The sequence below is a fragment of the Periplaneta americana genome, chromosome 15, assembly GCF_040183065.1.
Source record: "Periplaneta americana isolate PAMFEO1 chromosome 15, P.americana_PAMFEO1_priV1, whole genome shotgun sequence".
Taxonomy (NCBI): domain Eukaryota; kingdom Metazoa; phylum Arthropoda; class Insecta; order Blattodea; family Blattidae; genus Periplaneta; species Periplaneta americana.
In genome coordinates this window covers 62,087,125-62,197,565 of record NC_091131.1, presented here as the reverse complement: position 1 = coordinate 62,197,565, position 110,441 = coordinate 62,087,125, and the positions used below count along the sequence as shown (strand labels likewise).

The 110,441-nt window shown below is 35.9% G+C and overlaps 1 protein-coding gene across 2 annotated transcripts; it reads left to right on the top strand.

Moving 5' to 3' along the window:
* The first annotated feature begins 19,907 nt into the window (after positions 1-19,907).
* On the top strand, positions 19,908-107,955 carry LOC138715010 (trypsin-7-like). 2 transcript variants are annotated; one of them, XM_069847388.1, is made up of 8 exons: positions 19,908-19,985; positions 29,180-29,240; positions 52,705-52,790; positions 65,533-65,621; positions 68,939-69,074; positions 85,453-85,554; positions 91,612-91,764; positions 107,727-107,955. In XM_069847388.1, exons 1-8 carry the CDS (start codon positions 19,971-19,973, stop codon positions 107,874-107,876), a joined length of 792 nt encoding a protein of 263 aa, XP_069703489.1. In that variant the 5' UTR covers positions 19,908-19,970; the 3' UTR covers positions 107,877-107,955. The 2 variants fall into 2 exon arrangements, with proteins under 2 accessions (XP_069703489.1, XP_069703488.1); XM_069847387.1 differs by having other exon boundaries at positions 19,909-19,985; positions 68,936-69,074.
* Positions 107,956-110,441: the final 2,486 nt, after the last annotated feature.

Sequence of the window (110,441 nt, the reverse complement as noted above, 5' to 3'; positions counted from 1 at the left end):
ATAATAATAATAATAATAATAATATTATTATTATTATTATTATTATTATTATTATTATTATTATTATTATTGTCATTACCTACTTACAAATGGCTTTTAGAGAAACCAGACGTTCATTCCCGACCTCACATAAGCTCCTGAGAAAGTTTAATTCAGTCCCTACCATTATATCCCACCTGCCTCAAATCCATTTTAGTATTATATTCCCACCCACGTCTCGGTCCCCCCGGAGTTTTTTTTTCCTTCAGGTCTCCAAACTGACACATTATATGCATTTTCGGATTCATCTGTACGTGCTACATGCCCTGCCCAACTCAAACGTCTGGATTTAATGTTCCTAATTATGTCAAGTAAAAATACAATGCTTGCAATTGTGCATTGTGTAATTTTCTCCATTCTCCTATAACTACATCCCTCTTAATCCCAAATATTTTCTTAAGCACCTTATTCTCAAACATCCTTGCCTTCTGTTCCTATCTCAAAGTGAGAGTCTAAGTTTCACAACCATACAGAACAACCCGTAATGTAACTGTTTTATAAATTATAACTTTCAGGGTTTTTGATAGCAGACTGTATGACGAAAGCTTCTGAACCGAATAATAACAGGCATTTAAGTACCTCTCTAATGTCATTTACTGTATATTGGTTACTGTTGCTCCAAGATATTTGAATTTTTTCCACCTTTTCAAAGGATAAATTTCCAAATTTTTATATTTCCATTTCGTACAATGTTCTAGTCACGAGACATAATCATATACTTTGTTTTTTCGGGATTTAATTCCAAACATATCTTTTTTCTTACTTCAAGTAATATTTCCGTGATTTTTATACTAGTTTGTGGATTTACTCCTAACATATTCACGTCATCCGCATAGACAAGCAGCTGATGTAAACCGTTCAATTCCAAACCCTCTCTGTTATCCTGGACTTTCCTAATGGCATATTCTAGAGCAGCGTTAAAAAGTAAAGGTGATAGTGCATCTCCTTGCTTTAGCCAGCAGTGAATTGGAAAAGAATCCGACAGAAACTGGCCTATACGGACTGTGCTGTACGTTTCACTGAGACACATTTTAATTAACCGAATCGAACTAGTTTATTGGGAATACCACATTCAATGAGTATGTTACATAAAACTTCTCTCTTAACCAAGTCATATGTCTTTTTGAAATCTATGAATAACTGATGTACTGTGCCCTTATACTTCCAGTTTCCTTCAGTAGATTATCAATCGAATACAAAAATGTGATTACTAGTTGATCTAATACGCCTAAAACTACATTGATGATCCCCAATACTTTCATTTACATAATTATGGATTTAATCTCCTAAAGAAAATATTGGTCAATAAAAGTGATATTCCTCCAAAGTTACTACAGTTAGTGTTTTCCGCTTTCTTAAAGATAGGTACGATGACGGACTCATTCCATTGTTCTGGTACAATTTTCTTTTCGTAAATAGCAAGTACGTGCTTATAAATTTTACTAGATAATCCGTTTGTTCCCTCGTGTATTAATTATGCTGGAATTTAATCGATACCTAGGGACTTGGTAATTTTTTAGCTTCTCTATCGCAATTTCGACTTCAAAAAGTGTGGGTTCGGGTAATAAATGTCTCAGCTGTTTGTATTTGAATATCGTCCCGATTATTTCTATTTGGAGTATGTACATTTAGTGGTTGCCCAAAATAGTTTATCCAGTTGTTCAGGATGGAATGAGAGTCGGCAAGCAAGTCACCATTCCCATCCTTGAATGCGTTTCAATTGAGCTCTGCAGTGACATCCTATAAATTGATTTCGTGCATATGATACGTAGGTATACACATTCCCGATAGTACTGATAGCACGATAAATTAAGATCTACATTTTAATTCAAAATTGTTATATATGGACCCTAGAATTCCTACGGACGAAAAATGAAATTACTGTAGAAACTGCAATACAAAAAAAAAGTTAACAACTTGTCTTTTAGTTGTTATGTTACATCCACCGATCATCTCGCTCACCTTTGTCACTGGCATGGCATTCTGAATAATGATTCTTTAAATTCAACTTTTTTACATTCTGGAGTACCTTACAACAAATTATTATGTCATTGCCCCTATACTCCATCGGTCTTACTAATAAACCGAGTATAGTTTTTATACGAGACTTATGCAGCGTTGAGACAGAAAACGTTACTAATAAACCATGCATAAATGATGGATGTATAAACAATCTGTAACTATAAAATGGGAATTGCTTTGCAGTAGTTATATACACGAAACCGCTTGTTTAAGCGTTGTATATAGATAAAAAATGGCCGCCCCTCTAACAGCTGTTCGTATCAACTGTCATTTTATGATGATGGATGCCTTGTAACCACAGAAGAACACACCAAAGAGCACAGAATAATTAGAATAATATTGCTGTAGCTTGTACTCTTTGACCAAAATATAGTGTGGTAATCGATCAGAGCCAGTTGTACTATCGATTCTTAACACGGCACACCAAAGCGCTCTACCGGATGCAATAGAGAATCTCAGATATTCTATTGCCTTTCGTAATGAAGTAATGACGAAACTATGACGTAGCTGTGTAACAGTTATACTGTTATACACGATGTATGTAGTGATTACTAGTAAGGAATTTACACACGACGTATAAACGTGCTACTCATTGTATAAGTATAAGAGAGTTAAACGTCTGTATACAGAGTTTTTATTAGTAAGACCACATAAATATAAATAAATATTCGCACACCGATAGCAATAGTTATTTGATATGATGTTTTTCTGTCAGTCAACTTTACAATTCATAGTTATGATGTACCTTCACATTTCTGCTTTGCGATCCGCCATCCCTTTAATATATACAGCCCTTTTCTATTAACATATTCATTTGCCGAATATTTCTTGATTACTTTCTAATGTTCTCTTTTAACTGAATTGCTATATGTCCTTCATTATCTATCTTCTTCTATTCTCCCTCATACCAAGACTGTCTCCCTTCCATTTCTCGCTTACCTATTAAATACTGCATAGTCCTTCCTTAATTTGCATTATTTATTTATTTATTTTATTCTCTACTCTCAAATCTACCTACTCTCAATCATTATTTTCTCCTACATTAATTGTTGACTTTTCTCTTTTCTCTATTTTACAACACTTACATCACTTATTTTTTTCTCTCCTCTGTTTATTTACGTACAGACCTCTTTCTTTTCGCTTTACTCCTAAATTTCCTATTTTTTTACCTCTCTCCATATAGTATATTTTTTTCTATAATACTCCTACGGTTATAGTACCCGTGATACTACTCCCAACCCACAATATTGAAAAACATGAAATATCTAATTCACTTAAATACACTTCCAATTTCTCTCTCTTCACTTCACATTTGTTCAGATGTTTTTTTTTTCACTTTAATTCTCTTTTATTCATTGTTTGTTAGCCTATCTTATTACACTCTGACATTATCTTCTTACACTCAGCACTTTCTTCTCTGTTCCTATTCTACCACTTTTGCCACCCCTAACTTTCTTGCACTCACTCTTCTTCTTCGCTAATAATCTCTCCAAAGCCCTGTCTATTCTGTCCTCACAATCACTAATATTTGGTAGTCGCTTCTTTCCTTTCTTTCCTTCGCTCGTTCTCATCATGGCTTCTCTTGCATTTCCTCTATTAGTCTTGTCTATGCTTCTGACCTCAAACACTTCCAGCTGTTTCCCTAATCCTTCGTCCGCAGTATTTTGTATCTGTCTCACGTTTTGTTTTCCTCCTCGGTTTATTCTGGTCAGCCGTTTCGTACTCGAAGTAGGCGTCAGATACCGACATTGCACATCTCTCGTTTCTTTGATATTGAAGTTTTGTGTCGTTTGCATTTTTTCTTTCTTCCTAGCGCGCTGCCTTGACGTACGCATATTTTCACGTCACTGAACCTTCGTTTCACTGCACCTCGATTCATCTGGCTTTGCTCAATTTCAGTCCAAAACTCTGGTTTGTCACAATTCTTTTCACAGTATTCGAGAATGTAAACTTTATCATTAATTTTCGACTTATCCTCGATCATGATCGCAAAATGTCCTTTACTTCTCCGTGTTTTCAGATATGGTAACAATAATTTTCTCCTTCTTCTTACTTCGTAACTAAAATCATTTACAAAGCGCAATTTCGTTCCCCTCGCATTTTTCACTCTGTTCATAATCATTTCTTTTGCCCTTACATTTTGAAATTTCAGCAAAATTGGCCGTAATTTTCCCTTCCCCACTATATAAACTGCTTCTATATGGCCATCTATAGTCTATCTACTTCGAAAAGCTCCCAACCCACTCTTAGGACTGCATTGTAAGTTTCCTCTTCATACTCTCTTTCGTCCTCATTTATACCGAAAATGATCAAATTCTTCTTCCTCTGGTTATATTCTAAATCACTAATCTTCTTTTACAACTGGCTATTTAACTGTTGTAACTCTTCAATTCTTTTGTTGTTGTTGAAATCCTGTAACTGTAGTTTTATTTCGTGATTAATTTGTATGAATACTAACTTCATTTCTTCCTTAATTAATGCTCTCATCTCTTCACTCTTCACACTCGTTGGTCCCGGATTCACTTCAATTCCTCCCATTATTAATATTATCACTATGACTGCTCCAATCGTACAGTTTAGTTCTTTCTTCTCCCTACTCTCCCATCTTCTCTCTTCTTTAACTCTTCTTATGCTGAACCTTCCAATTCTTGATCTATACACATATAAATCCACACCCAATTTACTTTCGTATTTTATATATTTGTATATGTTATTACATGGTCTGTATTTTACTATATAGTAATATTGTTGTGCTGAATGAACATTCTTCAATTTTGTATAACTAAACTGAACTGCGCCTGACCACGAGCTTCTGCTCTTTCGAGCTGCAATGCCTAGTGTGAACGTAGTGTACTAAATAGATTAATAAATACATTTGAATTTGAAATAGGAAAAACGTGTGTTTCAGGCGACGGAAATGCGATTCTGTATAAATGTCAATAAAATCTATAAATTTCAAAAACTAAAAAAAAAAAAAAAGAAAAATAAATAAAATGAAATAAAGCTGTGTACAAAGTGCAACATTCATCTCCCCATATCCCAAAATAGAGATTTTGTCTTACTTCCTTCTGGCTTCTGAGGCAAGAGCTGTTACACGATTTAAAGGTGTCTTATGTAAGGAAATTATCTGGTTTCTTTTAAATTTTTTAATTGGTTATATTACAACGCTTTTTCAACTGCGATGATTATCTAGGTCTGAGTGAGATGAAGGTGATAATGCCGGCCAGGATCCAGTGCCGAAATTTATCCAGCATTTTCTCTTAATAGGCTGTGGAAAAACCTCAACCAGGTAACTTGTCCCAAATAAGATTTGAATGAGGGCTCGCTATTTCACGGTCAGGCGTGCTAACCGTTACTCCACAGCGGAGGACTTATCTGGTTTCAGAAAAATGGTTCTTAAAGGGATATTTGAGTCGCCTAGAATTAAACTGCACTGTCTTCAAATTATGAAATATGGAATTAAGGTAATATGTTTCAGAGCAGAATTGGGCAGGGACTGTGATGAACTGCTCGTTTTGAGTCAAGCTGGAATTTATCTGTTTTAGCTTTAGTAGTAAAATCACCGTTTGGAGTCTAACTGCACTAGTTTTTCGTCTTTTTTGACAAATAAGATTTCTGAATGAATTGTAGTTTGATTGTAGGCGACTCATTTAAAGCAAACCATACGTCTTAATGTTGCCACCACATTAGATAGTTATCTCACCTGTCGAAGAGGGGTCTCCCCTTGATTACAATCTCCTTGCAGCCAACAAATGAGATCGTAGAGAGAAATTCTTTAATGAAATTCATGACACCAGCATTCTAGAGATCTCCTGATTTGACACATCGTTTATATGAATTTTACCAATTTTCAGGTCTATCTTAACAAAAGGAATCCAATTGAAAGGTTACCTTTTTAAAAATGACTAAGTAATGGGTAAAGTATACGCGACGAATTTCAGTTATTTGCAACTTGTCCAATTGTCAGGGCAATATTGAACACAGAATCAGTATGTAGTGTCAAATTCTGAAAATAAGTTTAAATACCAAGACCACACGCGAACAGTGTCTTTATAGCTGAGAACAGACTTGCTTTTGCAATGTCTATTGCCACTTTCACAGAAGGTTAATCTTATAAAAGCGTATTGCGCAATACAAGAGGAATTTTACGCAACAGAGCTCGAGCAATATTCAATTTATTTTGAAACGAAGGATATAATCAATAATTTCAAACAGTTTACTGTCTAGATTTTATAACCTTGGCACATTTGTATACATTCGACTACTAGGAAAACCTGAAGGAAATTAAATTATTTTGTTGAAAGAGCCCAGAATTCGCCTAATGATCCGACGTCTTCCTTGTCAAAGAAAAGTCTATCCTTCTCGGATTATGTAAGATTTATGATTTACAAGAGTAGACTTTAGCCCTGCACTTCAATGCCGTATATTATTTATGAGGCAGCGTCATAATATTCAAATGCGTCAGGCGTGAAGAAATACAGTATAATAAAATGTTATTAGAAAAGACAATTTATTATATACCGAAGACAAAATCGAAACAGAAAATTATGCATAAACCAGAAGATTATCGAACTTAAATACTTACTTAAACTACACGACAAATTAAATTTCATGATTAATTAATAAACTACTAGTTACAATTGTGAATAAAATTATAATATATATATATATATATTGGGACACTGCGCGAAGTAAAATAAGACGTTTCACTTTGGCTCTGAAAGTGTTTAAGGTCGGGCAACCCCTAACGATCTAGGTAACGAATTCCAAGAACGGATAGTGTCTATTGTTAAAGATGAAGAATACGCGGCTGTTCTGTGTAGAGGGACTGACAAAGTTTCGTGTTGTGACCGTGGGACTGAAGCCGGATGGTCTATGGCGAGTCCTCGGCATCAACCCCTTTGATTTGATTACCCCCCACCTTTGATTTGATTACCTGGTTGGGTTTTGCGAGGTTTTCCCCAACCAAAAGGCAAATGCCGGGTAATATTTTGGCGAATCCTCGAACCTCACCTCATCTCACTACATCTCGCCAAAATATTGTAAAAAATTGCACAAAATTGTAAAAATTGTAGAAAATTACTAAATTGTAAAACTGTAAAAATTTGTAAAAATTGTAATTGTAATATTGTAGGCCTAAAAATTTTGACTTGTTCGACACCTTAAAGCTTCATTGCTCATGTAAGATCTATGGAATAAAATAAATTTATGAATGAATGAATGAATGAATGAATGAATGAATGAATGAATGAATGAATGAATGAATGAATGAATGAATGAATGAATGAATGAATGAATAAATGAATGAATGAATGAATGAAGATTATGATGTGTTGACAGATTATGAAATTGTGATGCAAAGTATTCAGGGGTTGATGTATGCAAAATCTGATAGAGAAGAGAAAGGCAATGCAAACTGCATCTGTCAGCCAACCGGAGCCAAGACAATTCATTCATTGAAGGACGGTGAGATAAAATTATAATCATAGAGATGGATATTACATATAAACCGAACACAGAGATTATGGAGGCGTTGTAATTTTTGAATCAGGTCAGAGCTGAGATTACTCAATAGAACATCGCAGTACTCGAATGGTGGCATGATAAGTGTCTGGAGTAAGACTTATTTTAATTTAAAAGGAAGAACTTTTTTTTATTCGTCGAAGTAAGTACGGTATAGAAAATACTGTTACGCCCCAGGGCTAAAGAACGCCCTGTAGCATAATTTCCTGTGGAGTATTAAATTTGAAACAGGAACAGTGTCAGCGGAACACACGGTCTTAAGATGCTTAACCAGCAGTATAGAGTCTTGTCGGGCGTGTGGTAAATCACTGTCTACAATGATTTGTATTCTTACGCCTCAGATCATTGCTGGACTAATCGGATTGGTCCAGTAGGACAAAGCATGTATTTTAATTGGTTAAAATTATATCACGCATTGTTCGAACTCTTTTCTTGCGCATAGTCTCATTACAGCGACTTATCACTATAATGCACTAAATCAAAATTAAATGTAAGAGATGTTTGATTAAGACGACATATGTAAGGACGTGAAATCACAAGTGTTTTTAAGCCCATCTCACCTGGTGGATGGCGTGGTCAGTACCCCGGGCGGGAAACGGATTACGAAACATAAAAGGTGTTGGTGAGAAGCAGTGTTGCCAATTCAGCGGTTTTCCCGCTAAATCTAGCTTTTTTTGGATAACCGTCTCGCGGGTAAAATTATATTATCCCGCTTAGCGGGAATACTAGCGGTTTTTAATATTTAAAGTTTCTGAAATTAATTCATATTAGCATTATTGACGGCTTTCATAATTACATTTAATTCGTTCAGTGTGTGTTTTGTGAAATAATGGATGTGTTAATGTAGTGATAATTCCATAGGCCTACTTTATGTTACTGTTAAAACCCGAAATCCGCCAAAATAAGTTTCAACTAGTAAAAACTAGTTTAAGCAAATAGAGATAGATAGGTTTTGTTTGGTAAAAGCCTAAAAAAAACCTAAGCAAACCAAACCTAACCTGTTATTGACTCTAGATCTTACAAAATTCGCTTTCTATCTATCTGCATTATCAAAACTAGTTTTTACTAGTTGAAACTAGGATTTCGGGTTTTAACGATAACATAGGCTATAATACAATAAGAATAATTGAAATATGTTGTGGCTGGATAAAAGTGATCAAAATTGCTTCATAGCGCCCCATTGGAAATGATAAAATTGTGCAATATTCGTTACATTGGCGGGTGGATGCTCACTTAAAATCTAGAGATATTTGTTAGATAATCGCGGGTTTTCGAAAGTCATCTAGCGGGATTATATGAACAACTGTTGGCAACACTGGTGAGAAGACGCGGCAGTCAGTGGAGATTGACGGAGAGTGTACATCGAATCTATTTTTTTTTTTCTTGGTGAGAAGAAACGGTAGCGGTGATGGCGTCGGTAGAGGAAAATGATATACCCTGTAAGTAGTTGTATTGTACATTTATAAATATATAATAAATTAGGTACAGTTTACAAGTTTGCAATCATTTCAGTGTAAGTTTAGTAATCATGTAGTTTTCCTATAGTATCCTGAGAGCTCCAGCTCTTCCAGCAAAATAGTTTTCCATTGTTGTGTACAATGGTGGTGTCAGAAATCCTGATGAGAAAGAGCAGAAGTCGAACGCAGTAGCCATCCGGCAAGCAAACAGTGCGACCTAAGTGATGGTCGCACAACAATACACTATCTACCAAAAATTAATTGGGCACCCAGGATTTTACGTGCTAGATGCCATGTTTCGGCGGCTACTATGCAGTGGTATGCAGACAATAATGTTCACCGGTTGGACTGGCCAGCACAGAGTCCTGATCTCAAACACATTGAGCACCCTTGGGACAAATTGGACCGGCGATTGAGGTTTCGGGAAATGCGGCCAACTTCCATTGTCCACAGTGTTGCCAATTCAGCGGTTTTCCTGCTAAATCTAGCTTTTTTGGATAATCGTTTCGCGGGTAAAATTATATCATCCCGCTTAGCGGGAATACTAGCGGTTTTTAATCTTTGAAGTTTCTGAAAAGAAAATATTCATATTAGCGTTATTGTTGTTTTTGCAAGTTTAATACCGATCGATTCTAACAATCGGACAGTAAAAAAAGTAAGTGTCGTGGCATTCTAATTAAACGTTAAACATCGAACACCTGCTGTCGCCGTGCACTAGTACTTCACATGATCAACAAAGACTTTATTAGAAATTACATACAGACTCAATTCAATTGCTTAAAGAATATTATTTGTGTAAGACGTGTACCATGACAGTGTTACTGTAACTATTACTCGTTTTATAAATATACCGGTACAATATCGTTAAATCTTTCTCTGTGCTATTTATCCGTAAATAATTGAGATGTGGGGCCTCAAGATCAGCAACGGTTTTTCGTAAAGAGTGGCTACGTGAAGTGTAACATAAAGACAAACACAATTGAATTCTGGAGCGAGGTAGCCATTTACAGGGACGCATCTAATATAAATTCTTTTCAAGAATTCGTTAATTTTATTGTTTTCTTGGTCTAATGCTCAAGTGAAGAGAATATTTTTTTTTTTTTTAGTTTGATGAATGTCGTGAAGTCTACGGAAACGGATGGGGACAGAATTAATGGATGGAATTCTGACAATACGGGCAGGTGTGGATCATGTGAACAATTGTTGCAAGAATTATCAGGTACCACCAGAGGTTTTGGAGAAAATAGGTACCTTGACTACTACAAAAATGAAAGTGGACAGGCTAGGAATAACTTACAACCCCGGGGACCTTTTCAAGAATTCGTTGATTTTATTGTTTTCTTGGTCTAATGCTCAAGTGAAGAGAATATTTTTTTTAGTATGATGAATGTCGTGAAGTCTACGGAAACGGATGGGGACAGAATTAATGGATGCAATTCTGACAATACGGGCAGGTGTGGATCATGTGAACAAGTGTTGCAAGAATTATAAGGTACCACCAGAGGTTTTGGAGAAAATAGGTACCTTGATTACTACAAAAATGAAAGTGGGCAGGCTAGGAATAACTTACAACCCCGGGGACCTCACAGTATTATATTCCTGCGTTAGAAGGTTCAGATGGAGATGATCCGGAGGAGCTGCTAATTTGAGTGAGTGATTTTTAAATTACATGTTTCTTATCAATACTAATTGCATGCGTATAAAATTGACTGTCTTACATTGTGCCGAAACGAAAGCTTCATTGACCAGCATCCGCGAAAGTCAAACTTGTGCGCTATACCACTTATTTTATTATTATTATTATTATTATTATTATTATTATTATTATTATTATTATAAAATTCAATAATAAATACGTATTAAATCTAGAGATTTTTGTTAGAAAATCGCGGGTTTTTAAAAGCCATCTAGCGGGATTATATGAACAACTATTGGCAACACTGATTGTCCAACTGAGTGCCATATTGCAAGAGGAATGGCGACGCATTCCAGCGGATATCCTACACAAACTAGTGGAGAACATGCCTGACAGGGTGGCTGCTGTTATAGCAACAAGAGTTGGTACCACGAGGTTCTAAAGAGGCAAAAAACAGTGCCCAATTACTTTTGGTAGATAGTGTATTTTTTTTACATAGGACTACCGTACATGTTTAGTCTGTGTGGCCCAGTTTTCTTAATCTGAAAACCGGTCTAAGGCCTAAACACAATGTTTGGTCACATTTCAAAGTATTGCGTTGAACGTTTACTAAGTGGTTGGCGCTTGTATTGTTTCAAATAATCGCAGGCCACCGTTTGGTGAGAATCATCTCAACATAATCATTAAAAAAGATCTTTCAATGAATATCGGAACACAAACAAGAAATTCAATTGAATGATTACAAAATCTACCCCCTGCAGAACACAGTTATTCAGAATTACCAACAATTACTAGTTAATATTTCACTATAATACCATTCTAATATGGCAGATAAGTGCAATGGGTTTCAGCTCCATATATGAAGTATTCCTGAAATCTTGTGTTAGAAATAATGACAACATGAGCCAATATAAATTTACAAGATAGAGCATCACCCATTATAGAACAATTAATTTATTTCCATGATCATGCCTTAATAATAATTATTATAATTTTAATAGTCGTATCATACATAATAATTGCAATAGTTTTTAATAAATACATCAATCGATTCTTATTGGAAGGCCAAATAATTGAATTAGCATGAACAATTACCCCTGCAATAATTCTACTTTTTATCGCAGTACGAAAGAAAAAATTGAGCATTCCCCGTTCAAGGTACTGCAATAATATCCTGAACATAATAAGTTATACGAGGATATTCAAACTATTTTCTTCCAATAATGTTGCAGCGCGTTTCTACTAAATAGCGTAGAATACTAAGTGTGCATTCCTGTCAGCCTTTCTGTGCAGGATTTCCTTCATTTTCGATGTACGGGTAGGTTTCTCCAAGAGCCCCCAGTCCTAGTGCACTCTTCAATTTTTCTATGTTGGCTGCAATTCAAAGCGGCCTTTTTTTTTTACGATCGGATGTGTTTCTTGTTCCATTGTCGTCACACGGTTAATATTGCAGCTGTGTGAATAGCCAGCGAGAAAATATTGCCATATTATTGTTTGTTCCTATTTTCTCTGTAAAATACTGACGCCTCATCATAAGGTATATGTAACCAATCTTAACCAAACGTTGATATTAATAATAGCCGTAAATAGTCCTATCCATTGTTTTTAAAGTGCAATGGTCAGAATCTCAGTTCTGCATGACATATATGCATAGCGATGGAATTCAGTTAACATGTCCTACAAGAGCGGGCAGTGTAGCTTCCCCAAAGAGTTCGCGCGTGCTCTTTGAGGTAGATTTCCAACGGTAACTTATTCCAAGTTCAATGTAATATTTTCTTCAAGTACTACAAGCGAAAAACCGATCGCAAGCTTGTGTTTACTGAAGAAAACCTAGAAGAGTGTCGTAGAAGACTGAAAAATTAAGAAAGTAAAAGAAAAATAGCAGCATCTTTAGGTGTGAATGAATCAACTTTGTAAGTTCAAAATTCTTATTCTTGGTCTATTTTTATTCAACTTTATTCAATTTACATTCTTAATTCGTTGTATTCTGTTTTGTTGCTAGGGTACTGTACCATCGTCACTTGGACGATTGAAGACAACGTTCAGTCCAGATCAAGACAAGGAGCTGACAGGGAGACCCAATCCTGTCGAACGAGAAACACGTTCAAGGATCAAGCAGTAGGCCTAATGATAAGGGACCTAATAATGAGAAATCACAGCCAGTAAGCCTATCAATATTTTCATTGATGCTTTTTTCAACTGTTACATTTTACCAGGAAAAGGGGAAAAATCAGTGTGTGCGTGTGTATGTGTGTGTGGTATGTATGTCGATTGTATCCAATGGTTACTCACTTCACTTTACATGATTCGGGTTCCGCATATTGCGGATAGATGGCAGGACTGTGACCCATTTTTCTAGTTGTACACCACTTCAGCTGGCCACACTGTACATGATGTAAATGTTCGTGTAAGTGTAGTGTCTGGAATGAGTGATGATGATGATGATGATGATGATGATGAGAAAGGGGAAACCCGGTACCGGCACGTAGCCTACTCCTTTCGAATAGCACCAAGGGGGCCGCCAGGCTTAACGTCCCCTTCCGACGGACGAATCACTATCAACAGTGACATATGCTTTCTCTTCATATGCACTGCGGAGAGATTTCGGATTTAACCGAGACATTCTGGTGCACAATCTAGTGATTAAAAGTTGTGCACATGAAAATTTCTGACCCCACCGGGAATCCAACCCGGGCCGGCTAGATTGGAGGCAGACACGCTACCACAGAGCTAACTCGGCAGACATACACCCATTGTTGAGATAGTTAAAAATAATTTCAACAAAGTACGAGTGACAACTTTGAAAATGAAACATCCAGTCTTAAAATTTACATTCTATGAAGAAAGGAGTTGCTATGACAACAATGATATATTAAAATATATCATACATACATATATAAGTGTTCTGCACAAGGGCAGGTCTTTCACTGCAAACCCAGAATTCTCCAATCTTTCCTAATTCCTTCCAGTGCATTCTTCAGTAGGCAGCTTCTTCTCAGCCAGTGACCCAACCAATTCCTTTTGCTCTTCCTGATCAGTTTCGGCATTATTCTTTCTTCACTCACTCTTTCCAACACAGCTTCATTTCTTATTCTGTCTGTCCATTTCACACGCTTCATTCTTCTCCACATCTACATTTCAAATTCTTCTAGTCGCTTCTCTTCACTTCGGGGTAATGTCCATGTTTCTGCCACACACAATGCTCATCATGCCATTTTTGAAGTTTTTCTTGGGAAAAATAAATGTTGTAGCTTTCCGTTGCTTTCCGCACACCACTCTCTCTTTCGCATCTTGAAAGATCCCAGGAGGTCCCAACATGGAGATGAAGAGAGTGGATTTGACTATTTAGACCCTCCGGACTTCACCGAAATTGGCAGCAAGGGTTAAATATCAGTTCTATCAGGGTTTCTGACCCAATCAAAGACCGGGAAATTCCAATTAGCCTTTGTCCTCTCCTAAAACATATCATAGCACGGCAAATAGTTTCTAACTTCATGGCACAAATTATGCCATCATAATAAAAGTCATGACGTTTTAGTTGGCATGGTAATATTTTACGGCTCTGTAAAATAATGTGGCATATTGTGCACGACTTTGACTAACGATAAGACTGTTTTTAATGCTGGAGTACGAAAGTGAGAATTTTATTGATAGATAGATATATATAGATAGATGGATAGATTTATAGATAATACACAAAAGTACAAAACTTAATAATTTAACAAAAGATCTATACACAAATGTAGTTCTACATAATAAATATACAATTTCCTAAACTAATATAATTTTTTTGATGATCTGAATGAAAAGGAGCGAAAAAAACACAACGCCATCTATCATCGACATGCAAGATTTCGCTCCTAGCCACTCTTCTAGAGCTGCATGCATATTATAAATTGTTTTCTCAATAAAATAATGTATTAATTTCAAAAGTATGCTTTAGTCTGGCTGCGTTGCAATAGAGTTGCATAAGGCAAACAGATACCATGTCAATTTTTCTGACTGAATCTTTATCTCCCTACGATATAAAACACCTACATGCAAACCTTATCTTCCTACGATGTACAACACGCTACATGCATTAGGGTTGCAAAAGCCAAATAGATACGCTACCAATTTTTCTGACTGAAACCTTATCTTCCTACGATATACAACACGATGCATGTAATTGAGTTGCATTAAGGCAAACAGATACTGTATCAATTTTTCTGTCTGAAACCTTATCTTCCTACGATATACAACACGCTACGATATGCAAGCCAAACAAAATACAGAAAAAAAAAAAAAAACATAAAATAGACAATATCGAGCATGAAACCTTCGTGTTTCGGTCTGATTAATTTCAACTGTTGTGAAATCTTACTCAATCTCGACATAATACCGAATGTTTATAGAAACAGATCATAATTTAAAATATTACAAGGACATTCATGTACTTAAAATTAATCCCAATATTTTAAGAGAAAAATCGTAATAAATAGTACTCATTATATCTGTTGCATAAAATTTTAAGTTCAGTTATACTTATATTGTATGTCACTCATAACAGAATATGACTACTGAAAGAGAATTTGTCTCTGGCTGACATTTTTTTTTTTTTTTTTTTTCATTTTCTCGGTCACTAATAAATTCAGTTCTGAAGTCTGCAAACAGAAAAGCATACACTGGTTCAGTAATGGTGTAACGGTAGTAGAGATGGAAGAAGTATTCCTTCATGCTGGAACTGTTTCACCTGCCTTAGCTCATCTGGAATACAAAATTTCAAGCAACAATTGCGAAGTAACAGTTAAAAAAAATGAACTGTAAGCTAATCCTGTTATCTGGGAGATGTAGAATTGTACATTGCAACTATAGCTACATTATTTTTGTATTGTGAACTATCTATAAATTCTAAGACTTATTATTGAAAGAATTTATTGATTGGAGGCATGATGTATGAATACAAATTTATTTCTATCACGCAAACATTTTTTGGAAACATATTTTCTACCCCTTTTCGTTTATCACACGATATTACTTAATGTACGGAATAATGAAAATGCTTCTTATCGCGTGTTTTTAGTAAATTTTGAGTAATGTCATTCAGTAAAAACGATATTCCACAAGTATAATTCCAGTAGCCGCAGAAAATGAAGTTCCTGCTTAGAGATAGGGACACACCTGCAGGGAAGTACGCAACATGTCCAAAATCACTTTTTCAGAATCAGGTCTCTTACAATGGTTAGGCAGTTCATTTGTTTGGACTAGCTAGGCATTACGACACAATAGAGCAGGGGATACATAAATTCTTTAGCAATATTACTCTGGTGGCTTCATCTGCAAGTATTTTCGATTCGTTTGATATGTTACATATCAATTTATATGTTTCAAAATCGATAATAATAATAATAATAATAATAATAATAATAATAATAATAATAATAATAAATTCATATCTACAAAATCATAGAGAAACCCTTAATTCTCCTGTTGCGTTTCTTTTGCCGCTGTACTTAGAGCTGTTTGCAAGAAATAACATCTAACGCTAGAAGATACTCAATCCAATGCTAATGAGTAGACAGCAGAAAAAAGTCATTCGGATGTGAAGGTAACTACAACGCGAGTAGTTTGTCTCGTCAGAGGGTAGTTGTTTACGTAAGCACAGCAGGCATGCTAGAGGTGCGTGCAGGCAAGAACTGTTTTCGAATCGATAATTCAGTAGATGTCTGATATTTTGTGTACTTTTCTATAAACCCTTTAAAGTGAGGATAGTCCAACATTTTGAATGGAATATTGCAACTTATCATCATTCGTCACAAATCCTGGCCAAAGTTATATTTCATATTTGAGGCGGAATTTGAACTTGAATCCTTAATTTCTTCTAATATAGAGCAACATTTTCCCTGTATTTCTGTGTATTACATTGATGTCCTATCGATTGTTTTGTTATCTTTTTAATGCACACATACATGACCGACATTTAATTGTTTCACCGGTATCAGTACTAAAAATGTCGACACCATATTCTTGTATTAAAGGATACACCCTATGTTTTTTTTAACATCTGTCTTCAGCATTATGATCACTTCACCGAACACAAATAAAGAATATGTTTATGTATCTCAATGTTCTCTGTTGACGTACGGACGAGGACTGACTGAGAACATGCCATAGTCTATGCGTACAGTACTTGTAAATCGTAAACATGACTTTTATTTCACTTTTTTCCCGCTGTCCATTAATGAGTTATTCTACAATCGAGACTTTACAGTAATTCATGCTGCGGTACTGTCTGGTACCTACCAATAGAAAGCACTAATTTCTTCTTACTAACAATTCCGGACCAAATTCCCACACTTGCAATTAATTTTCGTCTCTAAAAGTATTGCTGCTACTTGGAGATAGTTATCCACTTTTGGTATTACAGATACTTTTTCATTAGTGATGTAGTTTGGAGCAAAACTTTACGTGCAGAGTGTTGTGATATGAAATTAAACCAAAGACTCAGATTCTATGGTCCACCTTCCAGCGAGGCTTGCTATCCCACGACTATACCAGTTTTTTTTTTTATTCTTCCACGCACAAGTGGGCCACGGATCGAAACAGAAGATAATTTGAAGGGCGATTTCAGGCATATATGCCGGGCGTGGTAGCAGTTCAATTCTTCTCAATTCATGGATTTTTTCCATGGTTTTTACAGCAGTGTGGGGTTTCGCATTGTCCTATTGCAAGAGGGTTCTATTTTGATTTACTGATGCCGTGTACTTCTCTCTCAAATCATGAACTCATTCTAATTGTTGAGAATAAAGATCCGCATCGACTACACGTACATTTGGAAGAAACTGCCAGTGAATCACGCCTTCAAAATTCCACCAGACACATAATATTACTTTGAGGCTGAAATCGATTTTGTTCAACGACGGCTTTGAAAGCAGTGAGCCAGTGTTTTGACGTGTCAGGGTTGCGGTAATATACCCATTTTACATCACATTCACAATTTTCCTAATAAATCTATCATTCATAGCATTAGCGAGGAGCTGACGACAAATATCCATTCTGCGTTCGGCCTGTTTGGCTGTAAATTCATGAGGTAGAGATCTATAATTTCTGTATGATTTTCTAAGTGTCCTAATGTGCGATGTATCGTATCAATTGAAGCAAGTTCTTTTAACAATCTTCGATTACTAGTAGCAGTAATAGCAGTAGTAGTAGTAGTAGTAGTAGTAGTAGTAGTAGTAGTAGTAGCAGCAGTAGCAGTAGTAGTAGTAGTACTAGTAGTAGTAGTAGTAGTAGTAGTAGATTTACCTTTAGTAAAACCATGTTGGGCTGAATTGAGCTTTTTTTGACATAAAATGAAACGTGTTTGTGAATAATTCCTTTAAAAATGTCAGAAAAATTATTTAAGATAGAAATAGGTCTACAATTAGTAACACTGTTTTTATTACCATTTAAAAAAAACAGGAATAATAATAATAACAATAATAATCATAATAATACTTCTGCCTCTTATTCAGGATCACGCTGATATGCAGGCCTACCTATTATCAGACATTATATCTCACTTGACGATATGTCAGAGGAAGAACTATAAAATTGATTGTTCATGCATCTGAAGTCTGATTAATGTAGTATGATAATAAACTGTGAATTATGAAACGGAGGGGTGAAAAACTGGCTACCCTACACCATTAACTTCTTGTAAAGTTGCCTCATAAGTGACGCCTTATTGGTGTATTGTAAGTTTCAAACCTGTCTTCGGACAGTTGAATAAACAACAACAGTCCACACCTGTGAAGTAACGGTTAGCGCGTCTAGCCACGAAACCAGGTGGCCCGGGTTCGATTCCCGGTAGGGACAAGTTTTTTTCCGGGGTTTTTCCTCAATCCAATATGAGCAAATGCTGGATAACTTTCGGTGCTGGACCCCGGACTCATTTCACCGGCATTATCACCATCCCATTCAGACGCTAAATAACCTAAGATGTTGATAAAGCGTCGTAAAATAACCTACTAAAATAAAAAAATAAATAACAACAATAATAATTCTGCCTTACACCTCTTTTGGGTTCTCAATTAGGCTAGTAGGCATACCACGGTAGAGTTAAACAACACAATAACCATAACAACAACATACTGAAATAGAGATAATAGCTACTACCTCTGATTGAGGTTTTGGCTGATATGTGTATCTATTAACAGGCAGTACATCTCACTTGACGATATGTGTCAGAGGAAGAACAATAAATTGTTTGTATGCATCTAAAGTCTGATTGGTGGAATATGTAGCTAATCGGCGATGTATGCAATGGAGGGGAAAAGGGACTGGCCACCTTACCCCATTATCTCCTGGCCTAGTTGTCTCATGAGTGATGCCTTATTGGTGTTAGTTATGAGGTTCAAACCTGTCTTCGGACAGTTGACTAAACAACAATAGTGATTATACACTGCATGCGTTTTATCTTACCCCGTTTGCGGATGTAGAGCGGACGCGGCAGTGCACAGCGCAGCTGTATACATGCAAGTAAGTGAAGAGAAAATGTTTAATGCGTGCTATGTAGTAACATTTAAAATGCTCCACCTCAGTGGGGTAACGGTTAGCACGTCTAGCCGTGAAACTAGTGGGCCTGGGTTCAAATTCCGGTTGGGACAAGTTACCTGGTTCAGGTTTCTTGCGATGTTTTCCCCTCAACCAATCGAAGCAGAATTGAAGGATAACATTGTGCCATCATAATTAATCTTATCCTCTTTCATCGTAATCTCCGTTTCTTTTCTAGGTTTCGAGCTTGCTCCGATGCAGAGTTGTCTACGGACCGCCGCCTAACTTGGACCCCGTGGATATGTGGTCATTCGTTGTTGGTGGTAGCGCTATGCACCGTGGGCTCTCCACTGGGATCTTGGTAACTAATGGGACCGCTGTCAGGTCTACGCGGAAAGATAAAGGGATCACGTAGGCTAATACAGAAGCGATGCGTAGGGGAACTGTAGCCGAGGGGGGACTAAGGACATGCACACCATTCCATCCCAGGTAATACAACGGCCTTCGTGCGAGAACAACCCCAGTTCGTGCCGTCTACTGAAGGGGGATTAGTAGAATAGAATAGAACACTTGAAATCGTGAGGAAAAGGACAAAAAATTGTAGTATTATGGTGAAAAAATTCTTCGCGTGAAACTTCAGATAGCTGGTTATTTATCCGATAACCATTTACAATTATCTTTCCTCACCATTGCGTAAAGACTACGAAACATGTATATAAATACAGACAACATTTCTCGACAAGTTACTCGTCTCAACATTGCCTGTCTGTTCAGCAATCATGTTTCAAGTAAAGGTACGTCTATATTGGTTTTGTCTGTACAACTATAGTATATATGCTTTATGGCAATATTGTTTCTTTGTTATTATAATTTAAAAAATACTGCTTCAGGAATTAATTATACTTTACTGTGTTTTATATTAAGTTTGAACAAGTTTGTGTCCTCGATTCTTTCTATCTTCTCAACAGCAACGCGATAGACCTTTATTCTATATGGAAGTCTGTTTTTGTATCTCATTCATAAAATGCAGCCATAAAACATCTAGTATAAGTATTTTTGATGAAAATGTATGAAGAATATCTGTAATATAATTTCACTATGAAGACTGTATAAAGTTATATACAGAAAATCATTATTCTACACGGGTATTTCAACACGTTGTAATTATCACACACTGTCTTACTACAATAATTACTTTTAATACCGGTATCAAAACTTCTTTAACGTTGTAGAACTACGTATATTTTAGGTTTATTTATATATAGACGCTTTAATTCCGAGGTCATACCGCGACAGTCTGTAGCTTTACTGTTGGGAATGCTTGTTGCTTTGGTATTGTGCCTGCTTTTTCTTTGTAATTGGGGTTAAGTCCGGTATTTTTTTAAATTTAACAGAAACTTGGTTATATTCTGTTGCGGGAAACCTTTCGTGGATGCGAGTCCAGTGCGTTACCACTGACTGAGACGTGTCTTTTTTTTTAAATTACGTTTCAAGTTTTACTGTCCCATGGTGTTGCGTCGTGGTCTCAGGCATCATGTCCAGAACTTTCGTTACGTAATGCGCACTGATTAGAGTTCTCATAGACAAGAGATATTCTCATGAAATTTCGGCCAGTGTATGGGATCGGTGCTCACACAGCATCGTGATGAATTTGGAAAGCTACGATAAGTAGCGAAATCCAAGCTGTAACGGCTGGGGGAATCATCATGCTAACCACAAGATACAGTACTGTATCTCCGTTCTGGTTGGATAATCGTTCGCTTCTGCATGTGGACATGAAGCGAGCAGCAGCTGTTCTGCCATGGTGCTTGAAGGGCTGACGCGCCGCGGATTTATTTATTTTAAGTTTTGCTATCGCTACAGGACTGTAGACAAAAACACAGAATAAAATATTAGATATTATAAAAATATTTCAATGCCTGCAGTTAAAAAAAATAATTCGCGTTAATGTATCGTATTCTAAATTACTGTCTCCTAGGATGAAGTTTTATGATAGACGACAAAAATTGGCCGTTGGCGCACATGTAAATATGTACAATTACGCATTAATCTTTCTCTAACACTTCAGTTGCTATTGCCACTTCATTTTCTATCACGATGTACTTACTCCATTTCGTATATCAAAGTTCGACAGTATGTGAATTCCACCTTTCAATGCTATTCATTTTAAACTAGGCAGTACACCTATTATAATAGGCCTATGGTACAGTAGCAGGAAAGTCAGAGTCACTACTTGCCAATGTCTATGAGGAGTTTAATTAATTTACTTGCCTTTATCAGTTCTCGCATTAACAACGCCAAGAGCTTGGACATCAGGATTTTTTACCCTACGACTCAATTGGAAAATTATTTAAAATTCATACATCTGACTCTTCCCCAAAATAATTAAATAACCAATATAAGGAAAAATAATGATTTTTTGATAAAAATTTAAAATACTTAATGAGATGGTCTCCTGCTTTTAATTCATGTAGGCTCAAATTCGGATATTATTTTAATAATGTTAAACATACTGCCATTATATCAATTTATTTCAGTCAGTAGTGTTGAAAATTTAAACGCTATTGGAAATGAGATCAATATTGAAGCAGTAAGCGTACTTTTTGTCTGATATACACTATAATATATTTAAAAGAAGACAATCCGTTCCATAACACTCAGAATTGAATATGAAGCCTTATTTCTCAATTTTTAACAACACCTTTCACACAGGTATTTCCCCACGGCACAAAAGTATATCGGTATTTATAATTCTATTTATTGATGGTAGCAAAGATTAAAGCCATGTATTGTGGGTCCCTATCTCCACGGCATGGAGCGTCCTCAGGATGCGAATAGAGGAGACGGCCTCCAGATATGGAGGGTAGCTGCGAATATATTGAATAAGCAGTCGTGGACAGCCGATAAGGGGTGGTCCTCCAGCTTGGCGGTTGGGCGAAGGGCTAACAACCCATCACCGTAAAAACAGCTTGTTACGAAACCTAACAGTAAGCCTCGGAATGAGACTGATTCTCCGGCACGACCACAACAAAGGAAAAAGGTTATAAGATTTGGTACATGGAACGTAACTAGTATTTATAGAACATGTGGGGTAACAGTAGTAGCAAAAGAACTAGCTAGATATAGAATAGACTTCGTGGGAGTACAAGAGGTTAGGTTAGATGGGAATGGCATATCACAAATAGGCGATTACTTACTGTATTATGGGGAAGGAAACGATAATCACCAATTATGAACAGGATTCTTTGTACATAAAAGAATAAAATCAGCAGTAAAAAAGATCGAATTTATCAGTGACAGGTTATCGTATTTAGTACTTAAGGGTAGTTGGTGCGATATCGTAGTTATAAATGCTCACGCCCCTACAGAAGAGAAAGACGACCATATAAAGGATGAGGAATTGGAACACACATTTCATCAGTTACGTAGATATCACATGAAAGTTTTATTGGGGGATTTCAATGCTAAAGTAGGACGGGAGGATATCTTTAAACCAACAATTGGAAAAGAGAGCCTACACGTAAGTAGTAATGACAATGGATTTCGGTTAGTCAACTTTGCCACATCAAAAAATTTAATTGTCAAGAGTACAACATTCCCCCATAAGGATATACATAAATATACGTGGACTTCTCCAGACGGAATGACACATAACCAGATAGATCACATCTTGGTAGATAAAAGAAGGCACACTAGTATAGTAGACATTCGAACTTTCAGGGGAGCAGACTGTAATTCTGACCATTATTTGGTAATTGGAGAATTAAGAGAAAAACTATCAGTAGCCAAGCGATTAGAGCAACAAGCTAATATTAGTAGATTCAATATTCTGAAATTAAAGGACGACGAAATTAAGCAACGTTATCAGGTTGAAATTTCAAATAGGTTTGCTGCTTTAACAACTGATGACGAAGCTGAGGAAGAGATAGATGTTAATAGCGTGTGGGACAATATCCGAGATAATATCAAAATTGCAGCTGAGCAGAGCATAGGTTATCATGAAACTAAGAAAAAGGAACCGTGGTTTGATGAAGATTGTTCCATTGTAGTAGATAGAAGATCAGGCAAAATTGAAATTCTTACAGGATCCAATTATGGAGAATATAGATAATTACTTTAATGAAAGACGGGAAGCAAGTCGTACACTTGGGAACAAAAAGAGAGATTACTTGAAGGAAAAACTGAATGAGGTAGAAACAAATAGTAAAAATAAAAACATTCGAGATTTATATAAGGGTATAAAGGAATTTAAAAACGGATATCAGGCAAAGGTAAACGTGATCAAGGATGAGAATGGTGACTTACTTGCAGACTTTCATTCAATCCTGAACAGATGGAAAAACTATTTTGGGCAACTACTAAATATACATAGGCCAAATAGAAATGATCGGGACGAAATACAAATACAAACTGCTGAGCCATTCATACCGAAACCCACACTTTCTGAAGTCGAAATTGCGATAGAAAACCTGAAAAAGTACAAGTCTCCAGGTATTGATCAAATTCCAGCAGAATTAATACAAGAGGGTGGAAGGGCATTACCTAGCGAAATCTATAAACTTGTACTTGTAATTTGGGAAAAGGAAGTTTTACCAGAACAATGGAAGGAGTCCATAATCGTACCTATTTTTAAGAAGGGGGACAAGACTAAGTTTAGTAACTTTCGAGGAATATCACTTTTGTTGACGTCGTACAAAATTTTGTCGAATAGACTTTTGAGAAGATTAACTCCATATGTAGATGAAATTATTGGGGATCATCAGTGTGGTTTTAGGCGTAATAGATCGACTATTGATCAGATTTTTTATATTCGACAGATATTGGAGAAAAAATGGGAGTATAAGGGTACAGTACATCAGTTATTCATAGATTTCAAAAAGGCGTATGACTTGGTTAAGAGAGAAGTTTTATATGATATTCTTATTGAATTTGGTATTCCCAAGAAACTAGTTCGATGAATTAAAATGTGTATTAGTGAAACTTACAGCAGAGTCCGTATAGGCCAGTTTCTATCTGATGCTTTTCCAATTCACTGCGGGCTAAAGCAGGGAGATGCACTATCACCGTTACTTTTTAACTTCGCTCTAGAATATGCCATTAGGAAAATTCAGGATAATAGAGAGGGTTTGGAGTTGAATGGGTTACATCAGCTTCTTGTCTATGCGGATGACGTGAATATGCTAGGGGAAAATCCACAAAAGATTTGGGAAAACGCGGAAATTCTAGTTGAAGCAAGTAAAGCGATAGGGTTGGAAGTAAATCCCGAAAAGACAAAGTATATGATTATGTCTCGTGATCAGAATATAGTACGAAATGTAACTATAAAAATTGGAGATTTATCTTTCGAAGAGGTGGAAAAATTCAAATATCTTGGAGCAACAGTAACAAATATAAATGACACTCGGGAGGAAATTAAACGCAGAATAAATATGGGAAATGCGTGTTTTTACTCGGTTGAGAAGCTTTTGTCATCTAGTCTTCTGTCAAAAAATCTGAAAGTTAGAATTTATAAAACAGTTATATTACCGGTTGTTCTGTATGGTTGTGAAACGTGGACTCTCACTTTGAGAGTGGAACAGAGATTAAGGGTGTTTGAGAATTAGGTTCTTAGGAAAATATTTGGGGCTAAGAGGAATGAAGTTACAGGAGAATGGAGGAAGCTATACAACGCAGAGCTGCACGCATTGTATTCTTCACCTGTCATAATTAGGAACATTAAATCCAGACATTTGAGATGGGCAGGGCATGTAACACGTATGGGCGAATCCAGAAATGCATTTAGGGTGTTAGTTGGGAGGCCGGAGGGAAAAAGACCTTTGGGGAAGCCGAGATGTAGGTGGGAAGATATTATTAAAATGGATTTGAGGGAGGTGGGATATGATGGTAGAGACGGGATTAATCTAGCTCAGGATAGGGACCAATGGCGGGCTTATGTGAGGGCGGAAATGAACCTCCGGTTTCCTTAAAAGCCAGTAAGTAAGTAGCAAGTAAGTAAGCAAAGATTAAAGACAAATTCTTAACTAATCCAGAGATACTGAGAATAAATATATTGGAAGAGGTCTTTTTAAAAAAATATATTAAATTATTACAAATTTTGTGGCAGATCAAAGGATAACTATAGGCCTACTTAATTTAGAAATCTCTGATTGAGACTATGGCTCATATGTACATCTGTTTTCAGACAGTACACCTCACCTGACGATATGTGTCAGAGGAAGAATAATTGTTTGTATGCAATCTGAAGTCTGACTAGTATACCCATAATATATAGCTATTCGGCGATGTATGCAATGGGGGAGGAAAGGAGCTGGCGAAACTACCCCATTATTTTTTGGCTTAGTTGCCTCATAAGTGATGCCTTGTAGGTATCACTTTTGAGGTTCAGTCCTATCTTCGGACAGTAGACCAAACTACAACAACAAACAATTTTATTTATATACATAATATAAAATAGGTAAAGGAAACGAACTGGATTTCATTATATTAAATTCAATTATCATGACATACTTTATGTATGCATGTACTGTGTGTATAGAAATATATAAGTTATATACATAGATAAACACATATAAGATTGTCAGTGCGCCATCAAAATTGCTTAAACTTGTAGGATCTAAGCAAGTACTGCAAACCAAAAGGTTCCTGAAGTCGCTGCTGAATGAGGGTGTACCCCGAATATCAGTCAAATATTCAGAATCAAATGGTTTTGTTGTAGGATCTAAGCAAGTACAGCAAACCAAAAGTTTCTGAAGTCGCTGCTGAATGAGGGTGTACCCCGAATATCAGTCAAATATTCAGAATCAAATGGTTTTGTTGTAGGATCTAAGCAAGTACAGCAAACCAAAAGTTTCTGAAGTCGCTGCTGAATGAGGGTGTACCCCGAATATCAGTAAAATCTTTAGAATCAAATGGTTTTGTTGTAGGATCTAAGCAAGTACAGCAAACCAAAAGGTTTCTGAAGTCGCTGCTGAATGAGGGTGTACCCCGAATATCAGTAAAATCTTTAGAATCAAATGGTTTTGTTGTAGGATCTAAACAAGTACTGCAAACCAAAAGGTTTCTGAAGTCGCTGCTGAATGAGGGTGTACCCCGAATGTCAGTAAAATCTTTAGAATGAAATGGTTTTGTTGTAGGATCTAAGCAAGTGCAGCAAACCAAAAGGTTTCTGAAGTCGCTGCTGAATGAGGGTGTACCCCGAATATCAGTAAAATCTTTAGAATCAAATGGTTTTGTTGTAGGATCTAAGCAAGTGCAGCAAACCAAAAGGTTTCTGAAGTCGCTGCTGAATGAGGGTGTACCCCGAATGTCAGTAAAATCTTTAGAATCAAATGGTTCGTTTAAGAATTACTATACAGAAAACTTAAATAACAAATATCAATTTGAACACCAATCACTGAACAACTAAAAAGCTAAAATAATTATTAAATACTGTATACCAACTGTTACTACTAGGCGAAGGGGCACAGATCAATTTACGAAACTCTAAATGTGGTGACACAAAAAATTTTAGGAAGTGAACCTGCATATACGCTTGCAATGAAATATATGTTGTTTCATGTAGATTTATTTAACTCTCATTTATTGTTAAACCTATACTTAGAAACAATGGTCAATAGAAGATTGACTGATATGAAGATAAGTATCACGAAACTTACTGGCATCTCAATTTAGTTTCGCCGAAACAATGATACAGTTGATGGATGCAATTCTCAATTTTGCTCAAAACCTTTACTAAGGCTTCATGTATCAGCATCTTATCAAGCAGAGTGGTTCCTTTCCTTTAACTTTGAGGCTTCTATGTAACACTCCGTAATACTGCCGAAAATGATAATAAGTTCCACACATAATTTCCTATCGAATATAAAAATACACATCTACGTAAAACACAATGTTCAAACTCACTAATATATAAGTGGTGTATCATTGGTTCAGTAGTCTGTACTAATTAATGTTATAATATGCCGAATCACTTAGAGAAACACAATTCAATCAGGTTTAATATGCTGATAACATCATTTTCCTATATGTCCATCATACAAGGATCCAAACTTGGCGGTAGAGAATTTACAGACAGCTCTGGAAAATATTTCCAGTTGGAGTAATAAATGGAATCTTTGAATTTCAGAAAACAAACTGAGTTCTTTACTTTCATCACAGGATATTCATTGAAAATCTTTAACCTAACAGTACAGTAAAGCAATAAATTCACTGCATACAACGATTATCTAAAAATCGTACAATTGACACTGAAACCTAAATTGTAATGCAACCCACATATTATGAAAGCTGAAGAGCTTTTCTCGAAAAGACAACGTAATGAAAATCGTACCATGGCAAAAATGTGGAGCGTACAACGTAACAATACAATTCTGTATATCATATATTCGCCCAAAAATTGATTTATGGCAGTAAAGTTGGGAGTAGAGCATCCAAATTCCATTTAAAGGAATTGTCACAGAGAGAATGCTGCCCTTTCATTATGTTTGAGATATCCAAAAACAACAAATATTAATGCATTGGAAATTTAATTAGACATACCTCTTTAAATCTATATTCACAGAACATTTGACGAAAAATGCTGGTTAAAAAAACAGTACAAATTTCATTCTCAGCATTTCAACTAACCGAAAACGTAAGACTTCCTCCCCAATTCGTCAATGATAAAATCAGTTTAATCCTATCCTCACTCAAAGCCCACCATCAGCTATCCAAATTATAACCCAATTCCTCTCTGGAAATAGTCTCCCAACAAATCTGTAATCTAACAACTAAGGACCAATAAAACAAATCGCACCCTGTACCGCTGTTGAAGTCTTGTTTTCTACAAATATGTCTCGTAGAGTACATCCATATTTATACTGACGGTTCCCTAAGCCAAAATGAAAATAAATTTGGTGCTGCCTATGTATGGTACAAATCAAGAAAAATATCGTATACCATGCAGCTCTAACCATTAAATTGTCATACATACAGCATTTCTCTACTGTCTCAGCTCCCAAAAACAAATCATTTTTATATATTTACAGACAGGATGTCCTCTTGAATAAAATTTGTGAATGCGAACAGAAAAAATATTAATCTCGATATATCAAGGTAAAATTAGTCCTTGTTCGATATCTGGGCCATGGGGAAGAAGTTATTTTCAGTGGGTTCCTACGTCAGTATGTTGGTATACTTGGCAATGAGATTGCAGACAGACAAGTAAAACTGCAGCCATTCTGCATTCTAAAGCTAGAGAAACAATTCCACTCAAATAATTTGTAATGCAATGCAAAAGTCATTATCGGAGACCTTGATAGAAGTATGGATAATATGAAATTTAGAAACACACAAATGTCATTAACATTTATAAATATCTCCCATATCTACTACGCACATCTGCTGCAAGAGCTGGAACAGAATATACCACCACAGATATATACTTTCAAAGATTCAACATTTCACATTCGTTTACCTGCAGATTTTACTAGAATGGAACTGAAATTCTAACCTATATTCCACTCAATTGTAATTTCTCTGCAGATATGAAAAAACAATTTGAAAGAACAGCATTAATATACTATTAGAACCCCCTCACTTCCTGGTCAATGGCTGAACTGATTTGCATGAACTTCATGATATTGGCAACAATATACGCTATTATGGACTCAAGTATGAAGAATTAGGGAGTAAGCAAGTGTGCTTACATGTCAAGTAGTCAAGTGGTCATCCATCTCACGCAGTATGATGAATCTGCCCCTTGTATCTCTCAATAGAAGGGAAAACACTCATCAAGTTAATATAAATCCCTAACAGATGGCTGGTCTTCCTGAAGAAATATACAGTACTTGATAATTCTAGCAACAGAGAAAACCATTGTACAAATGTTACTAACAATAAGATGCATCTCATATCTTTCATAAGGAATCACACGTTACATGTTAAAAAATCTGGGCTAATGTTACGTTAACGAAATTTTCACTCATATGTACTATGATTTCTGTTCTAGAAGCAACCTGATAGCAACCTGAGATGCCTGCGGATGCTACTCTTCGTCGTCGTGGTTGCAGGTACGTCAAACAGATCGAACTGTAAACACTGAACAAGCTCTACTGAATTCGAAGATAATGTAAATTAATGTTTGAATGAGGTCCATTCTATGAGTTGTTTTGTATACATCTAAAACAAATCGTTGGCTCAGGATTAATTTATTTTATGTGGCATAAAACTTAACAAATATTTATCTTTTAACATACAAGTGGAACTGTATTAGGGCAATTTATGTTAGTCCTCAGTATCCAGTCCGACGGCCCAGTCTATATTTTTACACCGTATGTCCTAGTCTGTTAGCGAAGCTTACTCGTAGGACAATTTTATGATATTATTTGGTCTGACAATATGATATAAAGTCGGGTTCGGATGAAATGATTTCTCCACTCTAATAACACGAAAGTGACCAGTTCCTTCTTTCTCAAATAATAATAATAATAATAATAATAATAATAATAATAATAATAATAATAATAATAATAATAATAATAATTTATGGATAGAACAAAAATACATTAATTTTTTATATAAAATTACTAGCACCCCAAAAAAAGAGTACATACTCGTGCTCAGGAAGCATTGTACAAACATTTAAGATAAGTATTTTATTAAATTAAGGGAATAAAGAGTAAAAAGAGGAAAGAAAACACAGTTATTACATTTTCTCCGTAAACAGTAATTTTTAATTGATTTTTCAAAAATGAGAAGTATTCGCAAATGGAATGTGTGGGAATTTAGCTGTTGAACTTTGGACATAAGTTGCTAATGTGATCATAAGCTAAACATATTTCGATTTTTATGTACGAAATTCAATAAGACATTGTTATAAATTTGATGGATATCGAATGCTTTAAATTCAGAACACAACAGTTCTGAGGGATAATCAAGAGGCTTATTAAGACATTTTTGTTATTCTTTTCTGTAGCAGAGTTATTATCAAGAGGGAGGTGCTAAAAGCACAAGCCTATCTTATAATACATAATGTAATATAACTTGTAATAATGCTAGTTAAATCAGAGGTACAGTAAAGGAGGCAAGACCTATCCTGTGTCCTTACCACGTGCCATGGCCATATCACAAATGGGTATGGAGGGGGAAGATGACTTTTAGTCATGAAACAAACTCTCTTTCTACTAGTTCATTCTTTCCTCTCTCACACAGCTCACTTGTCAGGTCTCGCGTCCTCGTCTATATAGTATGGATAGCCAAGTGATTTCGTAGAATAAGAAAATACTGAACGATTTTTCTTAATCTGATGCAAAGAAAAAGAACAAGTTTATTCTAATATACTGTATGTGTTAGTGAATTATTATTCCGAGATTCGTAACTTGAGGAGATTTATTTAGAATAGAACAATAAAACTGGACGTATGCATTTTTAAATACAAGAGCGAATCAGGAGATTTCATGCCAACAGATGTTAATGAAAATGGTACAACCGTAGTATCATTTAATAGAAGCGGATAAGAATTAGACCAATTTTTAATAAATTTGGTACCATTATTTGCATTAAGTTAGGTTCTGTATCATCTCAAGGTTTACCAGCAAAAAGAACAACAATGTCGTCCAGTAAAAATATCTCACCATTGAAATTTTCTAAATTAATTGCCAATAAATAATTAATATATAATATAATCATTAATATATAATAATATATCTAACATATTATATATTAACAACAAAGCAAAACAACATCAAGTACTGTACATCACTAGGCTCTGTATTCCAGCTACCTAAAGATTGAAGTTAAGACACATTGTGTATACAGTAGGCTACGCCGAACACAGGTAATACAACAGATAGGATATAAACAAACAGGTCGTCGCTGCGTGTTCGTGGAGTACAGTCAACTCCAGACATTCTGAAGCTATACTGGTAAACACATGCTTTAGCCGTGATGTTCATTTTCGTCGTGATCTTTGCAGTGAATAATAACGTACATTCGTTAGTTACGGAACTTGAACATATGCGGATATCACTTGAAATGATTTTATATTGCCAGAAATTCTTTCAATAGCACATGACGTTATTGGTGCATGATGTAGTACAAGATATTCCTATTGTCTGATATTTTCTCGTGTTTCATTAGGATATTGCATGTCGCTCAACACTGAAAACATACCAATTTTCTACGCACTTTTCTAAAAATTCCCTAAAATGTAGATTATTTAATTTATTAATTGGAATGTTGGCACTTAGAATCATATTAAGCTACGTAAATCCATGTTAAACGTCGAGTAAATATCTTCATAATTTTCAGATTGTAATGATACTGGTTCTTTTGGATTACGTTCGAAAAACTTTCTGTGCCTTTTGGTATCGCAGTGTCTTTCAGTGCACTGTTTTTGTAACTTTTACGTTTATTTTACACAATTTAAATGTAATGTTGTCTATATTGACAGTGATTCAAATATCCTCAACTATGGCCTGCAATATTATACGCTTGAGCCTCTTACCTAAGACATTTTACCTCTGCAATGAACCTTCAATCGGCCACAGAGATGTAGTTATTTAAATAATAAGACTAATAAGAGCAGTGATCGATAAGATTATTCACTATGACTGCGTCCCGGTTTTGACTTTCTAGAGCAGGGCTGGGGACCGGGAGCGAATCCAAACTCTAAACGGGGACGCTTAATATTCGTCCGTCACGGCATTTTTTTTTAAATAAAATTTTATTGCACATTGGTCACATACATAAATATCATTAGATTACATTCAATTAGTGTGTATATTTAACTGGGAGTGACTTTCTACCGAAACACTGAAATAAGAATTCTCATTCACCAAACAAACTGCCAAAAATATACCTATTTTACAAATTGAAAAAATGATTACACTCACAGAAAATACACAAATATTCGCTGGCAGCATTACTTTCAGAACTGCATTGGGTAACCTGCGCCAATCATACAAAACATTTCTCCTTCTGAAAAAGATTTTAAGACATCTCTTTATCATCTCTGCACTCTGAACACTGTGTCTGAGTATATTTTATACATACTTTCATCTTTATCCAAGTTTTTTTAACAAACAAATTTATCATATATATTTATACTTCCTTTGTCTTGTCAGACAAGATCTTACTTATTCAATCACACCATATATAGACTTACACTAAAAGGAACAAATATAATAGGAACAACTTATGATACACACATGCAACAATTCATCACCATACACATAGATTTATACATATTTTACAGGTGTAGTAGTTGTAGTTTTTGACAATTCTGGGAATATCTGCCGTTGCACATTTGCTCAATTTTTTTTCGTTCTGTTTTTAGTATTTTCACAAATTCCTCCATCGTACGGGATATAGCCGTAAGTTGGTAATGCAAAAAACCTGAGGCAAGCCAACCTTTACAAATACAGCATTGTCCGTCGGAGGATCTATTAACAATAAGGTTTGATGTCTGTCATTCAGTTGTGACGTGGGCCATATTTGTTGCAATAGGTTTTTTGCTCCGTCCCAAGCCGTTTTTGCAGTTCCACAATTAGTTATTCGGTGTTTCAACGTGTCTAAGAAACCGCATGTTTTACATGCCGGCGAGTCCGTCAGATGGTGTCGGTGTTTCCTTTCTTCCGTCGGTATAATTTGATTGATATAACAGTAAACCGTTGTCTGCCATGCCGTAGGAATATTGTGCCAGATGTATATTGTGCCAGATTTTATGCCAGCGTTGGGTCGGAAATTGTTCCACAATACGTGGAGAAAGAAGACTGTTCTTCATGATGTGTTTATAAATCTGTTTTGTTTGTTGTTTCTTGTCCGATGTAATGAGGTCTGGAGGGTAAGACTCTATTAACTGCCATAATCTTTGTATCGCTTTTGGCAGCGGGTATTTTCTGCTACACAATAACTAGACTTCGTTGAATTGCCACACGCAGCATGCAATCAGGTTGCCGATGTACGGTAGTATAGAGGAGGTGAGCGACCGCCCGGTCTGGTAGTATAAGCAGTTCATGTTAAGAGTTGTGACCTGTCCAAATAGATAGAGCAGCTACAGCTAATGTATACCTATGTAAGCACTTGTTTTTGCATTACTGTAGTTGGAATAGTCAAAGTTTAACATTTGTTCAGTGCAGACAAGAATTCAATCAAACATACTACAATGAGAGTGTTGCTGTTCCAAAAAAAAAAAAAAAAAAAAAAAAATACTCCTGGAATAACCTTACCCCCGCAGCCAGTCTTGACCCGTTGGGGAACGTGGTTGAATTCTGTTAATTATTATGCAGAACATTATGGAAAAATAATGGAGGTAATTGATGCATTGGATAGCACAGACAGTTCTGCTGTTGCAGCTGTAAAGTCATTGGTTTCTGAACAGCTATTGAAAGATATTCTGTCATTGATTCTAATTTTAAAATCGTGTCCAAAAGCATCATCCTGTTAGAATCGTCTAAACTACAACTCTCAGAAGCCCTTCATATAGTGGATTAAAAGTATCACAAACCATTATCCAAAATAACAATTCACTAATTTCAGAAAAAGTGAAATGTAAGTTGAGAAACATTATTGCTAAAAATTCTGCCTATTCACTTACTTTTTACTTTAGTAGGTTATTTAACGACGCTTTATCAACATCTAAGGTTATTTAGCGTCTGAATGAGATGAAGGTGATAATGCCGGTGAAATGAGTCCGGGATTCAACACCGAAAGTTACCCAGCATTTGCTCATATTGGGTTGAGGGAAAACCCCGGAAAAATCCTCAACCAGATAACTTGTCCCGACCGGGAATCGAACCCGGGCCACCTGGTTTCGCGGCCAGACGCGCTAACCGTTACTCCACAGGTGTGGACCTGCCTATTCACAACTTCGTATTATAAATGATGTACTATCAGGTCACGACAAGACGTCTGAAGTTGGTGTACTAAAAAGTAGTGACTTTCCATTCTTCAAATATGCACGTATTACATCGTGTGATGTTGAACGTACATTTTCCCAATCTAAAAACTGTTTAAATGACCATCGGAGGAGGTTACTTTGCAGTCGCTCAAAATGTGCATAACTCTTTACTGTAATGTACATATTCAAAGATTATATATCTTACATTAAATTTTAAGAGTTAATATATCTCACTATAAAATAATTGTGTATTTACATGTTTAGACATTTCCTACTTCAATGATCATTCATTATATTTCTTGAATGAAGGATACAGGTTTTATTGTAACCTCAGTATACTGCTCAGTGTTTACATCAGAGACACGCCCCCTTCTCATACAGTCTATACCGCGTGCACAGTAAACCTTGCGAATCTCGTGGCAATTCCACGAAGTCTAACAATAACGGAATGTGTCGTTTCCAGAATTCGTTATCCATGGGATCACTTTCTCCACGTTGTCCACGTAGAATGTTCCGTGTTATCAATGCTTGACATTTTTCCTTCACTGCTATTAATTACAGTCCTCCTTTACCTTTCGGCAATACCAATTGTGCTTTCCTTAATTTATAAAGGTAACCTTTCCAAATATAAAAACTGACTGCTCGTTCAAGGACCGTAACATATTTAACTGGAAGTGGAAGAATTTGTGCTAAGTACCACAGTTTGGACAAACAAAAAATATTAACATGCCACACCCTTTCAAAAAGATTTATATTTCTGTGTATCTGTTGGAACAGTGTAACTCTTCTGAGAGCCGTTGTCTTTGTCCAGTTGATTTCAACCATCTCCTCAAAAGAATTACAAACTGTCATGCCTAGCATCTTCGCTTGCCGTACCGTGGTGATATCATTACAAATAAGTCCGTCAGGCCAGCTACTCAAGGGTAACAAGAAAGACTTCTGTGTGTTCAATTGTGCACAGGAGGCTGCACTGTATGTTTCCAAAATATGTGGCAGTGTCACACAATCATCTGCATCACGAAGAAGAAAGACTACATCATCTGCGTACACTCTGCTCGTGAATAATGGACACTTTGTTCCTTGTTCCGAATTTAAGTTCTGATGTGCCATGCGAATAAGGGGTTCCACACTAAGTGCAAACAGGGACATCGACAACGGACATCCTTGGCCTATGACGCTTGAATGGGGATTCGTTGCGTAAAGAATCCATTAACTTGGATCCTGGAATGTGCAGTTCTGTATATGTTTTTGATAGCGCTAATAATTTTGTCCGATATGCAGAAACATTGCATGACACGTTGTAAAAGTCTTATTAAAGTCCACTGAGAGTAATGCTCCCTTATCGTCATGATGGTCTTCAAAGTGCAGCACTGTATCGCGAATTGTGGAAAGATTATGGATAATGGATTTTTCTGGGACACCGCATGTCTGGCCAATTTCAAATATATCCCGAAATGCCGGTTTCAATCTATTTGCTAGTAACTTCATGAATAGCTCGTAGTCTGTGTTGAGTAAGGTAATAAGACAATACTCCGACATTGTAGTTGGGTTAGTCGTTTTCGGAATTAGAGTCACTACACCATCATTGAAACCATCGATAACTGAACCAGTATCTAAAATATAATTCATCAGCTCTATCAAATATTCCTTAATTAAACGCCAATGAGTCTTGTATACTTGATAAGTGAATCCATCAGAACCAGGAGCCGTGTTCTTGGGCGCGCTTTCTAATGCTGACCGAATTTCTTCTTCAGTTATTGGCGACTGGAGATGTATGTATGTATGTATGTATGTATGTATGTATGTATGTATGTATGTATGTATGTATGTATGTATGTATGTATGTATGTATGTATTTATTCACACTGCAATGGGTATATACCCGGTGGCAGTGGTAACTAATTACACTCAATAATGACAATAATAAACTTATTAATTAAAAATACAATTAATAATAATACTAATAATTAATACTAATACTAATAATAATAATAATAATAATAATAATAATAATAATAACAATAACAACAACAACAGGGAATATACTAAATGAAATGAAACTATCACTTTAAATAACATTTGAAATATTCTAATTTGTATCTTAAAACTAAGGTCGGACTAAAACCCACGAGTATATGTTCATATCTGCACAAGTACCTTTCAACATTACACTCATTTCGCTGTCAACTCACTCACTGCACTGGAACTACGACACATTTCACTGATTCTATCCTGATTTCACTAATACTTCAAAAACATTTCACTGTTCAAATTCTTTGCACTGCCACTATAAACTATAAAGCTTCACTGACAGGAACACGTTTCACTTACACAGCACACTTCACTGACACGACATACTTCTTCACTGATACAACACACTTCACTGACACAACATAATTCTTCACTGATACAACACTTCAATAACAACATATCATTTACACCCTTTAACTACTGTGTATAATTACCGTCTATTAGTAAGGTCCTTAAGCCTATTTTTAAATGCATTTTTGGTTGTTGGTAAAGCCTTTAGTAAGTCTGCAGGTAAAGCATTCCAGTCCCTGATAGTACGATTGAGAAAAGAAAACTTTCCAGTGTCCGTCCTCTGCCTTCTTTCCCTCAATTTATATGAGTGGTCGTTCCTTGAAGAGTAATTTGGCGGCTGCAACCTATTTCTTATTTCTCTCCAGGCAGGCTCACGTCCTGCTGTTGTTGTGTACTTAAATGTCTGCTCACACTTTTCAGAATGTCGCAGTTGCCTTCTGTGATCTTGGCGACGCAGCATAGAGTGAAGTAAAAAAATCTTCGACTTCTGTGATGCAATCTTTCGAAGTGTTCACAATATTCCCTTCGGCAGTGCGGAGCTATTCTATATATTAGATTCTACACTTCCGTTTTTCTTTTACCAGGTGGTACATCGTACAGCGCTCTTCTTCGTGTATCGTCGGCACACGGTCCCTGACCATCACACCATGCATAAGTTTTTTGTGCATCTCACAGATTTTCCACTTAGTTTCAACGATGTCTTTCCATTTATTTCCTTCTGTTTTTTGTGTCTCATACAGTTCAGCTAACATCTGATAATAAAAATGCAATGTTGCTCTCGTTTCCTGAGCTCGCTGAATCCCTGCAGACTGATAAAAGGATTTGAAACCTGGTTTTATTATTTTCATCCATTTTTCCATTATATTAAATTTTGAATTTCTGCCCCTTCTGTTTAAAGTTTCGAAATGTTGAACAAATTGGTCTCTGTACTCCGGTATAAACAATAAAAATTCATTAAGTTTCCAATAACTTTTCCCATAGAGGGGAAGTTGTGTATCTGTTTGCATGAAAATGCAGACACAATCGTGATCCGAAAAAGGTGTAGGTATCACTTGTATTCTGTATACATCTGTTGAATGCGGTCGCGTGATATAAAATCGATCTAATCTGGACGAAACATTCTGTCGACGGAAAGTATACTGTACATCATTACCATGAAAGAGTCCCCAGGTATCCATTAACTGTAGTTCTCTTGTTAAATTTTTTAATGCTGGCGATGGATTATATTTGCCTGTCTGGTCTTTTGCGTGTAATACACAATCCAATCTCCACCTATAAGTAATCGATTGTATCGGTGACGCAGGTAGAACGGAATTTCTTTACTAATAAAATTTTCTCTCTCCTGACGATAGTTGGTTCCCGAAGGCAGATAAACGTTTATAAATGATGTATTATTAATATTCATGGATATCACTCTGCCACTGGGATGTGTTTCCACTTGCTCAATATTCATTCCCGCACGATAAATAATTGCAGTGCCACGATTATTCTCACCGGTGTTTACAACATACTCATATTGCGGACCAGAAAATCGAAATTATCATTGTTTACTTCTTGCAATAAAAGTACATCGATATCATTTTGCCTAATGAATGCATTAAGTAACTGTTTGTGTTTCCCTTGTATACAATTGACATTTAAAGTGGCATATTTGCGTAATATTACCATCGAATAGAAAATCTAGAAGGCTGTAAGAATAAACAAACAAGACAGCGGACGTACATATATCCTACATATTTAACATGTCCAAGTCTGTAATATCCTCAACAGTGGTGGTAAAGTTTATATGTCCTTTCTGAGTCGATTTTGCCTCAGCACCGTCTTTCTTGTTGCTGTCTTTGAGTAAATGTTGTTTGTGTTTGCCTTGTTTGCCATTTGAAGTAACGTATTTGCGTACAATTACCATCGAATGGGAATCCAGAATGCTGGAAACATAAACAAACAAACAAGACCGCGGACGTTCCTACACATTTCACATGTCCAAGTCTGTATACTTCAACAGTGGTGGTAATGTTTATGTCCTTTCTGAGTCAATTTTGCTTCAACACCCTCTTTCTTGGTGCTCTCTTTAGTATCTGTTGTTTATTTTTCTCTTGTATAGGCACCGTGCATGGGTCTCAAAATCGTACTGGTGGCGCCGCGCAGTGTCTCAATTCCTAATTAATTACAGGCTCGCAGTCATTCACTAGTCATGTGTGATACAGAAATTACATGCGGCTCTCTGCCGATGAAAAGTTGTAATATTAGTAAGAATGAGTTCATTCATTCATAGTGTTCTGCCCAAGGGCAGGTCTTTCACTGCAATCCCACCAATCTCCAGTCTTTAATTATTTTATAGACTCAGTGGAAAGTTCAGTACTGCTAGATGAGTGTAAAAATGTAACTACAAAGTTCCTGAAATATCAGTGAAGATGTTTGGCATTTAAATCAGATTTCAGACCATTGAATGAGGGTGAACAGTCATATTACTAAAACATTGATACACTTATATTTGATGTCATGACGTGTGTAATATTTGTGTGTATAATGTCTCTATAAATTACGTATTTTAATGTGATTTAATTCTAAAAGTAGTCTTAATTACACTTCCTGAATAATGGGCGACTGCAAATTCTCTAAAACACAACACATAATGAACAATTTCATCAACATACTACCTCTGATTGAGATTCTGGCTGATGTGTACATCTGTTATCTGGCTGTACATCTCACTTGACGATATGTGTCAGAGGATGAACAATATTGTTTGTATGCATATGAAGTCCGACTAGTGTAATTTGTAGCTAGTTGGCGATATATGCAATGGAAGGGAAAAGGAACTGGCCACTCTACCCCATGATATTCTGGTCTAGTTGCCTCATAAGTGGTGCCTTGTTGGTATCACTTATGAGGTTCAGACTTCTCTTTGGATAGTTGAATAAACAACAAGATCAACATGCGGAAGCAGTTCAATTGATAGTTTGTGTAAAATGTTATAATGTATATTTTAATTCGCTGAATGCACCTTTCAAGATGAATTCGAACACTGGCAACGCTGTAAGTAGTTTCCACTTCTTCAGCTGTTAATTTACCATCGTGCACATACGGTGGAGTAACAACAATGATCCCTTTATCGGAGAGGTTTGTTATTATTCCGGGAAAACCTGACTTCATCACCACCACCTTCTAATAAAGTCAACAATCCGCAATCAGTTGTTATGAATGTGTCACTCGATCTGCCTCGGTAGAATTTAGATTTGAAGGCCACCATTTGATCCACACTGGGTGGCTGTTCCACTTCTGAACAATTAATTGTCACTCTACATTTTTCAATATTGCAGGCATTGTTTCCTGAATACTTTCTCTGCTAGGCCAAAACCCAAAATTACAGTAACCAATCTGAATGTCAACAACATTAAAGTGGCGGTAAAAATACATTATAATTATAATTGTACGATTAACTCCGAACATCACCCTCATAGCAGAATACGACAATCCAATTTTCATTTTAATTGGAAAATATGAGTAGACGATTTTCTTTACTAATCTTACTCTTGGACAGAATTTTTCGAAAGCTTTCGATGTGAAATTCACTAATAAAAATGGCAAAAATAATATGTATGGTCTACATCTTGGAGCGTTTCGACTATCTATGGTAGCTATTTTTGGGTTAAATGATAGAATTGGAAAAATTTCTTATTATGATTCTACGGGTATGATTGTGTTTCAATTGGCAGGAATTTTAACAATATATTCGAAACCACAAATGTCACTCCCATTAAGTCTGGTAGTTCTGTCTCATATTTTAGTGTAGAATAATTTCGGAAACCTTGCATTTCATTAAACATATCATCTGTTCCTGAACGCTTGTCATAACATTTCTTATGTGACTTCAGTTAGGCATGTAATGGAATAGACACTTGAGTAGACACTTCACACAATTCAATTGTGAAAGAAAAAATAACTATATGAATACATTTAAAAATAAGTATATTATTATTTATTGTTGCTAATATTATACATAATATATATGTAAAGAACTCAGTAATTATGCACTTTTTAAAATTTAAATTATAAATTCCTGCCGTTGTTAACTTAACGGTTATTTATAAACATAATACTATATATATATATATATATATATATATATATATATATATATTTCTATTTTTTATATCAGGCCTAGTATATAATAATACTGTGATTACAAGCAGTGTAGCCTTATTTACTTTCGTCTGCGTACTGCATGAATCCACAATTAGCGTCGTTGCGCTTCAGTTTTCTGTTTTGGGAATGAATAAAAACAATATCGGTTGGTGTGTTCCTATAAGCATTACTACACCACTCAAGACCACAGTAATTTGCATTACCTTTCCGCTTTTCAGGATCATCCATATTTCTTATCATTTAACCTGAGATGTTAAGTATATTCATACGCTTCAAGCACAACTTTATCGCTGCTGTCCCGCAGTTAGTAACAACAGTCGCCACCAGAGGAGCGTGCACGGTGCCTATAGAATTGAACTTTAAGTTAGCGTATTTGCGTAATATTACCATCCAATGGAGAATCCAGAAAACTGAAATCATAAACAAACAAGACCACGGACGTACAGCTGTCAAAAAAAAAAAAAAAAAAGTGGCCGCACTCGTGAACAGCGAATATTTTCAAAGTCCACTTCGGGTCGCGGCGATGTTACACGATGCATGTGCTTGTACAAGCAGTTTCGGAACTATGAAAGTGTTCCATATCTGCGCCTCGTAGACCAGCGGTAGAGTGCTTGTTTAATGATTCAAAGGTCGTGGGTTCGGGCCTTCTTCAAGTTTTCATTTTATTTTTTAATCGTTCTTTAGCGTTGTAAATGATATTCAAATTATCATTTATATCCAGTTATCGTTCTTTATGGATATCACGTTATTTATATTTTATTATCGTTCTTTAGAGATATGAATAAAATTCAGGTCATCATTTGTATTCTGTTATTGTATTGTAACGATATGAATAATAATTATTATTATATCTCCAATGGGGGTTAGCCCTATTTTACATATGTATGTTAGGGCTATAGTTTTAAACACAAAAAAGATCAGCATAAAGAGAAATGGAAAAGAAAATTAAATTAGCTTACGCGATGTAAACAAAACATAAACAATCCGTAAATTAGGCATTGCGATTGCAAACAAATATCAGGTATCAATTTGAAACATACAAAAACATTAACAACACATATACGTAACACTTCTATAACACAAATATGCAGCTTTCCGTACCATACATCATAAATTAATACACAATAGTCACACAAACACAATCAAACTATAATTACGAAATTGCGACGACATCAAGCATCCCATAACTGACTCACATACATAACAAATCAAGCATCCGTTACAACACATACACTTCAACATAGTAACCACACTTTTAAAAGTTACAAATTTGGCTCCAAGAAGAATAAATAGGACACTGTTACTAATTACTATTCTTCTACAATTTCTTAAATACATCTGTAATAAATCTGTGAAATTCCGATATGAATAATATTCACGTTTTTTATATTGTTATAGTTCTTTAGCGATTTAAATAATATTCAAGTTATCATTTATATTCTGTTTTCCTTCATTAGCATTATAAAACAATATTCAAGTTATTTATATTGTTATTGTTCTTTCGCAATATATTAATTAAACAAGCCGATATTTATCATTTATATTCTGTTATTATTCTTTAGTGATACTGTATAAATAATATTCAAGTTATTTATATTGTAATCGTTCTTTAGCGATATAAATAACATAAATTTAATATTAGGTTTGGAAAAATCCAGTTGCATTATACTGGTATTAGTTTTTCTTTTTGTATTATTACATTATACTATCTTGAACCACAATAAAATGAAAAGGAGTAACGAGGAATTGAACCTGAGATGTTGACATCTAAATTCCGACGTTCGTCCGCTGAGCTACGAGAGCAAAAGTGTGGGAACATTTTCGGAAAAATTGGCCCAATCACACTCTAAGATCTTCTGATGATTCGTAGAAGCTAGTCCAGGATGCGGGGGGCAAAGGCTAATTGAGATTTCCCGGTCTCTGACCGGGTCAAACATCCTGATAGAAATAATATTTAACCCTTGCCGTGACTTTCGGTGAAGTCCGGAGGGCCCAATTAGTCAAATCCACTCTCCTCATCTCCACGCTTGGGCCCCCTGGAATTTAATAGGATGCGAAAGAGATAGTGGTGTGCGGAAAGCAACGGGATGTTACCGCATTTAGGCCTATCATTCCCAAGAAAACTGCAAACATGAACAAAGGAAGCTTTTAATAGAAGAAGAAGGATCTTCTGCGAACCTCTGGAAAAATAACTAAGGAAGAGACTAGTGAAGTGCTTTGTGTGGAGTGTGGCATTGTATGGTGAAAGAACATGGACATTACGACGAAATGAAGAGAAACGAATTGAAGCATTTGAAATGTGGATGTGGAGAAGAAAGGTGCGTGTAAAGTAGACAGACAGAATAAGAAATAAAATTGTGTTTGAAAAAGTGAGTGAAGAAAAAATGATGCTGAAACTGATTAGAAAGATAAAAAGTAACTGGTTAGGTCTCTGATTGAAAAGAATAATAGACGACATTAGGATACGTGGATCATATGCGAAGACTAAGAGGAAGGCAGAAAATAGGAAAGATTGGAGATTGCTGGGTTTGCAATGAAAGACCTGCCCATGGACAGAACATTTATGTGTGTATGTTCAGAATGTCTGGAATATCGTGTCTAAGAACAGTCGCTATTTGCAAAGACTAGTCAATTCCATGCCCACTCGACTGCAAGATGATCGAGATAAGAGGAAAATAAACTAAATATTGAATTGTGGCTTTTTGTTTTGTTTTTTGAACGCTTAATTGTTTGAATGTTTTAAGGCCGACGCCAGTAAATTTGTTATGTTTATGCCACGAAAGATATTTTATTGAGAATAAATTTTTTTTTCTTTCCATTTGCAGCCACAATATCATAATGATAATGATAAAGGCATGGCATAATATATTAATGAACCTGATGTTAATTACTAAAATAATCATAAAAGAGAAAGGAGCCATTATGTCTAGTTTGTCTCTCTCAAAAACAGAACAAAAAAGGACATAAAAAGCACGAGGATGTAGTCGAACGCAGGACCTCATGAATAAGAGGCCTGAACGCTACCAATATGCTATCGAATAACACACAGTATACTTCAATTATAACTGTAGATATCAGGCAACGTGGTCCAACAACATGTAACATCGCCTGTCTCCGAATTGTAGCGAATATACCCGAAGGGAACTTTGTTTCAGGAGAGCGGCCACTTTTTCTTTTGACAGCTGTACATACATCCTACATATTTAACATGTCCAAGTCTGTATACCTCAATGGTAACGTTTATATGTCCTTTCTGAGTCGATTTTGCTTCTACACCCTCTTTCTTGTTGCTCTCTTTGACTGACTGTTTGTGTTTCCCTTGTATACAATTGACATTTAAGGTAGCGTATTTTCGTAATATTAGGCCTACCATCGAATGGAAGCTGTATACATAAACAAACAAGACCGCGGACGTACATACATCCTACACATCTAACTTGTCCAAGTCAGTAATACCCTCGACAGTGTTGGTAGTGTTTATATTCCTTGTCTGAATCGATTTCCCTTCAGCACCCTCTTTCTTGTTGCTCTCTTTGGTACGTCCATATATAGCATATGGATGCGGTCTTGTTGGACTATTCTTCGTTTTACTACTCGGATTTACATGTGGCGAGTTTTTATCTGCGGCTGCATTACTGGGCCCCGCGTCTCGACTTCGCAAACGTGGGTCCCTTGAATTTTCCTGTTGTGTTGTGGGTTTTAGTTTCTTCGATGGAGTTTCCGTTGGTTCTTCTAATTGTAAAGTACGGCTTACCTCGAGTGATGTATCTCCGAACTGCGAGGGTGACTTCGATTCTGGCGGGATTACTGTTGTTTCAATTAACTCCGGAGCTGCATTTCGTCCATCTGTGTTGACCTCCTCTGCTGTTGTATCCTCTGTCCGGTCTGTTGTCTCCAACGTAGGCTGCTCCGTCCTGTCGGTCACTACGTTTGTGACCTCTGCTGTCTCGGAAGAAGTATCTGTGTCGTCCTCCACCGGTGCGTCTCCCTCCACGGGCCGTGTCATAGTTCGCTCTTCTTTTGATGTATATGGTCCTTGTGAAGATCTCCCCATAACAATGTCACTCAATAACAATTTCCGTGACTGAACACTAACTGGTAAGGTTGTTTTCCTTCGTGGACAGTCTTCTTTTTTGTGATCAGGCTCATGGCACACAAAACATCAAATCGGTTGACCAATGTATGTGACATGGGCATTAGAGCCCGCTATCGGTACTGAGCCTGGAATATTTTGTTTCACTTCCATCTTTAAAGCACGGATACCGTTATTAACAGGAAACGGGAATGCTGTGCTCCATTGTTCGTTTTTCACTGAATGAATAACACCATACCCAGTCAAAGCTGTCGTTACCATTGAGTTCGGCACCTCGGGAGGAAGGTTGAATACTCTAACTGTTATAGCAGGAGAATCAGCTTTACTAATTTTAATTTGTGTTTGTTCACCGTTGCCGTATTTAAACTTTGTTTCAGCCTCATGTTTTTGCACTATTTTCTCATACACGGTTGGCGATATCACTTTTATATACAGTACAACGATTTTTCTTGCATGTTTAACTGCAACATATCTACTTGATCTGTGTTTATGTTCAGAGTTTGTTGTATCCACACGTGTAACTCCATCGCTGTAGGGCGCGGGGCACTTGCTTCAAATTGAACTTTTATTGTGTTAACACGACGTATAGTAACCACGTTCTGTTCAAATTGTTCGTTGCAATGTCTTTATGTCACTCGAAAAAAAAAAAAAAACTTACAAAATGAATATATTAACTCAAAAACACTATATATGTAAGAAAAAATACACTGGATGTGCTTTGTTGTTTATTACGCGACCAAACGACTAAGGGCACTGTACTGTCAGCAACGCTCGCGTAAACCATACAACCGTACTCTGCCGCATCAAAGCTGTGCTGTGTTCGGCGGAGAAGAAAGGGGTTGAAGAGAAGTCATATGGCTCCCCGTGAGAGAGTACAATTAGCTCTTGGTTCCCAGTCCTGTTCTAGAGAAAGAGGACAGATGATGCGTAACTATTTTGTATACGAACGTACCTCTACCTGCGCGGTGACGTCACATATACTTCGAATCAGGCAACTTCGTTTCAATTCATAGGTAGCTAGAATAAGGGGCCTATACATCACTATTTCTCTTTCTCTCTAGCATTGTCTTTTTTTTTAACAGGGAATAACTCTTGCTGATAAGCCAATAAATACATAACACTGTACGAATTTATAGTTACTACTACTACTACTACTACTACTGCTACTAGTAATAATAATAATTACAAATGGCTTTTAAGGAACCCGAAGGTTCATTGCCGCCCTCACATAAGCCCGTCATAGATCCCTATCCTGTGCAAGATTAATCCACTATCATCATATCCCACTTCCCTCAAATCCATTTTAATATTATCCTCCCATCTACGTCTCGGCCTCCCCAAAGGTCTTTTTCCCTCCGGCCTCCCAACTAACACTCTATAGGGTATAGAGTAGCATAAATCGCACCGCTTCCTAAATGGCACCACTGCTAGTTTAAAACAAGTTACTGTAGTAGTGTAGCATCTAGTGGTATTGTTACAATCTACCATATGAATTTCCACCATGTCACTTGATTTCTGCCACTTCTTTGTGCTAGCAACGTGGTGATAGAGTATTTAATATAATCGCTCAGGTGGATGTATATTTAGCTAACATTTTGTAACTAAGTAACGGATTTTTATGCAAAGGAATCCATAATCTTAAGATGTTATTGGTTAAAAGAAATATTAAAGAACATTTAACTTAGTACGATTTCCGAACATGTGGTGATTATAGGTTAGAATGAATGAAATAATAACTTATGACGTAGTTTCTTAATTCGCACCACTTTGTAGGTCCCTAATTCGCACCAGTGCGATATGAGCAACTGTAGCAATTCTAGCCGTACAAAAGAAGGCCAAAAAATTTTAACTCAACGAGGAATGCATCAGGTGGGTGCAATATCAAGTGGTGAAAAAGGCGTTAATACAACAAGTGTGTGTTGTACAAGCGGACCAGATATTTTGTGCCACCTATGAAAATTTTTAAACGTCAAACAGTGCATCCTACATTATCAGCTGGTGTTCTTCCAGGATCGTTACTTGTTTGCTCTGATTCAGGTTACATCAACAGTGAACTATTTGTCGAATAGCTCAAACATTTTATTTGCCACTCAAACCTGCCATAGAAAAAGTGCTGCTTCTGTATGTCCACCTATACGTCCCATTCCAAAAATTTAGAAGCTAAATTATCTCGGGAAAGTGGTATGCTCCTATTTCAGCTTCCTCGTCATAATACTCATAGGCCTAGCCTTTAGATGTCTCTATCTTCAAATCATTTCAGACAGCTATATCATGAAGCAGCTCTTAGGTGGCTTCGAGATAATCGTGGAGAAAAGGTGACGCAGTTTGCAGTCTGAACTGCCTGGTGAAGCACATGGCAAATGTGTAACAATAAAAAACGCATTCAGGAAGTTTAAATGTTAGGTAATTTATGCTCTATTTTTTCAATTTCATTTGAAGATGCGTTACTCCCTTTCATTAATTTCAATAAATTTGTAATTTGCATTTATTACATTATTCATATTAAATACTGTTCAATATGTTCAATATTAAGAGATTTCCGTCGTCCTGTTCCCTGCAGTTAAAGGGGTGCGATTTAAGAAAACGCAGGTGCTATTTAGGAAACTAGTTGCCTAAATAACACCATTGACAAGTGTTTCGAAAATGTCATTCTACTTCAAAAATATTAAATCAAATTCAAGGATTCTTTTTTACATGAAAGGTAAATGTTCTGGGAATGTATTTCTGTACAGGAATGCAGGAAATAAAAATTGTATTGTTCAATAAAAATTATAGATGCTAAAGTGTTGCGATATACGCAACTTTACCCTATGCATTTCTGGATTCGCCCATTCGTGCTACATGCCCTGCCCATCTCAAACGTCTGGATTTTATGTTCCTAATTATGTCAGGTGAAGAATACGATGCGTGAAGCTCTATGTTGTGTAACTTTCTCCATTCTCCTGTAACTTCATCCCTCTTAGCCCTAAATATTTTCCAAAGAAACTTATTCTCAAACACCCTTAATCTCTGTTCCTCTCTCAAAGTAAGAGTCCAAGTATCACAACCATACAGAACAACCGGTAATATAACTGTTTTATAAATTCTTTAAGATTTTTTGACAGCAGACTAGATGACAAAAGCTTCTCAACCGAATAATAAGAGGCATTTCCCATATTTATTCTGCGTTTAATTTCCTCCGAGTGTCATTTATATTTGTTACTGTTGCTCCACAATATTTGAAAATTTCCACCTCTTCAAAGGATAAATCTCCAATTTTTATATCTCCATTTCGTACAATATTCTAGTCACGAGACATAATCATATATTTTGTCTTTTCGGGATTTACTTCCAAACCTATCGCTTTACTTGCTTCAAGTAAGATTTCCGTGTTTTCCCTAATCGTTTGTGGATTTTCTCCTAATATAATAATAATAATAATAATAATAATAATAATAATAATAATAATAATAATTTGATTAAACCTAACTATAGACAAAAATAAGATAGAAAAAGCCCAGGCCTAGATAATATTAATACTGAAATAATAATGTATGCTTCTAAAGAAGTGCTTGATAGATTCTTAAACTCTCTTAGCTTATATTGGAAGCAAAGACAAATTCTTGATTCCTGGAATGGAGCGAAAATTATGCCAATTTACAAAAAGGAAGACAGAAGCAAATGCCAACATTATAGGGACATCAGTCTCCTAAACGAAGTATATAAAATATAGCTATACGAAAACTATAAAAAACAAATTACAGAAAGTAATAGAACCTATTCTATAGGCCATTCGCTATCTCGTGAAACCTACCTGCGCGTAAGGGGAAAGAAGAAGTGGACTAAGAAGCTTCGCTTCCTCGCTACTCTCCCACTTTCTAGCTGGCTTTCCCCCACCATAACTTTCTTACTGTGAACTACGGCGTACTCAAGCATTTGGTTACAAGATAACGAATGACCTATACTAGAACGGGCATGTGCACTACGTTCTCGCGCGGGCACTATGTACAACGCCCCTTCATTTCTCCCTCCACAAATATCTACCTGTCTGTGTGTACTCTAATGAATGGACAGTACGTACAGCAAGCAACAAATGAAATCGGTACCCTAACGTTCTAATCAGAGGTATGTAAAGTAGTGGAATATAAAGAATAAATTGTAGGTTTCGTTTTAATTTCCAAGAAGCGTGGCAACAAGAGTATTATGTTATTATGAATACAGGTAAAGCTCAATGCCTCAACTGTTCAGTTAAGATTTATATAAAACATAAGATCAGATGGCACTTCGATCTTGAACAATAAGAAAGATTTTGGCAAACATAAACTTATAGGTAAGAATTTAAAATAAGATTATTAAAAAATGGTTTATATGAATAAAACAGTTGTTATATGGGATAAAGAAATATGTAATTTTAATTTAATTTTTGTGCAGGTTGAAATAGTGAGAAAGATTTCAAGAATTTACAAGAATAATTTTATTTTTGTTAATTCAGCCCGGTCAATTTATCGCATTTCAAATACATAGGCGAGTCATAGAGAGCAATATCTAGCATTTTTCAAATGTCAGGTAAAACCGGCAAGGAATTGTATTAATTATTACGTATGACTAGTCTCCTAACTTACATAATTTTGCAGCTAAGATACTGGCAACCTTTGAATCCACGTGTGTCTGCGAATAAATGTTTTTAACTGAACCCGATGAAAAATATTGTGCGTACGTGTCTAACAGCCTACCATTTCGTAACTGCTTTAAGTTAATGTAGCAGACCTAATAGAATTCATCCTAACATAGACAGACTCGTCCTGCCCAAACGCTATCTACCGCATTAGTTTTGTACATCCCTATGCGAAGAGCAGCCAAATTCATGTACCCATTGATGTAAACACAGCAGCTACTTCCGAAATACTGTGGAAGGAGTGAATTCGATAAAGTTTCGTCCCCTTGTTTATACCCATATCTGTACTAGAAGAACAATCAGTATTCAGAAAGGGTATATATTGCAAAGATAATGTCTTCATACTTAAGAAACTCATAGAGAAGAACAGAGAATTCAACCAAGAATTACATATTATTTTTATTGACTATATAAAAGCCTTCGATCGTGTGTGCAGACAGAAATTATGGAATATTATGGATGACAGAGGCATACTACGTCATTTAATTGAGATTATTATCAGACATATGTATCAAGGTTTAAAAATGTGCATTAAAACGACTGAAGAAGAAATATTATCAGTAATTGACTTAGGAGTCAAACAAAGGGCTGTAGTCTGTCTCGTGTATTGTTTAATTTATATTATATTGACGACGCTGTACGCACTTGAGAAGGACAGCTAATTTTTTAAAATAATATTTTACTGATAATTTTAATAAGAAAGATTGTATTAAAACCTTACTCTTTGCCGATGATCAAGTTCTTAATTCATAAAATGAAGGGACCCTCCAGAAAGGCTTGCATGAGCTTAATAGAATCATAAAAGATTACAATTTTGAAATTCTGATAGAAAAAAGTAAAGTAATGGATCTTTAGGAAAACGGCCAGTCACTTAAAAAATAATATTAAACAATCAGGCGATTGAGCAAAGTTAATATATTTAATTTCTTAGACTGCTACATATCATATTAGAGATTGATATAAGCAATACATCAGAACGGTTTTACCATATTACGAGGGCTTAGTGTGAAACTAACGTATTGTATTCTAACAATTACAAACTCACACTGCCCAATCAGAAGTCATCCATTAAGTCCATGTATATTCGTGCAATACTACCAATTCTCACTCATATTTAAGTCTTAAAAGGTTGCTCTTCTGATTATTTGGACAAGAGCAAATGATGCCCTACGTGGAACTCAAGGGATACCTCATATGCCTGCTGATACAGGCCTAGTCTCCGGTTCGATTCCCGTTTCCACTAATTACCGGGTTGGGATTTTTTCCGAGTTTTCCCCAACTGTAAGGCGAATATTACATAATACTACGGCGAATCTTAGCTATCTCGCGAAATGCAAAGTCGATACCCGTAAATGACCTAACATTTGATACTTACTTACTGGCTTTTAAGGAACCTGGAGGTTCATTGCCGCCCTCACATGAACCCGCCATTGGTCCCTATCCTGAGCAAGATTAATCCAGTCTCTACCATCATATCCCACCTCCCTCAAATCCATTTTAATATAATCCTCCCATCTACGTATTTGATACGTATTCGTTAAATAACGAAACTAAAATGTGGAAGCAAACTAAGCAGAACAAATCACAATTACCATTAATTAATACGTAATGCATAACGGACGTCTCTTATTACGTCATGAATGATATAGGTAGCATTGCTGGTCACATTTCTCACGCATTCCTTCACTTAGTGCCCATAATTTCTTTATTCGGCAGGATGTGCAATCTAGGCGTCCAATTGCTTTGAAAAGCATTAAATGTAAACAACCAATATCAAATCCCTAACGGTCGGATACGCGTAAACGAGACTACAACAAATACGATAATATCAGGGGCGGTTATTCAGGTGAAGTAGGTGAAGTGCGACTTCACCTATTTACGCTTAAAGCAAAATTTTATCTCGTATTAATAATTAATTCTAGTTATTACCGGTACCATATTTCTAAAATAAACAAAAATTATTTTCAGTCGTTATTAATAGCGTTTAGTTGTATAAATAGTACCTATAACCGTCTGCTGAATAAAATAATGTCAACTGTTACGAGCGCCGAGCGGTGTCTATTGGAACTTACAATACTGTAAAGGTGAAATTATTTGGGCTCCCATTCTCATACAGCACTTGGTTTCCATGGTAACGTGACGTCACGCACTAAAGAAAGATTGTATGAGTGAAGTGCGTTTCTGAGTCTTTCAGTTACGGAGAACTGTCAGACTTGTAGATGGAGTAACCAGTTTGCAGATCTAACGGTAGAAATGGGTTGCAGCTGGTCTCCAATGCCGGGGGCTATTGTTTAAGGGCTGCGAAATTTTAGAGTATGTACTACCTGACTCGAGAATACTATCCTTATTCCTTGTGTCGAAGCAGCCACCTCTGCAGTGGTAAATTAGTTAGCTCTATGTTATTTTATCAGAAATACACCCAACATACATTCGCAAAGTTTAAAAGTTGTTTTCCGCAGCATGTATTATTTCTTACCGTGTGGTTGCCAGTTTTGTTCCAGCTCTTGTATTTGAAAGTTTAACGCGCGCGTAAATGTACACATGTAGGTTAATACTGTGTACGTATATATTAACTTATTATTTAATACATCTAGAGTATATTTGTGATAAGCGTATATAGTGTATTAATCCTACATCATAGTGCATATTATATGTTTAATCACTATAGTGCTATTATACAAATACGAGTACTTAGGTACTAGTACATAGAAATGTTGATAAATGAGTGCGAAATATGTATCCCGAAAATGACAAGGTTTGTTATTTATTAGAAATGCCGTTTTGTAGACTTAAATATGAGGATAAGAAAGATGTTTTAAATTCTGGACGACCTACAGTTAAATTTGTTCTTTGTTTTAAAAAGTGCTAAGAAAATAGAGAACTTGTATAAAATAACTTCAAAAATTTTTTCGATGAAAGAAGATTTTCTGTTTGAAGAGATTAAAAATTTCACTCGGAATGCTACATCACAGGAGAGATTTTCCTCATTAGCCCCATAGCTTTGCATAGAGATATATTGTCCACCCTCGGTAAAAGTCAGACATTTTATGAAGACACCGTCGACAGGTTTACTGCTTTAAAAGATAGGAGGATTGACTTGGTATGCAAGCAATTTACTGAGTCCCGAAATAAATTAACTTTTCTGTTTTCATGTGTTCTAGAACTATTAAAATTGTACGCAGTTTACGAATAATAGGCCTACTCATTATATTGGTAAAACTGTTTATGCATTTGTGTATGTGAACAGCACTTCACCTATTTTTTTTACGGCGAGCCGCTACTGGATAACATTGCTCTAGATCTAGACGTTATGTGTAAATAAGGAAAGAAATGATGGAGTCGAGATCCTCTTTTTCCAATGTAGGAAGTGTTTAAATTTAACCCTATGCGTTGCTAAAATGATCTTTACCATGTTCGCAGGTGCACAAGTCGAAACAAAAGGAGCCTATATTGAGCCTATAATTGTGGGCGGTAGCGACATACCGATAGGAGACTATCTATACCAGGTATGAAACTCTATAAGATACAATAAACAGAAGCTTGAAGAATTTGGCATAATATATGGAGTGGCAGCGACTAAAAGTGGCTTAAATATAATAATTCATGAGCAACGTGAATAATTTCAAGGAATTCAGAATATTACTCTCATGGGTACGAGTTCTAATGGCATCATGAGAATCGTTTCCTATACATTGATGAAACTGTGATTGAGTCTTTGAAATTTACACAAAATATAGGGACTATTACATACGTATATTGAATTAAATTTTGTAAAGAGTGATATACCATAACCATTAGTTTAAACGGTAAGTTGTCATACTGTGTAAGCCCATTAATAGGGGGTTTCAAATTTGGAACCAACAGCTGACGTAGAACAACAGTTCATGGTTGAACTGCACGCTAACAGTTACTATGAGTGTCCTTGATTCCTACGAGATACCAGCTGTCGTAACGTGGCGATTAACATGAGGGGTCTACGGAATAAACATGCCAAGTCACTTTTCTTAAATTTTACAGGGGAGTATTTCTTAACTTCAATGCACTGATAAGACATAATTAGTTTACATCTCATTTAGTTTAAGTTACCATAATACATTGCAGATTTTTTTGACATTACTATTTACTGGAAAGTGTCACCTTATGAGCTAGCAGATGGGACCAAAGTAAACAAAAAGTAACTTAGGTTGTTTTTTTCGTGAACCTTTCATATGCTAGCTACTTCGACTGACATCCCATAAAGTGATTATTAATATGGAGACAACCGTGGTAAGAATAAACATGAGTGTATATTATATACTGGACTTTTTTTAGTATATATTCTTGTTAGTAAGAATAAAAATATTTGAGTACCTACTCATTTTTGATTACATACTCATAACATGGAAGCATAGTAGCATATACTCAAGTGTCCATCTTGTACAGAATATATACTCATGCTTGATAAGAATAAAAGCTAGTATATTCTCATATTTATAAGTTCGTTCTCATGTTATTCTGAGTATGGTTTGTAGCAGGCTCAATCCTGAATATTTGTTGATTTGTGTTCAGTTTAAAGTTAAATAAAAAAAAATGGCAGAATTTATGAACGATGTAGTACATCATGGAAAAATATAGAAAAAGATGTGAACTTCAAAAGCCTTTAACGCTTCACAAAAGTGAATATGAAAAAGGTTAAACACGTATTTGTTATTCATAAAAAAACATAACCTATAAAAATATGAATGCTATCAAATTATGTTAGATTGTATTGTTAAATATAATTAACAATTACAGTTTATTTTGTAAAATTTGAATTGCAAAATGCAATTACTTGTAACTTTAAATTATATATATATATATATATATATATATATATATATATATATATATATATAACTCTATAATAAAAATAGATTTAGCATAACTGGAATTCTAGAAATGGATTGTAATTTCTATCCAACATCCCGTAATGAGGATTTCCCAGTACTATATTCATGTTTTCTCTTTATTAGCGTCACTTATGTGATTCACTCTCTTTTTCATTACTTATTTATTTAATTAATTTATTTTATTATTTAATTAATTAGATTATTTGCTTATTTATTCACTTATTTATTTATTTATATATAAAAAGCAAAACACAAACCACTACAGCATGCGGATAGCATGTGAAAGTCTATATAAAAAAAACTGAGCATCACGGTGGAATGTGGTCAAAGAGGATAGGTAAAACGAGTACATACTAACTTTTAAATGATCAAGAAGGATGTAGAGATGAGTATATATTCGCGTTAGGTAGAATGTCTTTATTCTTACGAATATGAGTATGTTCTAGTGGTTACGAGTATATAATCACAGGCAGTGCTCATACTCAAAAGTATAAATCTTGAGAAAGTACTTAAGGTTTATTCTTACTACCCAATATAGATTCTAGCAACTGAGTAGTGTAAGACAAAAGAAAACTAAATTGTACTACAATGCAATCATTAACTATAACATTTTGTACAAACTCATACTATATTTAATTCTATTTATTGTTAATGTTAATGTATATATATATATATATATATATATATATATATATATATATATATATATATATATATACACACACACACACAGGATGTAAGGGATATAGGCTAAGTGCCATTATTTTAAGTGATGATTATTCATGTCATAAGAAAGAAAAAATGTCGTCACAATTTTTTTCCAATTGCAATATTTAACTAATTATTAAAGTTTACAATATTAGATGTTTGGCAGCGTTGATGATAGGGAGGAGGAAGTTTATAAGTAGGCCTACACAGTACAGCTCAAGAGGATACAGACATTCCGGTACAAAACAGATGCTCTATTTCAATGCAGGGACGGACCAAATCAACTGTTGTGTACATAAAACGAGCAGCAAATACAAAATTTCAATCTCATTAATAGAACATTATGGTAAATTACCATTTTATTTAACAATATTGCTCTATTTTTATTGTATGTCTACAACATAAACAATAATGGTTTACTGCATAAGATCACAGAAATTTTTTTTTTCTAATGTAAAATTTTAATCTCTCCTGCTTCCGTAAAGCAGTATCATTTTTAAAGAGAATTATGGTTGTGTGATTTTCGAAACGGGGTAATAGACTCCGAGTTTCTAATAATTGTTGAGAAACTGCTAGATATGTTGGCCAATTAGGTAACCATCTTTGCGGAAAACGCTGACGGTGCATCCTTCTTGCCGCACTTCAATTACAACGGCTCATATATTCCTGAACTGTGAATGAAGTTATAAGTTGTTTATCCAGTACCTGTACTGAACTGCCATCCGCTCGGCAGGAGACCTATATACAAGGAGCTTGAACTCAGCTGATCTGTAGGCTTACGTCTGTGCAGAGTAGTCAGCTACATGAATTCTGCTGAACATGTTGCCTCGTCTCTCACGCCAGAATATTAACAAATTTAAGCATGTATTATTATTTAAATTCACGAAAACGTAATAGAACACACAAATATTTATTTAAACTAATATCAACTCTTTGCTAGATATACAGGGACATCACTTTATTTTTACCAACATTTTTAACATTAACTTGGCTATACTCGGAAACACTGTTACCCCCTTCCATTACAGGAGTTTGATGTTACTAGTGCAATATGTAAACAAATCATTTTACTAGCTATAGGATGAGAGAAAAGTAGTGTATCCATTTATGTTACAGGGAAATACAGTATTACGATGTTCAGTTTGATCATTACTTTTACAGTATTTTATCAATAAACAGTAGAACAGTAGCAATTTTTTTCACAAACTCAACTCTTCAGGCGGTTATATTCATTATGTAATGGTTACTTTATTCAGCATATTACTAACCTAATTTATTCCTGAGAATTTTGTGAGCACTTCCGTAAGAAATCTCAATTTCTACAGCTAGCTTCCTGACCTCGCTGCATCCTTTCTCTAGAATCTTCTATAACATCTTCTGTCACCTTTGTTGGCCATATTACACTTTTCTTCCTTTCTGTACACTCTGTTGCTCTAAATTTATCTACCAGATTAATGACATTTCTACGAAAATATTCCGTAGGAAATTGTGAAAAAAACTGTTGTTCACATTCGGTTTTATTGTAAATCCAGTTTCCATCATCGTCCTTCATATCTACAAACAGTAACACAAAACTCTTGTTTAAATAATGCTGTTAAGTACCGTACCATATCATAGGCTACCGTACTTTCGGTAACTCTAATCTTCACTTGCGCTCAGTCCACACAGATAAATTCAGTTATGCTACACACGATACCTGTGTGAAAATAAACTTCAATAATATAAGCTTTTTCTTCTATAGAAAATGCAACATATTTCTGAAACACTGTACTCTGTACTGTTTACTTCACTGCTAGCAACAGCGCCCGTAAGTTTGTGTGACTGACGTTAGCAAGGACATTAGTGAAAGGGATGGGAGTCAAGTACATTTAGAAACGCAGGTACATTAAAAATTGAAGTAAAAATAAAATGATGTCCCTGTACCTACTGATGTAACTGTTTTTGCACTTTTACTCACGATATGAGCAGTATAACGCAAATAAAATCAGAGAAGAAATTTTTTTTTTCTGGAAAAACTGTAGAGTTTTGAACCTATGTCGTATGAACATTTTTTTATCCTGTATGAAAAAGACGACACTTATGCCCCTTACATCTGTATGAATGTACAGCTTAGAGCACATTTCACAATCTCCCATTCTCGACATGAAAAAAATTTGTACGATATCATTAATAGAAGTTAAAACAACACACAAGACCGTTTTCACCTAGCGAAACAAAATCACACACACAAAAACACTTAATTAGGCATTGGCTGTTGCTTCTTTCTTAACAATAAAATTATGCTCGAGAATTCCTCAACCTCAGGGTTTACCTCTTCAGGATATGAACCCTAGTCATCAGTCACCCTGTGTATGTTGTCGATAAATCTAATAGACGAATGTAAATACTAAAAATGTTAAACAGCTTTATTATGTACAATATTTCGAAAAAGAATCCTTCGAGGACAAGAAATACTTGTTAAATGTCGAGGAAGTACGGAGGATTCAAAGAATGTAAACCGGTGAAAATAATTCCTATTTCATTTGATGTCAAAAGAGCAAGTTAACATTGATTTTTCATGGAACTACGAATTCAAAGAATTAATGAAAATAAAATAATTAAAACTTTCTAATGTTTAAGCGCAATTTCACTCATGTTAGAATTCTCTTTCGTTACTTGCTCAATGCTTGTCATCTAAGAGCAAGCGAAATACATTCACTTAAAGACATCAGGTTTTTTTTTGGCGACAGTTTGTTGGCTTTTGGATTAATTTCTGGTTCGTTCTCAGGTGAGTTTCCACGTCCTAAACTAATATTCGCTTTGCAAAAATTCTGCATACAACGTTCTTTTATGTCGAGAAAATCGTTAAAATCATTCATTCATTCATTGTTTTCTACCCAAGGGCAGGTCTTTCACTGCAAACCCAGCATTCTACAACTTTCCTATCCTCCGTCTTCCTCTTTGTCTCCTCATATGATCCATATAACCTAATGTTGTCTATCATCTGATTTCTTCTTCTGCCCCGAACTTTATTCGCGTTCACCAATAGTTCCAGTGCATTCTTCAGTAGGCAGTTTCTTCTTAGCCAGTGGTCCAGTCAATTTTCTTTTCTCTTCCTGAGCGGAAACATGGACATTGTGACGAAGTGAAAAGAAACAGCTAGAAGCATTTGAAATGTGGATCTGGAGGATGGAGCGTGTGAAATGGACAGACAGAATAAGAAATGAAGCTGTGCTAGAAAGAGTGTGTGAAGAAACAATAGGCCTAACGCTGAAACTGATCAGGAAGAGAAATAGTAATATGCGTTACAAGAGCGGTAAGTTGACGTTTTCATGTTCGAGGAAAAGATTGAAAAAGCGAAACGTAGTTGAGCTTTTTTAATTTCCGAGAACATGAAAACAAACATACCGCTCGTGTATTGTACACTATTTTGTGCGAAGATCGTTTGTTACATACCTGAAAGACGAATTTCTAATTAGTTGCAATGAAATCTCCATGTTGGTTTCTGTTTAATGACGCCAACTTCGGAACACCAAAATATCTTTCTTCAACATTGTTGCTGTAAAATGTTTTCTGTGTTTACTATACTCCAGCATGCCGTGATATACGTCTGTCTTTTTTTTCCCCCAGTCTATAAATGCGAACTTAAAACAAACGGTAAGGTTACGTAATGATTTATTTTTCATTTTAATATTTTAACAATATTATTTATATAACATATTGCAGTAATAACATCGGCATCTGGAATCTTGTTGATTTTTTCACGGCTTCCTTGATGTTACTTGCATTACAAATGCAGTAACTTCTGTGGTGTTGTAGAGTTTACTTAATTTTTGCAAATATTTAAAAACAATAATTAACATTGCAAGTTAGGTGAAATTGCAGTGGTAAGTTTCCAATTTATAATTATTACTATGTTAAACGTCTCTAAAAATAATATGTTAAAAGCCTAAAGCAGTAAAATGGATATGGCGCTTAAGCGGTAAGAATAGGGAAATTGTTATGTGTGTTACGTTGGGAATACTGAATGTGGTATTTCACACTTACCGCGTATTGGTTTTGTGCGGAAAGCAAGCAAATACGCACGATTTCGCACAAAAGTAATTGACTAGATCACTGACTCAGAAGAAACTGCCTACTGAAGGATACACTGAAAGGAATTGTAAACGGGACAAACGTTCGGGACAGAAGTAGATATCAGATGGTAGACAACATTAAGACATATGGATCGTATGAGGAAGGCAAAAAATAGGAAAAATTGGAGAATGCTGAGTTTGCAGTGAAATGCCTGTTCTTGGGTACAAAATATGAATGAATAAATTCCTGATCAGTTTGAACATTATTCTTTCTTCACCAACTCTTTCTAGCACAGCTCCATTTCTTATTGTGTCTGTTTATTTCGCATTCTCAATTCTTCTCCACATTCACATTTCAAATGTTTCTAGTCGTTTCTCTTCATTTCATCGTAATGTCCATGTTTCTGCCAATGCCACACTCCACACTCCACACAAAGTACTTCACTAGTGTCTATCTTACAAGCAAAAATTCTGATGGGGACAGATAAACAAGTTAAAAATGTTTTCTTCCACCATGTTATTAATGTCAAAAGAAGTGCTTATTTAAATTTTGGCCTCTCGACCGCAATTGCGAGGTCGTCCAGAAAGTAATTTTCCCTCAAGCCGTTTACAGAAAAAGCATAATTATATGAGACAGATACAGCAATTATTGCGTTATTTGTCAACATATCCCACACTGAAATGGAGACATTTGTCATATAATGGGATCAATTTCTATATCCTTGTGTCATAGAAGTCAGCCGCCTGGGATCGGAACCAGCGTTATACAGCCGTCTGCACCTCTCTGTCGATCCCATGATATGACAAATGTATCAATTCCGGTGGGGAATATGTTGAAAAATAGGTCAGCAATTGCTGTATCTATTGCAATAAATTTTTCCAATGAAATTATGTTTTCTTTTGTTAACGACCTCTGGCGAACTTATTTTTACGGCCCTCGTAATTGCTGTCGAGTGGCCAAAATTTGTATAAGCACCTCTATTGACATATTAACATGCTGAAAGAAAAAAAAATAACTTTTTAATCTGCCCCCATCAGAATGTTTGCTTGTTAGTTATTTTTACAGAGGTCCGCAGAAATGCACCTTTTCCCTATAAAAAGCTCCCTTTTCCATTGCAATCATCTTTTTTATTTCCTGGCAGCAGCTCATGTTACTATTTAAAGTACACCCCAATTACAGTAAAACGATGTTAGGACGATAAAATATTATATATTTTTTGTAGATGACTGTGCTGTGTCACCTGTTTAATTTTGGCACTTAAATTATTTATAATCTGCTTACCACAAAAGGAAAATACGGAACTATTATGATCAGTAAATATTTCGAAAACACACGCATTACGACAAAATTTTTACTGTTCGTAACATCCGGATTGTGTTGTGTACTCAAAACACCCATTCCGACATGTTCATAATAATAATAATAATAATAATAATAATAATAATAATAATAATAATAATAATAATAACGTTACTCCATAATTAATTTCTATTTTGTTGCGCGCTAGGATGTTATTTATGACTAGGCTTGGTATTCCAGCTACACAAAGACTGAAGCTAAAGACACATTGGGTATATAGAACGCCGAACACAGGTAATGCAACGGATGAGGATATAAACAAACACGTCGTCATTCCCGACATTCTGAACACATGCTTGAGCAGTGATGTTCATTTTCGTCGTGATCTTTGCAGTGAATAATAACGTGTATTCGTAAATTACAGAACTTGAAATGATTTTATATTGCAAGAAATTCTTTCAGTGGCATATGACGTTATTGGTGCATGATAGAGAATAAGATATTCCTATTGTCTGATATTTTTTCGTGTTTCATTAGGATATTGCATGTCGCTAGTCACTGAAAACCCACTCATTTTCTACGCACTTTTTTAGAGTCTTTTTTTAAAGTCTGGCTGGGCGGAAGAGAAGGCCTAATGGCCTTAGCTCTGCTACATTAAATAAATAAATTATTATTATTATTATTATTACTATTATTAATAAATTAAATATTCCCTAAAATGAAGATTATTTAATTTATTAATTGGGATGTTGGCACTGAACATCATGGTAGGCTACACTAATCCACATGCTAAACGTGAAGTTAATATCTTCATAATTTTCAGATTTTGATGTTACTTTTTTTTTTATTACATTCAACACATTTTTCTGTGCCTTTTGGTATTGCAGTGTCTTTCAGTGCACTATTTTTTGTCACGTTTACGTTTATTTTACACAATTTATATGTAATCCAGTCTGCTGTCCAAAAATCTGAAAGTTAGAATTTATAAAACAGTTATATTACCGGTTCTTCTGTATGGTTGTGAAACTTGGACTCTCACTCTGAGAGAGGAACATAGGTTCAGGGTGTTTGAGAATAAGGTGCTAAGGAAAATATTTGGGGCTAAGCGGGATGAAGTTACAGGAGAATGGAGAAAGTTACACAACACAGAACTGCACGCATTGTATTCTTCACCTGACATAATTAGGAACATAAAATCGAGACGTTTGAGATGGGCAGGGCATGTAGCACGTATGGGCGAATCCAGAAATGCATATAGAGTGTTAGTTGGGAGACCGGAGGGAAAAAGACCTTTAGGGAGGCCGAGACGTAGATGGGAGGATAATATTAAAATGGATTTGAGGGAGGTGGGGTATGATGATAGAGACTGGATTAATCTTGCACAGGATAGGGACCGCTGGCGGGCTTATGTGAGGGCGGCAATGAACCTTCGGGTTCCTTAAAAGCCATTTGTAAGTAAGTAAGTTGTAACTAATTAATTTATATGTAATGTTGTCCATATTGATAGTGAAAATATTAGTTCAAATATCCTCAACTATGCCCTACAATATTACACGCTTGAGTATCTTATTTAAGACATTTTACCTATGCAATGAACCTTCAATCAGCCACAAAGATGTAGTTATTTAAATAATACGACTAGTAAGAGCAGTGATCGATAAGAATACTCACTGTAAATGCGTCCCGGTTTTGACTTTCTAGAGGAAGAGGGCAGAGGATGTGTAACTATTTTGCATACGAACGTACCTGTACCTGTGCTGTGACGTCACAGATACTTCGAATCAGGCAACTTCTTTCCAGTTTATACACGTATGTAGCTGAAATACGGAGCCTATTTTGACATTGTCAGTAGGTTGTCCTTTCCGATCATGTATTCCACTTTGGTTATTATTTTCTGTTTGCTTAGGAGGTCGAAATCCTTAGTAAAATCTACAAATGAATCGGGGATTGCAGAAACAGTACATGTCACTGTGTGTGTGGCGTATTGACATGTGCTGTTTCTGCAATCTCCGATTCAAATACTGCGTAGTTCTTTTTTTCTTTGGGTGTCTCAGTGTTTCTCCTATATTCCCCAGTAGGATGTTGATTGTATGCAGAGCTCCTCTTTCTTTTCTGAACTCACACTGTTTCTCTGGTAGCTTTCTTTCGGTTGCCGCAACCACTTTGTTGGTTAGGAGATTTCCGTATATCTTGCGTGATATAAGGTAGTTGAATCAAACAAGATCCACCTGAAGTTTGGGACCGTCTATGTTCTTAGTGGTTAAATATGGGTAATCGTTATTTCCTGTGTTCACAGTTGAGCTAGTGTTCTCTTCGAAAATAAATGTTCTAAATGTAGCCTATGCTATGTTTTTAAGATTTTGACCTTGGTAATTATTTCAAAATTAGTTGTCATGTGGGCCTTATTGAAAGCATAGGTTCTAAATAAGGCCCAGGACCTCGTCATCGTTGTTGATCACAGGTGTGAACGGAGATTCTTCACTGTTAATGACTGCCGATGTCAGATCATTGACATCATCAGGATTATCAACTTCTGCCTCTTCGTCGGATGACGGTCTGGTACATCTGTATTTGAACCTGAGTTTCCTTCAACAGATCGCAGATTCAGGAATAGCTAAGGAAAATTTTCTGTTCCTCGAAACCTTGCAATCAAATTACCTGGAGTCATTGTTCTGAGACAAGCAGGTGACAACAGTTCACCAAATCTTGAACATGTGATCTTTCTGACACTTCATGCACCAGCCAACTCCCACCTGGGCCTTATTAGAGACCTGCAGTTTTTCTTCAGTCTCTTGCTCACTACTACCTCGCCACCAATTATATCTTAAATATAATTATATTATCTTCAAAAGGAATAAAACAGCTTTCGAAAAATATTTAATACCTGAAGTATTACTTACAAATGGCTGCAGAAATACGTAAAAACTGCACTTTCTATGATTAGCCAGACAAACAACTCAAAACACAGCAACATACAATGGCGGCAAGCCAGTTACAGCTGACATGTGATATTAGTATCGATCAATGCGCATTAGTAGAGGATTCAATGGCTGTTGTCATCTAGCAGATATCGTTTATACTTTCAGCACAAGAAGAGGTGGGCCTTGTTAAGAGCTGTGGCTTGTTTGATACACGTACCTCACTTCAGTAAGAGTTCGGATCTGACGTGTTTCAAATGAGATTGGATATACCAGTATTCTGGAGTAGATTTTAATTGGGCGGGAGTCGGGATCTGCGCTAGGGAGCGGCTCCGGATGGACGTGATGGCGCGCTACCGTCTGAGCTATGTCGGTGGCTTTTTGTATTGTATTTCATATGTTAAATCGTACCTTCATTCTTCTCCTTGTATTGTTTCTTTTTCATTTTGTATTGCATTGTAATATGTCTTGGTACGTTATTTTTATTGAATGGGCCTATGTGAACTGCATCCAAGCACGAGCTTTTGCTCCTTCGGGTGTTATAATTAAAAACGTTACCTATATAATCAGAAGGAAACAGTTGTATGTAACTGGAAAATTATAATATTCATAATATTAACACTATATTATTTGGAAATCGTCAAGATCATAGAGAATTTCTGTCCAAAATAATCAAAGTGTCGAACATTTTTTTTTTAGGAAAACAGATTATGAAGTTCATCTTCCATACACAAACGAAAACTAATCGTTGTGGAAACAATTAAAAATTAAACGACGATGATGAAAATGATGGTAATAATAATAATAATAATAATAATAATAATAATAATAATAATAATAATAATAATAATAATAATAATATACTCTTCATTATGGCGATAGCAGAAATTTTTTCATAATTTACAATTACATCCTTTAGCGACATTAACTTTCATTTACCCACAGCTGTGGAGTAATGTTTAGCGCGTCTGGCCGCGAAACCAGGTGGCCCGGATTCGAATCCTAGTCGGGGCAAGTTACCTGGTTGAGTTTCTTTCAGGGGTTTTCCCTCAATTCAATATGAGCAAATGCTGGGTAACTATCGGTGCTCGATCCCGCACTCATTTCACCGACATTATCACCTGCATCTCATTCAGACACTAAATAACCTAAGACGTTGATAGAGCGTCGTAAAATAACATACTAAAAAACTTTCGTTTTATATGCAGTCATATATGGAAATCTCTATACAGCAATGGCATATTGTGCCGTTTTAGTTTCGGCACACTATCTTCCTCTCTTTCTTTTCTTTTTTTCTTTATTCTTGTTATTTTCTTTTTATTATTAGTAACCCTTACTGTTCATAGGTGGCTTCCTTCCCCTCCATTTTAGTCTTTCTTCCTCCTGTAGATAGCTTGTTTTATTTTCGCCATTCTTGGCCTCCCTTTCCTCACGCATAAGGAGCGAACTTAGTTATCACGTGACAGGGGCTTTGATTTTCATTGGCCATTTTTGCTTTCATTTTTTTCTTTAGCGTCGGTTTTCCTGGGGGAGAATTTCGACAAGTTGTTAGTTTGGGGGAGACTCTCATGGAGTAAGGTTGGATGACAGCTGTGGAGAGCTGTGGGTTGGTGTAACGGCTATCCGTGATGGGATCACGAATAACCCAGTTCTGGAGGGACGTGGACTACTGTAGTCTGGGATCGAACGGGGTTTGTGATTTACTACAGGCAGAAATATAGCCGAGCTGCGGTGAAGTATGCTGTGTGATTATGGAGGTTTGAGTGTTGAAGAGAGACCATTGTTGAGTTGGTTTCGAGACTGGCCTACCAGGAATCATAACAGGTTTTTATAAGTCAGTAAGGTTAAGTTTATTATGATTAGTAGAAAGATTTTGATTTCATATAGAGTATGAGATTATTTATGAATAAACTGGCATTCGTCAACTATGTTATATTGGTTGTGTTTGGTTGTGTATTAGTGCCTTTCGGCCATATCAGACAAGTTGGAACTTGTCTAGCAAGCTACTTGTAATTACAACCTGTGAGTACAGATGGCGTTACTAGTTTATGTAATGGTGAATACCAGTTCAGTGACCTTCAGTGGCAAGCCAGTGTCGATGCGTTGGTGAATTATCAGTGATTGTATTTTTATTGGAGACCTTGGTTCATTTCCATTTTTCTATAGTGTTATTAATAAATGTGAACAGAGAGAGTTGATTATTTATATGGAGTGTTTTCTTTGTACCACCTTACCAAAGAGAGAGTCGACCCTATCATACCTTTCGACGGCAGGGTAATACTTAATTGTTTAAGTATTATTTACTTATCATTTTTACCAACTATACAAAGTAGACTGAGGCCGAACGTAGCAATATATAGCTATTTGACTTATAATTTGGTTGAATTTTTTTTTTGCAGTTGTCGCTTCAAAGCACGTGGCAGCACAAATGCGGCGCGGTCATGATCAGCAACGAGTGGGCAATCACGGCAGCGCGCTGCACCTACGGGTGAGTAAATACCACGCAGCAATGTGGATACAAGGCATTGGAAGTCAGTTGGCACTTTTGAAATAGTATCTGAATGCAAGCAATGAAGTTTAGCGTACGTTTCCTTGACAATAGATAATGAAGGATAATGCAATCAGATGAAAAGAATGACAAAGTTTTATTAATATTTTCAGGTTATTAGTTGCGCATCGGCATTAAACAAAATAAGTTGTAGAACGTCTAATGTTTATTGCATTCTCAAATGGTGAAAATAATCAATTTCCTGATTTTCGCGGAAAACACACTTTCGACTCAATTCACAAACAAAAAGTAATATTATACCTACGTACTGTCTCTCTGCCTGAAAGACTGTATACTGTACAACGATTTCTCCTAATTATTCGTCAGATTTTTTTCATATTTCAGTGTATACGAGCAGATTTATTGACAATACTGCATTGCATTATAATGATATTCGGTAATTATTAGTGCTAAATAATAATAATTCTAATTCAATAATCGTTAGATGATTTCCTTCCTGATATTCTGTATTACACAGAATCAAAATTAAATTACAAAAGGGATGGTACGGATACTAATAATAATTTGTGATAAGGATTCGAGGTCGGCTTTGGTCTAGCTAGGCCATTGTGCAATTAGACAACTGTTTTGGATTCATTCGCCACATTCATATTCCTACGTAAACGAAAAATTGCTGACCAATTGACACTATCATGGACAGGTTTTCAACCTTCTGTAAATATATGACACGGTTTTCCTATCTTGATATCCTTCCCAGAGGAAGATATGATAAAGATTTTATCGGTGTGTGCAAATTGCGAACCTATATTATAGCGGTTCTAGTCCTACATGTAAAATGCGAACTAACCCTAATCACGCATACATATAAAATGTGACCTAACCTCAGTTACGGATAAATGAAAAATGCGAACTTAGAGGAAATGAGCGACGCTAACTTCCACTCTAATCCACGCTTATGACATGACTGACATCGCAAAATCTTGTGTGCTCAAAAACTTTCTCATCTCCTCACTGAGCTATATCATGTTAAAATGGGATTTTATTTAGGGGTTGCTGAAAGATAAGCATGCTCCAACGGGGTTGTACTTCCATTTCTGTATTCAATCATTTTCCTATGCAGGATATCAAAATTATGTTTTGCCTGTCGTTTCTTTTATAGTGAAGTAGAGTTTTATTTCTAGTAACATTTTTGGAAAGTTTCATTTAGAACTTGTATAGCCTTGTTTTCCATATTTATATTATTTGTGACTGTAAAAGAAAACGTGTAGGCCATTATTATTAAATATGTATTATACTATGTATAAAAAACTAGCTAATACCCTCACTTCTCTCTGTTAAATACTTACATAATAGACAATGTTAAAAAAAAACTAAAAGTCGGATGTTTATTTCAAGAGATTATCAGAGGATCTAAGGCTAACAATACATACAAATGCTCATTCTTTAAAAGTTTATCTGGGTGTATTCAGTCCTCATTGTACTAGTAACAAGGAAGGTATCTATTAGTGGCGGGCAAATCATCTTATCTCTCGCTCGCTCTCTCAAACGATTCAGACTACGAGAGTCACAGTCCCGAGAATGACGTTATCGAGAATGTAACGATCGACAACGAGAGAGACTCGGGAACTCCCGCTTGGAAAGTGGACAGGAAGCACCTCGCAGTCCAAGACACCTGGCTCGATTCCGACTGAATTAGCAGTCATACGATTGTACTTACGCAATTGTGTGAGTAGGTTTACTAACATATTAAAAAACCGTGTAAGACAAAATTGTCAGACAATTGTGACATCTATACATGTATCCTGAGGCACAATTATTAACTACTACTGCTATTGCTATCATGATCACAATAATAAAACAGTAGTAATATACTTTGTAAATTGTGTTCTATAACTTGGTATGAATTGTTCAGGATTTATTGTTATGAATCACTAAAATGTCATTCCCATGATCGGGAATATTACTGTGTCAATCAGTAACAATAAGGCCCGCCCTGCTGAACCAAAGTAAGAGATTATTATTACACTCTGTAAGCACATCCTATCAAAGAGCCTGTGACGTTTGGCAAGACACTGAATATTATATCTTTTCTCTTCCTACCCTACAATGATGCGAGGGTCGAAGGGAAGGGATTAGATATGTGTTCCAGCTTATGACGTCTGCCTCAATTGGAGCACGTTTTTGCATCCCTGTTCTACACGTTTTTAGACCGCGTAACGTGTAATCTCTTCTAGACACTAGGGTGCTATTCATAGACATTTCGCAGCACGCGCTATGAGCGTATTAAGCTAGCTCCGGCTATCCACTGGTTACTTGTACAGAATTCAAATAATATCTTATCGCTAACACTGGTTTATGGATACGAAAAACGCTGATCATTCACCGGAAACACGCGCTAAAAATGTCTATGAATACGGCCCTTATAGATTGGGAGTTAATACGTATTTTTGTGCTTTCTTTAATCTTGGAATTAATTTCACCCTCTAGCTCTGATAAAAAGGACGTTAAAAGAACAGAAATTAATAAATTAATACAATTAATCACGAATGAAGTAGGAGGTATGTGTAAATTGGGAAAATATTACAACAATTATAATTTTACTCTCTCGAACTTTTATAATGCAATATGTACCACATTAAAGACAAACGAACAATGATGGTAATACAAATCTGGCTTTAAGGTATAGCTCCCTGTGAAGCAGACTTGAATAATTTCAAGGGAAAAATTGTTCCGGGGTCGGGTATCGACTCCGTGACCTTTGGCTTAGCGCACCAACGCTCTACCGACAGAGCTATCCAGAAACTACACCCCACATCGTCTCTCATCATCTGGCGTCTTGTCAGCCCACTTGAGATGTGAGGATATAAAGGGAAAAATTGAGACGATGTCGTGTGTAGTTTCTGGGTAGCTCAGTCGGTAGAGCGTTAGTGCGCTAAACCTAAGGTCCTGGGATCGATACCCCGCTCCGGAACAATTTTTCCCTTGAAATGAGGGTAATGTAGATTAGTGTAGTAACTATAATTGCTATTTTCTTAATGTTTTCAAATTCCCAGCAAAAAAATATTATGCTATTCCGTTGCTTTTTATTATGCATATCAGAATAAACATGTCATTACACTTACGGCAGTAAAAATGGTCAGGAACTTGTAATATATAATTTTATGTAAAGTTGGACGAATGGTTGTGCGGGAATAAATTTGGAATTTTAATACCAGAAGGAAACAAAATACACAAGTCTTAATCTTTCCGAAGTGATTTCGTCACGTGATAAGGCTGTGTGTGATATTTTGCAGTAGAAATGTGGTGTATATGTCAGTGAGAACGAGGCAGTCCTCCCTCTCAAGCCGCATGGGCCGAAGAGTAGGATTTGAGAGGATTCTTTATTACAACTACAACAATGAGACTTATGAAAACGACATCGCCGCCATACAGGTGAGTTTGCTTCCTTTGATTTTTATTTTATTTTATTGGGTTATTTTACGACGCTGTATCAACATCTAGGTTATTTAGCGTCTGAATGAAATGAAGGTGATGATGCCGGTGAAATGAGTCCGGGGTCCAGCACCGGAAGTTACCCAGCATTTGCTCGTATTGGGTTGAGGGAAAACCCCGGAAAAAACCCCAACCAGGTAACTTGCCCCGACCAGGATTCGAACCCGGGCCACCTGGTTTCGCGGCCAGACGCGCTGACCGTTACTCCACAGGTGTGGAGGCTTCCTTTGAAGTTCTTTTCTAAATATATAATTAATTTAATATCTCTACTCTTTTCGTGTGACTTAATTCATGGGGGGGGGGCTTTTCAGCCTCTCAAAACAACACGATCCGTTCGCGCTTAAGCAACGTTGCCTAGTTGTAATGTTAAGATTCAGTCGCTGTTAGTTATGGTAAGTTAAATATTATATGCGCCTAGACAAAATAGTATAGCCACGAAGAAGCTGAGACGTAAGAACTAAGTCGCGTGAAAAACATTATAATTCATAAAGTCGTAACAAGGAAAGGATTTCGTTCGGACAGAAATTTTTGGCTAAAACTTTATCCAGAGACTTACCTCACAATGGTGATGAAGACCGTAAAACATGCATTTGTGTAACTCTTCGTTTGGTTGGTGTTGGTCAATATATTTCTTAAAAAATGTAGCCTACATGAGGTTTCTCTATAAAGTGCATAAAACAGCATGGAGCAGAGCAATAAGCACAACGCGCAAAAGAAATATTTGAACAATCAATCTTCTGCATCACACTCCATTGCTGAAAAATCAAATACGACTTGAATTATATTTTGGAAGTCCGAGGCTTGTTCAGGATTAACATAACCAGCTGACTGGCAAGAATACTGAAAAATAGGGCGGTATACTGGAGCAGACAACTCGTTATGGATAGCAGAGTACATTTTCATTATAAACACTCGATTTCCCAATTTAAGTTCTGGATTCTCAACAAGAGTTTTATGTAATCTGTTATCCCCCTAGCATAAGTTTTGTATCGCCTAAAGAAATAGACATTCAGAAGCTGGATATATTTATTTATTTTATGTGGAATGATCAGAAATTTTTGGCTTGAAATGATTCATTCATCAAGGTTGTGTCCTTGTGCACACTCCATGAATGACACAACAGTATACACTTTTGATGACCTTCAAGATTTTGAGACAGAACTTTGGGGAAAAATGTTCTTAAATGGTCTTTAGACGCTTTACCACTCGCACTAGTTTCTACCATATATCAGGGAGAAGGTTTTCTTCAATCTGTTTCTTTATTTTTGGGTCAAAACTTAATTCTTGAAGACAGATATTTAGCTTTTTTATAGACACCACTCATTGAAAGCCCTACCTACACTATTCTACGGAGCAGAAAATTTACAGAAGCGATAAAGAATAAAGACATTTGAAGAAATTGTTACAACCACTTGCAGGATACAATTTGTTGATCTTAAAAAGAATAAATATATTTATGCAGAATTATAAATGCATGTGTTAGGCGGCGCTTTAAAAATAAACTAAATGCCCAACAGTATAAAAATAATGGTACAGTTTTTAGAGAGTCAATGCAAGAGGTAGAAGAGTTTGTTCAAACCAATGACAATGCAAAGGCACTGTTTCGACTTTCAATAAAATATAGCATTTTCTCATCTAACAGTATACGAAGTATTTTATGCAAGGCTGCTGTGGTTTCACAATTTTGTTATTATCAGCCAAAGAACAGGTAAAAGTATAATGTTTATGTCTCAAGGAAACATAACAAGGAGGGACTAAATGAAGTTCTTTCATGTCTAAATATGCACATCAAAAAATATTTAGATGAAAATGTGGACGAGTAATTTTTGTTTTATGATGAGTGCATTGGCCAAAATCACAATATGACCATGACAATTTTTGTGCAGAAATTCAAAAAGATAACTCAGCTATTTCCTGTGAGGGACCACTCGTATTTTCTTTGCGACCAGCACTTTGGTATCATTGAAAAGTTGAAGAAGTGTTGGAACTGGTTAAGGAAACGTATACTGTCTATGAAGTAGGCTTATAGATATGGAGTAAGTTACTGATTTTAAAATTGATTTTGAGAAGTTTTTTTAAAACTATTACTAAAGAGAAGAAAAGATGAAAATGGAGCGCAATATGAGACCAATAATCCACGGGACCCATACCTATACAGCAAAGCAAACTTCATGATGTGAAGTCCTTAATAAAATACAATGTAAGATTCATTAACACTTTAGTTGGAAGTGACAATGTAGTGCCTAATGAGAATGGAGACTATGGTAATACTTGACTGAGATCATTCATGGTACTAAAAAGTGTTAATGACAGTGGCGCCTGGAGCCACTTTGTCTGAGATGTTCAAAGACATTCAAGTTATAAACGAAAAGTAGCAATAATGTATCGTTTTATATCGTGAATATTTAATTTAATAATAATAATAATAATAATAATAATAATAATAATAATAATAATAATAATAATAATAATAATATAATAAATTAATGGACCCTTAAAGTTTTCTAAACTGTTCTGTATTTGAATTCTCTTTTCCTGTCATTTTCAGCAATGAGTCCAATGACTTTCTGGCTAAAATTAGGAATCTTGCTACCAGATGTAAAATAAATTCTTCACACCTTTCTTAGACTAATGTCAGTTATAACTAAACAGCATACAAGGAAAACAAAAGAAAGAATTTTTATACTACATCAACAAATCTATTTGTTTTCTGCAGAAACATTTTAACAGCTTTTTCCAAGTTTATGTTGAAATCTATAATGTAGAAAGTGGATTTTATAATCGAGTATTTATTTTATTCATAATTTATTGTTTCTCATAAACACAACAGAATTACGTGCATATCGATCGTCTGGTTCAAAAGTGCGACAACTCAAGAAAATAAATCGCTTAGAAAGGAAAGTGTTCTGGTTCATAACCACGACAATTATAAATGAGTCAGTATTCAGGACGAGCATTTCTAAAGCAGTTTATTTCGTTGTGTTTTCTTTTCGGTTGTAAATATGACTTATCTCAATATTGAATCGGAAAGATCTCCGAAAGGGGCTTTCAGTGTATAAATAACTAAAAAATTGCAATTTTTGAGTTGTCGCACTTTTGAACTGAACGATCGATATATGACGCCAGATACCGTATTGTTTTTTCTTACACTCTTTTGGGTAAAGTATTTGCCGGCAAGAAAGCTAGCCCTAGCATGAAATTAATATCCCTTATTTAGTGCTGCCATCTCGAAATGAGTTGTCAACTGAATGGCGCGGATAAGACCTTTCCTCCTGCCCTTTGCAACCCCGTGAAGCTCCATCGGATTGGTTACAAAACACTTCTGCGCACGCTCCTACAGAGTTGATTGCAGCTAGCTCGAATGATAAATACAGTATATACACTGCCGAGCAAAAAAAAAAAAAAAAAAAAAAACGCAACACTTGAATAAATTTGAAATATCAAACTATAATACAAATTATAACATTCCTGTGTGCTTCTACGGACCTGTTTGTCTTAAGCAAGTATTAATTCATGTTATGGAAAGGAAAGTATATTCATTGGGTGGTTTATGACACCCTTTTTTGCCACTTCCAGTCCCTTACTCTACATTTATTACTGTGTCATTAAAATTTACAACCCTAAGCACAGCAACCAAAACAAAGCTACAACACTATTGTTTTCTTTTTATGCTTATAATGGAATTCTGTCATAATGAACTCAGTTTTAAACAAAATTCACGAGAGTTAAGATGCCGTTAAGCCCCGAGAGCGCCACTAGAGTAGTGACATTGGTAGAGAATGACCACTGCTTACGTTATGTGACTCATGTGTTGCATACATGGCCCCGTAGCTCTTGAAGATTATCTGAAGCATGGTGACGGACATTCCTTCCTAAAATATCCCACAGATGATCAATTGGGTTAAGATCCGGACTACGTGATGGCCATTGCATGAGTTGGATCCCTACTTCATTGAGGTACTAGAGGACATATCTCGCAACACGAGGACGTGTATTGTCTTCCAAGAGCACGAAATTGTCACCAATAAAAGATACAAAAGGAAGAACATGTTGCCCAAGGATTTCTTTCATGTAGCGATGGGCAGTAACAAACTCACCCTCCACAAAGACAAGGTCCATTCGTAGAGTAAAACTGATGCCTGCCCACACCATCACTGAACGGCTATGAAATGCTGTCCTTGATGAAAATTTTCATGGAGAATACCTTTCTCCAGTCCTCTTCAACACTTTTTCTCTTCCATCTGGGGATCTGAGGCAGAATTGGGTCTCATCAGAGAACAAAACTGTTCTCCACTGTTCCTCAGCCCATTTCTGTCTTCCTTTGCAAACAGTAAGCGAGTTTGACGATGTTGTCTTGTAAGTTCTGAGCCAGGAGCAGGTCTTCTGGAGATCAGGCCAGCATCATGTAACCTCCTCCTTATAGTACACTCACTGACATTCACACCTCGCACTTTTTCCAGTCGATTTCTGGCTTAGACCACAGTGTTGCGGCGGTTACGCGGCACTTGAAGGCGCAAGAACTGATCATCTATTGCAAGAAGTTAATCTTTTCTTACCATATCCCGGTCTTCGAGAATATGAACGAAGTTCCCTGTACCTCTGCACTGTACGTGAAACCGTCGACGAAGTTGTATGCAACACCTGAGCCACATAACGTAAGATGCGGCCATCCTCTACCAACGCCACTGCTCTACCAGGTTTCATGGGTTTTAACGTCATCTTAACTCTCTTAAACGTTGTTTAAAACTCAGTTCAATATCACAGAATTCCATTATAAGCAAAAAAAGAAAACAAAAATGTTGTAAATTTGTTTTAGCTGCCTGTGTTTAGGATTGTAAATTTTAATATCACAGCAATAAATACAGACTAAGGGACAGGAAGTGGCAAAGACAGTGTCACAAACCACCCAATGGGTAAACTTTTCTTCCAAAAACACTTGCCTAACATAAAGAGGTCCATACAAGCACACAGGAATGCTATAATTTGTATTATGGTTTAATATTTCAAATTTATTCAAGTGCTGCGTTTTGTTTTGGTCGGCAGTGTACTTGTACAGCTATATACAGCAGCGCATGAGAAGGAGAACGGCATTGCTGTCTCTGACATGGCGCGGTAATTCAAATCGATGTTTGAATCACTTTATGGAAAACCCGTATTTTTATAAAATTTGTGAACTTACAGCGCTCTGAATGTAGGCCTACACTTGAAAATAAGATATAATTACAATTTATTTAGGCAATGTCATGGCACTAGGACACTACCCCTAAAGCCGCCCCTGGTTAAAGGTATACTATGCAGTATAAAATATTGAATATTTTGATAAAATTGCATATTATACCGGGCAGTAGTAAAACATTGTATAAAACTTTTTACGTTTTGTAGCGTCCACATCAATAATGTTTGTGTTGATGTAACAATGGGGAATATTCAGCCACAATATTTCCATCTTTTGAAATTGAATATGAAACCAGTATTTCCTGTCAACAAAGCTTGCACGGGACTCGTACCTATAAAACAAAAGAAATTTGATGATGTGAAATATAAGACACTGTAAGATTCATTAATTCTCTAGTTGGAAGTTGAATTGAAGTATTTAATGAGGATGAAGGCTATGGTGATACTTGATTGCAGGGTTGCCAGATAAAGGAATTGAAATCGTCGTACCAACTTATGAAAATTGTCGTAATTCAGCATAAAATTGTCGTACATTTCGCAACTTCCTAATGTATTTCTAGTCCACCGCTGTGTAGTAATGGTTAGCAAGTCTGATCGTGAAACGAGCGGATCGGAGTTTAAATCTTGGATGAGACGAGTAATCTGGTTGAGATTGTTTACGAGTTTTCCCTCAACCCATTAAGAGCAAATGATGGGTAACTTTCGGCGCTGGAGTCATTTCACTGGCATTGTCACCTTAATGTTATTACGGAGTTGATAAAGAATCGCAAAATAAATCTATATATATATATATATATATATATATATATATATATATAAATTAAATTATGGTGTATTTCACGACGCTCGCAACTGCAGAGGTTATATCAGCGTCTCCAGTGTGCCGGCATTTTGTCCTACAGGAGTTCTTTTACATGCCAGTAAATCTACTGACATGACCCTGTCGCATTTAAACACACTTAAATGCCATCGACCTGGGCCAGGATGGAACCTGCAACCTCGAACACAGAAGTCCAGCGCTATACCGACTAGCTACCGAGGCTGATTATATATACGTATATATTGTATAATATATGTCTACCAGTAAATTTTAGTTCTAATTAAAATACTACTAATTATTGTTCACATCCACAATGACATTCAGCATTGAAACAAATCACCACCCATTTCTTCACCTTCAACACTGTCACCGCAGTAAGGCGTGCACGATGACGCTTGATTAGAAACAACTTTGTTATATTTAAAGTCAGCAGAAATTTTATCTTTGGCTGGCGCGGCGGCTGATAGGCCTAATTTAGTATCAATAAATGCGGCGGCGGAAAACTATATAAAATTAATTCATCTACAGTCAACTCAAATCCGACACCTCTATAATGTCGGCGCGTTTAGACTTCTTAATGCTACTGCGGTACTGTTTAATTCATAAAAGATTTCCTTTATCAAACAAACAGGGAAGTTAATAACATTAAACTCGTATTACTTTGATATAACCGCGCCGTACACGTGAAACCTAGAGCTCAAGAAGAAACATTATGACTTGCATGGCAAGGATAGTTACCAGATCGATTTTCAAAGCATTTCCCCCCTTAAAAGCATGTTTTTTCATATTAGTCCAGGACATACTAAATGAAGAAAAGTTATCTAAAAGGAACGAATTAACCATAAATTTTATTTTAATTATAAACCAACATTATAAATTCCCAATTATTTTTTCCCTTCAGTGAAATAGTCGTACAAAATTGCGTACGACTTAGAGTGCGGTCGTACCTCGTACAATTAGTCGAAATAGTCGTATGCGTACGACTATAGTCGTACGTATGGCAACCCTGCTTGATTGTAATCACGGAAATGAAAAGTGTTAATGACATCCTAATTCATTCGTTCATAGTCTTTTGCCCAAGAGCAGGTCTTTCACTGCCAACCAGCTTTCTCCAGTCATTCCTATTTTCTGCCTTCCCCTTTGTATCGTCATATGATCAAATTATCTTAATGTCGTCTATTACCCGATATATGCTCCGAACTCTTTTCTCGATCACCATTCCTTCCAGTGCATCCTTCAGTAGGCAATTTCTTCTCAACCAGTGACCCAGCCAATTCCTTTTCCTCTTTCTGATCAGTTTCAGCATCATTCTTTCTTCATCCACTCTTTCCAACACAGTGTCGTTTCTTACTCTATCCATTTCACATGCTTCATCCTTCTCCATATTCACATTTCAAGTGCTTCTATTCGCTTCTCTTCACTTCGTCGTAATGTCCATGTTTCTGCCCCATACAATACTACGCTCCACATAAAGCACTTCACTAGTCTCTTCCTTAGTTCTTTCTCCAAAGATTCGCAGAAGTTGCTCCTTTTCTATTAAAAGCTTCCTTTATCACTACTATTCTCCTTTTGACTTATTGGCAGCAGCTCATCTTACTGCTTATAGTACACTCCAAATATGTGAAGCTGTCCACTTGCTCTACTGCCTTCGTAAGTTTACCTTCTTAATTTTCTTCCTATGACCATGGTCTTCGTTTTGTTGGCATTTATCTCCATTCCATACTGCTCACAGCTGTCATTTAGCTCCAATAGCATATCCCTTAGTATCATCTCCTCTTCTGCTAACAATGTCATATCATCAGCAAATGTTAGGCCAACACACTTTATTCTTCTTCCTCCTACTATCACTCCTCCCATGTTCTGAAAACAGTTCTTCACTAAATCCTGCAAATAGATGTTGAACAGGGTAGGTGTACTCCTCTCCCTATTTCACTTCCTTCTGACATTTCTTCTCCTATTCTGACGCTGACTTGTTGTTTCATATAAAGGTTACTGAACAGTCTCCTCTTTTTCCAATTCACGCCAATTTTCTTTAGGATCCCCACAAGTTTATTCCAATCCACTCTGTCAAACGCCTTTTCTAGGTCCACAAATACTATAGAGCAATTCCACGAAAATGTCATACTGAGGTGAATTTCTTGAAATTGATCTAGGAGTATTTTTGTTGAAGAAATATGTTTCTTTATACTTTAAATCGCCTTATTTCGTAAGATAATGTTTAAAATATTCTTTCTTTTAGTCTATAACTTGCTGCAGATCTTGTCATATTCCAAACGCTTAAAAAAACACGTATAGATACTTATGTTTCGTGTCACAATTTGGACACGTAAATTTGTTTTATTTCGAGCCGTCTTTTTTGTATACTATATTTTGGTCTTTCCTTGAAGTAAATATGTAATTAGTTGAAGTATCCTAAGATCCTAAATAACTTAAAATCATTATAATTATTTGTACTGTAAGTTACAGTCAGTCCGTCACAAGAAACATACAAAAACTCTTCCACACAGCACAATAATTGACAGATTAAAATTTCCTTTGGTATTCTGCGTTATTACTACATGACCAATAACAAAGTATTAGAACATTTTCTTCTAAAGTGATTTCGTTTTCCGCAGCGGCATTGTGAGTGACTGACATGTCTCTCTCTCAGCTGTTATGCTGTTCATTGTCACAGCGTGCTTAGTTACTTGGAAGGCCTTGGTGAAGTTATACGTGAACTGGTGATAAGTGTGAAAAAAGCAAAATGAGATTCAGGCAGCTCATTGGAGCAATAAGCAGGTCTCAAAATTTACTGCTGTTGCCTTGTTTAAACAGGAAGGTGACAGGGAAGTTCAGAATAAATCGTCTGCATTAGTGTCAAATTATGTAGCACATGACAAATAGGCTATGCAGTGAATGTTTGTCTATGAAAAATGTTTTCGGAAATTTTGGCGATTCTTCCGAACATTGAGGTGGTAAAAATATTTTCAGATAAAGCAGCGAGTCATTTTAAACAGAAGTAAACATTGAGCAATGTGACATTGCTTGCTCGCATATTTGAATTTAACATAGAATGGAACTTCTTTCAGCCACATCATGGCAAAGGGGCCGTGGATGTGATTGGAGGCCAAGTAAAAAGGATGGCATGGATGCCTGCGAAATCGGGGAAGAAGATACAAAGCGCTACAGAATTTTGTAACATTGTGAGCAATAAAAACATCCAAATTATTGTTAAGGAGGTAGCACAGATTGAGATAGACGAATGAAAAAAGTATCTCGAAAAACGATTTGAACATCTTGCACCTGTTCCGGCATCTCATGGAGTTCATTACGTGAAAGTATTAGATCCCTATGTTGTAGAATATGTACAACTGTCTTGTGAACAATCAGTGCGAAAGGTCCACAGGTTCCGTGTGTGAAAAGAAACTAAAGTTTGTTCCGATACCAAGTGACATATTGACAGTGTTCCTGCAGTACATACTTGTTAGACTAAATGAGTGAGTCAACGAGTGCCGTAGAGTGCTTCTACGTGTTTAATTCCAATGGTTCAAATTCAATCTAAAAGCAGAACTCAACATTCTAATCTATTATTATGAACATAATATATAACAGCCATAGGCATGGAAAATATAAACTGTGATCTGCGTCACCTTATCGTAATCGATAAGGAGGTCAGTGCCAGATGATTAGGAACGCGCTTGAATAACGTAACGTACTGTCTTAGGCTGGGGAGTTGATGCCATATAGAGTGATAAGCGCTGTCAAGGTTGCTGTGACACTCTTATAGTCCTAAAATTAAATACCAATGCATATGGCTTGTATATACAGTATTTAATCACAGAGAAAGGACTATATATGCTATTAAGTAGGCCTATATAATACTTGTATGTGCATTAATATGTGTCATTTAAGATGCATGGTTAAGCAAACTAATTTTTGTATACTGGAAAACATATTAACCGAGCGGGCTAGCGGAGTGGTAGAGGGCTGGCCTTGCATTCGGGAGGTCCGGGGTTCGATCCCAGGGGCCGGCAATCCTAACTGAGGTTTTTCATGGTTTCCTCAGTTATTTCCAGTCAAATGCCGGGATTGTACCTCTTGAAAGTCCGGCCATGGACGGCGATCCTTCCCTTAACCCTTTCATATGTGTGAGTGAATGCTGTGTAATGTCTTCAATGTTTGTGTTGTATCGGAGCTGATCCCTCGTCCGGGGAGGCCCTCCATGTCCTTGTGTGGTCAAAAAAGTATGTATGTGATCCACAGTTTAATTCCTCTCCCGACAGGTCGCGGCCCTGTAAGGCCCGGGTGGCGTGGGTCGTGTAAATGAACCTACAAGGGAGAGGTTAAACTCAGGGGAAGAAATAAAGAAAGAAAGAAAGAAAGAAAGAAAGAAAGAAAGAAGGAAAGAAAGAAAACATATTATTCATTTAAATTAATCGTTATGTTAATTTACTACTTATTTTGTACTATTTACGGTTCTGTAAGTGCAACTTCATTTTATAATTCAGAGATGTCAGTCAGTTACAGAATGAGGTCAGTCTGTTACACATCACTTTTTCGGCCATAACTCCATTACTAATCGTGGTTTGGAGGTCGTTTTCAACTTAAACTGAAGATTACAATTTCCTTTCCGAACTATATTTTGCAAAATTGTATCAGCAATGACAATTCAGAGAAATCTGTGGAGAACCATGTTCACCCGAAGAGAGAGTTGACATTTATGTCAGTCTGTTACACACACTTTGGACGTAAATAAATAGTATACTTTTCCTATTAAAGACATTTATTTTTATATGTATCTTAAGTGTACACTTCCCTCTATAAAATCCTGCGGTGACACAGTCTAATTTCAACCCATTATACAATTTAGGCAGACATTTTGCTGTCAAAGTGTACTGTAAATGTCAGTCAGTTACACGTGGAATTGCTCTATATACACTTCAAATTGCATCTCTCGTATCTTTTCGCTTCCTGAACCCAAACTGCTCTTTTTCCAACTGTTCTTTCATCGTAGAATATAAACGTCGATTCAGTATTCGCAGAAGAATCTTCGCCAAGTGCGATATCAAGCTGATAGTCCTGAACTCGTTCCATTTCTTGGCATTATTTTTCTTCGGTATTGGAAGCAACATTGTCTCCGTGAAATCTTCAGGGCAGTCACTTTGCTCATATATTAAGCATAATGATGGAATTTCTTTCTTGTCTTCAACCAAGCATTTCACTAATTCAATGGGGGTTTCATCAACTCCTGTTGCTTTCTCATTCTTCATTTCCTTAAGCGTTAGTTCAACTTCTTCCCTTAAAAAAGAAAATCCTTTTTCATCTTCTGATACGGCTGCTTCGTCTTCTATAGACAAGTCATCTGGACGATTCCCTGTCTCATATAACTCTTCTACATATTTCGTCCATGTGTTTCAGTATTCCTTGCTTGTGTGTTATTTCATTTCCGATTTCGTCCACTATCAACCACATGTCTTTGCTTTTCTTATTTGTGAAGTCCAAACATTTTACTTCGCTGTACATTAAAAATCATAGTCGACCTGGTTGGCAAGTCGGTATAGCGCTGGCCTTCTATGCCCAAGGTTGCGGGTTCGATCCCGTGCCAGGTCGATGGCATTTAAGTGTGCTTAAATGCGACAGGCTCATGTCAGTAGATTTACTGGCATGTAAAAGAACTCCTGCGGGACAAAATTCCGGCACATCCGGCGACGCTGATATAACCTCTGCAGTTGCGAGCGTCGTTAAATAAAACATAACATAACATAAAAAATCATATCTTTCTTTTCTTTCTAGATTCTCTATTCCTTTACATTTCTCTTTCATCCAGTCTCCTTTCGCCTTATCAGTTTCTCTTCTTAGTTCGTTGTTAAGTTTCCTATAGTTTCTTCTACCGTCTTCTGTGTTGATGTTTTTCCATTTTCTCCTTTCCTCCATCTTGTCCAACATTTTCCCTGTGACCCAAGGTTTCTTAATTCTCCCACATTCTCTGTATATTGTTGTCTGTATACAGCTTTTTAGACGAGTCCATTACTCATTACTATTCTCAGGTGTGGATTGTAATGTAGCAGCTTTCTCTTGAAAATTTGCTTCAAACTTTTTTTTTCTTTTTCATTAATATCCTAATATGGAGAACAAAGTATTCAATAATTTTATAAAATGGCCTATTATACTGGGGGTTCATAGCATTTTATCTTGCATACTGTACGTGTAGTAAGATAAAACAAATAAACAACATTTAAATTATATACGAGATTACTGCAGAAAACTGGTTTTTGTAAGTATGCATATACTTCACCAGAAGTCCAACATATTTGTAAACCCCTGAGTAAACAAAGTTCAGATATCTCATTTCATTACCTTCAGTAATAGTAGACTGAGAGCAGCTCTAACCTGTAGATATATTTTTGTTTCCATTTTTAAAACATTTTCTCGTAATTAGTTTTCTGCTTCTCCTGAAAAATGTTAGTTCTGAAATTGAGAAGTTTTTGAATTGGCCGTATCTTGGGAAGAGTACTTTCAATGCTAAAGCAGCCTCCTTCTCACAGGAAGCAGCATCTTAATGAAAAGCAGGATGTCGTCGTGATGTATAAATTCTGGCCAAAGTATAAGTAGAAAATTTGGAAATAATAATTGTTGTACTGTAAACGAGCTGTTCGGTTTCTCTAATTGCTCTGGAGTCAGAAGGTATGTAGAAGACTCACTTTTTGTGGTTTCCAAAAGTCCAATAATGAATTTCCTAGATAGGTCCTGTAGGATCGGTGGTTTCATCTATGAATATCCAAATTTTCTTCCCACCAACTTAGGCACGAATTCTATTAACAGCTTCTTCATAACACAAGTTTAAATATGTTTTTCTTATTTCTGACTGATGGAATCTCCTTTTTAATGTACTTTTCCAGGAATCTCCTGAGAGAATTGTTTTCCAATTTCCTGCTTCCATGAAGGTTTTGCATAGGTCGAGAGAAAACTGAGATTGTTTCCTGGATGTGGCGACCACGTTGGAATTGAAGATATCTTCTTCAATCCAATAATTTTAGCAGGATTAGATTTATCTTTAGTTGCTGAATTTGAAAGGCATGTTGGTCCGACAAGTTAACAAATTTAAAGAAACAAATATCAAAAGTCCTTCAATAACTGTCTATTCAAAAATATAAAATATTACATAGGTTACATGAACATATTCTGACTAGCGCTTTCGCTATTATAATAGCATCTTCAGGTCAGACTTGCGTGATATTAAGCTTTTCATATAAAGACATAGATGGACAAGTAACGTCGAAATGTGTTAAGGTACATGACGTGAAGATATAAAAATACAATGATAAGAAAAGTAAAATTTGACTTATGAACAGTCTAATATATATATATATATATATATATATATATATATATATATGATAGTAAAACCTTCATGAGGTCTCAAAAATTAATACATAAAAGTATTTGACATGTGTGCAGCTTATAGATCTAAATTTGTTTAAAAAAAATTGAGGCCTGCAAGATATATATATGCAGCTTAAAATAGAGACACAGACAGTTAAAAGAATAACAAATTAAAATATTGTTTTGCATCAGTCATCACGACGTGGCAGCACATTGTAAAATCTGCAAAAATCAATAATAAATTTTAGTGAAGGGACCTGTATAGAACCAGAAAGAGAAATGAAGTGACGATAAACTACTTACAAGGTCTTTGGTCTTGGCGTAATAAAAGAAAGTGATGTTGCCTGGTCTGTGGCGTAGTAGTGACTGGTGAAATAACACAGTATGAAAAAACACGTCATGATGTAAGTGGAGGGGGGTACGTGCCGCAGTGAGAAGAGTTTCCATTGGCTAATTTAAATAAGGGGTTACCGAAACTAGGTAATTGTTCATTAATTAATGAAACAGTATTATTAAGCGATTTAGCTATGTAAAATTCTTCAGCAACTAAATTAAAGGTTTCTTTACTGATGGGTTTTAAAATCTGTAAAGCGTCGGACATTTTTTGAAGTTCGTGGCTGTTCTCAATCAAATGGGTTGCGAATTTGGATTTATTACGATTGTGACGAAAATCTGCTTTATGTTCAGAATATCTAATCCTAAAATTCCTTTTTGTTTGGCCAATATACTTTTTTGGGCAATTCTTACAATGCAGCATGTACACTCCACCACTGGCATATTTATCAAAGTTATGTAACCTATGTAATATTTTGTATTTTTGAATAGACAGTTATTGAAGGACTTTTGATATTTGTTTCTTTAGTTGCTGAGGTGATTTCGTAAAGAATGAGGAGCAACTGAGCTACCCGGGAACTCTACCCGACACCGATCCAATTTTTCCCTCTGTATCCACAAAGTGGGCTGACAACCGTAAGCAACCAACTTCGAGTGCACACTAACTCCGTGTGACTTAAATTGTGGTTTTCTGTTAACGAACAGTGACGTGTATTATACAAATCAAGATTTCAGGTATAACTCCCTGTAAAGTTAATTTGAACAATTTTTCCCTCGAAATTATTCAAATCAACTTTACAGGGAGTTATACCTGAAATCTTGATTTGAATGAGGAGCATTTTTTGTTGTTCTGTCGGACAAAATGTAATATGTTTACTTTGCTCAACGGTTCAATTAATTATCACGCTGAATATTGTATTATTATTATTATTATTATTACTATTATTATTATTATTATTATTATTATTATTATTATTATTATTATTATTATTATTATTACTGACCACTATATGTTTCTATAATTATTCTGTATATGCATGAACATTGATATTTTTAGATCTTCTCCCTACAAGGATAAAATTATTGGGTTTTGTCTCAATTTTAATCATCTTAGTCTTTAGATGAGGGTAACTATATATTTATTAGTTATTCATTTAATAATAATATTGTAGAAAAATCGATTCGATATTATGTGTCAACGAACTGTTAAACGCCAGGAACTGACATGTCTTGAATCATAGCCAGGAACAGAAAGATGACATAAATAAATGTAAGGTAGACAATTACCTAATGAGGTTTGAAATATCTCATGCTCTAAAGCCATTTAATAGAACAGAATTTCTCAAAAGAGTAATGGTTAAAATAGCTTAAATAACTTGTCCATAAGAAGTTTTTAATTTTGAAAAACTACGAATTTCTGGACTAAGCATCGAGAGAAGAATTTAGAAAATTCCTGATTATATTGAAGAGGAAGGTTAAAAAAAGAAGCAGGAAACATCGTATATTTTTCACTGGCTCTTGATGACAACAGTGACATTACTGATACAGCAAAGTTTGAGATTTTTATCCGCGGGATTGATCAAGATGGAACCACCACTGGTTGTAATTTTCTTGCCAAGTACCTTTCCTCCGTCTCCTTACTTCATAGGCTATCTGTCGTATGTAATCACTGCAGTTCGAGTTTTGGTCACCGCTGTTTTACGATAACAACTAACATTTTTGTATTTTTTCCCACGCTATTAACAGTATTGAATTTCTAAAATGTTTGTATTTTCCTAGCGCTATTAACAGTATGGGATGTTTTCTTTTAGAAGGCCTTGTAAAATTGTAAAAGTGCAGGATTACTGGGTTTTCCGACAATTATCCTTTTCAGTGAATATCTATGCTGTGTTGGCAAGAAGTTTATGATGTGACAATTCCCTTGGTTTTTGTTGCTGTTATTCAGATGGAAGTGTTTGCGAGTATACTGAAAGAACAGGAAGGTATGTTAAAGACTACCCAAGTAGGCTGCCAGAGAGGATGAGAGAGGAATCTATTATACTAGTTTTTGTAAAAAATATTGACAAGGACAGCGGTAGGATTGGTTCCGATTCAAAAATCAAGAAATCTAACTGATCTCCACTTTTATGTGTCTGAATTTAACATTTGTGGTAGCTGAGTGAACAATAAATACATCTAATTCCAATAATGTAAACTAAAATCACAATAATTACATAGGCCTAAGTTAGTAAAGTAATATATTCTACCACAAAAGTCTGTCTCCTTTTTTCACAAAAAAAGTATAAAGAATAAACACATTAATATATATTAATTATACTTATTAAAGTATTTTTGAAACAAGATTTTATACAGAAACGGCAATGAAGGCATTAAATTTTGGAATAGAGAATTTCGTTAAAATAGGCGAAAAGAAAAATAAAACAAGGCAAAATAAAAAAACTCATAGGCTAAAATACTGAGAACGACATGGAAACATTTTCTCTTTAATAACAAAAGTTCAGTATCTGCAACTAATAAAAAAAGGCATTTTGCCAAATTTTTAGGCTCTACTTATGATATTCAAGGTCTGTTGTGCGCATCTTCCCCCACATTAAAATACAAATGATGATGTGAGTGTTTTACCCGCAGCTGTACCTGCCCAGCCGTGCGTCATTCGAGTGGATACCTATGCGGACCTCACCAGTAGAGGAAGGGACTACTGGATTTGTTCTTGGATGGGGCAAGCTTAAGGTCTGTACATGAAACAAAGAAAAACTGTAGTTGAGGCGGTCCCTGGAATAATAATTTAACATCAGTTACATCGATTTCCCGTTGCCAGCATATATTGAATTCTTAATAACACATTTCCGTCCTGACAAAATATTATTTCCCAACAACAAACACAGAACTCTCTAGAAACATTCTGAGTGTCTTTTTGTGCAATGCTGTTACGAGATCTAAAATGTCTGATGCTCTGTATCTCAAATTCAACATTTTCTAGTCAAGTTCTTGTTCCATAGATCGCCTCAATTATTACTGGATACTCAGTTTTAAAATCTAGGTTATACTAGGCCTACGTCTAACGAGTGCATCTTCAACAATGTGTGGAAGACAGGGTCATTTGGTCAAGATACGCTTGTTGTGGATGTATGTGTAGACATTGTCATTGTGATCGTATGTTGTTTTAAGTAAAAGCCCAGCCACAATGTATAAAATATGTGGAAAGGCCAAAATGGGTCATGTATCTCTTACATGTTCTACCAACATTTCTCTTTCTAACTGGCTTGTAGTTAGGCATTCTCTATGCAATACCTTAGTTTAACATTCGATTTACATGCTCATAATATTTTTATTCATAGTTTTTTTGTATGGTTATGAATGTCCGTGATTCAGATCCATGTTGAGATGACAAATGTTTTATAAAGATTTAAAGTTGTGTCTGGTCTGAGCCTTCTCATTACAGTTCGTCTCGTCGTTCCAATAACCTTATGGAGCTTTTGTAATTTGTGTTCTACATTGGTAGATTTGTAAGTAGGATAGATTGCAACCTAGGCAATTAAAAGAACTCACAAATTCACATGCTCTACGGCTTCATCTATGTTTCTACAAATCGAAAATTTTATTTGTGTGTTCAAATGTGCAGGTTGTATTTGCTACTAATATTACTACAGTAATTAAAACAATTTACAGTATAGCCTACACATGATTTTAAAATCAAATTTATTTCTCCAACGCTGTGAAGTAACGGGTATCATGTCTGACCGTGAAATGAGCGGACCTGGGTTCAAATCCTGGTTGGTACAAGTTACTTGGTTGAGTTTTTTTCCTGGGTTTTTCCCTCAACCCATTAAAAGCAACTGCTGGGTAATTTTCAGCGCTGGAGCCTGGACTCATTTCGCTGGCATTATCACCTTGATCTCATTCAGATGCTAGATAACTATTGCAGTTGATAAAGCGTAATTAAAATAAACCAATTTAAAAAATGAAATAATTTGCCTATATTTTATTCTTGTCTATCTATATTTCGGGATGACTTTCAATTCCTTTTTTAATTAGACACGATACTTCTACGATTAAGATTGAGGTATGCACTTGACGCTCATAATTTTTTTCTCTATTTCTTTATTATTCAGATGTATATGACACAGTATTTCTTCATCTTGAAAATTTTCCGAGCATATTTTATCTTAAAAGTAAGTTTTTCTTAACTAAAGATTACTGTCACTTCTGTGTCTTTATCATCGCATTGTTCAATTCGTTTCAAATGCATATTTTCTTGTTTACATTAAAATCTGCTACACAATGACTCATAAGTTACAATTCTCGTATTAACCTTTAAGTATTAGAACAAATACTATTCCTCGCGTCTACTGAAAGTTTTAAACTCGGTTTCACCAATATTCGTCGACTTTTTCTCAACAAAAAGCCAAATTAAAAACTGATACCTTCCTTGTGTTTTCAACATATTATTATTATTATTATTATTATTATTATTATTATTATTATTATTAACAGCTAGTACCACCCAAGCTCTTTCTTAATATATATATATATATATATATATATATATATATGTTTTTGTTTTCTAATGCCAGGCGTTTGACAATAAAGTCATTTGACCTCTTGCACTCCAATATTTTTCAAAGATATTATCATGAAGCACAGATTTTGAGGTGTTCCGAATCCATTTCTTGGTTTGAGTTGCACAATGGGCAGTTAGGGGACTGATATATTCCAATTCTATGCAGGTGTTTGGCCAAACAATCATGGCCTGTTGCCAATCTAAATGCAGCTACAGACGATTTTCGTGGTAAATCGGGAATTAACTGTGGATTTTATGCAGAGAGTTCCATTTTTTCCCTTGAGATTGTGTTATCAAATTTTGTTTGTTGAAGTCTAAGTATGTAGATTTAATAAATCTTTTCACAGAGTAATACGTAGATTTAGTAACAGGTCTGTAAGTAGCAGTGCTACCCTTCTTTGCTAGAGCATCGGCATTCTCGTTTCCCAGGATTCCACAATGTGATTGTATCCATTGGAATACAATTCTTTTATTGAGTGATATTAATTGAGAGAGCATTTTAGTTATTTCTGCTGTTTGAGATGAAAGTGTGTGTTTAGAGACTATTGATAGAATAGCTGCTTTGGAGTCTGACAATATAACTGCATTTTTAAATTTATTGATGTGGCATTGAAGATTCCTGAGACTTTCACTTATTGCAATGATTTCTCCATCAAAACTTGTTGTTCCATACCCAAGAGATCTATAAAGTGAGAAGAGACAGTACGTAACACTTGCACCGGCCCTTGTTCTCTGGAGATCAAGGATCCGTCAGTGTATAAATGAAGCCAGTTTTGTGGAGGGTACCTAATATTAATTGTCTCTAAAGACAATTGTTTTAGTATTTTAGTGTTTACTTCTGATTTTAGTATTTCTTCTGTTAAATTTAGATTATATTCTATATTTAATAGAGTTAAAGTGTTTGCTTTAATGTGTAGGTTTTCTTTTAAATTCGGGATATTGACGTTCTGTTTTAATTCTTGAACAATGGATATGAAACTTTTTTGAGTTTTCAATCTACAGAGAGGACTGTATGAATGCCAATTGTTTCCTGGTAATCTAATAAGTTTTTCATATTGAATCAGTGCTTTTTCTTCTATTGTCATTTTGATGCTGTTAATATTAGTGAGGAATCTCATAGAATCTATTGGAGTTGTTTTGATTCCACCAGTAATGAGTCTGAGAGCTTGGTTTTGAACATATTCTATTTCGTTTATGAAAGGTGAAGTAATTAAAATTTCTCCGCAGTATGTCAGCACTGGCTGTATAAACATTTTGTATGTAGTGTTCAAAGTATGCCTAGAGCACCCCCATTTCTTTCCTGCTAGTCTTTTTAGAAGGAAGAATCTTTTACGAGCTTTTTCAGAAATGTATCTCAAATGGTTGCTCCATGTTAACTTACTATCGAAAATAACTCCAAGATATTTGGATTCATAAGTCCTAGGAAGGTGTTGGCCATTGTATTGGATATTGAATTCTCTTTTTTTTTTACCAAGTGAAAATATTTGGTAGTTACTTTTGCTTAAATTGAGTGTCATCAAATTTGATGTATTCCATTCATGTATTTGATTTAGAGGAGAATTTTGAATTTTGTCTCTATGTCTGTAAGATCCGGAAGTCCACAAAACTATATCATCTGCAAATAGTACTGTTTTCATGTTTGATTCCTCTAATAGGGAGGGTAAGTCATTTATATAAATATTGAATAAAGTTGTGCTGAGGACAGCGCCCTGAGGTAGACCTCGATATGATATATATATATATATATATATATATATATATATATATATATATATATCATATACACAATGACTCATAAGTTACAATTCTCGTATGAACCCCTTTAAGTATTAGAACAAATACTATTCCTCGCGTCTACTGAAAGTTTTAAACTCGGTTTCACCAATATTCGTGGACTTTTTCTCAACAAAAAGCCATATATGGCTTTTTGTTGAGAAAAACTTTCAGTAGACGCGAGGAATAGTATTTGTTCTAATACTTAAATGTTTATATATATATATATATATATATATATATATATATATATATTTATATACACACACATACATACACAGTATTGAATGCGTTAAATATTTCTGATTGTTTTAGAAAATGGGACATTATTTCTTAATTAGGTGGTTAGAAAAGACTTGCAGTATTTCAAAATTTGGAGGCATCATACTGATTTCAAATTCAGACAACTGATAATGTTGTCAATAATTATTTTCGTATTTAACAAAAACGACTGGTGAGCAATATAAACCGAGAATAAGAGACAAGCTGTTGTAGCAGTACCTTTATCAAATTCTGCTACATATTGCTTACATTTACTGCATAAAATCTACACTTCCTAAAATTGTGTGATGTACATATTTGTAGGCCTGTCTGACAGACAACGGCAAATCAGACAAGACTCACGCCCGTAACTGCCTGCCGTCAGGCTTGGGTTCCGGTGAAGCTACAAAGCAAGTTAACTTTTAAGACTGAAACCATTCAGCCCAGGTTTTATAAGTTCAGTCCAGGCGGGACGCAAGAAAGCCTGCCTGTTTGCTCGTATTATAAGTTAGAGTGACTTGCATTCACGGAAGCCAGTCTGCGCTGGTTAAGATGAAACAGTACGAGTTTGAAATCTAAGTTCGTTGGCTATTTGGTCACTTCAACATATCAAAAAATCTTGATTAAAGAAATATAGTTTTACAATTTATTGCACTACAGAATTTCATAAAATAATACGATAAATATTATACATTTCATTTTTCTGTAAAGGGTATCTGATTCAAGAAATAACGGCAGATAGGCCCTAATTCCTGATTAAAGAAACACAGTTTCACAATTTATTGCGCTACAGAATTTCATAAAATAATAAGATAAATATTATACAATTCATTTTTCTACAAAGTGTATGTGACTCAAGAAATAACGGCAGATAATTCTACATTAAAGAAACCCAGTTTTACGATTTATTGCGCTACAGAATTCATAAAATAATAAGACAATATTATACATTTCATATTCCTGCAAAGTGTTGGAGAGGAGAGGAGAGGAGAGGAGAGGAGAGGAGAGGAGAGGAGAGGAGAGGAGAGGAGAGGAGAGGAGAGGAGAGGAGAGGAGAGGAGAGGAGAGGAGAGGAGAGGAGAGGAGAGGAGAGGAGAGGAGAGGAGAGGAGAGAAGGAAATATGTTGAAAAGATATTGGTAACAATTATTATGAATATCAACAATTATTATAGAAAAATATTTCATTTTAACTTTTTCCTTATCAACAATAATTAAAAGCCTCATGAATACCTGTAAAATGTATAAAAGCTTTTCGTTCTTCAGAATATTAATTTGCTATTTAACTTCTGAGGGACAGATTTATTTTTATTTATGAAGCTGAAAGTTTGAAGGGTTTGCATTAAATTTATATTACTATGATGAAAAGGAAAGTGCAAGTAATTTATAATAACTGTTGGCATTTAATGGATATTATGTTGACGAGAAATATCTTTCTTTATTAACGGTAAGTTTGAGAAGACAACAAATTAAGTTTTCAGTAGTTTGTCTATATCTGTAGGCTTCTTGTCAGGTTTGAATGACTTGGTTGATATTTATAATGCATCTGAAAGCAGCACAGTCTGGTGCAGGTCGACGAAACAAAACAGTCCTTTCGGGTCACTATTAGGACTGTTGACGTCACGTGCAACGACACTGCCTGTCTGCTTGTGAGGGAAGGTGAAGGCAGGTTAGCGATTCCATGCGTTAGCCCGCTCACGAAGGAATACGGGTATGGGCAGGCCTGAAAGAGATTTTGCCGGCCTCTGACCTGAAAGATGAATTCATGTAGACTGAGTGTAGCTGATATTCCTATCATTGTTGCGAAAGAGTACAAGTACTACATCGCCATGTGTTCTTGCAAGGGAAGTGACTTTGTTTTAGGAAATACATGGCTTAACAAAACAAATATCAGCAGCGCTCCAATCTGCAGCTTTGGCAAGTTCTTGGATGGCTTTGCTGCCTGTCGAGTCACCAAGGATCTGTTAAAAGCAATAGAACAATGGCTCGACGAAGTGCGCTTGGTTTCCTCTCAAACTCAATTCTCTACAACCTATTCCAGTTCTGATTACTATAGTTACTACACATATGTTATACTTTTTGATCATCTACGTGTGTGGAATCCAACCCTGAAATTTTGCTGTGTATTTTTGAAATACTCTTTATAGTATAGTAGGTGTGGTGTAATAATGATGTTCTCTTGGTATGTTCATAGGAAGATGGGACATATTCGGACGTGTTGCAGAAGGTTTCGGTGACGATTCAGAACACCGATAAGTGCAACAAGATTTTGCAAGATAACGGTCTCGGAGATAACATGCACGACGGTCAAATGTGCAGTATGGACGATGGGAAAAACGTCTGTCAGGTAATAGCCAAGTCATCACCTCTACAGCACTGTCAGTGAACAGCGCTGTATCCTAATTACATGTGGACATTACTCCTCCGTAATTTACGTTACAGAGAATTGCTGGGATAATACGGAAAATATACTGAGAGATTTTCAAGCAAGTACACGGCGAGGTCTAGTTTTTTAGAATCCAGAAAACAACAAGGTTTCTTTCGTCCATAGTCTGTTTCTATTTAGGTTCAAATAATATTTCTGAAACACTACAAATCTCAATACTGTGAACCAGTGTTTTTCAACTTACTAATGTATGACGATGCAGCGTGTACCTTCTACGAGAAGTGGTGTGGCCCATTGGTCAAAGCGCAGAAGGACATGTAGTCTAGTGCTATGTCTCAAACAGCAAAATATCTGCCAATAATTAATCTCATATTTTAAGGAATTCATTGATACTATAATTCAAAGGAAAATATTTAAATATAGCTTTTATTAAACACGAATGTGTAGACTATAACTTTCAACAATTTTTTATTTGTTCTGGAGACCTGGCTCGAGATCTCGCAGAGTGAAGGTGAGTATGAAGCATTGATGGAATGATGAAGACAATGTTGAAGGGAAACAGGAGAACCTCTAGATAAGCTCCTCGCGCCCGCTTTGTCCACCATAAATTCCTTTCTAATGAGGACAGGGATCAAACACGGTTCTCCATGATGGAAAACAGAGGGTCTAACAATTCGACCCTTTACAAATAAAAGAAAAATATTTAAATACCCTCTTAAGAGACTTGTTCCAATTGACTTAAAATTAACAACTGCAACTATTTATTTATTTATTTATTCATTTATTCATTCATTCATTCATTTATTTATTTATTCATTTATTCACTTATTCATTTTTCATTTATTCATTTATTCATTTTTCATTTATTCATTTATTCATTTATTCATTTATTCATTCATTCATTCATTTTTATTCATTCATTTATTTATTTATTTATTTATTTATTTATTTATTTATTTATTTTTCACTTAATGCTCCCAGAACACGAAAATTGTTGCGGTATATTTTGTGTTCCTGAATTATATGTGGAGTATGTGTATTTATTTGAAAAAATGTTCTAATAATTGACCGAAATAGGGTGACTGCACCATTAGTCAGCCTGTTAGCAGTACTGTAATACACTAGAGTAGTTTCTGATAAGAAAACCATTTAACATTATTTCCTTTGTTAATCACCATTACAAACAAATAGTCTAGTTTTGAAATTTCACATAACATAACATTATAACTACACTTTTTGGACTAAAAATAATACATTTTCCTAGTAGTAACAAATTCTCCAGTATTCGGCCACATAAATCCAGTGTCCAGCCAGTTTGAAACCAGTACTCAGCCTCTAAACCAAATTTAGGTTAAATTCAATTTTACTGTTAGAATATGATAAAATAAACATTATACATGTACTTTCATTATACAGTATTACAAAAAAAATTAGAAGGAATGACAGAAGGCATTTCTGAGGTAGACACTATTGAAACAATATTCCTTTTTACAAAAAAAAAAAAAAAATATATATATATAATATAAATTTAGCTTCCCTTAAGAAAAGGTTGCCAGATTTGACAAAGCGTATTACATATAATTTGTAAACACACCTAAAAGGTAAAATGATAGACATTTGAAACGCTTAGGGAATCAAATATACAAAATGTCAGAAAAATTTACACCTAAGTAGCGTTTGTGCTCATTTACAGTTAAGAAAGGGGGGGGGGAATCATCAGATAGGTTAGAATGATTGGAATGCCATATACCGCGAGAAAAATAATAGTACGGATTTATTGGCATTGATATCTAAACCAATGAACAGCCATCGGTTAAGATAACTTGAAATTTCCTTATTACTCCCATACAAATGATTTCTCAATATCTGAATCGATCCTTTGAGGGCACTAATGGCTATTTCCTTCACAATGCTGTGTGTTAGGCCCAATTGACGGTGAAATTCTTTACTCTCTGCAATATCATATGGCAATGCATTAAGCTCAGTACATTTGAATTGAAACCAGTTTGAAGAATTATCACACCCAATATTTTTCAAATCTTCATCTTCAACGTCGCTAATAAGTTCATCATTACAAGCAGTACACAGTTGTCTTAAATAATTGTCCTCTTCCTGAGATTCATCATCTGGATCAGCATTTGCATCTGAGATGAATGTAGATTTCCTTTCTTTCTCTTTGCTATTTTTCATAAGAGATTTTCAATTCTCCCTCTCCTCTTTTCTCTGTTGTTTTAATTTTGTTTCCTCGATTTTGGTCAAGTTCTTTTTATGGAAGAACTCACGTCATGCTGCTGATGAAATAGTACATGGAACTCTCTCTTTAAAATGTCGTTCCTTTTTTGTATTTGATAAGGGACCTGGCCAGAACAGATGCTCTTCAAAATTTTGTCCCTCTTGCAATGTCCCTTACCAATGTTTAAATTATTTTGCCGAATCTCAAGCAAAGCTTCCACTATATTGGTGAATCGGTCGTTTCACCTTTCTAGTTGAAAACATATTTATTTATAGGCCTATCTGTAAAATGTATATTTAGGAAGCAAGTTGTAGGTAACTTCTCATGAGTTCTACACTATTATTATTACACTATTTTATTTAGATTTTAATATTTGAAATGGTGGCTGACTATAGGTTAATCAAGATATCAATAGTCAGCCTACGTGTCTTACTAGGCTGACTACTGGGTTTTATGTATTTAAACCAAAATACCATGGTCTGACATTAAAGGCCAGGCTTTAAGCTTGCAGATGACAGAAAATGGTCTTTAAACTCAGTGTGACCCATAGTTCCAGTAGTCAGCCGCCTAGGCGGCTGACTACTGGCTTCTCTATCTTACTGAAGTCTCCTATAGTCAACTCCATTGAAATACTTAATTTAACACTTTTAAAACACAAATTCAGTGCTCATTTAACTATTCTAGAATATTTCAAGTCATTCAATCACTGTTTTAAGTGGCTATGACTTATAATAACGAAATACTGACCTTGTAAAAATGACACTGCACGTTGTTCAACGCACAGAATATCACACAACAACAACATGGTGCTCTCCACAACATGTTTAGGGGCTAACTATTGCTTTATATTTCTCACATCAGAGGTTACTAGAGGTTCGAGGGCAGGACAAAGAATGGCAGAGTACTGGTGAGCCAACAGAATATGTACATATTCTTTGATGTACTTATTTTTTTCATAATTATGCCAAGATGGCTGACTGCTGGAAGGTGGCTGACAATAGGGTGAACTACCCTATTAGTATTACCTCCAATACAAATGGTTAATGCAGTTAACAAACTTATAATCCCCAGTTACGAGATTAAAAATTGTGATTATTTAAAATTTGCATCGTAATTTACAGTGATAAGCACATAAGTTTTAATTATTGAATATGGCATTAACTAAATTTCGGATTTTAATTGTTAGAATTGCTAAACAATGTTTAATTCATAATTCATTCAGAGACGTAACTGCTACGCGAGAAGCAGTCACACGAGCTCAATATTGTACAGATCAGTGCCCGATCAAAGAGAACAAGCGAAAGGAGGTGTGATATCACAAAGAATGCAGATGGAAACAGCTGCTGTAGCTTATATTCAGTGTTTATGTAATTAACGCAAATAATGGGAAAATGATCAAATGAAATGGGTGGAGTGTGGAAGAATAAGGAAAAAACAAATCACCAGAATTAGATTTGTCGCAGGACGCTGTTTTGATTTTATTAAGTTACTGCAAAACTTCTATTTCTTAATATGGCTTTGAATCCCAAAACATAATTTGGTATTCTACATCAGCATGGTGAGAAGCTGGTGACACACACAAAGCATTCCAAAGGATAGACTTCCTATAGGACTAAGCGTAAGCTGAGATGTATGCAACATGACTGAAGCAGTACAATTTTCTACAGCAGAGAATAAATATATACAGAGAATCAGGCAATATAACCGAAACAATATAGATGATAGGTTGCACAGTAGAAGAAGTGCAGTAGAGTACACATTTCTGTAACTGAGGCTAAGCATACTGCATGTCATACTTGGAAATAGGCGAAATAAGCAAGATATTTCAGGGCAATACAATTTTATAACACTAAGTCCAAGCATTAAGAATCAGGTGATACAAAAAAAAACAGTAAGTCTATAAGTAGACATGTACCTGAATTAAGTTAAGCGTGATATCGAGAAACAGACGATATGGGCAGAACATTGCACACCAATATAGTGTACGATAGCTTTATCTAAAGCAGGCATGCTAGAAATCAGACACTCATGTCCGGTTTCTGGAAAGACAGTTACCTGTACACAAAGAGTCATCTATGATTTAACGTGCTCATATGTTCAAAATGAGTTTCCGAAACAACAGTTATCATTATCTTTACACTTATCTGTGCTTCAACTGGTAACTGTACCTCGGCCTGTAGTTACCTGGCTGTTAGTACTGATTCGAAGAAATACCGATATGCGGCGCTACTGCATTACTGTATCGTAAACTATAATAACTGATACTAAATAATAATACAGACCACAATGAATTAATTTACTATACTATCGGTATACTTACTTACTGACTTTTAAGGAACCCGGAGGTTCATTGTCGCCCTCACATAAGCCCGCTATTGGTCCCTATCCTGAGCAAGATTAATCCAGTCTCTACCATCATATCCTACCTCCCTCAAATCCATTTTAATATTATCTTCCCATCTACGTCTCGGCCTCTCCAAAGATATTTTGCCCCCCGGCCTCCCAACTAACACTCTATATGCATTTCTGGATTTGCCCATACGTGCTGCATGTCCTCCCCATCTCAAACGTCTGGAGTTTATGTTCCTAATTATGTCAGGTGAAGAATACAATGCGTGCAGTTCTGCGTTGTGTAACTTTCTCCATTCTCCTGTAACTGCATCCCCCTTGGCCCCAAATATTCTCCAAAACACCTAATTCTCAAACCCCCTTAATCTCTGTTCCTCTCTCAAAGTGAGAGTTCAAGTTTCACAACCATACAGAACAACCGGTAATATACTGTAACTGTTTCATAAATTCTAACTTTCAGATTTTTTGACAGAAGACTAGATGACAAAAGCTTCTCAACCGAATAATAACACGCATTTCCCATATTTATTCTGCGTTTAATTTCCTCCCGAGTGTCATTTATGTTTGTTACTGTTGCTCCAAGATATTTGAATTTTTCCACCTCTCCAAGGATAAATCTCCAATTTTTATAGTTCCATTTCGTACTATATTCTGGTCACGAGACATAATCATATACTTAAGTCTTTTCGGCTTTTACTTCCAACCCAATCGCTTTACTTGCTTCAATTAGAATTTCCGCGTTTCCCCTAATCGTTTGTGGTTTTTCTCCTAGCATATTCACGTCATCCGCATAGACAAGAAGCTGATGTAACCCGTTCAATTCCAAACCATCTGTGTTATCTAGAACTTTCCTAATGGCATATTCTAGACCGAAGTTAAAAAGTAAAGGTGATAGTGCATCTCCCTGCTTTAGCCCGCTGTGAATTGGAAAAGCATCAGATAGAAACTGGCATATACGGACTCTGCTGTAAGTTTCACTAAGACACATTTTAATTAATTGAACTAGTTTCTTGGTAATACCAAATTCAATATGAATATTATATAAAACGTCTCTCTTAACCGAGTCATATGCCTTTTTGAAATCTATAAATAACTGATGTACTGTACCCTTATATTCCCATTTTTTCTCCATTATCTGTCGAATACAAAAAATCTGATCAATAGTCGATCTACTACCCCTAAAACCACACTGATGATCCCCAATAATTTCATCTACGTACGGAATTAATCTTCTCAAAAGAATATTGCACAAAATTTTGTACGACGTCAACAAAAGTGATATTCCTCGAAAGTTACTACAGTTAGTCTTGTCCCCCTTCTTAAAAATAGGTACGATTATGGACTCCTTCCATTGTTCTGGTACAATTTCCTTTTCCCAAATAGCAAGTACAAGTTTATAAATTTCGCTAGATAATGCTCTTCCACCCTCTTGTATTAATTCTGCTGGAATTTGATCGATACCTGGAGACTTGTACTTTTTCAGATTTTCTATCGCAATTTCGACTTCAGAAAGTGTGGGTTCCGGTATTAAATGTCTCAGCAGTTTGTATTTCAATTTCGTCCCGATCATTTCTATTTGGCCTATGTATATTTAGTAGTTGCCCAAAATAGTTTTTCCATCTGTTCAGGATTGAATGAGAGTCTGCAAGCAAGTCACCATTTTCATCCTTGATCACGTTTACCCTTGCCTGATATCCGTTTTTAAATTCCTTTATACCCTTATATAAATCTCGAATGTTTTTATTCCTACTATTTCTTTCTATCTCATTCAGTTTTTCCTTCAAGTAATCTCTCTTTTTATTCCTAAGTGTAATAAATAATTATCTCTATTCTCCACGATTGGATCCTGTAAGAATTTCAATTTTGCCTGATCTTCTATCTACTACAATGGAACAATCTTCATCAAACCATGGTTTCTTTTTCTTAGTTTCATGATAACCTATGCTCTGCTCAGCTGCAATTTTGATATTATCTCGGATATTGTCCCACACGCTATTAACATCTATCTCTTCCTCAGCTTCGTCATCAGTTGCTAAAGCAGCAAACCTATTTGAAATTTCAACCTGATAACGTTGTTTAGTTTCGTCGTCCTTTAATTTCAGAATATTGAATCTACTAATATTAGCTTGATGCTCTACTCGCTTGGCTACTGATAGTCTTTCTCTTAATTCTCCAATTACCAAATAATGGTCAGAATTATAGTCTGCACCCCTTGAAAGTTCGAATGTCTACTATACTAGTGTGCCTTCTTTTATATACCAAGATGTGATCTATCTGGTTATGTGTCATTCCGTCTGGAGAAGTCCACGTATATTTATGAATATCCTTATGGGGGAATGTTGTATTCTTGACAATTAAATTTTTTGATGTGGCAAAGTTGACTAACCGAACTCCATTGTCATTACTACTTACGTGTAGGCTCTCTTTTCCAATTGTTGGTTTAAAAATATCCTCCCGTCCTACTTTAGCATTGAAATCCCCCAATAAAACTTTCATGTGATATCTAGGTAACTGATGAAAAGTGTGTTCCAATTCCTCATCCTTTATATGGTCGTCTTTCTCTTCTGTTGGGGCGTGAGCATTTATAACTACGATATCGCACCATCTACCCTTAAGTACTAAATACGATAACCTGTCACTGATAAATTCGACCTTTTTTACTCCTGATTTTATTCTTTAATGAACAAAGAATCCTGTTCCTAATTGGTGATTATCATTTCCTTCCCCATAATACAATAAGTAATCGCCTATTTGTGATATGCCATTCCCATCTAACCTAACCTCTTGTACTCCCACTAAGTCTATTATATATCTAGCGAGTTCTTTTGCTACTAATGTTACCCCTCCTGTTCTATAAAGACTAGTTACGTTTCATATACTAAATCTTATAACCTTTTTCCTTTGTTGTGGTCGTGCCGGAGAATCAGTCCCATTCCGAGGCTTACTGTTAGGTTTCGTAACAAGCTGTTTTTTTACGGTGATGCGTTGTTAGCCCTTCGCCCAACCCCCAAGCTGGAGGACCACCCCTTATCGGCTGTCAACGACTGCTTATTCAATATATTCGCAGCTACCCTCCATATCTATGCTCTACTTTCTATGTGTCTTTGCAAAGACAATTTCGATTATCTGAAGCTTAATTTTCGTCATCAACTTCAGATTGTAGGCCTATGCCCCCAGTCAATGAATTTTACTATTGGGTGTTCGGGCTCCGAAAACTCCATTTGAACACATGAAAGCAAAAGCATTCGTATGAACGGATGTAAAATATTTTTGCATGTGTATCAATATGGCTGCCATAGCCATCACAGCTGATTACGGTTGCAGTTTTGTAACAGAAATTACATCCAGCTCTCTCTTCATTAGTATTATTTACCTCGATTATCTCTGCAAATAAGAACAATTATTGTTTTTTAATCATATTACGATTGAGATGGAAGTGTAAATGTACACTATCGATTATATGCACTCATCAAAAATTAAATTTAGGTTTCTTTAAGTAAAATGCCTTGCGCCTACTAGAAAAGAGCTCACTGTGTACTATGAGTCATATTACTACTGAAAACTTCTGCAAACGAAAGTAACTATAAATAACTTAAAAAAAAACACTACCAAATACTAGTGGAGACATCTATGGACGACAATAGATACTGAACTTGAAGTTACCTCAACTATTAGTTACAAGCGCTGATAAATCTATATTTAACTTTCCGGAAACCATGAAAGTTATCAGTGCAGTTAAATTTATAAGAGCAGTTAAGTAACTGAAAGTTAATTGAGATGTACCAGAAACCGGTCATAAATGTGCAGTTATATGCGCGGATCGCCGGTCTGTGCAGACTGCATCATTCAAGCGTTACTCTTACCAGTTCTTAGCTGGAGGGGTGTACAATGATCTATTCTGCGCTTCTAGGGTTGGATTAAATAGGCATTTAGACATCATAAACACACTTAGAAGAAGAAGAAAAACAGTTATTATCAGTGTCTATATTTGACAATTGTAATACAAGAAACTTTAGGCTTACTTCACAAAGTAGTGGTTTGTAATGTATAATTTATTAATATGGTTTTTATATAGTATTTGAAGAAAAAAAATATTGCAGTAATTTCAAAACAACAAAAAACGAACAGGTATTTCATTTTACGTCGTAGGTACTAATTATTTTAAACTAATAGACCCTACTCTTTCATTGTTCGTCAAGCATTATTATTTATTGCGACCCTTGGTACACCAATGTTGAAGAAAATATTATACTCCCAATTAATTACATGAAGTAGGACATTGTGAAATCATTTCCTTGCTGTATGTCTATATAAATTAACATTAATATTAATGAATGATATAAATTAAGCTTAGAATTTAAATTCACATATAGCTTATTTGGAAAACGTTGGGAGCAAGTATCGACAAGTTGGAAGTGTTACTGAAAGAAATTAAAAGTGTAGTTCACAAGCTGTGAAGCGACAATATTTTCTTTATGTCATATTTAAATATTTCTTAATGTAAGTATATCAACATAATATAGTGACGTGAGATGGAAAATTTGCCATTATATATTTTTCCAGAAAACTTTTCCGCTTTGCAAATAGTTGCTTTCTTCGCTCCTTACAACCACAAGAGCCCACATGTATTCCTCACTATATTCTCATCACTTATCAGCTTATGAAATGAAAGTCGTAAATCGCCTGACCTTTGATGGCTGTGTAAGTACACACTCCAAAACAACGCTATTGTCAAGTTTGTTTTGCAGTGACAGTACTGATTAAGAAACAAGCGCTGGCAATATCATATTTTGAGAATTTTACTAATCTGAACCAAACTGTCACAACACTATTACCTCGACATGGACAGATGAAGCCTTTCATTTTAAAATAATTAATGTTGGCTGAGGAAAACATTATAACAATAATATGATGCGTAATTTCTCTTCTTCGTTATCTGTGAACTCCTCACTTTATTTACCATAACTCATTCAACAGACACAGCCAGTTCAGCACCCATACTGAAACAATGTTACTGAAACAAAAGCTGATATGCTGCTGCAGGTACTGTATAGCCCTGTCGCGCTCCCCTCTAAGGCGATTCACCCCTTCCAGGTACGGGAATACAAAAGTGCACATCGCACATGTCGTGCTCCCCTCTAAGGCGATTCACTCCCTCCAGGAATGGGAATACAAAAGTGCAAATCGCACATGTCGTGCTCCCCACTAAGGCGATTCACTCCCTCCAGGAACGGGAGTACAAAAGTACAATCACACATGTCGCTCTCCCCTCTAAGGCGATTCACTCCCTCCAGGAACGGGAATAAAAAAGTGCACATCGCACATGTCGCGCTCCTCTCTAAGGCGATTCACTCCTTCCAGGTACGGGAATACAAAAAGTGCACATCGCACATGTCGCGCTCCCCTCTAAGGCGATTCACTCCTTCCAGGTACGGGAATACAAAAGTGCACATCGCACATGTCGCGCTCCCCTCTAAGGCGATTCACTCCCCCAGTTACGGGAATACAAAAGTGCATATCGCACATGTCGCGCTCCCCTCTAAGGCGATTCACTCCTTCCAGGTACGGGAATACAAAAGTGCACATCGCACATGTCGCGCTCCCCTCTAAGGCGATTCACTCCTTCCAGGTACGGGAATACAAAAGTACACATCGCATATGTCGCGCTCCCCTCTGAAGCAATTCACTCCCTCCAGGAACGGGAATACAAAAGTACAATCGCACATGTCGCGCTCCCCTCTAAGGCGATTCACTTCTTCCAGGTACGGGAATACAAAAGTGCACATCGCACATGTCGCGCTCCCCTCTAAGGCGATTCACTTCTTCCAGGTACGGGAGAACAAAAGTGCACATCGCAGATGTCGCGCTCACCTCTAAGGCGATTCACTCCTTCCAGGTACGGGAATACAAAAGTGCAATCGCACATGTCGCGCTCCCCTCTAAGGCGATTCACTCCTTCCAGGTACGGGAATACAAAAGTGCACATCACACATGTCGCGCTCCCCTCTAAGGGGATTCACTCCTTCCAGGTACGGGAATAAAAAAGTGCACATCGCACATGTCGCGCTCCCCTCTAAAGCAATTCACTCCCTCCAGGAACGGGAATACAAAAGTACAATCGCACATGTCGTGCTCCCCTCTAAGGCGATTCACTTCTTCCAGGTACGGGAATACAAAAGTGCACATCGCACATGTCACGCTGCCCTCTAAGGCGATTCACTCCTTCCAGGTACGGGAATACAAAAGTGCACATCGCACATGTCGCGCTCACCTCTAAGGCGATTCACTCCTTCCAGGTACGGGAATACAAAAGTGCACATCGCACATGTCGCGCTCCCCTCTAAGGCGATTCACTCCTTCCAGGTACGGGAATACAAAAGTGCACATCACACATGTCGCGCTCCCATCTAAGGCCATTCACTCCCTCCAGGTACGGGAATACAAAAGTGCACATCGCACAGAGACAACTGCACAATGTACGCGACTGCCCAATGTGACAATGTGCAGGGTTTTGGCATACCTGATCTGAAGTATCGGCAACATTATCGATACAGGACAGGACAGCACATGCATACTATGCGCTAGAAGGCTATTACCGGTGTTACTTGGAGCTGTTGTCTATATTACGTGGAGTGCCGAAGCAATTACTACAGGGAGAGCCAGAGAAGTGTCTTTATTATGCGCGGTTGAAACTAAGATCATCATGTGTACCGCCCTAATGCATATTTACAAAACTTGAACAGCGATCGAAAATAAAAATCCAGGATGTCAGTAAAGGAAAGTGAAAGGGAATGTCATCAAGGTTTATCTGAAGCAGGTGGCAACGATTCTTTACCATATCGGACCTCGAAGTGTTGCAAAAAGAGACAAAGCTTTCGTTAAGGTCGGGATCAGTCAAACATTTGGCCCACACAGGTCGCTTGTCCGTTCCTAGTGAGCAGGTAGAGTTAGTGCGAGGTCTTCAGTCCGATGACCGTCAATGGACTGTCCGCGAATTATCCACAGATGTTGGGCTCATGACACAGCGTGGCACATCCTGAAAAGGAAATCTGCGAAACACTAGGTTTTCCTATAACCTTACAGAAGTGCAGAAATGGCACCTCTTCGAAATAGCTGGTCTCCATCTATTGCAGCTATTGATGAGGCCTGGGCACGAGATTACGAGCCAGAACTTAAGCACTCATCGAATTAATTTCATCACTAAAGCCCGGTTGCACAAAAACCGATCAGATATGATCAACGATGAAGAAGGGTTTGATTGGCTATCAGTTTTATTTTCGTTGCAGAAAGAGCAATCTATATTTTATCGGAAATCAATTTTTCATGAGATTTGATCAACAGAGTTTTGCTAATTCGTGACTGATTATTGACGACGTTTAAGTTGTTTATAGTGAAGTTACAGTAATGTAAATAGGAAATAGTCAAAGTAGGTAGTTATAATGTTCTAAAACGAAATAATAGATTCTTCTGATACATACATACTTACTTACAAATGGCTTTTAAGGAACCCGCATTTCATTGCCGCCCTCACATAAGCCCGCCATCGGTCCCTATCCTGTGCAAGATTAATCCAGTCTCTATCATCATATCCCACCTACCTCAAATCCATTTTAATATTTTCCTCCCATCTACGTCTTGGCCTCCCTAAAGGTCTTTTTCCCTCCGGTCTCCCAACTAACACTCTATATGCATTTCTGGATGCGCCCATACGTACTACATGCCCTGCCCATCTCAAACGTCTGGATTTAACGTTCCTAATTGTGTCAGATGAAGAATACAATGCGTGCAGTTCTGCGTTGTGTAACTTTCTCCATTCTCCTGCATGTAGAAATATTCGGTAAATATTGTATTCATAAACGATATTTCGTAAGTGGTGAATGACGTCGTGATTTCCAACTGGGACCGAACATTTTCTTTTCTGCTTCACCGAAACACCATCCATCTCTTTATTTTCTATTACATTCATAAAGCCTTCCATGATGTTCAATAAGAGGACTTACTATCAGAAAAGTTTGTCCCCTCACGTATTTTCGTCCGTTGACTTCTTTTATTTTAATCTATTGTCTATACAGATGAAATCTACAAAAATAACAAAGCGGCAAAGCATTCATTTGTATTCTTGATCAGTGCCCACTCGAAGTATTTGTTTCTCCCCTCATAATTAGCATCAAATTGCTATAACGCTGAATGCCAAACGCATTTTCTCAAGTCAGCAATTAGTAAATAGAGACAAGATGATTGGAGATTCACTTTCGTGCAACGCAATGAACAATCAAATAAATCAGATATTAAATGATTGGTGATCATAGACCAGTCTTGCGATGGCGACTAGTACTTTAGAGCGAGAGCTCTTTTCTGCCCGCTGAGCGCGCGCGGATCTCTTTTACCTGTAAACATTTCTAAAGGATGTACAGATCTTACAACACAGCGCATCATGACGGAACGGAAGCGCTTAAAGCTTTCAAGGAAGAGTGGAAGATACAATATTTATGCTTCGAACATGGTGATGAAGTCCAGTGTTTGTTGTGTAAAAAATATATCATTTGCAAAAAAAGGAACATAAAACGGCATTATGAGACGCAACATGAAAAAAGAAATATATATAGGCATTATTCAGGAGAAGAGAGAAGTAAATTGCTTTCGGAATTGACATCGAAGGTAAATTAATTTACATATGGGTCAGTAGACTGTATCTAGATTCCTTTTATTTCTTTATTTTAAATGTATTGTTGATGTTTTATTTGTTGCTTGTTTCTGGATATTTACTTTCATTAGACTACGTGTTTCTTTAATTTAGAAAAAATATTTTATCTTTGATTACACTTTAACTTATACTATTACTAAGCTCAAAAAGCTAATTCACTTTTATTCCAATAACTATTTTCAGGATTTTGAGCAAATATGAACTAAACATTTTGAAAACTTTGATGCAAGGAGCTTTTCTAGTAACGTCAATATAAACATATACTTAAAAATATAATTTCAAAACTATTAGACCTAATTGCACCAAATTTTGTACAGATGATATTATCATAGATCTGTTTATATAGTTTAAATTTCACAAATTTTGGCCGAAAATTGTGGAAGTTTTAAAAATCATACATATCCCCTTAAATGATTGCCCCAAAAATTACGATGGCTCTCAATATCTTAATTTAATCAATTTGTTTTTTCGTATTACGTGCATCTCACAAATCGCATTAAGAAAACTCATTACATAATCACGACTGGAGAGTAAGGACTACATTTTACAATCACACAATCAATATATTCTATTTCAATCAATACTGTCACTATTATTTTTTCAACAAATACTCAAAAGTACTTAGAGATCACACACGTGGAGCAGGTAGATCCTATTAGTTTCTCCTAACCAATGAAGTGAAGTATTTACATAATAAATAATTGCTGTTAGCAAGAAAATTGTTCACATACAATTAACGTTTCCTATTTCTCTTTTTGTTCCTAAAAAACCCTTCCCTTTGCGATTGTTTTTATATATGTACATGTATATTAAATAACTGAATAAATAGCCCTATTACATAGCCAGAAATTTAGTAACGCAAGTTATTGTAATAATTGCAGCCTTTATTCGCTGCATGTGCATGTACTGTACATCCATGACGTCTACGTTACGACGCTATGTAGCGGATGCGCTATGCGCTCGTGATCAAGGTCGAGCTCTTCTACCATGATTGGGAGCTAATATCGTCTCATCCCTGTCATAGAGTGATTTAATTTGTATTTCTGCAATCGGGCATAAGGAACGCAACTGCAAAAGAAATTTCGAAGAGAACACAGAAGGCTGAAGATTATCCTCATAGTTACCTACGAAAATGAAGTGGTGAAATGTCGTCATTAGTCATGCTGCTTAAAATGTCAACGCAGGGTACTACCAACGTTTCCTCTAACATTGTGGCGCAAACGTCCACATTTTCTGAGGGACAATCCATCTTCATGTGACAGAAGAAGTGACCTATTTCTTACGAGGATAGCATGAGCTCTTGAGATTGTTACTTGTTTCCACGTTTGATAGAATTTCTTAGAGCAGTGGTTATCAAATTCCTCATACTGTTGTCCATTAACCTGAAGTAATTAATCAACACATCAAGAATCTCACTCAAAACAAACTTCCAGGGAGACCTGAGTTTCTTTATAAACTGTTTCTACCAATGAAGTTTTTTCCCTTTTATGCAAGACTATATTAAAATAGTACAGATTCAAAACATATTCGCATTCTGAATCAGGATACATTTCTTACAAAATGAGCTTACTGGCTAGAAGAGCGTAAAATGGCCGTAAGTGTAGAATGCCTTTTGTTTCAGTTATTTCTCCGTCTATAGCTACTGTAATGCATAGCATCACATGTAATATACGTTACAAGAGCGGTATGTTGACGTTTTCATGGTCGAGGAAAAGATTGAAAAAGCGAAACGTAGTACATTATTTTGTGCGAAGATCGTTTATTACATACCTGAAAGAAGAATTTCTAATTAGTTGCAATGAAATCTCCATGTTGCTTTGTGTTTAATGACGCCAACTTCGGAACACCAAAATATCTTTCTTCAACATTGTTGCTGTAAAATGTTTTCTGTGTTTACTATACTCCAGCAGGCCGTGATATATGTTTGTCTTTTTTTCCCCCAGTCTATAAATGCGAACTTAAAACAAACGGTAAGGTTATGTAATGATTTATTTTTCATTTTAATATTTTAACAATATTATTTATATAACATATTGCAGTAATAACATCGGCATCTGGAATCTCGTTGATTTTTTCACTGCTTCCTTAATGTTACTTGTATCAGGAATGCAATAAGTTTCGTGGAGTAGTAGACTTTACTTAATTTTTGCAAATATTTAAAAACAATAATTAACATTGCAATTTAGGTGAAATTGCATTGGTAAGTTTCCAATTTATAATTATTACTATGTTAAACGTCTCTAAAAATAATATGTTAAAGGCTAAAGCAGTAAAATGAATGTCGCGCTTAAGCGGTAAGAAGAGGGAAATTGTTACGTGTGTTACGTTGGGAATACTGAATGTGGTATTTCACACTTACCGCGTATTGGTTCTGTGCGGAAAACAAGCAAATATGCACGATCTCGCACAAACATTGTTCTCTGTGATAGTTAACATCTCCGTATCTCATCTGTTATAGCTAACCTGTGGCACATAGCACAGGATTTTGCTTCTTGCCCTGTTATATCCCAATAATGTCTCCTGGAATGTGCTTATCTAACATTAAACATGCTAAAATAATAAAAATAAATAAATAACAAATCATTAAAGATAAATTAATAGATCGAGTACAAATTGATTCGCATTTTTCCGTTTCAGGGGAACTATGGAACACCCTTCATCGTGGACGGGAAACTCGCGGGCATTGTGTCCTGGGGAAATGGATGTGGAACTGAAGACAATCCCATTATATATACTGACATATCATATTACTACAACTGGCTGAAAAATATCACCGCTGATGAATGAAAAATGTCACCACAGATGGCTGAAAAATGTCACCGATAATTAAAGTGCTGACAGAGAATAAATAAGACATAGGCACATGCTTTATTGTTTTATTCCCCATGAAATTGGGAGCTCACTCCACCCTCAATCTCCTTACTCTTTACCCACGAAAACATTGGTTATATAAAATAAAGATACTTAACACAGTTTACTGGGGTCAGTTCTTACAATATTCCTTATGGCTTAGTGAACTGTTCCCGCTCCCTTGTCCAGTTCTTTGTTTATTCTTGCACTATCGCATAATCACCGTCACTATTAGCAAAACATATCGTAAGTTACTTCGCATGACGCTTTCGTTGAAATGATACCACTTACAAGTATGCTATCCGGGAAAGACTTCAATTTTTTTACATTCCTCTTTTATTGTTTCTTTCTATTCCTTATCCACTTTTCCAATTCATCAATGATAGTTGCTAACTTCCTACCACTCAAAATTGTTAACTAAACTACTTTTTTTTTTTTTACATTTTGAAACTCTTGTTTCCTATTTGAGGGCGAAACTTTTAGTTTGCAGTAACAACGTTTCGAAAATAAACGCAATGTTTTGAGGTCATATTCATTCAGAAAAATGTCTGACAAGTTAACAGCGTTCCATCTTCTTCGCTCTATTTCTTAAATCCTCATTAATTAAACTAAGAGTATAATTTCAGGAATAATAATGTGAGTTTCAATGTGATGAAACACGAACACTGGGGCTACGATAAAGTTGATAGGAATAATAATAATAATAATAATAATAATAATAATAATAATAATAATAATAATAATAATAATATTGCCATTACTTACTTACAAATGGCTTTTAGAGAAACCAGAAGTTCATTGCCGCCCTCACATAAGCTCGCCATCGGCCCTATCCTGAGAAAGTTTAACTCAGTCCCTACCATTACATCCCACCTCCCTCAAATCCATTTTAATATTATATAACCACCTACGTCTCGGTCTCCCCAGAGTTTTTTTTTTCTTCAGGTCTCCTAACTGACACATTATATGCATTTTCGGATTCATCTGTACGTGCTACATGCCCTGCCCATTTCAAACGTCTGGATTTAATGTTCCTAATTATGTCAGGTAAAAAATGCAATGCTTGCATTTCTGCATTGTGTAATTTTCTCCTAATTCTCCTATAACTACATCCCTCTTAATCCCAAATATTTTCTTAAGCACCTTATTCTCAAACATCCTTGACCTCTGTTCCTATCTCAAAGTGAAAGTCTAAGTTTCACAACCATACAGAACAACCGGTAATATAACTGTTTTATAAATTCTAACTTTCAGGGTTTTTGATTGCAGACTGTATGACAAAAGCTTCTGAACGGAATAATAACAGGCATTTAAGTACCTCTCGAGTGTCATTTACTGTATATTTGTTACTGTTGCTCCAAGATATTTGAATTTTTTCCACCTCTTCAAAGGATAAATTTCCAAATTTTCATATTTCCATATCGTGCAATGTTCTGGTCACGAGACATAAACATATACTTTGTTTTTTCGGGATTTAATTCCAAACCTATCTATTTTCTTACTTCAAGTAAAATTTCCGTGATTTTCCTAATAGTCTGTGGATTTTCTCGTGTTAAATTCACGTCATCAGCATAGACAAGCAGCCAATGTAACCCGTTCAATTCCAAATCCTCTCTGTTATCCTGGACTTTCCTAATGGCATATTCTAGAGCAGCGTTAAAAAGTAAAAGTGATAGTGCATCTCCTTGCTTTAGCCAGCAGTGAATTGGAAAAGAATCCGACAGAAACTGGCCTATACGGACTCTGCTGTACGTTTCACTGAGACACATTTTAATTAACCGAATCGAACTAGTTTATTGGGAATACCACAGTCAGGTTACATAAAATTTCTCTCTTAGTCAAGTCATATGTCTTTTTGAAATCTATGAATAACTGATGTACTGTGCCCTTATAATTCCAGTTTTCTTCAGTAGATTATCAATCGAATACAAAAATGTGATTACTAGTTGATCTATTACGCCTAAAACTACATTGATGATCCCCAATAATTTCATTTACATAATTATGGATTTAATCTTCTCAAGAAAATATTGGTCCATAAAAGTGATATTCCTTCAAAGTTACTACAGTTAGTCTTTTCCCCTTTCTTAAAGATAAGTACGATGACGGACTCATTCCATTGTTCTGGTACAATTTTCTTTTCGCAAAAAACAAGTACGTGCTTATAAATTTTACTAGATAATCCGTTTGTTCCTTCATGTATTAATTATGCTGGAATTTAGTGGATATTTTTTTAGCTTCTCTATCGCAATTTCGACTTCAGAAAGTGTGGGTTCGGGTATAAATGGCTCAGCTGTTTGTATTTGAATATCGTCCCGATTATTTCTATTTGGAGTATGTACATTTAGTAGTTGCCCAAAATAGATTATCCAGTTGTTCAGGATGGAATGAGAATCTGCAAGCAAGTCACCATTCCCATCCTTGAATGGGTTTCAATTGAGCTCTACAGTGACATCATATAAATTGATTTCGTACATATGATACGTAGGTATACACATTCCC

Bases quoted from the DNA above. Each gene is read 5' to 3' on its own strand.
- LOC138715010 (XM_069847387.1), top strand. The intron at 52,791-65,532 runs GTATGAAACTCT...TTTTTTTTGCAG, and splicing joins TAGGAGACTATCTATACCAG to TTGTCGCTTCAAAGCACGTG. The intron at 65,622-68,935 runs GTGAGTAAATAC...GATATTTTGCAG, and splicing joins GCAGCGCGCTGCACCTACGG to TAGAAATGTGGTGTATATGT.